General features: G+C 39.7%; 1 protein-coding gene across 5 annotated transcripts; it reads left to right on the top strand.

Moving 5' to 3' along the window:
* Positions 1-59,198: 59,198 nt before the first annotated feature.
* MME (membrane metalloendopeptidase) lies at positions 59,199-143,327 on the top strand. 5 transcript variants are annotated; one of them, XM_016222609.2, is made up of 23 exons: positions 59,199-59,220; positions 64,744-64,913; positions 65,639-65,674; positions 88,641-88,802; positions 89,710-89,790; positions 89,877-89,972; positions 90,090-90,208; positions 92,032-92,097; positions 102,992-103,126; positions 104,808-104,909; positions 106,980-107,116; positions 107,226-107,319; positions 108,495-108,623; positions 109,480-109,578; positions 112,089-112,169; positions 113,476-113,579; positions 125,311-125,369; positions 130,952-131,071; positions 132,476-132,609; positions 132,737-132,802; positions 135,702-135,797; positions 136,146-136,222; positions 142,545-143,327. In XM_016222609.2, exons 2-23 carry the CDS (start codon positions 64,754-64,756, stop codon positions 142,642-142,644), a joined length of 2,253 nt encoding a protein of 750 aa, XP_016078095.2. In that variant the 5' UTR covers positions 59,199-59,220; positions 64,744-64,753; the 3' UTR covers positions 142,645-143,327. The 5 variants fall into 5 exon arrangements, with proteins under 5 accessions (XP_016078095.2, XP_016078097.2, XP_087674494.1 ...); XM_016222611.2 differs by lacking the exon at positions 59,199-59,220 and adding an exon at positions 60,060-60,082; XM_087818368.1 differs by lacking the exon at positions 59,199-59,220 and adding an exon at positions 60,386-60,406.
* The last annotated feature ends 852 nt before the right edge of the window (positions 143,328-144,179 follow it).

Genomic DNA, 144,179 nt, shown 5'->3' with positions numbered 1-144,179 from the left:
AATCTAGTCCTTGGAAGTTTAGACATATATGGAAATATACTAATTCAATCAATTCATTGACTAGACTCTATCAAGAAAGAAGTCATAAATTTCCACAGATTAAAAAAAAAATCATCTGTGGGAACATGAAAACTTTCCCTCTAAGAACCTCAAGAATGAATAGTTTTGGGTCCCAGACCATATATAATTTCCAAGCTAACTCTACCTAAAAACATGTTTTTCATAAGTATAGAAAAATAATTTAGGAGTAATATGATTAGAAATTGTGTGTACGAGTTAGGTAGAATAAGTTTTATATTTTTCAGCAACTATATATTTGCAGTATGTACTCCTTTCACAAAACAATAGGAAAAGTGCAGATTTTTTTATTCCCATCTTAATGGCTCTTCAATATACCATGCAGCTAACAGAACAGTATCAGAAAGAACCAAACAAAAATTCAGAACTTGCAATTGGCACAACGTAACCATCTTTGGTACAAATAAGCAAGTAACAGAAGTTGGCTTCAACAAATGCGCACTGAAAAATACAGGGAGAAATACCATACATTAAGATTTAGCTTCTAGTACTAATTTTGAAAATCAAAACATTATTTTACACCTCTGCATTTCACAGGATTATACACCAAGGACCACATGAGGTCATCAATTCTTGAAAACTAAGTAAATCTGTGGTTTACCCCCCAAGATGTCTCTCCCAGGTTTCTGTTATCACTGGCAACAGAACCAGTGTTGGAAGGCCACTGCTAAGTCAAGAATTCACACAATCCAAAACTGCTTATGTCAGGCCTTTCTTCAGGGTGAAAATAATATTCAACAACTTTCAGCATGTGTTCACTACATCTGCACCCATTTTGGGTCAATCAGAAAAAAAAAAAAAAGGAACTGCTGGGAAGAAATAAGCTACCCATTCAAAAGTAAAAGAGGGAAAGCCAGCTGCATACAGATCCTACAGATTGTGCTGATGAGACCCATGGATGGGCAGAAAGAGCTGCTTCAGGAAAAGAAAAGCTAACTTCTGAGTAGAAAAGGCTCAGAACATAGATGGACAAAAGTACTTGCTCTCTATCAAAAGCAATTCTTAGGAGTTCAACAAAAGTATTTTCATTCTATCCAGAAAGAATTCTTTAAAGAGTATTTCTTTCTCACATGTATTGCTTGATTGATAGGCTGATTAATTGCCCTTACCTCATCATATTTTTTTAAATATAGCTTTATTGATTTCAGAGAGAGAGGAAGAGAGAAGGAGAGAGAGAGTTGAAGCATCAATGCTGAGAGAGTCGTCACTGATCGGGTGCCTCCTGCACGCCCCGACTGGGGATCGAGTCCACAACCCAGGCATGTGTCTTAACCGGGAATCGAACCACAATCTCCTGGATCCTAAGTCAATGCTCAACCGCTGAGCTGCACCCGGCCAGACCTCATCATATATTTTTTATTGAAGAAAATACAGAGAAGCACAAAAGAGCAAAGATGAAAAATCATTCATAATCCCATCACTCTGTAATATCACTGTTACACTTCCACTGATGGTTGGAACGCTACCAGCACATAACTCCTCATGATCATCAATAAGTTATGGGGAAGGATTTTCCATTAAGCTGTCTTAAATTTATGTCAATTCTTTCTACACTCAAACCTCTACCTCAGTGTGAGTTTTTAATGAACAAGACAAAAGTCAAGATAGAATCTAGTGTGTTCCATAGTTGTTCGACTTGTTTAGTGGTTTATGTTTGTTCTGTTTGCACTAAGTGTGTGGACTGAGGCACAATTCTGCTGGAATAACAATAGATCTGGATATTTAGAGGGGTCTCAGTGTTCCTGTTTCCCAGAGACATGAGGGAAATAGATGAATCCCAACACTGCCCTCCACGGTGCAAATGATGGGCCATCCCAAGTCTGCAACTAATGAGACTTTTTTGTTGTTTGCTCAAGAGATTAGACCTCCAGGCTTGATTTTGGCATGGACCAGGTACTTTTCTATTTCCCAAAGCTATGAACAGCATTATTAGCTGATTACCTTTCAAAGGGTGTCATTCATTAATGAAAAGATTGGGAAAGATTGTCTAGGTGTATTGGTACAGAGTAATCCTGGTAGAAAAGTGACTTTACTGATGCCTATTGGATCACAGGCATCTTATACACATTGTTTCATGCAGTCCTAACTGTAACTGTATAGGGTAATTGTTAAAATTATTCTATGAGAAAATGAGACTCAGTGGGATTAAGAAACCCAAGATCACATTGTTAATCTGTGATAGAACCGGAATTCAAATCTCCAAGTCCACACTTTCCCCTCTCTATCACCCTGCCCACTTGGGAAAAACAGATCTTAAATGTGCCTTTTTTATGGTTCACACATAAGAACTTTTTCCCTGTAAAGGATATGTGTGTGCTTGTATACATATAGCTCACAGCGACCCCAAAGTTCTCCAGGTCCTATGATACCAAATAGTCACAATCTCTAGGGGGCTTTTAGTAAAACACATGAACCTCACATCTGCATGCTCTTTATGTAAAAATATTACCTCTCCTCAGATGGTTTTAGTGAAGGGTAAAGAAGAAAAAGAGTTGGACGAAGATGCATAAAGTACAGAGCACTGTGCACGTATAAAATACTGTTGTCTGCGGAGTCCTCAAGGCCATCGTTGATTTAAAAAACAACAAAACTTTGCAAGCAATACACATTGAGCATAGTCTAAAAACATTCATGTTTCTCCTAAATTGTTAGTGAGTATGCCTTTTAAACCCCTGTTCAGTCACTCAACCCACAACTATTTATTGAATTCTTTTGTCTCTTGACCAAGAGTCTGTACAGATGCCAATCTCTGCTTCACTCTTGTGAGATTTCCACAAGTCATCTGTCTCTAATTCTATCGAGGAATACAAGTGCTGTGGAGTGTTTCTAGCAGCTCAGACTGTCATCGGTCAGGGCTGTGTGATACGGGATGGAGCCGACGCCAACCTCTCCGCCGCTGAGCGGAAATAGTTCCCCACGTTCCCCTCCCTGGGCCTCTGGGGGTGTAGCGGGGGGCAGATGTAACTGGTCTCACAGGGCTGTTTCCTTAGCAGCATGAAGTAGCCAAATGAGCTGAAAATGGGCCATGGGAGCTGATTTCTGTCAATCACACTAATAAGGTTCCAGAATCAAAATTTTAACTCTACTGGTTTATATAAAATTATATAAACCTATGATATACCTTTATAAGTTATATAAAGAGTATACAAAGCTGAGCTTCATAAGGACTAACTGACATTTTCTTAAAAATTGTCCATCATGACATGTAATGACCCTGTGAAACTGCCGGAAAAATCACAAGACACCGAATTTTAGGATAATTAGCTGCGGGTTTTGGAAAAAATATTATTAAAAAAAAAAGAGAAATGAAGAGGTGAAAAGGTGTGGAAAGATGAGGAAGGGATGGACAAGGAGGGGAAACGAGAAAGGGAAAGAAAAGGATGAGCCCCCCTGTTGATGTATCACCTCTCCTATGCAAGGGCCTGAATAAGGTACTTTAGAGGCTGCAAGGATAAATAAAATACATCCATCCAATAAATTCAACAAAGATTAATTAAGCTTGGATAAAAGCAGCTATTTTAATGTCACATCAGCTAGAAATAAATCTAAGATTGCCTTAATGAGAAATAAATCAGAAGTGTGCTTCAAAGCATCCTGCTTACTTAATTATTAGAAGATAATATTTTCCTAAAGAAGTGATCTGGGTCTTTTCCTGACACAGAACTGGGTGATGGTTGTTATCTATGGCTAACTAATCAGATTGCTCTCAGATCCACCACATACAGAGACCCATTCCGTCCTTGGGCAACAGGGTCAACATCACATAGACGGCTTAATGATAGCGATTTTCCAGAGGTTTCCTGACTTTAGCCTGATTTACGGACAAGTGAACTACACTTTCAGATGCATCACTTCTAAACTTAGCTATGTCACTAATTACCCTTGAGATAATTAAAGCAGATGATCCAGCACATTTTGTTGTTGTTGATTTATCCTGGTAAGTTTTGACTCAATGTATATGCCTCAAATAAACACAAATATTTTGGGGGAAAATTTCCAAATAATTACATTTGAAAATAACATGAACATTTAATTCTTAGATCTTCCGATGTTGAATATACAAATATGAATGTATCTCACTCAGTAGCGCAGCTCAACACTGGGGTAGGTCAAGTGTTGTGAACGTGAAAAAGCATCCGGTTGACTAAAACTTCATTAACTCATTTCACTATCTTCTTGAACATATCCAGAAACTTGCCTGCTAAGTCTTGAAACTTAAATAGATCCATTGTTTTAAAAAATCACTTCTATAAAACCAGTTGAGTAGTAGGAAAAACAAAGCTGCTCTAGTGCACCAGTTTCCAAATGAAGCATACAGCTGTTTTGACCGAACAAAGTTCAAGTATTTACACCTTTATTCTTGCCAAGATTTATTAAGAATGTGCTTTCAGTGACACTGGGAATGAAATTGTATCTGAAAAAGGCAATAATGAGTGCTATAAGTCATGAACAAATGAGTACGAATTGCCAGGAAACACCTCAAATAATTCTCTGTAAATCAAAAGAACATACAATTGCATTCATGATACTGTGTATATTTTAACTTGCTTCATTAAAAACATATTTTTCTCAAAAATGTCGTGGTAGCTTTAATCAAATGCTACTTGTGTCTAACTTCATTTATGTGATATTTCAAGGGTTAAAACAAGGCAAAGATGACGAACTATCTATAATCCTCTTTATGCACAGAGAAGGGAGGTGAACTAATGTGGGAAATATTTCTGTCCATGAAAACTACCAAAAGTATAAAATAAGCAGAAGAAGCAATTTTTGGAATAAGCACTTTACTAGCAAGCTACAGGACTGTTCTAAATATTCTGGAGCAAAAAGACCTCAGAGGAATAAGAAATGGGAGTGTTTGTTTCCTTGCTCAGACTTTCACAAAGACTTGACTTCAGTCTTATGGAAAAGCCAGTTCCTCATCTACTGGAGAAGATCTCCACCCAACGAAGACCATGAACTTGAGTCAGCCAGGGACCTTCTGCTGCTGCTCCTCATGTGGAAACCTGAGCATCACTCCTAGTCTCCCAGCCACTTTTCTCCAGAAGAAACAGCAAAAATATTAAACAATAGCATGGTCACAACAGCTGCAAGATCTATTTTTAATCAGTTTTTATCACTTTAAATACAGATTGATGACCTTGTTTGGTTGATAATGATGATGATAGGAGTGCTTTGTATGTATTTTACTATTTTATTCTTGAATGGATTTCTTACCATTTTATTTTAGCTGAGTTCAGTTAAAATATATATGCGAAGTATCCTCTTTGTTCTAGGCCTCATGAAAAGACACGACCACTGACATACATTCTACTAACTATAGAGCAATGAGTTCAAGCCCCACATCGCCAGTGTGCAGGTAATGCCACATAGAGACCATTGGGAGACACTAATACTGTCAGAGTGGAGAGAGAAAGCAAAGAAGGTGGCAATAAGTCTCTAAGACTTTAGGGAGAGAAAGAAAGGGGCAGAGAGCAGAGGAACATGTGTTGACATATTAATAAATGTAAATAAGTTAGATTTAAAACATAGTTGTGTCCAGATTATGAAATGAAAATCTCTAAATGTCAAACTGAGGGATTCAGACTTTATTTTACCTATAGTCAATTGGGTGGGGGGAGAGGGGAGAGGTGTGTGAGGAATGCATGAAACTAATATCACCATATATTTTCTTTATTTAAACTTTAATTTTTAGAGCAATTTAAGGTTGAAAAAGGTTCCTAGACTCAATGTCAACCTATGTATAAAGGCAATTCTCAGATGCTAGTAAGGTATCCAAAAATTCACCTCAATTCTGGCACTATTTACCCAGATTTAGAATCAGACTCCACAGGTAAAGGCCTCAGTCCCTCGAGACTGCCCTCCGCTTCAGACACCAGTCACAAGCCCAGTTTGTTAGCTGTGCTTCTGACCTCAGGGCTGCAGATCAGATGTCACCATGAGCCCATTCTCAAGTTTGGTTAATTTGTGAAGAACAGCACACAGAACTCAAGAAAACCCATTTACTCACCAGATTACTGATGTATCACAAAAGATGTCAAAGGACATGGCTCAGTAGCTAGATGAAGAGATACATAGGGTGAGGTCCCAAACCAAGGAGCTTCTGTCCTTGTGGAGCTTGGGGCCCTGCATGGTGGCAAAGGAAGCATTCTGATTCCTCACTGTGGAAACTCTGGGGGGGAGGGGGGGCAAAGGGGGGTTTATTGTCCATACCAGGACATTTTTGAGAGTGAAAAGAACATTACTAATAATTACATAGGAGCAATAAGTGTGATCCTGCTCAGGATGAATGGTCGTATTACTTATAAGGCTCTGGGCAGTTTAGCCTCTGACAGGATGACCGACTTGTATGTATATGGATGTATATGTATATGATGTAGATGTAGATGTATATATATACACACACACACACATATATATACTGTTTGTATAGACACATTCTTTTGCTGATTTGATAATTTTATAATTAAGCAAATTTCTTTGGAAGGTCAAATTCTTCCCAATGGATCCCTTTTGAATAAACGTCACCTATATTGAAAAGGAAAATATTTGTTAAATTTAGTATTGTGTTCTAATATTCCTACAAGAAAGTGGGAAAGATAAGGTTAAAGTAATATTTCCCTAGGCATATTCTAGAAATATTGTTAGTAGGATTCCAAAGAAGTTCTGTGCCCCAAAGAAATTTTAAAAACTCTGGTTAAATGACATTAACATGGCTTCATCATTGCAGGCCTTCTCAGAAGCACTGATTTGAACTTCCCAGGGAGGGGTGATGTAAGCTGTGTTCCTAAACACTCTTTAGGAAATGCTGGCCAAGAAACAAAATTACACTTCGTCTCCATTTAAGGGGCCAAGGCTTTTGTTTGTTAGTTTCCATAGTTAGTGCTTCAATATTTATTTGTAACCCTGAAGCAGTAGTTAAGGCTGAGTTGAGGGTCATCACTTCCTTTGCCAATTTACTTCTGTTCCTTGGCATTGTTAGGATTAGCTTTGAGCAGATATATAAATGTAGCAATGAGACTTGGGAAACACTAAATTCACTGATATGGTGTGTTTGTGGGTAGGAATTTCTCCAATTCCATTCACTGCCTCCGAAGACCCAAAGAATTGATAGCACTCCACTCAAACTGTCTTTAATAACCTGCTTCCTCTTTTACTTTGACAGCATATTGCAAGTGGACTGAGAACAATCTGGATGTTTCCTCTCTGGGTAATCAGGAGATAGGCCACACTCTCTCCTAGTTTGATAAGACTATCAGGATGTGAAAAATAAATCTTGGCAGAGTTATTGAGCTAAATCCTCAAATGAAATTCAGATAAACTACATGGAAACTTAGTAACTGCATATCCTTTGGGGGGGGGGATGAATTTAAAAGGATCCAAAAAAAATTTGAGGATCAGCCATTAAAGAATTTTTTAAGTGAAAATTTAGAAACATTGATTCTTTGAAGTATGATTTCTGAAAAAGACATAATTTAAATATAAAACTCTTTTGATGAATAAGTTATTTCACTTGTTTTGGAGTTTTAAAATAATGTTCCACATGTCATGATAAAACAGCTAAACCTGAAAAGGACCCCAGGGGAAGATTTCTTAGCACCAGGCTTATTTTCCTTTGTTTTATGTTCCCCAAACATAACATTTTTACTATACTCTTTAATTATAATTCTTTTAACCTTAACTGCTAAATATCACAACCATCCAAATAACATATCAAAAATACTCAGCTTTGAGCAGGCAAGGGCCAAAAGGTCTACCTTATTTGGAGAACCCTTCTATTAAGGTACATAGTTTCTCTTCCCACATTTGTTTCTGAGAGAATGCACAATCTAGGCCTAACGCTTCAGACTTCAAGTCAGAGCACCTGATTTTAGTCCTGGTTCTGTCACTAGACACTGTGACATTGGACAAATCTTTATACACCTTTAAGCTTCATCTGCAAGATGGAATGCTAATAGTGACTCACTTAGGAGATTTTTGTGGGGATTTCAAAAACAAATATGTAAAGCCTTTGGCTCAAGTTCTGGCATATAGTAAACACTCAATAAATGTCACTATTAAACTGAGATTTAGTACATATAAATGCTTTCCATTAAGGGCAGTTTGAGTTGGCTGAGCACATTCTAGGTTTCCAGCCTCTAGCGTTTAGCATGCCTATTAGACGCAGTAGGCATACATCTCTGCTGTCTCATATCTTTTGTTTAAATCACTATATATAATGAATCAAGCTTTTACTTGCTTTCTCTATCTTTCTTACCTCTTTCTTTCACTAGCTCGTACTATTTTTCCTCTCCTTCCTGGAAAATTCAATACCTGTTGCTGTTGAAAGAAAAGCTGCAGAAAAAAGAAGTCTAAATAAAGTGGGTGTTAGACGGCTCATCAGTGCTTCCAAGAACCAGAGCCTGTTGCCCTCTCCACCACCACACCTACCATCACTCCAGAAAATAAACCTACGGCAGCCGTTACTACCAATCAATAGTAACACCTGGGTCCGCGGGCCCTTGTGTTAATCTGCCAGGGCGACCACGGTAAGAGACCACAGACCAGTGGCTTCAGTTTATTTTCTCACAGCCCGGAGGCTGAAGTCCAAGATCAAGGTGCCCGGTGACCCATTTCCTGGTGAGAGCTCTGTTGGTAGATGACCGCCTACTCCCTGTGTCCCCACATGGCCTTTCCTCCCTGAGCATGTAGAGAGCGCGTTCTGGTGACTCTACCTCTTCTGAAAAGGGCACAAGTCCTATCAGATTAGGACCCGCCCTTATGACCTCCCTTCACCTTAATTACTTCCTTAAAGGCCCTTTTCCCATAGAGTCACTTTGGGAGCTAGGACATCACCACATGAATTTGAGGGTGGAGGTGGTGAGGACACATTCTGCCCAGAACATCTCTGACTTTTCCCATCATCACCATGAGGACATAGAAGCCCCGTTTGTCCCCCTATATTTAGACATTTTCTTGCAGGGCTGGGAGAGTTGGGGACAGAGAAGCTGGAGAGAAAAAGGCTTATTCAGGGAAGAAAGAAGAGATGGTAGATGTCTTAAGTGGTCCAAATAGTGTATTTATTTTTTGCATGAAAGATCAGGATACATTTTGGAAATTCAAAGCACAACGCTGATTTCCCATCTGCTTTCTTTCCCTCTAATGAACTTGCACAGCAGCTTCTTGTCTCTCTCATAACACTTATCTGATCCGCTCTTACTGGGCAATATTTAGTTGTTTACATGTTTCACTTTTTTAAATTAAAAATGGAAATGTCTTCAGAGTGGGATCTGCATCTGGTTATTTTATTCCTCATAGTAATTAACACAGTATTTTCCAGAATGTAATCTTTCATTTATCCAATATATACTGGTGCAGTGCCTGCCGTAAGCTAGGTGTTTGTTTTTTCGCACCTATTTAAAACAAGCTGTTGAATATTTTGGAAATTCACAATGTGACATGGAATAGTCCGATGACTGTCATGTAGCTTCTTGACAATTAGTTCCTTAAAATGTACTCAGTTGTGAGCCAGATAAATTAGAAATTTTTTCTTAGTGGCTTTTATACAGCAGGAGTAAATTAAAAACTAGATACTTTATACTAAGCCACTCTAAGAGAAAGAAATATGGGCTCCTATGGCAGCAGTAACTTTGATAAATTAAAAAAATAATGCCACAAATAAGAAATTACTATTTAGTAAGCTTTTAGATATTATTTTTAGTAAACTGATATCCACATGAGTGGCCTTTCAAAGTTGGTGCACGAATTTAAGTGACATAAAATCAGGATCATGTTCATTAGATAGAGCGGACAGCCTTCAAAACTCCCTTTTATCTATTTACTAAATATATTTTCCTTTACAAGTTATCCTTCTTTTTTATTCCTGATATCAGTATTCAGGAAACCACTGGCATCACTTAACCTCCATCATCAGATAAGTCATCACATTTAAGCAGCTCACAAGACATTTTCATGTCGAACGTAGAAGTCATTTTCTCCCGCCATCCTTGCCAACAGGCCACCCATTCCAACTAAGTGTAATAATAAAGATGCGTTTCTAAATGGCAATCCTGCTCCAGCAGAAATGCAATGATATCTCTTCTTTCCCGTCATCTGAAAAGGTTTAGATACGATGAGAAGATATTCTGTCACCATTGAAAATGAAAGTAAAGTCTGAAAAGAAGGCAAGAGTGGAGACACTGGGGAGAAAACAGCAAGTGCAGGGACCATTTCAAAGCAGAGCGGTCATTGGAAGTTAGGAGAGGAGGCACAGGTGTCCCTTTAAAAGGCGGAATGAGAAAGTGTCACTTCTCAGAGATGAGTTCGTTAACCCTGGGCAGCTGTGAGCAATTTGTCAACTGCCCTGCAGCGTGGAGGAGTCAACCCCTAGGTCTCAGCCACGTGGGATGGGTACCAGTTTCCATGAGACTGAACACACAAGAGGACACTTCTGCCTCAAGGACATTCTAGTTGTCATTGCAGTTCACAGACCATCAAAAGGTTTCTACTATCCATACGAATTAAGTGAACTAGACTAATAGATACCCTGAGTGTGTGAAAAAAAATTAGACAAGCAAAAACTACCAAATAAAAATGTCCACTTGGCATGGTTTTGAATCTTGGTTCCACAACAGACTGTGACCTTAGGCGACTCACTTAATTCTTATGAATCTCAGTTTCTCCTTCTACAAGATCAAAGTAATGCACGTAGGATTTAGAGAAATCGTGCTCCTTAAAGTTTCTGGACCATAATAGGTCCTTAATATATGTTAATATCTCTCCACGAAAGTAAACCATAGCCATAAATACACTGATAAAACTTTACAATATTTGTGGTTTGATATTAAAGCAATATAATAATCCAGAAAGTTTCCTGGCTCCTGTTTTGTTCCTGTTTCCTTCATTGCCAATCAGATAAGGACTTGGTGCTGAAAGAGCTAACCTTTGGCCTCCAAGTGACCCTTGAATCACAGTTTTTCTCACTACCCATTGTGAGCTTCAGTTCCTATTCTTAAATTTTCTGACCTGAAATCCTGATTTCGGCCCCCACTGTCACTTTAAATAACAGAGGAGCTACTATCCCACTTTCCCTTTTCCTCTGAGGGCCTGATCATTCCATGCACGCACAGAAAAATTGTCCAAGAGACCCGGTGACTAAGTATTGACAACAGCCTGAAATCTCCACTGGACTTCAACCTCCTGGTGGAAACCCCAGGAGCAGAGTGTGGCTTCATTTACAGTTAAGTTAGCCAAACCCTTAGAATGCCAGGCGTGCCCTTGGCCCCGTGTCTGGTACCAGTTCTGTGGTCCCAGGACCCATCCTAGCCCCTACACCCTCCCTCTCGATCCAGTGGATAATCGGTCCTACCTACCAAGCCCCAGCATATGTAACTAGAATACATACCGTATTTACTTCCATTTTTGTAGAGTTGAGGTGAAAATGCATAAACTTGGATGGACTGTGCAAAGCAAGTGACAATGAAAGCAACAGCGGGTGGTTTAGGATTTTTAGGGAAGGGAACTGAAATAGCTTATTTGGAATCAATAAGTCAAATGTTAACCTATTTCTCATCTTTATTTTTGCTCCTTAGTTCTAAACTGTGCTCAAACTTCCCTTTGAACAACTTGGGTTATTTTGATTTGTTCCATGTGTCACAAAGTTAAAAAAAGACAATTTTCATCCCTTGAGCACAGCAATGAAACAAAACAAAACAGTGCATTTCTTGATACCTCTGTGTAATATGCCTAGTAAGTTTGCCAGGGGCGAGGGATGATCCTGTGAGGAAGGAACAGAGATACACATCTAATGGAATGAAGTCACATAGTACAAAGGTGTATTTGTTGCTAATTTATGAGTTCAATGTCCTTTCAATTTGCAACCAGGAAAAACAGGCTCAACACATTTTGAGCTTTGCCCGTCCCAACATGGTTCTCCTGCATGTCCTTTGAAAAGGAACAGCAAAGTATTGTGAATGTTTTGCTATAGGCTATTATGTGGAAATGGGATGTGCTGTTAATCTAAGAATTAATACGCATTTCCTACATTTAGATGTGGCAAAATAAGGGAAAAACCCCTTGCAGTGCCTTGTACCTACTCTGATTCTAACAGGCCTGAAAAATCTCTCAGCTACACAACTGATACTAAATATCTCCATTAGCACTGGAGTTCTCATTGCTGAGATGCCGACAAACACCAGCTGTAGTGAGGTGTGTTTGTGCCTTTTAAAAGGGAATGGCATCATCTTAACACATACGGTACCTTTCCTGAAGTTGCCCAACGAGAACAAAGCCTGTTGCTGACTGAAGACTGTCAACCGACAGTTATTGGTGCCAACTCAACGCCAAAAGAAATCTCCAATTTGGGGTGTAATGAGAAGGGAACTGTTTGGTGCAAACAGCTCAGTTATGAAACAGCATGACTGTGGGACAGCACTGCTGCGAGGCAGCCCTGGGGTGGGGGTCTGCTCTGCTCCCCCTGCTCCCCTGCTCCCCTCCCCACCTACCTGCTTCACTCTGCTCTGGTCTGAAGAGACATCTTCAGTGTTTCAGCTCCAGCTGGGGAAACACAGTCTTCAGTCTTTTGTGGAAAGGGAAAGTGTGTTCCCTAAACCAGAGGGGAGCTGGCTTATCTAGAGAGAGATTTCTGTTCCTGGTTCCCAATTGGTGTTTCCTCATGCAAACGAGGAATCCAAATCTTCACAGTTTGATTGGTCCAAAAGGCACCGTTTGGATTGGTGGGAATGAAGCCATTCTGATTGGTCAGTGAAGATGATCATCAGAGGGATGTAAGTGCATAGCCCCCATGCCACAGGGAATGTCTGGGTCCTACTGACTGTGGCACAACGCCAGGGGCACCTTTCTGGGGGCTGGCTTAGATGGCAGGAGCGCCGTGACGCAGGCAGCTGGGGCAGGCTTCCTCCTGAAATGCAGTTACACGGGAGGCCCGGGGTGGAAATGGCTGCTCGGCTCTGGGTTTTGTTGTTGTTTAACTTGATCCCAAATAACCACCGGGAGCCTTTCTTAGTAGGCATCTTCGTTCTTGGCGTCCACAATACCAAAGTTCCTTTTAATTAACGCTTATGGAGGTGTGAGGAAGAAAAAAACTTACCTCTGCCCTCAAGGTTCTTTTGGCTGGTCTAATAATCAAAGAGACAGGAGACAGATTAACAAGAGGGAATAACCCAATTTAACTACATGTGTGTGCATGGGAACCTCACATACGTGAGAGAGTCAGACACTCTACATGCGTGAGAGGTTGAAGGACAGAAAGGGAAAGCGGGCATACATGACGTTCTGAGCTAGGGGTGAGCTAAGACGCCTTGGGGCTGCAAGGGGTCCTTGCAGGTGTTCAGGGATTAGAAGTTTGCCCTGCCCTTTAGGTAAGTTTTTAAAAAGCGTGAGCTCTGACCGTTCTTATTCTGGACAGGGCCCCTGAATCGAATTCTTCTAGGCATTTAAGTGGGGGCAGAGGTTTCTCTTGAGCCTACAGGGCCTTGGTTGCCTATAGGTCAAAAGGCTCCCTACCACTGAGGCACATTTGGGGTGGCTTGTTCTGAACCCCTACAGAGGGTATGGATAAGTGATATGTGTACCACCTTCTATGAGAACAAAATTAACAAGTAAGAAGAGTTTTTGCTTATCTTTTCTATTTTGAAGCTCACTTGTTTCATGTTGCTTTATTATTGGATAAGGCCTTCCCTTCAATCTCCCCTTCTGATTTCTTCTGATGACACATGAGGCTGTGGGTACAGCTGGTTTGGGCGGGGAGGGGTCCAGGGAGGCGGTAAAGCAAGCGATGTGGACGGGCTTCCTTTTAAACTCACTAGGACCCTGCAGCTTCTTCCATACTCCACTACAGTGTTGTCTCCCACCTCCCAAAGGAGAAACCTTCCGGATCTCCCCTTTCCCTCCCAACCCTCCTCACTGCCAGCTGCTGGTGCCGCTCATGGTCAGGCATAGACGCTTTCTGGGTGAAGCTCCCGCTCTTCCCTGCACCTCACCTTCAACCCCCGGAGGACTCAGCGCCCCCCTATCCTGCCCCTTGTGAAAGGGGGCCCCTCCACCCGTGCCGGGCCCCACTCCCTCTCCTGCCAAGGGTGCTGCTCAGCTGTCCAGCGCTTCCCCTCTGGGCCAGCTCCTCCTCGCCATGGGAAGGTGCTCCGGTACCTCTCCATGAGCAAACAGAACGCAAAGCCGCAGGCTCTCCCGCACCTTCACAGGCCGCGTCCCGCCCCCCTCTGGCTCCCAGCTGCTGGTAGGCAGCGGGAAGGCGGCGGGCACGGGGCCCACCCACCCCTCCACCCTGCTCCACAGCCCGCTTCCCCTCTGCCTCTGGCAGTGGCCTCCCGCCCAGCCCCAGCCTTCCCTTACTCCCTGCGGCCTGCCTGCCTCGCTGAACCTGTGGAAGTCCTTGCAGACGTCCTTGTTGTCAATACGAATAATGGCCACAACACAGTATGATTTTGATCGTATTTCTTGCGCTCCTGACCAGGCTGCTTGGGAACAAAGGCCTCCCTGTCCCTCAGCCACGCAGGAATCTCCTGCCCTCCCCTCTGCCAAGTGCTGTCTGCGGGCTCTGCCCTTTGCCGCCCTGACCGCACGTTTCGGGTGACTTGCCCACCCCGTGCTCTCGGCATCCCCCTAACGTTACTTTGATTTTCTTTTCCTTTTTTCCGCCTTTTACCTCCCCCCACTCCCCTTTCCCCTGGTAATCACCATACTGTCCTCGGGGTTTTTCTCTTTGCTTAATCCCTTCACCTTTTTCACCCAACCCCCTCCGCTCTGACAGCTGTCAGCCTGTTCTTTGTATCTATGAGTCTGTTTCTATTTTGTTTGTTAGTTTATTTTGGTTTTTTTAGTGTCTATTCAGATCCTTCGCCCATTTTTAAATTGGATTGTTGTTGGTTTTGCTGTTGAGTTTCATGCAACTTAACACCGAAAAACCCAAACAATACAATTTTAAAAAATGAGCAGAGAACCTGAATAGATATTTCTCAGAAAAAGGACATGCAGATGGCCAACAGACATGAAAAGATGCTCAAAGTCATTAATCATCAGAGAAATGCAAACTAAAGCCACAATAAAATAGCACCACACACCTGTCAGAATGGCTACCATCAAAAAATCAACAGCAAGTGCTGGTGAGGATGCAGAGGAAAGGGGACCTTCGTGCACGGTTGGTAGAAATACAGATTGGTGCAGCCACTGTGGAAAACAGAGTAGAGGTTCCTCAAAAAATTAAAAGTGGAGCTGCCTTATGACCCAGCAATTCCACTTCAGGAAATATATTCAAAGAAACTCAAAACATTAATTCAAAAATATATACGCACCTTATGTTCATCGCAGCGTTATGTCCAATAGCCAAGATATGGAAGCAGCCCAAGTGCTGATCAATAGACAAGTGGATAAAAAAGCGGTGGTACATTCATACAATGGAATATTACTTGCCCATAAAAAAGAATGAAATCTTACCATTTACAACAACACAGATGGGCCTAGAGTGTATGTCAGGCAGCAAAATCAAACACCATATGATTTCACTTATATGTGGAATCTAAAAAACAAAATAAATGAACAAACTAAGCAGAAAGAGGCTCATAGGTACAGAGAATGGACAAACGGTTGCCAATTAAGAGAGGAGTTGGGGGAGTGAGGTGAAAAATGGGAAGGGATTCAGAAGTAAAGATTGGCAGCTACAAAACAGTCGCAGGGATGCAAAGTACAGCGTAGGGAATACAGTCAATAATATTGTGATAACTATGTGTGGTGCCAGGCAGGTCCTAAGCTTATCCAGGGATCACTTTGTAAATTATACAAATGTCCAAACTATGCTGTTCTCCTGAAACTGATATAATATTGAATATCAAGTGTAATTGAAAAAAATTATATTTTTAATAGTAATACTATTCACTGGGTCAGTCTGGATTGGTGTGCAATGGTCGCAGATGAAAACTCTCTGAGAACAGGAGACATTATTTCCGTGCTTGGTCCACAGTGGATTCCACTTCTTAATTTTCACTTGCTCAGAAGTTATTTCTCCTGACAAAGGCTATATTTAGCTGAACTGTGTGATTTGATTTGCAGATGCTCTGCCCACGCACACATATATTTAAGTAATTGTTTCAAACAAAGGTTCACAATCTTCACTTTGTAAGGCAGGCAGGCAGAGGGTATAAAGAAAGGGGGGTTAGCCGAGTTTGCTTCTGCAGCCAGTAAAAAAGTCCCTTAATTTGAACGGTTTAAGCACATTTTTGTAGGTGAGAATTAATCCTGTCGTCTGACTTTGGGGCCAGGCTTCCTTATGGTGTAAATGGGCAAAGCCCCTCAGGAAGCCACCCGTGCTGAGAAAAACTGCTTTGATGAAGTTCGCTGCTCCTTTTGCTGTTATTTAAGTAAAAATGATTCCAAATGGTGGGCATAAACTAAACACAGCTCCGAAGCAAGGGGAGTGCGCCCGCGTGCTAATTGGAATAAAGCTGCATGCAGTGTGGTTTAGACGAGCAGGGGCAGCTTTAAACCTGAAGTCAGGAGACAAGGAGAGGAGGCCTGGCCCTTGTCCTGCCATCTGCTTGCTGAGTGGCACTGGGCAACGTGCTCAACTTTTCTGAGAAAAGCTTTCTGTGCAATTGGAGGGTTGCCATTCATCATCTTTATTGTTCCATGAAGCTATTTTTTTAAATTAGTAACCAAGACATTGTTTTAATTACATTTTCTCTTTACATAGTGATACGTTCTTGGGCACTGGGTTTCAACATATGTATGTCTTTAGTAAGCAGACTAAGCATAGATAAATCTTGGGGGGAAGAGGGATCTTTCCATTTTAATCCATTTGTTATCTTCCATATTCCTAAAATCCTCTTAAATGTTCTCTCATCCCAGTTGTTGCTTCTCCTTATAGATTATATTAGTTTGCAAGTCCTGTTGGAACAAAGTACCGTAGTCCAGGTGACTTAACAACAGAAATAAATTTTCACACAGTTCTGGAGGCTGGCAGTCCAAGATCAATGTGCCGGCAGCGTTGGTTTCTGTTGAGGTGTCTCTCCTTGGCTTGCAGATGGCTGCCTTCTTGCTGCCTCCTCACACGGCCCTTCATCTGCGCACACATTGCCCTGCTGCCTTTCTGTGTGTTCAAATTTTATCATCTCACAAGGACACCAGTCAGATGGAAGTAGGCCCACCCCAACAGCCTCATTTCAACGTCATCACTCTCTAAAGGCTCCATCTCCAAATACAGTCAGAAGTACTTGGGGCTAGGAATTCACCATATGAACTTGAGAAGGGATGATACGGTTAAGCCCATAAGATATATATTCTAAGCCTTCCTTACACGAACATATTATTTGGTGTTATTTTAAAACATACTTTCAATTTAATAACATGCAACTTCCTATAAGCAGACTTTTAAGAGGCACTACAGTTTTAGTTACATGAATTAGTACTTAGACTATGAATCTTGTTAGAAAATATATTATTACTTTTATAAAATGGTGCAGTGCAATACTTTCAGTTTGTTCTTCCTTCATTCTTATCCCAGACAAAGGCATTTATTATTAGTTCATCACTCATAAACCAGCATCTCAGAAATCCTGGTATCACCTCTGGTACTGCATGATTCTGTGTTCACAAAGGATGCCTCGTAAACATTAGTTAGATTAATTAATTAGGGTTTTTTGACTTGTAGGAACCTAAAGGCCAATCAAAATAAAGATCAGGAACTATGAATCAAACTGCTGTATATAACACACAGTAACTGTTGTTCAGAATCCATGGCCAGGCCAGCGTGGCTCAGCGGTTGAGCACTGATCTAGGAACCAGGAGGTCACAGTTCGATTTCAGGTTGGGGCACATGCCCGGGTTGCTGGCTCGATCCCCACTGTGGGGTGTACAGGAGGCAGCCATCAATGACTCTCTCTCATCATTGATATTTCTATGTCTCTCTCCATCTCCCTTCCTCTCCTGAAATCAATAAAAACATTTTTTTTTAAAAAAGAAAGAAAGAAAGAATCCATGGCCATGAATGGTAAAGACCATGCTCACTGGGACATATTCTTTTTTTCTTTTTTTAATGGTTTATTTATTTATTTATTTATTTTAAATATATCTTTATTGATTTCAGAGAGAGGAAAGGAGAGGGAGAGAGAGAGATAGAAACATCAATGATGAGAGAGTCATTGATTGAGCCCACAACCCGGGCCTGGGCCCTGACTGGGAATTGAACCCTGATCGCCTGGATCCTAGGTGAATGCTCAGCTGCTGAGTCACGCCCGGGGGGCACTGGGACATATTCTTGCGGCCAATGCACAGTTAACACCCTCGCTCCCCTGATGCAGCCGTATCGCCTGCACATATACGTGTCCCCCATCAAGGCAAATGGTGATTACAGGATGGGATTGTAAAGGCAATATTTAGGATCTCTGCAGAATCTGTTAACAGTTTTAGTCTCTCTCAGGGGTTTCCCTGGACTTTCAGAGATCGTGGGAGTATAGCCAGAATAAGCCGGTCCATATCTTCGGGGACCCATTCAACCTCATTACTAGCAAAAAGTGAAAACCTAGGCAAGCCCACTTCTTGCTGTCACAATCAAATTGGGGAACTCTCTGGAGTCCTACAAGTGAGAAGCACTTAAGAAAAGTTAACTTGGACACAGAATTAAGAAGTTGGGAGTCTCCAAGAATGATGCATTCAGAGGTTTGGCCATGTTTGACTCCGGGTGAGAGCGTACTTGCTCTGAGCCTGTTTACAAAGCACAGCCCACGCCGCTCCAGCTCGCTTCTTTCCCCAGCACAGCTTCCTAAAAGAGACAGGGCAAGAGCTCTTCCCATGTCCATCTGACAGAGGAGAAAGCCCAGGGTCCCAGCGGCTAAGGATTATGGTACATTACGTCATAAAATGAGTAATTGACGAAGCTGCCAACTTCAGGCCAGTGACTTAATCTCCTGCAATGGTTCCACTCCACCACACCTCCTTCCATGGGTGTCAAAGTAGAAAGTTGATACTTTTTTTTTTTCTAACTAGATAAGCTTACTGACCTTATAAATCACGTGTTAGGCAACAGGATTTCTTTTTAGTGGAATATTATCTAAACTGCTAGAGCAGATAATCTTGAGCATTCTCATTTAACCATCACAGTCAGATATCAGGAAATTGGTTTGCCCGAAAGATATGGGCAGATTTTTTAAATTGAATATATTCAAAGATTTCTTAATTAAAATAAGAAAAGAAAATGTAAGTGTCCACACTTCCCTAGAAGTGGGAACACAGAATAAATGAATTGGAGAGTTGTTGAATTTATCCAGGTCTATAAACGAGCAGAAGGTCTCTGTGCAGAAAGAGATGAATCTAAGTAAATAAATAAATCATTGAGGCTTAACCGCCATCTCCCTAGCCCTTAACCCAGTGCCTGGGAAACGCTGAGAAGCCAACATTGTATCAGTGGAGATAAACTGAAGAGTTGGGATTTTCTCAAGTAATATCCTCTTAACTGGCCTCTTGCCCCCACCGTTGCCCTACTGCGGTCTCTTCGCATCCAGCAGCCGAGTGATCCTTGAAAAGCATAAGCCAGAGCATGTCATCACCATAACTCTCCAGTGACTCCCATTCTCACTCAGCAAGAGCCAAGGGCCTTGTAATGGTTTATCAGGCCCTGCAAGACTGGTTTTTCTCCATCTCTGAACTCATCTCGGACTTTCAGCTTTGTTCACACGTCTCCATCCCCTCTGCCTTCTTTGCAGCTCCTCCAACATGGCAAATGTGTTGCCATCTGGGGCCTCTGCCCCTGGCCACCTCCCCACGGGAGCGTTGCTCCCCTGCATTTTTCCGCTGCTCAAATCCTTCAATGTGTGCAAATTAAAAACACCCTCCCCCACTCCATGTCCACCTCCTTAATTTACTTTTCTCTCTACTAGTTATGAATTTCTAATAAATTACTTACTTATATATTGTGCTTACCATCTATTTCCCTCACCCAAGTGGGAACTCCATGAGGGCAGGAAGTTTTGTTTGATTCTCTAGTAGTAGGAACAGAGTAAGTGTTCCATAAACACTTATTAAAAAATTAAAATAGTGCAGGACAGTGTTTTGAATTCAGTAAAAATATTTTTGTAGAATGTCAAAGGAAAAGTTAAAGGGTCCATTATCAAAGAGAAAGACAAGAAAAAATGTTTTCAGAATAAGCTGGAGAGTAAGTTTCAGGACTAAAGTAGAAGTGGAGGTTTATGGACAAAAGAGAGAAAGAAATGAGGGGGAAGGAAAGAAGAGGGAAGGAAGGAAAACAGACACTATGTTGGCTTCATAGGGAGCCTGCTGCGACGTCCCTCTTCAAAGAGTGTTGTCCAGGTCTCTTCCATGGAGCACTATTGGTCAGGCAAGGAGTCAACTAAGGACTTTAGCTCCTAACATTCAAATCCGCCCCTCAATTTTATATCTTTAATATTTTGAGTTTCTCAATAAGATTTTTGTTTTGGAAAAAAATAGTCCCGATTAAAAATGATAATAAAAAAGCAAAGCTACTCCCATAAAGTACATTACACCGGGCAACTTTTGGGAGATGTTCACTGAAGACTGCTGATGGAAAAGGTCAGAATCACAGAAGGTGGACTATGGAGAAGGTCTCAGCAGCGAGGCTGCAAGTTCTGGAGACTCCCGGGTGAGAGAGCAATGCTGCAGAGAGAGAGAACACACTGGCCTTCGGGGGGCCGCCTCAGTGAACTTAGAGGTGAGGAGGTCCGGTAACAAGCAGGGATGGGGCGCCAGGAAAGCCAAGCTCGCCTCCAAAGGCAGCCCGGCCGCCTGTTTATCTGGGGGAGTAAGTGTGCTGGGCAGTGAATCTAAACTTCAGAGGACACTGAGATAAGAACACAAAGGCATTCTTGGGAGCTACTCGGAAAGCAGGAGTTGGGGCTTTGAGGAATGTGGTGGGAATGCCAGTGCTGTGTGGCTTGGTGTTGAACAAGGGTGTGCCCCTCGCCGAGCATGAAGTGGGGGTGTGGATTGTCATTGCTGGAAACTGAGGAGCGAGATTTCGTGTTCAACAGGAATCTGTGCCTGTGGTGGCCAGAACAGCGATGGATCTGTGACAAGTGTGTATATAAGAATGTACAGTATATGAATCTGCAGGAGTTTATACTACACGGGCTCTTGGCTGTGAGTAGTTCAGTGTTATTTTTTAAACTTATTATTAACTGTTTACATTTGCTTGGAGCCTTGGAAACTTACCTACACTGATATATCCTGCGCTATTAGCATTTCACTTTATGCTGTTCTTAACCCACCCACCTCCACCCACCCATGCTTAATTTGGTATATGTAATAATTCACATTGTTTGCACAGAGTGATAAATAAGGCTGGTAGTTTGAGGAGAAGACAATAAAGTTGAAAAGACAATGATAATGTCATTTAATCTTAGTCTTACCTATTCATATCACCTTACTTTTTTCTGTTATAACTGATATTATTAACGTGTGGCTATTTTGTTGCTTCTTTGTGCACTGATATTGCCCTGATTTGGTGATTTGGATTAAGGAATCTAGGAATTTGAATGCAACATAGAAATAGGGGTATTTGTCAAAAGGATAAATTTCCTGTAAAGATGTATGTTGATGTGTATATAAACCATAGATGCGCGCAGAAAACGTTTTATAATGATCAATTTAAAAATGGTCCTACCTGTGGGAGAAGTAATGCTACAGGAAGTAGAGGGGAATTGCAGCAAATATCTTTGGACACACAGGAAGGGCTATCAATTCACTCAAAACCACGCCACATGAGAAATAGCTGACAAGGTGGGATTTCTCGACTCAGAGAAACTAGACCTGCTGAATATAATACCTGTCTCCACATATTTGAAGACTGTCTGGCAGAGAGAAGATTGGGCTTGTTAGGTATGGCCTGAGGGGCAGATGATGAGAGATGCAGCTTCTGAACAATGGAGCAGAATGTCTGTGACACTCTTATCTCTGCTACTGGCTCTGAGAAGAAACAGAGCCCCTGAGTCTGCAGCCAGCTAATGCAGCCACCTGCCTGCCAGTGGAAGGGACAAACACAATGGGGAGGTATTAACAGAAAACATCTTCTTGGCTGGCTGCGCCTGCACGGCCCCGCACGGGTGGCCAGAGACGAATTGTGATGGGTTTGTGATTTGTTCTTCTGAAGCCTGGCCCCAGGGTGCAGTAAATGAGGAATGGGGGGAAATCTGCAGGTAAAAGTAGAGACAAAGTAGACACCAAGTGGTGTCAGATTTTGGTAGGGACTAACACCACTAGCTATGAGATTTGTGTAAACCATACAGATAACGGCAATCCCAAAGAAAAGCCCAGGTGAAAAGCAAGTGCCGATTCTGCCCCTCTGGCCAGTGCAGCCGTGGACATTCAAGCAGGACCTGCATTGATTTTATCTACTGTGCACATACCCTGGGTGTTTGTTTGGGTCTTTAAAAACGACAGTATCCCAGCTTAGTACCTGTTCATGGAGGTCCTTGCAGCCCGCCTGTCAGAAGACTCAAGTGGTTAAAAGAACTGAAAAGGTTAAGAATGTATCACCCCAAAATATACAGCACGTAAGGTCCAGGGGCATGCCTGACGCCACAGAGTCTAACTGACATGGGAAAAAGGCTACTTTCACCCCCAGATAAACAGGCGGCCGGGCTGCCTTTGGAGGCGAGCTTGGCTTTCCTGGCGCCCCATCCCTGCTTGTTACCGGACCTCCTCACCTCTAAGTTCACTGAGGCGGCCCCCCGAAGGCCAGTGTGTTCTCTCTCTCTGCAGCATTGCTCTCTCACCCCGGAGTCTCCAGAACTTGCAGCCTCGCTGCTGAGACCTTCTCCATAGTCCACCTTCTGTGATTCTGACCTTTTCCATCAGCAGTCTTCAGTGAACATCTCCCAAAAGTTGCCCGGTGTAATGTACTTTATGGGAGTAGCTTTGCTTTTTTATTATCATTTTTAATCGGGACCATTTTTTTTCCAAAACAAAAATCTTATTGAGAAACTCAAAATATTAAAGATATAAAATTGAGGGGCGGATTTGAATGTTAGGAGCTAAAGTCCTTATTTGACTCCTTGCCTGACCAATAGCGCTCCATGGAAGAGACCTGGACAACACTCTTTGAAGAGGGACGTCGCAGCAGGCCCCCTATGAAGCCAACATAATGTCTGTTTTCCTTCCTTCCCTCTTCCTTCCTTCTTTCCTTCTCCCCCCCTCCCCATTTCTTTCTCTCTTTTGTCCATAAACCTCCACTTTTACTTTAGTCCTGAAACTTACTCTCCAGCTTATTCTGAAAACATTTGTTCTTACCTTTCTCTTTGCTAAAATACAGATCTGATCACATGTACACTCCCCAGTGCCTGCAGTTTAAAGTCTAAAGCCTTGACGTTTCTTCATGGTTCCAAATGACCTCTCTGGTCCGGCCACTCCCGCCTGTGCTAGTTCAGCCTTGAGGGCCACTGGCTGGTTCTTCCCCAGCACCTCCCCTGTCCAGCACACACATAGGACCGGGACCCTTCTGGGCCTTTACTCATACCAGTTGCATTGCTGAATGTACCTTCTCCTCTCTCTGCCCTGAAAAGCTCCATTCAATCTTTAAGGTCCAACTCAAATATTACTACTATAAAGAATTCTTTGCCTTAGTATCCTTCTACAGAATCACTTGACACTGAGCTTATATTGCATTTTAACAGCATTAAAGGCATAGCTGGCTTAAAGGCAAAAGATTAAATTTATAAATAGCTTATAGTACCAATTAAATTAGGTACTTTTTAAATATATGAACTCTCCCTTCTTATGCATCTTATAATCAGCTATGATCAGCAACTATCCCAATCCTTCAGACATAATAGGTGCTCAAAAAGGTTTATTGAGTGAATGAATAAAATAAGTCTTTCATCTTGGTATATTTCACTTTTTTCATCAGCATAATCATATAAAGATGAATCACTTTCTTGCCTTGTTTTCGGTAATCTATTTACTAATTTCTAGCAATCTATTTATGCCCCGGTAAATGTCACACTGCAGAGATGATTCTGCTTTGCTTTTGGAATGGCAATGGACTCAGCTAAAGGAAAGGGGTAATGACCGCCAATTATTCATTCATGTGATTGCTTATTATGTGGCAGGCCCTGTTCCAGTCTCAGGGAATTCAGTGAAAAGAAAAGTAGGCAATGCTCCTACTCTCCAAGAGCTTCAATTCTATAAAGAAGAGACAGAAAATAAATGAGTAAACAAAAAAACAAGGTGGTAGTGTTAGGTATATGGGCTAAGAGGACCCCCCAACTGGGTACAGTAACTAATTAGGGATGGGGGTTCGACTGGGTGGTTACCCCTCTGATGAGGTGAGACCTGAGTGTCATTTAAGATCTGAGGGTAGAGAGGATAGCCAGGGCAAGGTCTACATACAGGAATCAGGAAAAGAAAGGAAACAAGCATGGCTGGCAGACCATTAGCAAGGGGGCCATACAGTGTACCAAATACTATATTACCTGCTTTCCGTTTTTCTTCTCCTTTTATAGCATCTGATTACCTCGTTGGAAGAATGCTATCCACATATTATAAAAGGGGAAACAGCATCAGAGCAGTGAAATAACTTTATTAAAGTCTTATATGTTGGAAGTAGAAGAAACAATTATTCTAAGTGAATTCTAACTGTCTCAAAAGTTCAGGAACAAAAGTGAGGCTTAAGTAAATGTAAGATATGATTTTAGATATGATTGCCTCTTTACTGTCTATGGATAAACCACTGTGATTGTGATAAGCAAATACATGAGATCCCTTAATATTGCTGAGATTAGAAAGGACAACATTGCCCACCTTCAAGGGTAAATCTATCATATCAAGCTTTTCCTTATTTGCAAGCTATATGTTTTAAAAGTTATTTTTATCCATTCAAAACTATGGCAGCAACAAGTTTATTATAATGGAATTCTAATAGGTCAAATTAAAATGCCTATCGATATAAATACCAATAAAATTAAAACAAATAGTTAGATGAGAACATAGAGTATTTGAGCATAGTTTATTTATTTATTTTTTAAATACACCTTTATTGATTTCAAAGAGAGGAAAGGAGAGGGAGAGAGAGAGAGAAAGAAACATCAGTGATGAGAGAGTCATTGATCGGCTGCCTCCTGCACGCCCCCGACTGGGGATCAAGCCCGCAACCCGGGCATGTGCCCTGACCGAGAATCAAACCTCAATCGCTGGATCCAAGGTCAATGCTCAACCACTGAGCCAAGCCTGGCTGGACTTGAGCATAGTTTAAACATTTAAAGATAAAATAAGAGACATTTCAGTGTTAAAAGACAATATTCATCTGCTAAGCATTGTTTCCTATTGATGTTAAAACATTCTATCGGGTCTTCAAGGCCGAAGGAGCTTGAAGATTCAACCGTGAACAATTGTGGGCACTTTAAAGAGCATTCAGTTTGTAGCGAATACAATGAACAGATTTACCTTTGTTCTATTAAAAAGGATTAATCCATCAGGGGTCAGTGAGCACCAAAAGATTAATTAATTAAAATGTTAATGAAATGTTAATCCCATGTAGCTGCTTCCCTGGGGCTAGAATAAACTTGAGGTGGTATGGAATTTAATTACATGGACAGTGGAGATATTCCTTAAACCAAAGAAACCAGCAGATTCGAAATTAGAGTAGCATCTCCTTTAATGTAAATAGAAAACTTGGCCAATTGCCTTAAAGAATCAGGCAGATTTTTTTGAATGTATTCAAGAAAAAAGATGACCTCAAAATCCTATCTAAGAAACATGTTTTCCTCTCAACCTAACAGCGAGATTCACGTTTTGAAGAAGGGGTCTTTGGAGAAGAGTTAATATAGAAACACTTTTCCCATCCAGCAACCGCCAGCACATCGTGACTAGAGATCATAAAGAGAAAGATAAAAAGGATTTGGACCAGTGTGTTGCTCAAACGTCAGAGAAACTCATCACTAATAAATTCCTGAGTCCCAGACACATGGCAGAATCCGCTTGGGCTGTTTTCTGAGATTTGTGTTCCCCACAATCTCCTGGTAATAGTAAGTATCTTACTTTACATCAGAAGCCTCATTAGTAATAAGGACCCAAGTTATCAATTTGATTTTAGGAGGAAGAGGTTAGAAGTGATATTTCTCTGGCCTTGTTCAGTCTGTCTCATGCCAGAAGAGGTACAGAGCCCTGCTTATACCTTTATAAGGTGTCCCTTGTTATTAACAAGGAAACAAACAATTTGTGGCGTTTTCTGTGCATGCCTTTGAGATATGTGACTGACTAGACTTTAGGGGGCTAAGGAGTATGACTGAACTACATTGAGATTTTGTCAAGGTACAGATGAAGGAGACCTGGGAGTTTTCTTTTTAAACCAAGCCCCTAGGGTCTTAACAATAAAATATGCAGCAGTCATTGCTTCATGTGTCTCTGCCTCTTCGGTCCTTCCTAGCAAAGCTGGAAGAACTTTAAAGAGCATGTCATTTCCATCACCCCATGGGTCCACGTCCTTGGTCAATTGAGAAATCAAGCCTAAAACAACAATCAAAGAAAGTTCGAGTTTACATCCAGGACAACACACAGGTTTCACATTGCCTGCCAAATCCAATCCATTAGAGGTGGTGGCCTGAAATTCTGTGTTGAGCAGAATGGCACTGGCTCAGGGGGCAAGAAGCAGAATGGATTATGTACGTTTACCGTGGACTCCGGGAGGGATGTGACAGCACTCAGACCATGCACCTGCTGACTCTGACGAAGACATTCAGGGAAACAACGGACACAGATGACTGTCTCAGGGAATCATGATGGACGGAAAATAACACTTCCTCACCAGAGAGGGAGAAAATGGAAAATGCGCGTGTGTATAATGCTTCCCAAGTAAAACCATTCGCTCATTCATTCACTCATTCACTCAATAAATGTTTATTGAGGGCTTATTTAATATTAATACTATAATTTATGTATTAAATATTACATAAATATAAAAATAACATAAATTATGTTATATATGAATAATAACATAATAAATGTTTGTTGAGTGCACCATTCCAGGTGCTAGAGATATAATAGGAAACAAAACAAGTTTCCAACTCTCTCATATTCCATGTGAGAAAAAGAGCTCCAAAAGAGCAATTAACAAATAAATGTTATTCCTGGGAGTTCCAAGGGCTGAGAGTAAAAATAAAGCAAGAGAAAGGAAGAGAGATGCTTGGGGTACTGCTTCACCTGGGGCGGTTGGTGAGGGCCCCCCGCGAAGGTAGCCTGCGAGGAGCAGAGCCGAGCAGGCCTGCGGGTGAGCGGCCCTGCGCAGGGAGGAGGCGGCACCGAGAGCCTGATGCCGCTGAGTCCTGGGCGTGTTTGAGGCCAGCGAGGAGGCCAGCCGGGCTGCGTGTAGGGAGCACTGAGGGGAGAGCAGGGATGCGGTGAGAGTGGTAACGGTACAGGTGACCAGAGCCAAGCTTAGCGGCCATTGTAAGAAAACCATCTCTTATTCTGAATGAGACAGTTTGTCGGTGGAGAGTTTTTAGCAGACCAGTGCCATGAACGACCTGGTTGCTTGCTGAGAAAAACTGTGACAAGGAAGGGAAGGGAGCAAAAATGGGAAAAAATACACCACTCAGGAGGCTGCTGCGGTAATCCAGGCCAGTTGATGGCAGCTTGAACCAGTTTAGTTGTGGTGGACGCGACAAGAAGTGAGCATATTCAGGAATTTTTTTTATACTTAAAAAGAGTTAACCAATATACTTAAACTAAAAAACAAAGAGTATTCATTTCTTTTTCCTCCCACCCCTGTCTTTTGCAACCACCAATCTTTTCTCTGTATCTATGAGCATAGGTTTGTTTGTTTATTTTTTGTTTTTAGATTTCATATATAAGAGAGATCGTATGGTATTTGTCTTTCTTTGTCTGACTGACTTCACTTAGGATAATGCCCTCTAGGTCCATCCATGTTATCACAAATGGGAAGATTTCATTCTTTTTTATGGCTGAATAATATTCCATTGCATATATATGTATATATATTTCATTACATACATATATGTACACATACATATGTACATATGTATGTATGCATGTCTATATATATATCACAATTTTTTTAAATGGATGGCTTTTTAAAAATATGTTTTTATTGATTTCAAAGACTGGAAGGGAGAGGGAAAAAGAGAAATAAAAACATCAATGATGGGAGAGTTATTGATCGGCTGCTGCCTGCACGCCCCCTACTGGGGATCGAGCCTGAAACCTGGTCATGTGCCCTGACCAGGAATCAAACCGTGACCTCCTGGCTCAACTACTGAGCCATGCTGGCTGGGCTATCACAATTTCTTTATCCATTCATTCATTGATATACAGGTTTTTCCATATGTTCACTATTGTAAACATAAATACTGAAGTGAACTTGGGAGTGCAGATTATCTTTTCCAACTAATGTTTTTGTTTTCTTTGGATATATACCCAGAAGTGAAATTGCTGGACCATATAGTAGTTCTATTTCTAATTTTTGAGGAACCTCCATACTGTTTTCCATAGTGGTTCTACCAGTTTACATTCCCACCAACAGGATGTATTCTGAAGGTAAAGCTGATGGAATTTGCTAGTGGGTTGGAGGTGCAATGTGAGCGAAAGAGAAGAGTCAAGAAAGACTCCAATATTTACGGGCTGGGCAACTGGAGAAATAGATTTGTCACATGCTGAGATGGGAAAGATTGTGAGAGCAGCAGGTTTTCAGGAAAAAACAATAATTTATGTTTCAACTTATTATATATTTTTTAATTTTAAAAATCAACTTCATTAAGGCATAATTCACAAAAAATAAAATGCACCTATTTAAAGTGTTCAGTTTGATGAGTTTTGACAAATGTATACACCTGTATAACTACCATTGTAGTCAAGATATAGAATGTTTTCCATCACCCCCAAATTTCCCTGTGCCCTGTCCTGGTCAGTTCCCCAGTCACTGTCTCTGTAGCTTAGATTTGTCTCTTCTGGAGTTTTATAAACACATGGTGATAGAGTATGTCATCTTTTGGACTGACTTCTTTCATTCAGAGTAATATGTTTGTGATTTCATCCATGTGTGTATCAGTCGTTCATTTCTTTTTATTGCTGAATATTGTTTGTCTTTCATTATTGAATCGTAAGGGTTCTTACTGCACTCTGGATAGTAATCTTTGTCAGATATATAAATAGCAAAAATTTTCTACCAGTCTGCGGCTTACCTTTTCTTCTGAAGAGCAATGTATATAGAAGGACAGAGCTTCAAATTTTTCTATGGTTTGTGCTTTTTATGTCCAAAAATTTTGCTTACCCGGAGATTGCAAAAACTTTTTCCTATGTTTTCTTCAAGTTCTATAGTTTTAGCTTTCAAGCTTAGCTCTGTGATTTATTTCAAGTTAGTTTTTATATATGGTGTGCACTTTACTTTTTTCCAAATGGGGTATACAACTTTTCCAGCACCGTTTATTGAAAATAGTTTACTTTCTCCATTGAATTATGTTGGCATCTTTTTCAAAATTCAATCGACCATAGGGAAAGACTATATTTAGACTCTCTATTCTGTTGAATCGATCTACATGTATATTCTCATTGCAGTTCCACACTGCCTTGAGTTTTATAGTTTTATAGTAAGTCTTGCTTTTTCCCTCCAGGTGCTGTGGTGGCTTATGGTTGTTACTAATACCTTCATTCTCTCAGCATCTCTTGGTTGGCTTCTCAGCTCTTCTAATTGCTTGTGTTACTACTCAAATGCATTAAGCTCCTTTGCTGTAAATACTTAAAGTGGTTTACATTTTCCAAGTTAAATTTGACCAACATAAATTCTCACGAAGTTGGCAGGGAGGTACTATAATTATCCCCACTTTGTAGATAAGGAAATTGATGTGCAGAGAAGTTCAGTAATTGGCCCATGTTTAAAGAGCTGGTAAGTGGTGAAGGCAAATTTCAAAGCCAGGTAGTCAAGCTCCGGAGCTTGTGCCTTTAGCACCCTGTTCTGCTGCTGGCAGGCCTCACTGCACATGGTGTTCAAACCTTGAAACTGAATGAAATCATACAGAATGGGGTCGGAAGAAAAGAGGTCAAGGGACTGAACCAGGAGGACTGCAAAGTTCAGAGCGTAGAATGAAGAGGAAGAACCAACAGAGAAGACTGCGAAGAAGCAATGAGTGAGAGGGGGAAACCATGAGAAAGGAGTGTCCTAGATGCCTAGTGGAGGAAGTGGCTCAAGGAGGCCTGAGTGATCAATGGTGTAAGTAAGTGAGCTGAGGGTTGGGAAATGATCATTGAATTTGGCAACATAGGCCATTGATGACCTTGGTAAGGACCATTGTGGTGGAATTGTAGGCTAGAACGAGCCCAATTAGAGTGGGCTCAGGAGAGAATGTGGGGCGAGGACCTGGAGACAGTGAGCTCTTTAGCTGTGCTTGTTGTTGGGGGAATGGGTGGTAGCTGGGGGTGCTGGTGAGGGGCAGAGATGAAGTCAGGTTTGTATGATAAAGTGGATGGTCTAATGAAGAAGGAAATATTGATAATGCAGAAGTAGGGAGAGAAAAACCACAGAACCCAAATCCTGGAGGAAGCACATGAGGATAGGGCCAGACCCAGTGTCAAGAGGCAGGTTCAGCTGTGGGTAGAAGGAAAAATAACCCCTTCATAGTAGCAGGGAAATAAGCAGAAGATGTGGGTCTGAGGTGGTGTGACAGACTTTGTAGGGGGATGTGTGGAAATCCTCTCCTTGAGAGCTTCTATTTTCTCAGTGAAATAAGAAGTTAGAAGTTGTAGTGATTTGACAAAAATGAAAAAGGTATCAATTAGGAAAGTGGAGAGTAAATAGATCAGGGAAATATAGTAGAATTGCCAGGTAGTAGCACCAGGGACCTGTTGGAGGTTAATGATCATAAACTTAAAATGAGATTCAGTCAGTTGATACTAAGTAAGTACTTCTGATTTTTTTTAAAGTGTCCCCTTTCATTCTAATGACATTGTTGGGAACAGATAATAAAATAGATCTTTGAATTTTTTAAAAAAATAGCCAAAGGAATCTCCATAAAACTTGCCAATTAAATTATAGTATTATATTGAAGGTAATTGTCTGACTTTGATCATTTTACTCTGTTTATATGGAGAACTGCTGTTTTTACAGAATACATAAAGAAGTATTTCAGGGAAAGGGACATATGTTTGCAACTTACTCTTAAATGGTTCAGAAAAAGAATAATGTCTAAGTGTAAAATTGAATATACAAATATATATATGCACACATACACACAAGTGTGTATAAATGTGTATATATTTGTGTGTGTATGCATATAGAGAGAGAAGCAGACAGACAATAACAGCAAGACAGAGAGACTGCGAAAAGATAAAGCAAATGTAGTAAATGCTAATATTTGGGGGAATCTGAGTAAATGTATACGGGATTTGTTTATATTATTCTTGAAACATTTTATGTAAGTTCAAAATTATGTCAAAAAGAAAATAAATAAAAAGAGAATGGCCAGAGATTTTCAGGTCTATCTTTGAAATAAAGTGCATTTGAGAAATTACTAAAATCTTGTATTTTATCTTGATTTTTCCACCTAGTCTTAAAATGCTACAATTCAGAAATTTTAAGTAACGATTTATTCAAAATTTATGTTTGAGAAAAAAGTCAAGGCAAGACTAATGCTGGTTTATTTTTAATCTGTGTCTCAAAGCATTAGGGGAAATCTGCCTTTGAGGTAGAAATTTCTATTATGAAGAAGGGAAATGTAGGGTTGTTAAGTAAACTCTGTCTATACTTGCGTTCTCCCCAGGACTGTGCAATATAATGAAGAACAGCATACTTGGCGCAAAATTCCAAGAGCCATTGGAATCTCTTGGTCCCTTTCCACATCTGGTGCATCAGAAAATGCTGTTGATTTAATCTCTCAAATCCATTCCAAGTCCCTCACTTCATTCTATCCCTGTGATCATCGCTCTTGGCCAAGTCACCACCATCATTCCCCTGCAGACCTGCTCTAATCCACTTTCTACATAGCAACCAAGGTCATCTATTTAAAGTCAGTCATGGTTAAATGCTTTATATGTTCCAATGCACTTAGAATTTTCTGGGCTCTGCATAGGTCCCCAAGCATCTCTCTTCTCTGCCTGTCATTCCACATGCTCAAACCACACTGAATTTTCTATGGTTCCTGGAACAAGCCAGGTCTGCTCCCACACCAGTGATCTTGGCTGGAATACCCTCCTCCCTGATCCCCCACATCTCAACGTTTACTCAGCAAAGATTTATGAAGCACCTCCTATGTGCTGGCACTATTCTGGGATTTGGGGTTACAATAGTGAAAGTGGCAGACACAGACTTTTCACAGGGCTTATGTTCTAGCCAGTGACACGCAAGACTTGTACATTTCGAAGTTAACATAATTTGGCAGTCGCTCTCTAAGACAAAAAAGAAACAAACCTAAAAAAAACCCAACCTACACAATTATGAATACAACATTAGATGTAAAAGTGAAGAGTTATTTAGAATAAGAAAAGAACTTTCAGCCACTGTCTGGGTCTTAGAGATTCAAGCCCCTTTTTTCTGAGATATCCTTAGGCAAATTACTAGACGTGCCTACATGCTAAGGCTTCTGATTACAGCCTGCCCTCCCCCTTCACCCTGAACACCCCACAGCTTCCAGAAACTCCCAGCACTCACAGGGGCCCCAGGCAAGAGAGAGGCTCTGAAGCTTAAACTGCATTGGCTTCATGGGAAATTTGTCTCTAATTCTCTGAACAAGACTGATAATACACACTGATGCCATAATGTATTTTCAGACAGTGCTAAGTTAGTATAAAAATATAAAAGTAGCCGATGTGTTACAGAGTGCATGGGCAGGCAGTAGAAAATGCAGTAGAAGGGAAGGTCTTAAACTTGATTCCACAGTAAAGATCATACAAAGCCATAAGCCCTTAAAGGCCACAAGTTATTTCTATAGCAGCAAATTTTAAAAAGACATTACAAGGAAGAATAGCAGAAGGTTATTTTGCATTTATTAAAATACAAAGCTATTTTATATCTTAAAATCTATAAATTTAGTTTTTAGAGAAAAAAACGATAAATAAAGCTAATAAGAAAATGCAATCAAGACAAGCAATTGTCACTTTTAGCTTTGAAATGGTAGTTCAGATCACCTTACAGGGTATTTGGGGCATATTAGCCTACCCAAAGCCTTTTTGGAAATTGTCTTCAAACTCCAGGGTCTCTACTTAAACAGAAATGCACAGTGTACTATCTTAGAGAAATGAATTTACAGAACAAAGAGGGAGTTGAATTTCAATAGAAGACAAAGATCTAGAGATGAAGAGAAATAAAAACAACATGAAAATTTTAAATTCACAATGACCACACCTAAGTGCCAAAGTCCCAAAGCCTGTGTATCAATTTAAGCTACTGAAAGTATAGTCATTTCGACTCAGAGAGAAAAGGAGATTGTCAGACGCAACATTACTGTCTCAAATCTGGGATGAAGAAAGAAATGAAAACTCTAAATATTTCTAAACTTGTGTTGAACCACTTCTTTTAATTTTCTTGAAATTGGACTCTGTAACTTTATAAGAACTCTACTTAACCCTGAAAGATTATTTTAACAAAAGAGTGTTTCAATTCAGGGGGTTAGAGAAATTAGCCAAATTGAGCTGGCTGTCTAAATGACCCTGCTGGCTTCCATCCTCGCTGAGATAATGTACACAAACACTCAGGGACAGAGAGCTTTCCTCAACCCCCCTTTCCAAGTCTCTTGGCTGATAAGTTCACAATAATTGATGCAAACTCGTTGCCGAGAATTTCTATAATGGAATTCCTTCTACCAGCCAGGTCTCCCCCCCACCCCCCACCCCAGCTAATAACTTTTTATTTTAAGTGATACAGATCTATGGTTTTTAAAAAATTAGTAGACAGAAACATATACATAAACATACTCTCTCTCTTCCCACATCATTCCATGCATGCCCCCCTCGCCCCCACAGTTAACCAATGAAACGTTTCTTATGGACCCTTCAGGGAGTAGGAGGAACACACGCACACACAAACACACGTCTTATACAAATTGTGTTATATACCAAAGAATGCTGGAATCTTTACATTTTTTCTGTTTGAATAACTGTTGCCAAATTACCTCTCAAAGAGGTTGTATATTTCCCTGTCAGTAGTGTATGAGTCCCTATTTCTTCATGGCCTCCCCAACATTGAATGTTATCAAATCTTTTTAATTTTGTTATTCTGTAAGGTGGAAATGATTACCATTTTTGCTTTTGTTGATTATTTAATTATAAATGAAAATCAGTATCTTTTATTTTTTTGTCATTTGTGTTTCGTTTTCTATTAAGTAGTTACACCTTTGCATATTTTCTACGGTACTTTCTTTTATGTGACCACTTGCGTAAACCACTTGTAAATCTAGGAAAATCATCATTTGTGGGTTATATATGTTACACATACTTTTCTATTCTCTAGTAATTCCAATGCCTAGGTAACCTCAGGGATGACAGCTGTCCCTTGTGTTTTGTCTTAAGAATTAGACACATATGCCTGGTTCTGTGTATGTAGAGTCATTTCTATTGTACCCTGGACATTGTCAATGTTATATTGTGTTATGGGTTCTTTTGCAATCCTCTGGAGAAATCAATTTGATTTTAACAGTAAGATTTGTCTCATTTCTGTGAGTGGTAATTTAAATCTCAGTTCAGTTTTCTGAGCCTTTGCTAATCTCTACTAGGTCTAGCCCATGGATTTACAGTTCATGGGTTGGCATGAGAATTTTTCGAGTACCCCATTTTCAGTTCAACTCTTTTTAATCCTTTGTTGGATCTTTCATGCATAAGCGTTATTCCAGGGTGTGGAGGGGCATTATCCCTGGGTTCAAGTTGAAACGTGTGCATATGGTTTAAAGCTCAGTTCCATCTGGAAGACCTTGCTATGTGTTGGTTAAGGTCAGACTGTGCATGCATAGATCAGGAATTAGACTAAGACCTATACAGAATCATATTTAGAATTAGAAATCCTTATCTCTGGTTATATCCCTTTTAGGATTACTCCTGAACACACAGTCTTCAGCTTGTGAAGGTCCTTTTTCCTGATTTCTGTGGGGCACAGCCGCAAAGGGAAAATAAATTCATAAATAAATGGGAAACTTACCCCATGTAAACATTTCACTCAGTTTTTGCTTTCCTACCTATGGTCAAATCTGTTTATGTTACCGTTCAGAGTCCTTGAGTAAATCAGAACATTTTTGTTGGTTGATTAGTTGTTTGGAGTTTTTTTTCATTGTAATCAGTAGGAGATAGGCTGTAGTGAGATTATTTTCTGAGATTATTGCATTTATTTAAAGAAACCGTCTTATGACAAACCTAGAGGGTATTACGGTAAGTGAAATAAGTTAGTCAGAGAAAGACAAATGCAACATGATTTCACTTATATGTGGAATCTAAAGCACAATGTAAGTGAACAAACAAAACAGAAATGGAGTCATAGATACAGAAAACAGGCTGATGGTTGCTAAAGAGGATGGGGCTTGGGGGACTGGGTGAAAAAGTTGAAGGAATTGAGAAGTACAGATGGGTAGTTACAAAACAGTCATGGGGATGTAAAGTACAGCGTGGGAAATATGGTGAACAATATTGTAATAACTATGTATGGTGCCAGGTGGGCCCTGGAAATATCAGGGTGAACACTTTGTAGAATATATTGTATAACCACTATGCTGTGCACCTGAAACTAATACAAAATAATATTGGAGGTAAACTGTAACTGAATTTTTTTTAATTTTTAAAAGACAATTGTTGAAAAAGTACATGAACAACCCAAATACAAAATGGTCAAAACCTGAACAGACAACTCACGAAAGAAGATGTGCAAATGACACACGGCAAGCTGCTTATTAGTGTTACCCGTCAGTGGGACTTGCAGATGAAAACAATAATGCACCTCTCCACACCCATGAGAATCTAAAATCCAAACCCCCAGCACTGGGAGGATGTGGAGCAGCAGGAACTTTCACTCTGTGCTGGTGGGGGTGCAAAGTAGCACAGCTACTTTGGAAAATGGGCAGTTTCTTAGAAAACTAAACGTACCCTTGTCATACAATCCAGCACATGTGCTCCTTGGTAATTATTTAAAGGGGCGGAAAACTTATGTCCACATAAAAATCTGCACATGGATGTTTACAGCAGCTTTCTTTATAATTCCCCAAACATGGAAAACCAGGATTTTTTTTTTCTCAGCACGTGAATGAATAAACCTTGGTACATCCAGACAATGTAATATTTCAGCAATTAAAAAATGGCCAATCAAGTCATGAAAACACATGAAAAAATCTTAAATCTGTATTACTGTGTGAAGGAGGTCAATCTGAAAAGGCTACGTAGTGTATGATTCCAACTATATGACATTCTGGAAAAGGCAAAACTGTGGAGACATTAGAAAGATCAGAGGTTAGAGGAGAAAGGGGAATGAACAGGTGGAGTACAGGGGAATTTTAAGGTAATAAAGTATTATGTATGATAAAAACATTAAAAAAAAATAAAGATATCCTCTTACATGACAGCAAGGTTTGCATAAAATATTTTATTAGCTCTTTCCACAGAGCTCAATAGAGATTGCCCCACTGTAGTCAGAGGAAGTCTGAAGTTTACTGAACACAACCTTTTTATACCTACATCGCACAGAATTCTTTGTCCTTGAAATTCAGTAAATTCTTCAGCATACCCCCAATAATGAACACCCTGTATCATTTTTTTCCCAGAACATGATGGGCATTTTGATCCGTAGTTTCAGTTCTTCCTTCTTCTTGTAAAAATGCTCATTATTTCATTTTTGAATACTTTTTTCCTGTTCCTGTGTTCAGTTTGTCTTATCCACAGATGCTGAAGATCTCTTTGTGAAATTGTTTTATGTTCTCCAGATCTATTACATGCCCTCTGGTTGCTTTAATCTCTTTGTCTCTTTCATATCAAATCACTGTGATTATCCCAAACTTTCCCTCCATTTCAGAAACTCTGTTTTTAACAAGTCTATTCTCTCTACTAATTCTAAAATGTATTCATTAGTTCTTTATTAAGCACCATCAGTTTTTCTTCTTAGACCTGAAATCTCCCATTTCACCTCTTTCTACTACCTTATATTTTAATTCTTTTAAATCAATTCATGTTCTTTTTAATTCTTCTGTGGTCAAATCTTTCATGACATGTGTAATGGATTGAAGAGTCTCCCATAAAAATCTATGTCCACCTGAAACCTCAGAATATAACCTTGTTTGAAAATGGGGTTTTTGGCCCAGCCGGCATGGCTCTGTGGCTGAGCATTGACCTATGAATCAGGAGGTCACAGTTCGATTCCCGGTCAGGGCACGTGCCCAGGATTTGGGCACGATGCCCAGTCGGGGGTGTGCAGGAGGCAGCTGATCAGTGACTCTGTCTTATCATTGTTGTTTCTCTCTCTCTTTCCCTCTCCGTTCCTCTCTCTGAAATCAATAAAAACATATTTAAAAAGAAAATAGGGTTTTTGCTGATGTAATTAAGCTAAGAATTGAGATAAATTCATGTTGGATTAGAATGTGCCCTAAGTCCCATGAGACTGCCCCCATGTGAGACAGAAAAGGACAGGCACAGAGAAGGCGCCCGTGTGAAGATGGATGCGCAGGCTGGAGCGATGTGTCTGTAAGCCAGGGGACGCCAAGGGTTTCTGGCAACCACCAGAAGCTGGGAGACAGGCAGGGGAGAGTTTCTCCTTTGACTCCAGAAAGAACCAACCCTGCTGATGCTTGATTTGGGGCTCCTGGCTTCCTGATCTATGAAAGAATAAATTTATTTTTTTAAAGCTACTCAGTTTGTGGTACTTCATTTTGTCAGTACTAGGAAACTAATACAGATTTTGGTGCTGGAGAGTGGGGTGCTACTGTAACAAATATCCAAAATGTGGAAGTGGATTTGGAATTGGGAAGTGGATAGAGGCTGGAAGAATTTAGGGGCACTTCATAGAAAAAGTCTAGATTGCCTTGAAGAGATGGGTGGTAGAAATATGAATGTTAAAAGCAATTCTGGTGAAGGCTCAGAGGGAAGTGAGGGGCATGGTAGAGAAACTATCATCCTAGAGAATACATACATCATCATGAACAGAATGTTGGTAAAAATATGAAGATTAAAGGTGCTTCTGGTGAGGAGCTGGGAAAATATTTATTAATTTATGCGCTTGTTTGTTTGCTTAAATTTGCCTTTGAAAGAAAATAGAACAGAGTGATCAATTCTGCCCTATTTATATCTCTACTTGAGAACAAACTTTGGTTTTATGTGTGTGTATGTTTTCTCCTGACAGTCCTCCTCCTATCACGTTTGTTCTGGTTTTTTTGTTTGTTTTGCTGCAAGTCCACAGTCTTGTTTATAATCACTGATTTGCCCCTTTTCGTTGTTGTTTTTTCCAGTAAAGTCTCATTACACACACACACACACACACACGCAGAACTTATAATTTGGCTATTTAGCTGAGAATACTTTCAAGCAAAGTGGAAAAGGTTCATTCTGGTTTCTCCTCGCTAATTATAGGAAAATGTCAGAGGAAAGAAGTAAGGAATGAAGTATTAAACAAAAAAGGTGGAGAAGCTGATGATTTGGAAAGTTCTTAGCCTTCTCTAGAGACAAGATTAAGGATTCTGGACCACTTTGTGCTTGAAGGGATTAGGTATGAAACTTCTGGATCAAACCAACCATCACAACAGAAGCCAGCCAGGGACAGAAGGTGAGTTATCCAGGAAAGATCTATGGTGGACTTTCTTGTCTGATGGCATGAAGTGCTGTGAATTGCATGGAAGACCAACACAGCTTTTGAGAATGTTATGGCAGCAGAACCACTGCCAGCCTGGACTGAAAGGGACAGAGACAGGACAAAATGAAAAAAGGCTGTCAGACTTTTGGGGTTCTACAAGCAAAAAAACATGGGCTAATAAATCTACTTGGCTACTAACATGTGCTAAGCTTTAAGAAAAAAGAAGAACCACCCCAAGGACAGAGCCACAGATGGAAAAGCAGAAGCCAGTGAGGGGAGGGCCATTGTCACAGGCTGAGAGGTGAGGCCATTGTCACAGGCCCAGAGGGCAAAGCATTAGCCTTGGAGTATTACTCCCAGGCCTTGAGCCTAATAGAACTTGCCCTGCTGCGTTTTGGATTTGCTTGGACTGCTTTATTTCTTCTCATTTCTTCCTATGGGAATGAGAATGTCTGTCTATTCTGTATCTATTCTAACATTATATTTTAGAAGGAGATAACTTGTTTTCTAGTTTCACATACAGGAAGGATTGCCAAGGATTTCCAGAAATCATCAGAAGCTGTCCTCCAGAACTATGAGAGAATGTCTGATGTTTTAGGTAATCCAGTTTGTGGGAATTTGTCAAGGAAGCCCCAAGGACACTAACAGAGTGTGGAATTTACTTTTGTTCTTTTAATATGATAGATTTTATCTGTTGGAGTTCTTTTTAATACTCTGTTCTGTTCTTCAATGATTTTATTGCAGTGCTTTTTAAGTAGTTTTCATGCCATTTTTTGGTCTTACTTATTGTTCATTTGGATTGTTCTGTCAAAACCTTTTTTTGATCCAAAATAATTTTGGTACATTCTTCTTGTTTTCCTTCCATGTTTCCTAATTTTTTATTCCTCAGAGCTTTGGTATGAGTACCCTTCTTTCTCTAATTATGCATGAATGAGAAGAGCTAAGTCTGGCTAGAGACAATCACAGCTAGAAGCTAGAGACACTCACAGGTAGGAGACCTTCCCTATGTGCTCATTTAAAAAAAAAAAATGTCTTTATTGATTTCAGAGAGAGGAAGGGAGAGGGAGAGAGAGAGAGAAACATCAATGACGAGTCATCATTGATCGGCAGCCTCCTGCACGCCCCCTACTGGGGATCGAGCCCGCAACCCGGGCATGGGCCCTGACCCGGAATCGAAGGGAGACCTCCTGGATCACAGGTTAATGCCCAACTGCTGAGCCACGCTGACCGGGCTCTTTCACTCACTATATAAGAAAATAGGCTAAAGATTTCAATGAATATGTCACAAAAGAGGATATCCAAATGGTCTATAAACATACGGCTAAAATAAAAAAGACTGAGATGACAAGAATCTGGAATAATCAGAAGTCTCATAGCTTGTTAATATAAATTAGTTCAACCATCTTGCAAATTGTTTGGCAACATCTATCTGCTAAACCTGATCATATGTATACTTAATGATCCAGCAATGCAGATTCTAAATAGATACCTAATAGAAATGTGTCCATGTGTTCACCAAAGACATGTAATATGCTCATAGCATTTTCAAACTGGAAACTGTTCAAATACCTCAACAACAAAATGAGGAAAAAATATGTGATTTGCTCATACAATAGAATATTATATAGTAGTAAAAATTAAAAAACTAAACCTACACATAATATATGGATGATTCTTACAAACATAGTTACCAAAAGAGAGAGAATCTGTTTTAGACTGAATTTATGTCCACCCAGAGCTCACATGTTGAAACTGTTGTGACCACATTTGGAGATAATTAAGGTTACATAAGGTCATAAGAGTGGGGCCACAATCCAATAGGATAGGTGTCTTTATGAGAAGAGATACCAGAAAGCTAATTCTCTCTCTCTGCCATGTAAAGGCATAGCAAGAAGGTGGCCATCTGCAAGCCAGGATAACAGCTCTACCAGAAATGGAATTAGCTGGAATATTGATCTTGAATTTCTAGGCTCCAGTACTGTGAGAAAATAAATTTCTGTTGTTAAAAGCACCTTCTCTGTGGGATTGTTCTTTACGGCTGCCCAATTAGACTAATACTAATCTATTGCATGATTCCTCCATTGAAATAAAGTTCAAAACAGATAAAACTAATCTATAGAATTAAAAGTTATAATAGAAATGGATAATGACTGGAAGGGAGCCTAGGAAGACCTCTGAGACACTTGAAAATATTCTGTTTCTTGAGGTCATTGTATGAATGCCTTAGCTTTTTGAAAATTACTTGTGATAAATGTACATTATACAAAAAATAGGTGTTGTGTGTTTTTTAAAGCTTAGTGTCTTAATTCAGCCCTCCTAGTCAAGCCATAGTTTTGGGGGTTTTGCTTTTGTTTTTCTCTTTTAACATGAATCTACTGTTAGGATATAGCTCATTCTCTCTGATTCAGAGACTTCACATAGAATCCCAGATCTTCAATTCCATTACTCTTTCACCAGCTGCCATTTACAACTCCATCCCACTCAGGTTTTTGTTGTTTTGTTTTGTTTCGTTTTGTTTTTAACTCTAAAACATTGGTTGATAGAAAAGAAAATTGTTTGGATTTCGACTGCAGTTCTCCAAGTGCCTTTTCCCTCAGATGATTTTATCTTATTTTCTCATTTGACATCCTTTCTACTAGATCCCTTTCCACAAAAGACATTTAACTGCTGCAGTTTTTCTTCTTGAAGGCAGCACCAGTGTTCCGTTTACTGTTCACTGCCCTACCCCCATCACCAGCTCCCTGGACAATGTCCAGCTCTGAATAACTATTTGTGAATGCATATATAAGTTAATGAATGGGAATGCAATCACAGCAAATAAAATAGAAATATGGCATGCTAATGTTAGAAAAAGAGAGAAAAGAATCATCTCTCAGTTATTTCTTTAGACTTTCAAAGCAGTTTGCCAACATTGCACCAAAGAGCAAACTAAGCATTTAACTTAATAAGTTAGAAAATTAAAACCTAAGAAGAGAAAGTAATTTTTAAAATAACATCAGAATTGAACGAAAAATAAAGAATACATTGATAAACAAAACCATAACCTGACTCTGAGCTGCCCAGTTAGGTATTTTTGATCAGATCTCCCTGTGAGGTTATTTTTCACAGAACCTCCCTTTGCCCCCATTTAGTGGACATGTGACAGAAAAATGAGACAGCAGAGGCCAGTGTTAGCACAGTGATAGCAATGCTGTGGAAGCTGATAACTTAGGGTTCAAGAAATACATATGTTAAAGATTTTAACAGGTCACGAGGCTAGAAATAATAGAAAAAAATTAAAGAAGGTTTTCAGTAAGAGGGGTGAGAGGATTAGACAGGGTGGGACAAGGCAGAGTTAAGAGAGGTTTGTTGGGGTTCAAGAAAACCTGAGCCCACAGTGACCGATGTGGAGGGGAGATGAGTATTTCTGTAATCGAATAGTACTAACCTGACCCTTTGTCTTTGAGACACCTTGGAATAATATTAATCATCCCCTGTGGGAATGTGAAATTGTGCCTTAGTGATTTATTGAGGATATTAGAGGAGAAAAATTATACTTTGTGGAAAACCTTTTTTTTTTACTTTTATTAACACTTACTTCAAAGAGTTACTGAAAAAATTAATCTGACCCTGAATTTCTGAGCAGAAAGAAACTCATTGAGTATTAAATGAGTAAAAAGCAACACTGCTAGTGTAACAGACTGGGAACAGGTTCCACTACTTTCAGCCATGGTAACACCCTGACACCGGCTAACTTAGCAAGAATGTGAGTGAGCCTATCCCTTATCGTTGTGATGTCAGGTGATCCCAGCAGAAACAGCCTATTGGGGTCTGCCTCTTGACCCAACTCCAGATGCAGCAAGAAATGCACATAACCAAAGGGAATGGGAAGAGAATATTTTCCCCTGGGAACGTAACTTCACCTCTACCAAAAAAAAAAAAAAAAAAAAAAGACAGTGATCAGATATCACAGGTGGACTAGAACAGACAGTGACTCTTCTAAAACAATACAATTAATTTGATAAGAGCCAAAACAAGACAGAAAATATTGTTTAATATTTTTGGAGTTGTCTTTCAATTACATTCAATTTTGCCCTACTAAAATAGATTCTGTGAATAATTTCTTTAATTTTTGGCCTACTTTCAAAAGTTACAATGTACTAATATGCATTGAACAAACTGTTGTGGAATGGCATTCCCAAATCTCTATACTTGAAAAGAATTTTTACATTAAAATATATTTTGTAAAAAATGAGCAGTTGGTTTTCTTTAGGATATGGCATTCAGATATTTTAAACATTGTAATAAAAATACACACTAAATGCCACCGTGTATATATATCTGCATGTACAGATCACATTAAATTTTAAAGATTTTCTTTGACCTTAAAGAATGTAGGTGAATGCAATAATCTGCATTGGTAAGAATGGCTGTCTGATGTAAAGGATTAGAAATAACGAGGGTGGGAGATTCAATATGGCAGCAGAATAGGGGAAGTTACACTCACCTCCTCCTAGAACTATATCAAAATTATAACTAAACTACAGAATAATCAACCTGGATAACCATCTGAAGGCTAGCTGAACAAAAGTCTTATAACTAGGGATATACAAAAGAAGCTACATCTAGACTGGTAGGAAGGGCAGAGATGTGAAAAGTACTGGTCCCGTGTCTTTGTGTGGCAGTTAAGAGTCTGGAAGAGTATCTCAGCTAAAGGGGTTTCCCCCCAGAGGAATGAGGGGCCTCAACCCCACGCTGAGCTTCCTAGCCCAGAGCACCAGAGCCAGAAAGAGGTGCCCATGTAATATCTGGCTGTGAAAATCAGTGGGAATTCTGTCTACCTGGATGAGAAGGGAAACTACTCACTTCAAGGATCTCTCTTAAAGGATCACTTCACAAAACCTCACTCATGGGCACACACTCTGGGCTTTAGTGAATAGATCATGGCTTGGAGGGGACTGGAATCATACAGGGAAAGATGGGGTTGAGTAGCTTAAGGGAAAGGGCTGGAAAGAGAGCTGCCAATGTCCCTGTGCTGAATTCCTCTTCCACACCATCCACAGGTACCATCTTACCTGGGTCAAGCACTCCCCTGCATATGGCATTAGCTAGAGGAGATGCACTAGCCTCTCCCTACAACTACCTGAAGCCTTGCACAGCCAAGATCGCTCCTAGCAGAGAGATCTACTCACTACCTCCCATGTTGCAATCTTTCTTAAAAAAAAAAAAATCTGGAGGAAGTTTGGGCAAACTCAGAGAGTGCCACAGACACAAGGTAAAGCTGAGTTTAGTGGCTTCTTGGCAGTGAGCGTTATCCTCCCCTTCACACACAGGTGGTAGAAGATCTCAGGGTGCCTTGGGCCTTTTGTTGACCTGCCCAAGATCCTGTAATGGTGGAAACCAGCCTCAGTGCATAGCTTGGCCCCTCCCATGAGAACTCAGGCCCAACGCAAGAAGATACCAACAATGGATTGCCTTGTATCTCCTAACAGGTAGCCTAGGGTTGGCCACAGGCAGTGTCTGACATTGTCCTGCATTGGAGTCACTCCCAAGAGGTCCCAGAACCAACACACAAAGTGGCTGGCATCTGACCATGGCCCAATTAGCTTCATAAGTGGCACACCTAAAAGCAGGTCTTGGCAGGCACCAGACTCTGCTGGGGAGAGCTTTCCTTTATGGGGCCTACCACCACAGCAGCTTGCACACTGTGGTCAGTGTCAAGCCTCACCTACAGTTTAATCAACAGCAACCAAGACCCATCTACAACTGGAGGGTTCACATAACCCACACCCAGCTCAGGTAAGCAGATTTCACCACTGAGCCCATAGAACACCTACTATGTAAAGCCACCCTACCAAGACTGGGAAAAATAGCATATCTACTAAAAACATAGAAACAAACACAGAGAGGAAGTCAATATGGGAAGAAAAAAATATGTCCAAAAAAACTTCAAAAAGAGCAGAAATCTTCAGAAAAAGAACTAAATGAAATGGAAGAAGGACATCTACTAGATAGAGAGTTGAAAACAATGGTTATAAGGATGCTTAAGTAAACTAGGGGAAGAATGAATGAACCCAGTGATAACTTTAACAAAGAGAGAATAAGTATACAAAAAGACATAGAAACCTGGAAAAGAACCAGTCAGAAATGAAGAATACAATATCTGAAATGAAGAATACATTAGAAGGAATCAACAGCAGAAAGACTGAAACAGTGGATCAAATAAGCTCTTTGGAAGACAAGGTAACAGACATGCCCTATCAGAGCAGCAAAGAGAAAAATAGAATTTTAAGAAATAAGAATTTAAAGGACTCTGGGACAACTTCAAGTGTAATAACATCTGTATCATAGGGGTACCAGAAGGAAAAGAGAGAGTAAAAGGGATTGAGAGCTTATTTGAAGAAATAATGGTTAAAAACTTCTCTAACCTTATGAAAAAAAAAGACACACAAGTTCAGGAAACACAGAGTCCCAAAGAAGATGAGCTTAAAAAGACCTTCATCAAGACACATAATTAAAATGGTATCAATTAAAGACAAGGAGAGAACCTTAAAAGCTGCAAGAGAAAGCCCATTAGTTACCTACACAGGAGCTCCCCCAAACACTACCCGCTTATTTCTCAAAAGAAACTTTCCAGACCACAGGGGATTGGCACAAAATATTCAAAGTTATGAAAAGCAAGGATCTATAACCAAGACTACTATACCTAGCAAGGCTATCATTTAAAAATTGTAGGAGAAATAAAGAGGTTTCCAGATAAGAGAAAGCTAAAGGCCCTCATTATCATCAAACCAATATTATAAGAAATGTTAAAGGAACTTCTATTCAAAGAAGGAAGAAATAAAAAGGAACACAAGTATAAAAAAAAAAAAAGACAAACCCAGCCGGGCTTGGCTCAGCGGTTGAGCGTCGACCTAGGATCCAGGCGATCAGGGTTTGATTCATGGTCAGGGCACATGCCCGGGTTGCGGGCTGCAGCCGATCAATGACTCTCTCATCATTGATGTTTTTATCTCTCTCTCTCCCTCTCCCTTCCTCTCTCTGAAATCAATAAAGATATATTTTTTAAAAATAATTAAAATAAAACGACAAGAACTGATCAATAAATTCAGTAAAGTAGCAAAATTCAAAATTAATATTCAGAAATCAGTTGCATTTTTACACTTAAAAAATGAACTATTAGAATGAGAAACTAAGAAAACAATCCCATATAAAACTGCATTAAAAAAATAAAATAACTGGGAATAAATCTAACCAAGGAGACAAAAGATATGTACTCAAAAAATTATAAGACATTGAAGAAAGAAATCAAAGAAGATACAAATAAATGGAAGCATATACTGTGCTCATGAATAGGAAGAATTAACATCATTAAAATGTTCATACTACTCAAAGCAATCTACAGATTCAATCCAATTCCTATCAAAATACCAATGGAGTTTCTCACAGAACTGGAACAAATAATCCTAATATTTATATAGAGTCACAAAAGACCCTGAATAGCCACCAAAATCCTAAGAAAGAAGAACAAAGTTGGAGGCATCATGCTATCTGATATCAAGCAACACCACAGGGCTATAGCAATCAAAACAGCATGGTACTGGCATAAAAACAGAATGGAACAGAATAGAGAGCCCAGAAATAAACCCAAATCTATATGGTTAATTAATATATGGCAAAGGTGACAAGAATATACAATGGGGTAAAGATAGGCTATTCAATAAATGGTGTTGGGAAAATTGGACAGATACATGCAAAAAATAAACCACCCTCTTACAAGAATAAACTGAAAATGGATTAAAGACCTAAATGTGACTTAAAGCCATAAAACTTCTAGAAGAAAACAGCAGTTAACTCTTCGGCATTTCCCTTAGAAATATTTTTTCTGACATATCTCCTTGGGTAAGGGAAACAAAAGAAAAAATAAACAAATGGGACAACATCAAACTAAAATGTTTTTGCATAGCAAAGGAAACCGTCAACAAAATTAAAAGATAACTTATTGAATGGAAGAAGTTATTCACCAACAATAACCCAGAGGGAAAAGGGATTAATATGCAAAATTTATGATGAACTCATACAACTCTACACACACACACACAAAACACACACACACAAAAACAATTCAATTAATAAATTGGCAGAGAACCTGAATAGATATTTGTCTGAAAAGGACATGTAGATGGCCTATAGACATATGAAAGATGCTCAACATCACTAATCACCGGAGAAATGCAAATTAAAGCCACAATGAGATATTGCCTCCCACCTGTCAGAATGGCTGTCATCAATAAATCAACAAACAAGTGTTGAGGACATGGAGAAAAGGGAGCCCTTGTGGTCTGCTGGAGGAAATGCAGATTGGTGCAGCCGCTGTGGAAAGCAGTTTGGCGCTACCTCAAAAAATTAAAAATGGAACTGCTTGATGACCCAGTGATTCCACTTCTGGGTATATACTCAAAGAAACTCAAAACACTAATTCAAAAAAATATATGCACTCTATGTTCATTGCAACGTTATTTACAATAACCAAGATATGGAAGCAGCCCAAGTGTCCATCAATAGATGAGTGGATAAAAAAGCAGTGGTACATATATACAATGGAATATTACTCAGCCATAAAAAAAGAATAAAATCTTACCATTTACAACAGCATGGATGGACCTAGAGGGTATTATGCTAAGATAAATAAGCCAGAGAAAGAAAGACAAATACCATACGATTTCACTTATATGCGAATCTAAAGAATAAAATCAATGCATAAACAAAATAGAAACAGACTTATAGATACAAAGAAAAGACTGATGAATGTCAGAGAGGAGGGAGTTTGGGGAGCTGGGTGAAAAGGGTGAAGGGATTAAGAAGTACTAATTAGTAGTTACGAAATAGTCATGGGACTGTAAAGCATAAGAAATAGAGTCAACTATGTTGTAATAACTATTTATGGTGCCAAGTAGGTATTCAAAATATCAGGTGGACACTTTGTAAAGTATATGATTGTCTAAATGCTCTGCTGTGCACCTGAAACTAATACAAAATAATGTTGAATGTATAATGTAATTGAAAAGTAAAATTTTAAAAAAAGAATGATGGGGTTAAAGCTTTATCTTGCAAGTGGATTTCTATGGTATAAAGCAGTAAACAAGAGTCTAAAAGATACTTCTCTTTCACTTGGCACTTTTCCTGGAAACATTACCGATCCAAGAGGGATTGGGAATTGATTACACTTAAAATATGATTATATCAAGATAAGATGCAAACTTTCTTACTCAGAGGTTGCTTAGTAGCCACATTTCTTCATCTTGCTTATCCTAGCTCTGACTATTTCTAATGCGTCACCCCCGCCCAAAGTCAGAGTCAGAAAGAACCAGAGATTTAAAGGTCAGTTGTGCCAAGGCTGAACAGCTGTCCCTAGTCTCGGTTCTTCCTGTGGCTGCTGTTGTGTAGTGCTCAGTGCCCCACTCTTACCCCAGACACAGGGTCACAGATGTCCACAGGAAATGCGTCAGAGAGGGCTAATGGAAGTGAATCAGATGCACATGTTCGTTGGCATGCAGCGATGGGCATCCTCAAAGTGCCTGCTGCAGGCAGCTCCCCCTCCAGGCCAGGGTTGGTCCCAGGCTTCTGAAGGCCAAGTGTCTCTGCTTCCCTTTTCTCTGTACGCCGTCAATAAAGGGATTTTAGCGTTGCTGGGATGAAACATGCAATCATCTTGGGGATGTGGGGTGATGAGCATGTCTCTGGGACTGAGTCATGTCTTCTTCATGTGAGGGAAAAATGCAGCCTGTCCCCATAGGAACTTTCCTGCCCTACAGTATCAGAGCACATGGAACAGTTTAGCCAGAGACTAGGCTCAATTCCATGTTTTGAAATTTAATTTTCAGTCAGTCAGTTATAGTCAATCAAAAAACTCCTTGGTGAGTGAAGCTTGAAGTCACAATATTTCTGAGTCTTATTTGTTCCATCATCACAGTTAATTATTGCATTTGGCACATAACAAATATTTAGATGTTTTGCCAGATTGTCAGAAGCAACAAACACCTCATTGTTATGTTTTATTATATGACAGAAATGTTACAATTTCAACAAGATGTCCAACATCCTATCTACGACTCACCACCTCTACCACCCCCAAGTGTTTATTATCTCAGTGAAGAGGCAGAGACGCCTAGCTGCCCTAAACTGTAGGAGTCAATCTAGAGTCCTTCCTCTTTACCTTCAATATTAAAAAACAAAAAAACAAATCCTGAAGGTTCCTCTTCAAAAACCTCTACTTTAATGGCCTTAGATGATTTATTTATTTTTAAAATATCTCTTATTGTAATAGCTTTTTAAAGTTTTTTAATTTAAAAAAGCAAAAACAAAATAGCTTGCTCACATGCTAAACACGCAATAGGCAAATTGTCTCTTTTGATTAGCTACTTAATTTGTTATAATAAAATCAAACCATTTAATCTGAATATAAATGATCATTGCAGACAACAGTTAGAAGGGAAAGAGAAAGTCAGTGAGAATTCTACTTTATTTTCAAATTGTTTTTATCACTAGAAAATTTTAACTTTTTTTTACATTTTTATTTATTTATTTATTAAATATGTTTTTATTGATTTCAGAGAGAGGAAGGGAGAAGAAGAGAGAAATAGAAACATCAATGATGAGAGAGTCGCTGATTGGCTGCCTCCTGCATGCCCCACTGGGGATGGAGCCTGAAATAAGGGCATGTGCCCTGTCTGGGAATCGAACCACGATCTCCTGGATCATAGGTCTACACTCAACCACTGAGCCACGCGGGCCGGACTAAATATTATTTTTTAGTGAACCATAATGATTTGTTTAGCTGCAGTTGATTATTTTACATTCTGTGTAGTATTCTAGTATTCCATTTTATGAATGTATTACAATATTTTATCCATTATTTTATCAATGAACTTTTGTTTACAGCTTTTTAATTATTAGTAGAGACAAACCTGCTATGACAAACATATGTAGGCTTTTTTCTAGAGTACATATCTGAAGGCAGAATTGGTGGATTGGATTTTATGTGCTTCTTCAATTTTCTAGATAATGCAACTGTTTTCCAAAACCATTGGCTCAATTGTAGTTGGCCTATCAAAACTTGCATTGGCCTAGACCAATAAAATGTAATGTTTGGGCTTATCTTTTCAACAGAAAATTTCCTACCTTTTCTGAGTTTAAAACAACATGGTCAATAGAAAGTCAACCCAAAAGTCAACCCTAGCAAACTACAGCCAGCTGTCCAGATCCATTAGTGGTCAGTAGCCTGTTTTTGTAAAGCCCTTAAGCTAAGTTTTTTAAAAGAATATTTTTCAGTGGTGGTAAAAAAGAAAAAAACTAACAGAAACATGTGTGGACAAAGCCTAAAACATTGAATACCTTGCCCTTTACAGAACAAATTTTTCTACCTTTGTGCTAGCCAATGCCCAAAATTTCATTGAAAAGATAGCCAATAATCTCTTTTGCCCTTTACAACGTCATATTTTTCCTCCTGGCAGACTGTATAAATTAATACTCTTACCAACAGTGTATGAGAAGTCAGGTGAGTAAAAGTTGATTGTATCATGGAGTTTTAATTGGCACTTACCTGTTAATGAGATTGTGTATCTTCTCATATGCTATGATTATTACTATTTAGTCTTTGTTGTAATGCCTGTTTATGTCTTTTCCATTTGGGGCAATTGTTTGGCTTTTATTTGCAGTTCTTTACATACTCAAACAATTTTCCACTTTTATATGTTGGAGATATCTTTCCCTAGTGCATTGATTATTTTCTTATTTTGTTTTCTTTTTTTTTTTTCACAAACAGAAATACAGTTGAATTTGTAGTTAAATTTATCAATCTATATGTTTTGATCTTTGGGGGCTTTGAAATTATTTTTTATTGCAAGGTCATAAATTTGTTATTCTCTTCTATGTACTTCTAACATTTTTAACACTATAAAAACATTTTGCTTTTTACATTTAAATCTTTAATTCATATTGAGCTAAATTTTTTTGTATCGTGTAGAAATGCAATATTTTTCCATCTGAAGTTCTTATCACTATTTTAAAATTTTTGAATTCTTTCCCTATTTACCTGTAATGTCAGCTCTGCATACATTAAGTTTTCTTTTATGCATGAGTCTACTTTTGGTATCCTTATTATATTTCATTGATCTATTTTCTTTGAATTAATAAAAAAATTACTAATTCATAAATTACTATTACAATTACATTATAAGTATTGTTATCTAGTAGGTTAAATCCCTTCTACCCTGTTCTTTTTCAGGACTGTCCTGCTTATAATTTTCCCTTTGCTCTTCCATAAGCATTTTATAATCAGCTTATCATATTTCTAAAAAAAAAATCTATTGGGCATTTGATTGACATTTAATTAAATCTATAGATTAAGGAGAACTGATATATTTATTATACTGAATATTCAACTGCAGGTAACTGATTTATTCCTGGTCTTCTTTAGTAACCTTTAGTGAAGATTTATGGGATTTCTAAGAAATATCTTTCTATATCTATATTTATATTTATATCATTATTGATACATGTATATGTTTTTGACTGTGGACCAGTCTTTTTAAGATGACATTTCTAACTTTCTCTTTCTGCTGTACAAAAATGCAATTAACTTTTTAATACTGACCTTATATCCAATGATCATAGTACTCTCTTCTAAATACTAATAAGTTTTTAATGGATTGTTTGGGTTTTCCAGTATTGGTGACCATGCTATTTTTAAACAATAATAATTTTTCATTATTTGCTTAGTTCTTTCTTTCTTTTTTCTTTTCTCTTTCCTTCTTCCATTTCTTCCTCTCTTTTCTCCCTCCCCTTCTCTCATTATTCCTTTCTTTCTTTGTTTCTTTTCTAACTGCATCATATAGGCCCTCTAAATACAGTATTTAATGTTGAACAAAACTTATATTCCTAGCTTTTTGAGCACTTTTAAATACATTGATTATATTTAGTTTGCTAACATTTTGTTTTAGCATTTTTTGCTTTGAAACTCATGAGTGAGTTTGATCTTAATTTCTCCTTCAGATACTCCTCTGTTATTAGTATCAAGGTTGTATTAACCTCAAAAAATGAATTAGGGAATATATCTCCTTATTCTAGCCTTTAGAAAGTTTATGAGAATGGAATTGTCCATTCCTTTGATTTAATGTAGAGTTTACTTTAAAAAAAAAAGGGGGGGGGGTCTAGGCCTGTTTCTTTTTTCTCCCTTTATGGAAAGATTTGTACTGTTAGCTAGATTTATTTAATTATTATAGGATTATTTAGGATCTCTATTTCTTCTTGAATCAGTTTTTGTGATTTGTATTCTCCTAGGAATCCGTCCATTTCATCGAATTTTTAAAATATATTGGATCTAGTAGCCCATAACATTCTCATCATCTTCTAATTTCTGCTTTATCTGTGTTTTTTTCTTTTACAAATGCTTCATCACATGTGGTTGCAACCTCCTACTATTCACCTATCTCAATCTTGCCAATTTTATCTGTCTTTTCAAAGATCCAACTTTGGATTTGTTGATCTTCCTTATTACGTACTTTTCATGAGGTTATTATTTTAAGGTAATTATTTTTTTCCTTTTACTGTCTTATGATTTATTCTATTTTTTGTTTTGTTTTGTTTTTTAACTTCTTAGGTTAAATGCTCATCACATTAAATTTCAGCTTTTTCTTCTAACGCAAAATCATTTAAGGCTATAAATTTCCCTTTAGATACTTCATTTGATATTGATATGCAATATTTTTATTGCCATTCATTTGTAAGATTTTTTTTTAACTTTTGTTATGATTTCATCTTTGATTCATGTGTTATTTGTTAAAAAACAAAATTCAACTAGTATATATATATTTTTTAATCCTCACCAAAGGATATTTTTTCCGTTGTTTTTCAGAGAGAGTTGGTGGGACAGAGAGAGAGAAACATTGATGTGAGAGAGACACATTAATCGGTTGCCTCCTGCACTCTCCCTGACCTAGGCCAGGAATCAAGCTTGCAACCCAGGTATGTGGCCTTGGCTGGAATCAAACCTGGGACCCTTTAGTCCATGGGCTGGTGCTCTAACCACTGGACAAAACCTGTAGGGCTCAACTAGTAAATTTTAAACACCTTATCTGAGGTTTTGCTTTTCATGGTTTCACTTACCCACAGTCAACTGTGGTTTTGATAGGTGAAAGGGCACTCAATAAGAATAGGACCACAGTTGTTTAATGATTATTCACCTTACTAACTATAGATAAGAGATTTTCCTACAGATCCAGGAAAACTGGAGGATGTACTGCAAGAAGAAAAACAGCTGTAAAAAGATAAAAGACACGTTGGGACCCAGATGGGTCCATTACTCAGAAAAGAAAATACATTTTCAGAACAGACAAAAGGACAAAAGATGCTTTGATTTGGTTGCTATGCCTGGACCTTGACCCCCTCCAGGAGTTTGCGTCACGAATGTTGACTATTCTCTGGTCCCAGGAACTGGCGGAACTGAATTTTAACACCACTGAAAATTAACTACCTTGTTATTGGACTTCAAGATTTTGGAAGGAGACACACAGACCATGGACCTTGAAGCCATTTTCCTGCCTCTCTCTTTCCCCCTTGCATGTAGCTTTCTTCTTTATCCTTATATAATCAGCTGGTTAGTAGGAGGTGGGAGAACAGAATTTTCAGGGTGACTGGCTGCTCTCCCCATACTGCCAGCATTATTGGAATAAACGCTCATATTTAATTCAACCTTGTCTCTGCTTAACTTGCCTCAGGTAATGACAAGCAGCCTGGACCCACTGTGTTCTGTTTCAGTCTAACAACATTGAATGAAAAATTCCAGAAATAAACAATTCATTTTAAATTGAAATCATCCTGCTTAACTGATTACTCTCTTCATTGGTAAAATTTAAGTCTATTTTGTCTGATTACAATATTGGTGTACCAGCTCTCTATTGGTTAATATTTATCTGATATATTTCTTTCTATCATTTTGCTTTCAATTATTTTATAGTCTTATGTTTTAGGTGTGTCTTTTAAAGAGAAGATAGCTGGATTTTGCTTATTTGTTGTATTATAAATCTTTGTCTTTTAGCTGGAGAATTAGGTTCAGTTATATTTATTGTGATTAATATATTTGGATTTATTTCTAGCATCTTATTTTGTACTTTCTGTATATCTTTTTCCAATATTTCACTTTTTCTCTTTTCTTATCTTCCATTAGATTGTCTTTTATGTAATTCTAATTTTTTTCTCTCTGTAATATTTTACCGTGTGTACTCAGTTTCTATTCTTTTAGTGAGTACACTAGTAATTTTTGCATGTATAATTAATAAAGTCTAAAACTGATCAATATCACAATCCTCCTTTCCAATGTGGGGGATAAAGAAACTTTCCTCTACCCTTCTAGGTTCTTCCAACTTGTTTAATAATCATATCAACATGAGACAGGTTAACAAGAAAAAATAAACCAAATTTAATTATATACATATGTATGGGAACCCTACATACATGACAGAGTCAGAAACCCCACATACATGAGAAGTTCAGAGACAGAAAAGAAAAATGCGATATTGTTAAGGGAACATACATATGAGCTCTATCTCTGAGCTGCAGGCACTAAAGAATTACCTGAAACAGGGCAAGAAAGTTAGGGGTACTGAAGAGTGACCTGTCCCAGATAAGGGAAAATGCCTTACATGCTTACCTGGGGCACAACAACTGCCTGTTCCAGGTACTAGCATGTCATAGAATATAGGAGAGGGGTTGATCAGATAGTCTCTGAGGGAATTTATGGGAAACAATCTCCAGTCTGGCTCCAATTTAGCTCAAGGATCTGGCAGCAATCACGTCATAGAACAGTCTCTCCCCCACAGGTATACATGGCATTCTGAGCTAAGGATAAAGCATGATACCTTAGGGTTGTGAGGGAAGAAAGGTCATTGGCGGGACAATAGGAAGAGCACATGTTCAGTAATTAGATGTTTGCCCTGCCCTTCAAACAGGCCATAAAATGTTATCTCTGCTAATAATTCTTATTATGGGCAAGACCTCAAGTTTAAATTCTTTCAGGGAGAGGTAAAATTTTCCCATGAGTCTGCAGGGTCTCAATTGCTTTCAGCTCAAAGTAATGCCAAAGTGGCACATCTTGAGGAGACCTGTTCTGAATCCCTCTACCAACAACAGAAATAAGCACGTTAGAGTGTCTTAAACTCTAATTAATACTATCTTAACTTACACACCACCATTATCCGGTATTTTTATCCTCATACATTTTTTTTAGTTAATGTTTGTTTAGATTTACCTAAGCCATTACCATATTCTTGGCTTATCATTTCTTCTTATATATCAAATCTTCTATCTAGTATCATTTTGTTTCATAAATTCATTCTCAGGAAGTTCCTTTAGTGTGAATTAGGTGGTAATAACTCTCTCAACTTTTGGCATAGTCTAGCTGGGACCACTTCATTATGAATTTTTAACTTGGGAATTTTCAGGCCACACAATTAATACAAATCCTAACCTTACATCCTATACCAAATTATTTGAAGTCTGGCTTGACCATGAATTCACACCTTTTTGGTGTAAATGTACCTGCTTGAATCAAGGTAGAAAAAAGCAAATATATTTGTTTAAAGGAATAGGGAGGGCATGGGAATGTGGTTTCAGTTTTATTCTTTCTCTTTTCTAGTTCACTTTTTCACTACAGATGTTTCTTTTAGTGGTCTCAGCTTTATGTAGAAATCTCTGCTCTGACTTTTTACCTCACTCTGTAGTAGGCTTTGAATGAAGTCCCTGGCATTTACAAACTCTGTGAAACTGAAGTTCTAGGTTTGGTGAGGCTTCCTAAGATAGGTAGATGACCAAGAGCAGTGCCATTTTTAGCACTCAATCCTTTTTTGGATTCATGGATCCCCATATTTTTTGGCTTCTGAAGTTTTCCTTCACTTTCTTGCTGGCTCAATGGCACATTTAAAGAACCTTTAAAAAATACTTTATCAAGTGTTCGTAAGTGTTGCATACAAAGACAGCTTTTAAGAATCTACTCTACATCTTGCCAGACCAATACATTCCACGCTTAATAACTTATGCACAACAGCCAAGAGGACTATTTTTTTCCTCCATTCCTGTAACTCAAAAAACTTCATGACCTTGGACAACTCTGTAAACTTCAGTTTTTTGAGTTTCCTTACTGGGGATTCTTTACTGGAACCCTTTTAAAAAAATAATTTTTCAAACTTCCATACCCTCCTTTGGAAAGAGATTTAGCACTTTTTATAAAATCCTGAAATTTCGGTAAACTTTGGTGAGATAAAACTTCAACTGAAAGTCAGAATCTAAAAATAACTTTATGCATTTTTTTTCTTTTGCTATATACTCTAAATCCATTTTTCCCCTCTATAAAATACCCCTACCAAGAGTGAATCTTTGAGTTGCAGGGGTTTTTTGTTGTTGTTGTTTTTCTTACTCTCTTGCAACAAGTTAAAACTAACAAACAAAAATTAATTTTAGACTGTAATAAGAAATAAAAGCACTTATCTCAGCAAATATAACTCAGCCTGGGACACACAGATTCAAGTAGCAGCCTAAATTGTGCTTCTCTGAGACAAAGGCAAAGTCATCTTTGAGAGAGATTTTTCCTGCCCATAGTTCCCATTGTAATTCCTTTCATGTAAATGAGGTTTCCAGTTGTACTGTTCTGCTAGGTCTAAATCATGCAGTTTTGATTGGTTAATTGGTCTATAAATGCAAATGAGGATATTATTTGTGTAGCTCTGATTGGACAGAGCAGGTATCAGTCCATTGGTCTAAATACAAACCAGGACTTCCCTTCAGTGGTTGACTCAGGTGGTGTAAACACCAGGGCATAGCTCGGGAAGTTTAGTCTGAGGTTCTTCCTGGTATACAGAGTACTGAGGAGCCCCTGTCAGCAAATAAAATATGAATTTTATTATTCATAAAATTTCATTATTCATAAAATTTAGGCCCTCAGTTTGTTAATAATAAGAAAGGTGCAAAAGGGAGGCCAAACATTATAAACATGGCCATTTGGGCAGCTTCACCAGAAAGCTGCAATTTCACACTCCCCAGGGAACCACCAGCCATTCCCCACAGATCACTGGGGGCAGGGGGGCGCAGAACAAAGGGTAGATAGATGCATGCACTAAGTAAAGTTGGGATGACATAGGAAAGATACCTGTCAGTCAAACCTAGGAATAGAGATGATTGGCCAGAGGGGGCAGGGCTGATGCAAGCCCATGAAAATTTGGGAATACATACTCCCCTAGACAAAGGAGTTTGCTCTCTCCTCTCTGATCTTTTTGGTTTTGCTCCTGCTTTCTTGAGTTTGCTTATGTTCCATCCTCAGCCATGTATCCCTATGGGCCCCACACACAATGAACTGATGAACTGTATCTGGGAATACACACTAAGCTAGCTTAATGCTGGACTGGACAGTGCTCCAACATGCAACAGAAACTCCTGGTAACAGCTTTAATTCTAGCTTTGCTGAAGCTACAACTATACTTCTTCTGTGGCAGGACAAAGGGAAATGGGACCTTGGAAACTCAGGGGTATAATTCCACGGAAATAAAGCTTTCTGCAATATCTCATTCTCCTGTGCAAATCTCAGAAAATTTCTTTTTCTCAGGATATCGCAAGAAGCCTATTCTGACCAGCAATTGGTGGGGATGGGGAGTGCTCCCCATCAATAACAGGTTGACTATGGGGAGTCCATCTCAGCAGATAAATTCCTTCTCAGGGTTCATGTCAAATGAATTTTTCTTCTCGGTTCACAAAACTCATAACTGAGTAGTCTAAAAAGTTTTCATTAACAAATCTTTAATTTAAAAAAAATTTAAATGAGTTATCTTTGTTTTCAAATTTCAGCTCTAAGTTTAAAAGTGCTATAAATAAATCAAACTATCTTACTTTCTACTGGTAATAAGATATTACCCGAACTGCAAGGCTATATTATTACCTTCCAAAGGAACTTTTCTTGTTTCAAACTTTGGTGCAAATTAGAAAACAGAAGCTAGCTTGAAAAATTTAAATTGAAATGTTAAGACCAGGCATAGGAGCTTATGGAATTTCCTGTTGCCATGCAAATTTAGGGTTTACTCCCAAGGCATTTCCCTCCACACCAACATTCATTATTATGTGAATTAGAACAAAAGAATGCACATGGCTCCTTATGGGGGGACTGAGGCCTCCACACGTGAAAACATAAAAGGAAAGAAAAGACTTGTAACACATTATAATTCTTTGTTGATTATGTAAGGTTGAAATAACCTTTTAGTAATTTAGCTGAAGGGAAATAAAAATTAAGCACTGGAGTGTTAGAAGATGTAGTTTTTCACAGAATATATTTTAGTAAATCACCTTTCTGTGCTTCAAACATTTCTGGAAAATGAGGATAACAATAATCAGCATTTAAGTCAAAATGAACTGGGTTCAAATTCCAGTTGAGACATTTCCCAGTGGTTTTAACTTAGCCAAGCTCCTTATGGTCATTTGTGGGGTAATTACACCCATGTTTTAGGATTGCTGTGAGGATTAAGTAGTGTCTGCAACATGCTCCAAGAAAGAGTAAAGCATGGAGAGTACCTTTGAAGTCTATACATTAGATTTCTCTATATTAATCTAATTTAATGATTGTCATGACTTCATTTAATGCCTCTCCATTGTATTCCATTTATTGTATCATTAGCAAGTATGACCCCCCCCCCCCCCGCTTGCTTTTCAGCTTTCTTTTACCATGAAAAGAATGTACAATTTATCAGTGAAAAGGTCTCTCAAGCAGTGAGTCATTTTGATCTTTAAAACAGATATTGCCAAGTTTAGGAAAATCCACCTGTATTTCAGTATGAATTTCCCAAGGTGTGTGTATTTGTCTGTGTGTGTCTATGTGTCTATGCATTGGCGTTGTCAGTGGCAAGGATGGCACCAGGGGTTAGACCAGTGGAGTCAGACCAGACCTTGGTTCAGCAACCTTAGTACTTGAGTTCTGCCTAGGAAAGAACTCAGAGCCCAGACTCAAACTACAAGATGAAGAAAGTATTTTTAGAAAGTCACAGAGGTAGAAGTGAGAGGTAGAAGAAATGGCCTCAGGAAACCTGTTACGGAGACAAAAGAAGGGCCCTTGGAGCTTAGGAGAAGAGTAAGTGTAACTCGCCTGGGGGGCGGGTGGGAGAGGGGAGGGTGGAGATTTTAGGGCCTCAGGTAAGGATCTCAATAGGATATTCATCAGCCTCCCAGATGTGTCCTTTCAGGGTGTGAGCTCCACTGATTGGTCGGCTCCAGGGCGGGGTCATTATTCAACCCATCTGGTCCTAAGGTCAGCCCAGCAGTGGCAGTGGCTTCGCTTATGTGGTTCTGTTGCTTTTCTGGACCTGGATGGAGCCGAAACTCAACTGAGACCTAGATGTATTGATGTAGGTGAGACCCTTATTATCCTGGGGGCTTAAGGCTTAGGGCTATTCTCAGGCCTCCTTGTTCAGTCCCCCTCTGCGGAGGTCTAACCAAATGGGGGCGAGGTCCTTGCTTTCCCCTTTGGCTGTTTGGTTTGCACCCCGGCTTTCTGCCTTGGTGATCTCCTGCCCGCTGTCCTGGCTCTGCTCTGTCTGTCCGACTGCCTACCCCATAAGTGTTTGCAATTATACCCGATTCCAAGGAGGTGAAGGGTCAGTGTTAAAGCTACTTATATACTTAGCAGAGTAATTGAACTACAAATTAGAGAAGCAAAATCAATAAATAAATGCACAAGTAAGGAGAGGTTCAGGTCGTCTGAGCTCCTTGACACAGCTGCTTCAAGGCAGCTTTTATAAAGGAATGGCCCGTGTGCCAAAAGTATTAGCGTACCCCCTTGAGAAGGAGCCACAAGGTGCCACAGGTTTGGCTGCATTAAAATGACGGGTCCGGAGACACTACCGCTGATTTCCGCAGCCGGAGCGGGCGCGCGGCCGGCTGTCCTCCGACTCGCCTGCACCCCGGGCCCCAGGTACTCGGCACGCGGCCCGAGTCAGGAGGCGGGAGTGGAGAGTCTCATGGGTCTGACCAAGGCAAAGCCAGGGAAGGAAGAAAGGAGAGAGGAAAAGCAACGGGGCGGGGAAGGGAGGGGAGAGGGGCAGGGGAGAGAGGCAGAGGGCAGGAGGGAGAGGGAAGAGCGGGAGAGAGGGAGCCAGCTTGGACGGAGGGGGGAAGGGGCGAGCGGGAGGCAGATCCGAGGGAGGGAGCCTTCCTCAGCACTGTCAGAAGGTCTGAGGTCACGCTGTTTTCTTGAAAGCCCCAGGCTAGGTAATTCCCAGAATGTGTGCCGAAGCCCTTTTGGGAAGGATGAGGTGGGGCGCGGGTGGGGGTGGGGCGTGGGTCTGGGGTGGAAGGGGGTGTTTCCCACGCGCGCGGCGTCCACGCGTGATGTGACAGAGTCGGGGAGACCTAGCGGAAACCTTCAGGTCACCCGGGGAACTGCTCCTGTCGCCGGTCCTGCAGCGCGAGGCGGGGGTGGGGTGGCGAGAGCGCCGAGGCGCGGGGCGCGGAGATGAGCAAGTGGCGGCGCTTGACCCGGCGCGGGCGGAGCAGCAGCCCAACTTCCAGCGCGGGATCTGCCGGGAGGCCACGGTGAGTCTCTCCCGGCGCGGGTCCGAGGGGTGCCGGGGGCCCCGTCGCCCCGAGCCCGGGCGCGGAACCTCCCCCGAGTCCGGCCTCGGCTCGGCTCGGCTCGGCTCGGCGCCCGCCGCCCGGATCCCCGCAGCGCTCGGGGCGCGCCGGGTGGACGCACGGACCCACCGGCGCTCGGCCGCGCGCCGGGCCCGCGCGCGCAGCGGTCGGGATGTGCCTGCTCCGCAGCCTCCAACTTCTCCCGGACCCCGCCGGTGAGTCCCGGGAGGGCGAGCTGGCACCTGGGCGCGCGGGAGGCGGTCCGCGGGGCGCGGGAGCCGGGCTGGGGGCGGCCGGCGCCGACGGGACGGGCGGGGCGGGCGGAGCCGGCCGGGGCGGCCGCTGCCCTCGAGGCGCGCGGGGCGGGTGCCGGCTGAGCCCGCGCGGCCCCGCGCCCCGCACCCACGGCGAGCGCTGGGAGGCGTGCCCGGGAAGGAGTCGCCCTGGGACCTGGCGGGAGAGAGAGGGGCCCGGAGGGCGATCCGGGGGAGGGCTCGCGCGCAGCTGGCGACTCCTCGGGCTCAGCCCAGAGATCCCAGCGGCGCCGCCGGGGAGTCGCGCCACCGGTGCCCGGACCCGCGCTGCCTACTCGCGGCGCCGCCGGCTTGGGGGCTGGGAACTTGCCGTTCCGCTCTGCACAGATTTTTTTTTTTTAATATTAATTTTTTTAAAGCAAGGTTTGTTTTCATTTTGATTTCTGTCGAATATTCTCATTGGCAACTCACTTTTCTGTTTTTCACTTTTCCTAACCTGAAGATCTTTTCATCTTCTCACCTCCTCGTCTTGTAGAAGCGTAGTTTCCTATTATGTAATTTATGTGGTTATAGTACTTCACCCCGCTAGGGTTGGGGGGGGCAGGTCTTTTGTAGGTGAAAGTTTCCTTACTCAGTCGGCCTCCATCTATTTGTATTATTTGAAAATAAGGGTGATGGCAACCTCACCTTCCTCCACCCACCCGGTGAAGCCTGGCCCTCCCCCGACTCTGATGCAGAGGGGTGATTTTATTAAACTGGACAGGACTCCGGGCGCGCGGCGCGGGCGTTTGGGGACCGCGGGCAGGTCCGCCCGGGGGCCCGTCGCTCCCTCCCGGGCCGCTGCGGCCGGGCTGAGCCCTCGGAAAACTCCCGGGCCCGGGGTCCTGGGCTCCGCGCAGTGATTTTCGTTGTCGGGCTGATGGGAGCCAAGTGGCTGGGACCGTGTGTCCAGAACTCTATTCTGGGCCCCGCCAACACCTACCAATTACTGTCCGGGAAAAACAAGGCGATAATTTCTCTTGAGCACCTGCTTCCTAGGCTTCTGAAGCTATCATCTACCTGTCCAGCTTCCTGTGCCTCAGTTTCCATCATATAAACTGTAATTGCAGGGCGTGCCCTCGGGCGCCTGCGGAAATGTTAATGTGATGGGCTGTGAAGACGAAAATTGCTTTGGTTTATGGACTGCCTCCTAGCAGACCACCTGTGCTCTAAGTTCTTTGATTTGACTGGGTGATAAAGTGGTATGTATTCTTGACTGGGATAAGCTCTGCTGCTTTATATCACTTTTGAAATTCAGCTACTACTTAAGCAAAATAATCGTTTATTCTTTGGGCGATGTTTTCAAGCTGGTTTTTGAGTTAGATCTGTGTAATTCTCTAGTCTCTCCTTCTGCGGAAGTGTCTACTTTTTTTGTTTACACTTTCTAAGATAGCTCTAGTTAAGGTGAAATATGTTTGGGCTTATCTTGCTTTATTTTGGGACTACAAGAACCAACTATACATACATATATATGTATATATATATAGTGTTCTTTTGTGTATTGCTCTCCTTTCCAAACCCTCTCTCAAATGCTGTTGGATGCGGTGGAGTCGGATATTCAAGAATCTGGGAGTTGGTGATATCTTTCATTCTGGGGTTCAAGATTCTGACCCCTATTTCTTTAGAAGAAGATATTGCATCCACCACCAGAACTAACTGGAAATGAGTAAGAAAGCTGATTAAGAGGTTAAACTTGCATCATTTCTGCTTTTGCTCAGTGGTGGTTAAAAGTGCTACTTAGGAACAAAAGGTTGAAATTTGCAGAGGGCTTACAAGAAGATGGAGAGTTTGCAGGGGATACAAAGCTGATATTCTTTTGACATAGGCAAAAGGACTAGACAGCTTCAGTGGCTGCCTTTGATTTCCCAGAACAATTTCTGCTGCTTTAGATGCAGCACCATGAAGAACCCAGAAGTTTTCCTGCAGAAGCCCAGTGGTGCTAAAGAGCACCTTTAATTTAACCCCCTGGCGGCCCTGGTTCTTGGCACTAAGTTTTACTGGAGAAACTGATTGTTGTTTCAAAGAACGAAAGAGAGCAGTGGATCGTATTATATACCAGGACACTGTTTCTTTAGGTTGTCTTCTGAAATATCATTAGAGCAGGGGGAGAAGTACTCAAGAGAGGGAAATATTTGTGCAAATGTGATTAACATTCAGATGTTCTTTAGGTCGGCCTCTCCTCATCCTGGGAGAACTGGCAAAATGATTCTTTTTGTTGTTTATCTCTGGGTATGGTGTCCAAGTGTTAAATTTGGTCCCGTCTTTTCCCCCCTAACCACCCCTATTAAAAGGATGGGACTACTATGAATGCGATTCCATATCATAACCCCAGGGGCTGTAGAATAAGCTAGCATGGGTTATATAACCATTAAGGAAAACATTTTAACATTCAGGTACATTACATTCCACTTTTATTGAGCAGGCATGGTTTTCATGGTCTAATAAAATATTTTTATTTGAAAGTCTGTCCTTGGTTATAGCCTCATGTAATCAAGGGGACAGCATGCTTAAGACTTTGTATCCAGAACTTTAAAGTCCAGTTGTGCTTCACTTATTAATAATTCACCAAAGAGATTAAATTTCTAGTAATCTACTGGATCTCCCAGGCCACCCTTCAAATGTAGGCTCTGTTTCTACTTTATCCTGTGCCTCGGTTTCCACAAAACACACCCTCAAGGAGCTGTGTGTGTTCAGCAAAGATCTTTAGCTGTAAGAGCAATTCTGAGCAGTCACTTCATTTACGAACTAAATTATACACTTAATTTGTATCAAGCTATAAAAAGCTAATCTGTTAGTTTACAATGCTCTTTTAACTACAGCCCTGCAGAAAAACTGAAGTTGTCTGGGCTTTGGTAGATGACCCATAGAGAATCAATAGGCTTCTAAAAGAAACATAATGAAATTTGATTTTTAGTCTTATATCCCTTAAATTTCCCCTCTGAACTTATGCAGTATGATTTAAAATAGCTTTTATTGTATGATGATACAATTTTATATCAAACAATGACCAAATGTGTTTTTTATAAAGAACATTTACATAGCCTTGGATGGATTACCTGACTTCTGTGCCTCAGTGTCCTACGGTATAGGATTAGACTATGAATATCCATCTCACAAAGATTAAATGAATTACTACACGTAAAGCATGAAGAATTATGACTGACACATGGAAAGTTCTCAAATGTCAGCTATTATTAGTAGAAGTATTAATATTAATTTAAATACAAGTTCAATAAACATCTTAACCATTGTTACCCTTACCTACAAGGTAGAAATTTTAAAATCATGTTTTTCTCTTCTTCAGTTGCGCAAAGAGATTATGGTTAATAACTTTCGTTTATGGAGGTAAACCACACTGACTTTTGGTCCAGTGAGTAACCATTTTCAGAATGTTGTCTAACCAGTTAATAGATGTCCATATCAGCAATAGTCATAATTTTGAACTGTAAAATCAAAAGTTTTTAAGACTAAAAGTAAACTATCACGGGTGTTTATTTATTTTTATCTGTACTCCTATTTCAAGTTATTGCTTAGTCAAAACCTCAAAATGTTAGTCATTTATTTCTGAGCTTATGAAGGAAGTCACTGGAACAAGATATAAAATTCACCTTTGACATTGTCCAAAGTTCAGAAGGGTGGTTTAAAACTTTCCTTAATGACAGTTCAGCAACTATTTGCTTTTGAATTGCTGAAGGAATCCTATGTGAGTATGTAACTGCATCTCCTTGTCTAATTTTGCTTAGATCTTTTGTGAATATATATAAGAAAAAGAACCAAAAGGTTGTCACAGGGACCTATCCAATTCATCTGGCTTTATATTCTTTGCTGTGAGAATCAAAATTTTGACTTTCAACCAAAAACTTTTATTTCTTATTTAAAATAAGTTAACCTTTACTTTATTCAGCCACATAAGACTTTGGGAATAATGTATATGTATTTCCTTCTCTTTTTATCATTTTATTAATTTGCTATTAGTATTTAAATTCTTTTTTTGATTTTTTGCAGATTTTAGGTAATGGGTAGATCAGAAAGTCAGATGGATATAACTGACATCAGCACTCCAAAGCCAAAGAAGAGACAGCAATGGACGTCCCTGGAGATCAGCCTCTCTGTCCTGGTTCTGCTCCTGACTGTCATCGCTGTGACGATGATAGCGCTCTACGCCACCTATGACGGTGAGTTGCTCCCACGGCCCTGTACACACAAGCGCAGAAGAGAGTGAAGTCTTCTCACGCTTTCCCCACCCGTTAAGGGGAAAGACAGTTACATTAGAGATAATGCTATAAAGATTCATTTATAAAGTATAATATCAATATGTCAAAACAATTGACTTTGACTAAAGTACAGTGTCCTTTATGTTTGAGCTAAATTATTAATTGCCAAGTATATTTAATGCACTCGTGTTTACTTCATGAGGATTCTACTCTGTAATTGTATTTGATTAAAGTACACACAGTTTTGTGGCCAACTTCAATTAGTCAATTTTGTTGTGTCATTGAAATTCTAAAGGGCTTCACGGGAATTTAAGAGGTCTAATGTGAGTCTTAGAAGTGTTTCACAATAAGAATTGGAAAAGATTGGTTTCTGAATGGCAAAAGAACATGATTACCAGACTAAAACAATTGATTGTTTCCCTTTAAAATACCTAGAGCTAAGTGGGTAGAGATGATGTAATAAATACATTTTTATTCATAATGGAAATTTTAAATTTAGGGTTTTCCCACTTTATTCCTCCATTTAAAAAAAACAACCAACTACTAACTATGATATGTGTATTCAGGTTTAGTTTTTGCTTTACAGAATTGATTATTTAGTTGGCAGTTTTTAGAAGAACAAAAGATAGGGAGAAATAAGAAAACCTGTATTGCAAATACTTATGTATATACTGTCCTTTTTCTAGATGGTATTTGCAAGACATCAGACTGCATAAAATCAGGTAAGAAGACAGCTTTTAAATGTAATAGTTTTATAATTAATATATAACATTTAAAAATCAAATGCTAATAAATATATTTCTAAATTTGCTTTGTTTATGATTTTATTCATTATAGATCACTTATTTATAGTCAAGAAAAATAAAAATGTATTTAAATAGTAGAATAATTAACTTGTTCATTCTAAAAAAGAACTGACTCTTTTCAGCCCTGGAGTATATGGTAGGGTGATAGAAAACTAATTATATCGCTAGCTTTATGGAGCTTGCCATGTAGTTGGAGAAAGAAAATTAACATGTATGAAATGGTGAACATCATATCATTAAGTATTCAATTTCTCCATGCAAATTGTGTGAGGGGTAAGAAATAAGAAGGGGTGCCATGTAGTCATTTAAGCTACGTGGAGAAGTTGAGATTTGGCAGGGGCCTTGATGCGGGGTTGGGATTTGGAAGTGGAGATACAGAAAAGGGAATTCCCAGCAAGAAGGACCAGCAGGAAGAAATTGTATTGTTAGGAAGCGGTGAGCATGTAGACACGGTAGAGAAGGGCATATTACTGAGAGCTTTGGAAATCTGTTTAGCTTTGATGTTGTAATGGAGACATGGATATTTTCTTGAACAAGTCACTTGATAAGACAAAAGTTGAAAGATGATTCTGGGAATGCTAAGCTGAGTAGATTAAGTGAGAAGTGAGGAGCCAGGAAGGGTGGCCGGGTAGGGGCTGTCGCTGTAATTCAGGTGTGATTGGGGAGGGATGACACAGCTGTGGGCCAGCATGAAGGGAGAATTGGCTGGCTTGCCTTGCTAAATGAAGGGCATGAATAATTTGGAAATGACACCAAGTTTTAAAACCTAAGGGACTCAGGAGAATGGTGTCAGTGCACATGGCAGTAGGAAGTCAGGAGGTAAGTTTATTGTAGGGAGGGATGTGATTAATATGGATTTGGACGTGATGGGTCTAAGCTGGGGAGCATCCAGTGGGGATGGACCTCGGAAAGGCAGAGATGGAGGGTTAGAGAATCCCCCACGGGGCGGACTTAGGATCCGTCCGCCCAGGGGCCATAGCCGAGCGTTGGGAGTTGTTGAGTTCCCAAAAGCAGAAGAGGTGTAGTGGCTGAACTTCAGAGGACATCGGACATCAAAAATTAGAGTAGAAGGAAAAGTCAGAGAAGTATGAGGAGCTGCAGGAGTCACGCCCTTTGGAGTGTGGTCAAAAAAGAGCATTTCGACGAGAAGAAAGGCGTAGCTGAGCAGGGCACCCTGGATGGAGACACCATATTTAACGCCCTTTGACGAGATTCTGAACTTCCTTCCAGGAAATAACCTGTTCCAAATGAGTGTCAACCATATGTTGTGGGATATTCTTATCCGGTTTCTGTTAGTCACTGACCTTTGCAAAGTAATAACAGGACAATATCTTGGGATTAAAGGTTGTAGTCTGATATCCCGAATATGTGCTCCTTTGCATTACTGTGTGGCTTTTTGATTTGTTGGTATCATTATTTATTTATTTTGCTCTGGATCTTAAGTGCACCAGCCCCACATACACCTGAGGCATGATGTGAGCAGCTTGAAGGAGACCTGACTGGGAGAAAACACAGCAACAGGCACTTTCCCATCCATGGGCTTCTCCTAGAACCAGAAGTTCCTTTTCCCTCTGGGGAAATGGTTGTACAGGTGCCTTGGCTGAGAGATATTCAGGGTCCCTGTGCCAGAGTTGACATGTGCCCAAGTTGTCAAAGCTACCATTTGCTCTCTCCCCAAAGCCTCCCCCTCCTCTCCCTCTACCAGCTGCCCTGTTATATGCTCATGCCATCCTGTTTTGAGAAACTTGCACTTAGACATTGACCTCTAATTAGCTCCAAGTTTCTCAGTCCTTAATACACCTCACTTGTCTCTTAAGTCTCTTTCACACAGTCTCTTTTCTTCTCCTACACACTCTTTTTTCTCTGTCTCTCTCTTTCTTTTTTCTTTCATTTTGTTTTTGAAGAATTAGGATCCTTTGATTAGTAGATAGGCATAGAGGTCCCGGCAGTTTTCTCCAGTGGTACCCACCCCAGTGAGCAAAGTGATATTTGAAATCTGGAATCTTAGATGTGGCTTAATGTTTAGAGGTATGGCGTTGGGCTTTTTTAAAAATAGTGTTTGGCAAGTCTCAACTCATTAAAATGTATTTAACCTGTATCTTTTCATTGTAGCTTGGAAATCATACCAAATGTAAAACACCTCATAGAACTGTGTCTTGGCAGAGAAATGTACACAATAGAAATAGCTTCGGTGGTAAACAAGGTTGCTGAGTAGCTTTGTGGGGGTTTTTTTTGTGTGTTTTTTTTCATTCTGCTCTCTTGGTTCACAATCTGTTAGAATACTTTCATATTCATAGTTATTCTTCCTGGGTGGAAAAAAAAATGAAGTTCAAATTCACCCTTGTGGGTACAATTTTCACACCCATGTGCACACACTCAGTCCTCTGCTGGTTAAGAAGTCTTTTCTGCCATAGATAATACAAGCATTGCTTTAAAAGTTGCTGCAAATTAAGAAAACTCTAGGGGAAATCTTGAACAGAAAAATAGTAACCAAGAAAGGGAGAGAATGAGAAGAGTGGAGTGGATGGAAAAGAAAAGGAAGATGGAAAAAAATGTTGAAAAACACATAAAGTCCCCTACTAGCAATTCTATGAATTACTTTAAAGGGATGGGAAAATTCAAACCAGAGTGCAGAAAGTCTTGAGAATTGAAAAATTAAGTATTGATACTCACGGTGCTTACTTTAAGTGGACGTTGATTCTAAGTTAAGTCTCCCAGTGGAAGGGAATATCATAAGTGCACTTCTCTCTTTGATCCTTTGATGTCAAGGGGTCATACTAAGGCAAAAATAAAATATTGTAGAAGGCTGTGGGTCACCTTGAAATCTGTTTGGCATTAGGTACTTAAATCTGAGCATCTATGAGTTTAAAGATTCATAATATACATAAAATGATGTTTATAATAAACACTTGAAATGAACTTGTCTATATATGAAATGCAGCAGTGTGAAAGATTACACCAGACCTAAAATCAAACAAACTACTCAACAAATAACAAGTTAGGGCAGTGCTTAAAACCCTACTATTAAAGTGTGAGTAATGTTATTCATCTCTTATTTACCCTATAAGATTGTCAAAAACATGGAATTATGGAGCTTGTATGTGATATCTCAAAATTCTCTGTATAAATATAAATCCTGCAAACACTCCCATTGCATGGCAACCTTACTAACTCAGAAGATTTCAAGGAATCCCATGCTTTCCATCAGGGGTTCTCAGCTTCATCACTGTTGACATTTGGGGCTGGATAAGTCTTGGTTGGGGGGAGGCCGCTCTCCTGTGTACATTACAGGATGTTTAGCAGTGTCCCTGGATTGTATCCATTAAATGCCCAGTAAATCCCCCCACTCCCCGGTTGTGAAAATCAGAAATGTCTCCAGACATTGCCAAATGTCCCCTGGGCAGCATAATCCCCTTGGGTTGGAGACCACTGGCTTAAGTGATCTCCAGAGTTCATCCAGAGCTTTTCCAGTGGTGGTAGGCAGAATAATGCCTGTCTAAGGGTGTCCTCTTCCTTTCCCTGGATCCTGTAAATATGTTACCTTATATGGCCAAGGGAACTTTGCAGATGTGATTAAGGACCTTGAAATGCGGAGATTATCCAGAATTATCTGGATTTCATTATGTAGTTTCAGGGTTCGTATGAAGGATAAGGGAACAGGAGGGCCAGAATAAACAAGGGAGATGTGAAACAAGCAGAGGCTGCAGGAAGTGAAGCCACAAACCAAGGAGATGTAGCCTCTAGAAGCTGGAAAGGGAAAGCAACGGTTCTCCTCTAGAGCATCCAGAGGGAAGGCAGCCCTGCCAGCCCTTTCTAGACTTCTGACCTTCAGAACTATAAGATAATAAAGTTGTGCTATTTTAAGTCACTAAGTTTATGATAATTTGTTATAGCAGCAATAGAGAACTAATAATACTCCTTCCATAGTTCCTTTATTTTAAGACTATCTTTGAAGAATTAAAACACACACTCACATTTTTTTAAATTTCTCTCTATTGTTGAAAGTATTACAGATGACCCCCTTCTCCCCCCCAATGACTCCCTTCACTTCCCCCCCACTTCCCCCCCCCCCCAGGCCTACCACAATTTTGTGTCCATGGGTTATGCATATATGCATATAAGTTCCTTGGTTAATCTCTTCCCACCCTCCCTCCCCCCACATACATTGTTTTTTACCAAACTGCTATTTTATTACTAAATTGAGTAATGTAATGTACAGGTATAAGGAAGCAACGTTAACTGAATTAATAGAGGAGCATAATAATAGGATGCAGGGGAACAATACCAGAATAAGAGAGTGTAATAAAATAAAAACAGAAGATAATGAAATGGGGTAATAATAGCTGGCACTGAATGTTTATGTGCCTGGCACTGTTGTAAGCAGTTAACATGTAGCAACACATTTGACCCTCATAATGACCCTGTGAGGCAGGTTCCACTACCCTTCCTTTTCTGCAAAGGAAAAAACTCGGTTAGGGCTCCAGCCCGGGAGGCAGCCTGGCTCCAGGGCCTGTATTCCCGGCCACTTCTCCATGTTGCCTCTAAGGAAACTAAAATCTGTCCAACTTTTAATACCCTACGCCTGTGCATACAGGAGGTGAGAGCAGAGTGCCTCCCCCGCTGCTAAGAGATGAAAGAGCGCTCCCAGAGAGAGGAGATGTTTCAGTCTAGCCTGAGGAGAGTATCTCTTAGACTCGGAAACCAGCTACTTTGCTAAAAACCATGAGCGGCTTCGTCAGTGATTTTAGTACATCAGATACAACGTACAATTGAAGGCTCTAAAGAAGCAAATATTAGCAGTGTGGTCCTAAAGTCTCTGGGACAGAGACGCCAAGACACATGAGCAGTGCAATTCACAGGACAGAACCAGGCCACCTGCAGAGTTGTGCAAGATGTACACCGAGAGACGGCTCACGGAGCGTCAGGACCTGCATGAAACCTCAGGACTGTCCATTGCCTTTAGTGCTCTACTAACCAAGCAGACTTTTGATGAGCACTTAATTATTAATACAAGGAAAGGAGGCATGGTGTTCGCCTGAAATGCACATTCAACATGACGACTATAGTCACATTCTGACATCACTTTTGTGTGGTTTGAGCTGTGATCTTGAAACTAAATGGAACTTCCAAGTATCTGGTCATTTCTGCAAGGGCCAGATCCTGGTCATCCCCTAGGCAAAGTATCTTGGCCTTTTCTAGACAGAAACAGGGAATCTCTTCCTTCCAGTGGGCCATGGTCTCCCCTTTGTTGCCTATTAACAGCCCAAAAACCTCCATAAAGAAAACTGGTACAAGTAAATAAGTATGCAGGCCGACTCCTGAGAGCTGCTAGCCGAGTTACAACCATTCACAGTAGGAGATGAGGTTAATTTATTACGCAATTAAGTTTGAAAAAAAATCCTCAGGCAGTAGGAACGCAGCAGGTATCTTAGTGGAAAGACCGCTGAAGCACACCTTTGTTCATTTGTATGTGGTACGTGGCAGTTTGCTTTGGGTGACTTCCCTAACACCATTCTTCTGACAATTGTGTAGCAATATTGACTTTAAAAATTCTCCAGTCAAAATTAGCATCTGCCAATCAAACTCTTTCCAAGAAAGAGAGCCAATTATGTGATAAATACACACACATATATTTTTCATACCGTCTGGGTGGTCTTTAAGCAGTAGTATAACATCATTTCTTAAATTCTTGGTCAAGGAATGGAAAACATAGATAAGTTGAATTAAGTGGTTAAAAGGAAAGAAAATTAACAATTCCTTTTTAAGTTTATTTGGAATCCTAAGGTTTGTTTTACAGCTGCAAAAATTACCTATACTTAAAAGGGAGTGGATATAAACTGGAGTTTACTGGGTGAGGACCCCAACTTGACTCAACATTTTAGAGGGAGAGACATGGGAAGTCCCCTCTGTAGCTGAAGGGTCTTGCTTTGTCCTGTTTACCATCAAATCCAAGGTGCTTCTCAATAAGCCTTTGATATAATATGAAGCTCAAGGTGATAGCATTTTTTAGATTATTTAAGGGAAGTTGAACAGCAGGGATTTAAAAACATCGTAAGGGGAAAGTCATACAGCCTTAAAATACTAAAAAGTTTTATTCTCTGAGGCTGTTTGGAAAAGGAGATACAGGGAGCAGAGGGTAAGGTAGGGAGAAGGGATGGGGTAAATTTTGATCCTATTTCTGAGTGACTGAAAACTGGAATAAATTCTTTCTGTTCAAACCCCCCTAACCCTGTATACCCACTAAAAGGGCTGTCGCCAAAAAAGATAGACAATACCAAGTGTTAGTGAGGATGTGGAGACACTGGAGCCATCATATATTGTTGGTGGAATGTAAAATATTTCACTACATCCCAGTTCAAAGTATAAAAACCATTTTGGAAAACAGTTTGACAATTTTTACGAAAATTGAGCATATGCTTTCCATACAACCTAGCAGTTCCAGTCGTAAGTGTTTACCTAAGAGAAATGAAAACACATGTCCTTACAGGATGTTTATGTCATTGTCCATTGCAGCAGCATTCATAATAGCCAAAAGATAGAAACTACTCTGGTGCCTCTCAACAGGTGAGTAAACAAAATGTGGTACAGCTATAAAAAGGAATGCCACACAGCAATAAAAAGGAACAAACTATGACACATGCAGCAATGCAGATGAACCTCAAAAACATTATGCTAAGTGAAATAATCCAGACACAAAAGAATGCATATTATGCAATTCTATTTATGTGAAATTTCCAGAAAAGGCAGTATTGTAGAGGCAGAAAGCAGAATAGCTGTTTCTCGGAGCTGAGGGTGGAGCAGCGATGGCTGCAAACAGGCACAAGGGAACTTTCTGGGGTGATAGGAGTATTCTAAAATTGGATTATGGTGATGGTTGCACAACTCTATAATTTTATTAAAATTATTGGGTTAATTTATGTTATGCAAATTATAACTCAGTGAGATGGTTAAAAAACACTCATCCCTTTTTTGCATTTCTAATGCTATTTATGAGCAATTATTTTATATTTTGATCTTATCCTTGCTATTAAATGTTGAGTCCATTGATTCCCAGTTTTACAATTAAAAATCAGTATGTGTACTTTTCAATGTCTGCAGAATCTTTACTGAATAACTTAACTTAGTCTTCTTGATTTGAGTGAGTACTTATTATTTGATTATATTAGAATTGCATTATTGAAAAATCTATGGAAAAATAGTAGATAACTAGCAAGTTAAAATTATTTCAGAATTAGACATTGGAAGCATTGTTTGCATGCCCTGGGGTGTCCCTTTCAGAAGTCAGAGCTGAATGTGGGACAGTAGGGCCAGGTCAGGCTACCCGCTCTCCCCGAGAACCCTTACCAGGGATAACCCTGCTTCTGGAAAAATGTCTTGGTTTTTCATATGGGTCCTGTGAAATGCCCTTTTCACCTCAACTGCTAGTAAGTCAAGAGTGGAATTTGTTTTTAACCTGTCATTTTGAGACCTCTTCGTATACATTTGATTCACTGTCATCGCTCCTGTCCTTTTTTTTCCTGTCTGATGTGCACCAGCTAGTTTATTTTATGTATTCCTGTAAGGCCACTTTCAATGCTTTTACGAGCAATGTATGCTAATAGTTAGATGAGTAGAATATAGACAAGTTCCTGCAATAGACCTGTGCAGGAAGGCTGTTAAATAGTAAACTTTATTTGAAAGAGATGCAAATGTTATGAATAATTAAGGCACGATCTTTTGAAAGGTTACTGCTTCTTTTTCCACTAAGCCAACTTAGCACGGGAGAGCTAAGATGTCAGTTTTGGCCACCTCCTGTGTTTGTTAGTATGTGATCTTAATTAAGTCAATTTAGCTTTCTGCATTTCATTTGCCTTATCTTCAAAATTGGAATTAAAAGTATCCATTTTATAGAGAAACAGCAAAGACTAATGACAGCCCAGTGCATGTTACACATCCTTCAAGGCAGATGTACCTTAGGTATGGTGCACAGGTATATTCCATTTAATGTGCTCTTTCACGAATGTTACAAATGCACTGTTTAAAACTATTTAGGGAGAATCAAAAGGACAGTCAGTACATTTTTAAAGAGAAAGGTGTGGCCAAAACAGAGGAAGAGGGAGAAGAGAAGAGAGAGAGAAAGTAGTGCATTTTAGATACTCTCAGATAAAACTGTATCATCTTTTATTAACATGTTTCTTGACTGTTGTGCCCTGTCGTAGCACAGGGGGTGACAGCTTAGCCTGTGAATCAGTTAAAATGAGCACAATCAGAAACGGGCACGTGGATCCATGTTTCCTGTAAAGCAAAACCTGCCAACCTGCACAACTGGCTTTGAACACGTGGCTACTCTGCATTCTTGCAGACCCCACTGTTAGCCCTTTCCTCACCATGGATTAACCCCTGAAAATAAAAAAGCCAGAGGCCTGCAGCAAGGGGAGGATGGCAGGTCTCTGCTGTTCAAAGTGTGGTCCATGGATCCGCAGCATCAGTCTCAGCAAATAGAAATCCTCAGGCCTCACCTAAGCTATACTTAGTCTGCAGCTGCACTTTTAGAGACATCCCCAGGAGAGTAGTGTGCACAGTAAAGTTCGAGAAGTGCCAAAGAATAGTGATTCTCTACTATGACTGCTTGTTAGGATAATTTGGGAAGCTTTTAAAATATATCCATGCCAGACCTTCTCCTCTCCTCCCTGGCACACGAAGTTCCTATCCTTCAGTGGAGAGGTGTTTGTTAGATGTTAGGAGAAAAAGCAACTTATGTAAATTAATTGGCATTAAGGTATATAGGAATCACCTGGACATTTGCATTTTCAAAGGAGAGTATATGGTAACCAACTAATTGCTTCAATAGGTGCAGTGTCAGACTGTGCTACCAGGAAGCTAACTGGGCGGGAGATGCTGGGCCTGTTGTCTGCTAATAAGGAAGCTGAACCTGGGATGTCCTGAGATTTTTCCCGGTATAATGTAGGCATGAATGTTTTCACAGAGACTTCAGAACAATGTCTCTCCTCATCCATTCATTAATTTATTTATTCATGTATTCATTTATTTTTTTTTTTACCAAAAACATTAACTGGGCACCTTCTAAATGTTGAGGACCTTCTAGAAACTGGAATAAGATACTCTTTCCCCCCAGGAAAGTGATAGTCTGGTCAGCATAACAGATCAATAAACAAAATGACCTTACGGGATACACAGGGTGTGCCACAGGCAGTCTGAGAAAGGAGCCCCTGAGCTGGGCCAGTCCTGGGAGTGGCAGCTGGTGATTGTAATGGAGCCAGGGAAGCATTCTCAAGGGGAAACATTGCCCCCTAAGTTCTAAAGGATAGTCAGATTGCTGGACCAGTGGAGCAGAGGACAGCGCTTGCACATAGGCTCGCTACAAGATGCAGGCGAAAGCTTGGTGAGTTTAGGACCTGCACGTAGTTCATGATGGCTGGAATATAATGTGGGATACCCCAGGCTAGTGAGACCTGATGCTGGAAAAGTAAACGGGGGCTAGGTAATATGCTATGTGGATTGTAATTCCTCCCAAAGTCTAAAGAAAATGAATATGTTACAGAGAGCATCTAAGGGATTTTAAGCAGAAGTGTAGCATTCTCAATGTCATCTACTATCTAGCTCAGACCTGGTGAGGCAGAGACAAAGATTTACTCATACAAATAATAACATTTCTGTGTCCTAGGTACGAGGGAGCGCTCAGCAAGATTGAGGAACTGAAAGAGTAGCTATAGGGCTAAGTCAAGGAGGGTGTGTATAAGTGTTTGAACCTTCTACTAATAGCAATGGAAGTTACAGAAGGAAAGGTTTTAAATGAAGCATATTTTGATCAGAATTATTGAGAAGGATCAGTGACTATAGTTTAAAAAGGGCTGCACGCAGGACATTAGGCTACTGCCCACTTATCTGGGTGGCAGCTCATGGTTGCCTGTATTTGAATGGAAACAGAGTGAAGAGAATGAATGAATTTGAGAATATTTGGAAGGCATAATTCTTAAGACTGACATTTGTATAAATATGTGTGTTAGTGAGAAAGAAGTGAGTGAGCTATAACTCAAACTTCTGGCTTGGGAAACTGGGTGACGTGTTGCCATTCACTGAGCCAGGGAGCACAGAGGAAAAGCCCTTTGGGAATGGGCTCAGGGCAGTGCATGAAAAGTTCCTCGGAGACTGCTGGTAAGTCTTCCATGTGTTGAAGTTCAGGGTTGGAGATAAGGATTCATTGGTCATCAGCACAGGGATGACGTGGTTGAGATTCCCCCGAAAGCAAATAGAGATTTCCAAAAGAGACTGAGCCGGGGAGCCCGGGAGGTAGAAGGAAAGTCAGTAAAGGACAGTAAAATGCAGCTGAGAGGTTGAGTAAGAAAAGAAGTGAAAGCAGAGAGGGAGAAGAGGAAGACTCAGGTGGAAGATGGGACGATGGTAGGTCTTGCTCCTGGGGATGTGAGAGAGGACATATCCAGAGGAAAGCTGGCAAGACTGCTCTTGGAGGAGGGCATTACCTGGGAAAAGGGCAACGATGGCCTGGAGGCAGAACTGTTTGAATGCTGGGAAGGAGAGGAAGCCTCGAGACTCATCATCCAGTTACTCATCTGTGAAGTAAGAGGCAAAAGTCTTCCCCTGGGAGAGAGTTGGCAGAGAAGGTAGGAGAGCATTGAAGGGGTTCCAGTTAAATCAGAGCTGGAGGGAGAATTCTGTGAGTAAGCGGAGGCCTAATGACCAGTCATGCCCTCTTGCCCAAGGGAATTCTAGAAATGCTCTTCTAATTCTGTTTCCTCTCACAACCCAAACCCTTTCCTTTCCTTCTTTAGAGAGATACGTTTGCAGGAGACACTCTTCTGAATGGAGGTAAATGTCTGCTGATCAGAGTAAGATTCTAGAATCTAGAATTAGTTCAGAGAGGTTAGAGTTTTGGGCCCACTTGTTGTCATATGTAATTATATCACTCAAGTGGGTAAAAGCAACCAGCAAGAGGAGACGTTGGCCTCTTAAGTTATATAAATACCTAACCACTATGCTGTACACCTGAAACTAATATAATATTAAATGGCAACTGTAATTGAAATTTCAAAACAATTTTTTTAAAGAGGAGATGTCAGGGGACCACCTATCTGGCATATTATGGTGGCCCTCTATTTGATAGAATTAGAATTACTAATGAATTGATTTTTATCTTTTCACTAGCCTAGATAAAAACTCAAAAGTAAATATATGACTTTTTTTCCTTGAAACAAACTGTTCATTTCTTAGAGGCAAGATCTTCCTTAAACATAAAAGAAAACTCAAACAAAATTATTACATTTCAGATATCAATATGTCTTTTTTTAAAAAACTCTTCAATCCAGAGGAATCTGACAGCAGTAGTGAGGCTAAAAAGAGAGGGTGGGACTGGTTCATAGCACAGACTAGGTGATTGGGGAGTCAAATTGAAGTCAATTAGGAGGTAGCCAATAGCAAGCAGTGAGTCTTGACTGCTTAAGGCAAAAACAAGCAAGCCAACTATAAAATGGCATCTATGGCCCAGGCCGTATCTTTTATGTAGTTTCTTTTGTTATGAAGGCTTTCCTGAACTTCAAAGAAATTCTTATTTAAAGACCTCCCAGATCATTAAAGACTTGTGCTTTAAGATGTGCTTCAGGATTCAGCAGTTACTTATAAACACTTTCAGAAAAGAAAGCTTTTGTTAAATCTATTGGTTTAATTTTCTGTTGTAATTAAATTAGCTGAATAAAATTAGTATGTTTTTTATACTTCTACTAGGCTCTGACCAAAATGAATTCATTGTCCCAAAATACATGTATTCAGCAATTAATGATATCACTAACTTAGAAGCCAAGAAGCAAAATATTAATAATTGTGTTTGTTCAGAGAAGTAAGTTAATTATATTTGAGTGAATCAAATAAACGAAACCATATAAAAAGATCATTAACTGAACAGAAAATTTCTCAGAGCACTGTATATAATATTCTGTAGCAAGGACGTGACACTATGTTGAGAAGAAATGGCCAAGTGAAACCTTGAAAACCCCCTTAAACTCACATCCATGCAAATATGAATCTTTTAAAAGAGAGTGTAAGATAGAAACAATAAGTGCTATGAAACTTTACATGATATATTTCAACTATAGTAATAAAATTAAAACGAAGAAAACAAGTGGGAAGATTTGAGAGGTTAATGAACTGGTTGAGTTCCCTGCAAGGCCCTGTTGCAGGATCAGCCCCATCGCAGGCCCTGGCACTCACTAAGGCCAAGGTCAGTTACTCTGGCTCCACACCCAGTCAGTTTCATGCCTTAGGAGCTTCTTCTGATCTCAGATCTAGTAAGAGGATTCCTGCCTTGTATCTTGGGATCTCACTTCTGGCTCATTCCCCAGTTCTGGAAACTGAGTTTCTGCTCTTTTTGCATCTTCTGGGACTGAAATTCAACTTAGCTCTTAACCTCATCACTTTTGCTGAGGCCCTGAAGAACTTTCTTGGATCACAGCACTTTGCTGCTCACAGCCCCTTCATCACAGCTGCCTGCAGGGCCTCACCCTGTGTAGCTTCTTTCCCTTGCTATTAGCTGGAAGCTTCCTCTGTTTCTGATCCCTTGTAGTCTATCTAAATAAGATTCAGTCTCACTGGACTGGCTCAGACTACTCCTACCTGAGCCCAGTTTATGTAAATGACAAACATTTTGTATGGAAGAAAATATTTATTTACAGAGGAAGGAATAGTTTACAAAATTTTGTAAGCCAACTCAGAAAGCCAAGGATCCTCCTTTTCCCTCAACCATCAGCCACCACACCTATTAATTTTTAAAAGGTAGGAAAAAGGAATCAATTGTCTTGTCTGATTTAATACAAGAAAATCTAATTATGTGAGGAAGTTTAAAATTTTTCAGATATTTCCTATCTGACTTTAAGGGGACAATAAAAGTTATTTAAAAATTCATGTGTAGCAACAGGAAAAAGAAACCAGTATCAAAATATTTTAAGAGTCTGATATAGGACATGTGCGGTATTTAAAACTTTTAAGTAAAAGATGATGATAATTTAGTATAAGAAGATTTTATTAACTGAGAATGACAGAATCTTTTGGAATGTCCATTATGGAATTAGAATTCTTGCTTTGGGTGGGGGATTATAGTTATCATTGCTTTTATATTCTATGGGTAACCTGGAAATATGCTTTGAGTTATTTCTCAGAAATCACACACCTCATCCTGATAATTCATTGCACAGTTGATGATCTAAGGCACCATCTCTCACCTAACCATATGACCATACAAATGATGATATGATGTATGAACCTTACATAAGAGGTTGGCAGCAGCTTAACATGTGCAATCCACAAGAACTCTGTCTGGATTTGTGGGGAGAACTAGTCCAAGCTAGGGCTGGTGAAAGGATAAGTTGACTTGGCAGGCTGTGTGTTAAAGAGGTGATTTAGAACTTTGTGACCAGCCATAAAGATAGATTGAGAATAAAGGGAGAACTGTTCCCAGGAGATGGCCAGGATGAGGACTTCTAGGACATGCTGGCTGTCTCCTTCACCCTAAGGAAGAGTAAACCCTCTTCCCCATGATCAGATCCCTCCACTTCACTGGATGGGGTGACAAAGGCCAAACCCCTGCTTATTAGTTCCCACATGTCTACTTTAACCAATCTAAGACAGGCAGGGCTTCTTCTGGGGTGATGAAACCTTGAGAACATAGCTCTTCATCCTTTACCTGTGTCCTTTCTTCAGAGGACAACCTACTTCTCCATACTCACAGAGAACACCCTACACTCCTGTTCCCTTTGGGTGCCTCTTTGGTCAAGGCATCACCCACCTTCTCTGCCTGGAAGACAGCTGGGTACCTAACTCATTTTTGTTGAATGAATGAATGAATGAATGAATGAAATGTTCTCTGTCTTTTTCACCTTTGCCTAGCTGATTCCTCCTTTGCTCCCAGCACACCCCACCCACTTCGCACAGAACTCACATCTCACGTGTGGTTAGTTGTCCAGTGTCTAGGTTCGCCCACTATGATGTAAGTGTCGGCTGTCTCTCTTACTCATCATTCTTTTTCCAGCAACTAGCAAGGTGCATAACACATAGCAAGTTGTCAATAAATATTAGTTGAATGAATGAATATTTTATTCATTTTTATACTTATTCTCAACTTCCTTGTCTTGAGATCACAAAGCCATTGTTATCAAAGCAAAGTGACTTGTCAGGGCACCTGGTACACAAATATAGCAGCAAAGGAGTGTTTTCAGCCTGGCCTTGTCCCATTTATGTAAGGCAGATTTCCCAGTTCTGTATTTCTCTGTCGGGCCTCCTAAGTTTAGCCCTTTGCTGTCTCATCCATCTCCTTTATTAGAAGTAAAGTCAATTGTTCCCTTCTCAGTTCAGTGTACCTTGAGAATTCTACACTCTTAAGCTAGAACTAGGTCAGCAAGGAAACGGTTTCTACGTGTATTTTTCTTTCCCACTATTTTCATGTTTCACAGATTATTTTCAACTGATCTCCTACTCGGGTCAGCATTTCCAGCTCTCCAGGACTAAAGTCTCCACTCGCCTGGCCTTTCTTTCCCATCTCCAGTTCTCTTGGAGCTTCTCCCTTCTCAAGGACTCACTGCTGCTCTCCTTTAATGAAGCTCCTGCGCTTGCCTCTTGGGCGCCAATGTTTAGCTAAGTGTCGCAGCTTTTCAGTCACCATCCTCCAAGGCTCCTCCATCCCTGGCTGCTTCGCTCATTCATAGCTCGCTCATTCATAGCTCGCTCATTCAAATTCCCGGTCCGCTCCCGCATCCGAGCACGAGCTGGTGTGCAGAAGCCCGCTGCAAGCCACTCCTTCCCCCTAGGGTGCACGTAGAACAGGGGCTTCCCACGGTGGCTGAGTACCGGGGACGTTCGGGAACAGAAAATGAGAGCCCACTGTAGCAGCCCTTCGTATCTAGAAGCAGCTAGAGGAGTTCGTGTGCCTTCCCAGAGAAACGGCCTTGTTGCGGAGGAAAACCTGCAAGCTCTGCGAGGGCAGGGTGCTCAGCGCGGGGTCCATTCAGCGACAGGCACAGAGGGGTACTCAGAAATCTTTGTCGCAATGAGATGAAGCGTTTCAGTCTTTCCGTGCTCCACAAGGGAAAAAATCTTGGAGGAGGCAAATGATTTCTCATGATCCTCTGGGCCTTCTCTAATAGAAAGAGCTATTTATTCATTAAAAAACATAAACATGTGGAGCCAGGCACCGCCTCGTGTCAACTCAGCGCTTAGTTTATTAATAAGCACTGAATTTAAAACCCCCCCTAGAGAAGAGGCTTTTTACAGTCTTGACTTGGCTTTAGGCAGCATCCCGCAGGCACCCCGACCCAGTGCAGCCTCTGCCGTGGTCTTTCTGCACCGGTCCCTGACCAAACCAACGCAGAGGCCCAAAAAGCTTTGAGTTTCTCTCGGTAACTGCATGTTCCTGAGCTTGGCCCGATCATTCTCGTTCAGTAACATGATCCAAAATAACAGACCGTTTTCATGGGAGAAACATGGACATGTGATCTCATTGCTTTCTCTTCGGAGGCATCTGCCAGTGTCCAGGGAGCTTGAGATCTACCTGAGAGTTACTGAGGAAACAACATAGCCTTTTCATAACCTCCTATATATTTTCCTTTAAAAGAACTTTATTATTCATTAACATTATAATCGACACACAGCCCTGCTAACGAATTTTAAGTGATATGTTGCATTTAATATGCAGTTCAACCTCTAATAGCTTTTTGCTAGCAAAGAATCTTTTAGGATTCAAAATGCAAATTGGACCTGAAAAAGAAAAATTATTTTTAGACGTACGGCACTTTGGTTTGACTGTGACACAGTTTCAGGGCTTTCACGTATTAGCAGAATATGTTTTTGGTTGTGAACGGTGGAGGAATCCCTCCTGGAAAATTGTTGACTGTCCTCTCTTGGCTCTAAGCCATTCATTTAAGCCCACTATGAGATAAGGTGGAAGAATTCCACTAATTTGGGGAAATCCAACTAAGGATTATTGTTGTGGGTCCATTTGACTTGGGATTTCTGTGATTATCTCAAGAAATTCTAAATCCAGGGCCAAATGAGGTGAAAAAATTCATGTAACTATACTCATGTTGTGGAGCAATTAAAATTTTAATTGGGCATTAAACAACACACAGAAACATACAGTGATTTCTGTATAATTTGATTTGGATTCTCTCCCTCTTGTTATTTGGAGTATGGCAGAATGATATTGTAGGAAAAAATCAGCTTAAAATTAGACCTAGGCACAATCTAAATTCATACCAGTGACTTTGAGCATATAACCACTCTGTACCTACATTTCCTTTAAATAGAGGTAATCTGTCCTACTTTATAGAGCAAATTATAAGCAGGAGAAATAATTAAAACCAGCGTAATAGTTAAGAGCTCAGTCTCTGGCCACCAGGATGCTTGAGGTCAAATCTGGTTACATCCTACTTAGTAACCATGTGACTGTGGATACAGATTCCTTACCCTCAATTTCTACATCTCTAAAATGTCTACAAAAATATAGTTACCATATAGAGTTAAATGTTAAAGAATTTAGAAAAGTGCCTAGCATGACATATGTCAAACATTGACTTCATTATTATTATTATTACTACATAAGTGTCTTTGGCTGAACCCAAATGAAAAACCATCTATCTGGTAATTCATCCGTAAATCAGATAGTGAATGGATTTTTAGTTAACTATTTATAGGTTGGTGCCTGTGTGTGTGTGTGTACCTATGCATTTAAGGTAAATTGGTCACATGTATATAAGAAATATAATTATAAATTAATTATTCCTCTAGCTGGAACACACAAAAAATAGGTCTCCTTTCCTAAGAGTTGAAGCTCTATAGAGTAAATTCTCTGTGCTTGAAAACTTCCCTCAGGTTTACTTGCGTAAACCTATAGACAGCTTTTGAGCAGTTGTATAGTGATGGCTTTTCTTGGTGCTGACCAATTAGATGGGTCTAAGACTTGACCTTCCCTTAGCTGGCACTTAACCAGAGGTTAACAGAGAGTGTTTGAATTAAATGATAAACTCGAAGTCCAGATTACGTTCAGCAGCAGGTATTGCCCCCCCCCCCCCCTTCAATCTAGTTATCGCAAAAACAATCAGGGAGAGGGATTTCATTTAAAAGTGGAGAGTGGATTGTGGAAGAATCCAGAATGTTTGTAATGAAAACCATTTGGTTTTTATTAGCACCAGTCTGTGTGCTTGCTAATTTTCAGTCATTTTCTCTTTAGGAATGGTCCCCCAGATTCTAGTTTCCACATTACTGCCTTTTGAATGGAGTCCTTTGTGACCCACTGTGATTACATTGCATTTTCCTTGTGTCCTTTCAGAATGTTCCTACTGTGCCTTAATTTTGGCTGGGGGATGGTGGGAGGAGGGTGCAGCAGGGGAACAAGGTCAGCAATACTTTCAGAATGTTGTAAAAGGAGGTTTTTAAATGATCAAAATTGCCTAGCAAGAAATATCAGGCTTAGTGTCTATTAATAAAGCAAACATTTAGGACAGAAGATTGGGTTAGAAATGGGTGTCCTAAGGTCTTCACAAGGATATTTGCTCCTGTGCCTCAACATTTTTCTGGCCTCCCCTCACACTTCCAGAGCAGTCAGGAGCCAGACTGATTATAGTGATTTTTAAGATAGTGGAATGAAAATGTTGTGCGGTTGGGGTCAAAAAGCCAAGAGCTTCGGTCGAGTAGGAGAGAATAAGCTGAAACAGTTTTATTCTTATATCATTCCCTACACCTTACTTCCATGCAGAGCAGGGATAGCCAAGGAAGAAATTCTGCTGTGGAGCCAGATATGTGGTGTGTATGTTGTAAATAGATGCCTAACCTGTTTAACATGTTTACACTAATACATATTGTGGCTCAGCCAGTGTGGCTAAGCGGTTGAGCATTGACCTGTCATCCAGGAGATCGAGGTGTGATTTGGGTCAGAGCATAGGCCCGGGTTGCGGGCTTGATCCCCATTGGGGGTGTGCAGGAGGCAGCTGATCAATGACTCTCCCATCATTGATGTTTCTCTCTCTCTCTCTTCCTCTCTCTAAAATCAATAGATATATTTAAAAATAAAAATAAAATATATTGTAGCTGGGAGTTTTTAAAATACAACAGAAATGGAGAAAGAAATTATTTGCATCCCATTTCCACTTAACTTTATTGCCTGTTTTATACATTTTCCTGGATATTTCAGAAAGCCTCAAACTGAAAATGGACAGAAGTATAAAAGATCCTAATCATTTGTGAATTCCCTGCATTTACTAATTTGCCTCCTGGCTAAACTTTATTTGTGATCCCAAATTCAGTATTTGCAGTGCAGACATGCTTAGATTGGTGAAAGATTTTAGTCGCCACATGCATGCATAGGAGGTCAAAAAGGAAATTGTAAACATGGGTCCTTCTTTTGGACTGTTTTGTGCCACAGTTTTTTCACATTTTACGCTTTTTGTTGGTTACTTCACTGCTTAGAATGGCCCCCAAGCATAGTGCTGAAGGGGTGTCTGGCTTTCCTAAGTGCAGCAAGGCTGTGATGTGTCTTACAGAGAAAAGACGAGCGTTAGATAAGCTTCGTTCAGGTATAAATTATAGTCCTATTGGTTGTGAGTTCAAAGTTAATTAAGTAATGGTTATATTAAATAAGTTGTCTTTAAGTTAAACCAAAACACATATAAAACATGGTTATGTATCGATCAATTAATGAAAATGTTTGATCAGAAACTCATAGGAACCTAAGCTTGTGTTTCCCCAATGATTCGGTATTTGCTAATTCAGTGTTAGTGGTGACGTTAGGACAAATTTCCAGTGAATAATGAGAATTGACAGTATTTGTTTTGTAATTCCCATGAATTACATTGCATTCTCACCAGAAAGCATCAGTGACCTAGCAAGTAGGGACCAACATTATATAAAATCAAATCCACAAATAAGTGCTACAGCACAAAGCTTTATCTATTTAGGTTATTTGTTGCTGTGTGAATCATATTTACTTTAGGTTTCCTTCCTCTTACTGACAATTTCCTTAGAAGCTCTTTACATATGCAGAAATGTCTTTAAAACATACACACACACACACACACACACACACACACAGGACCAGAAAACTAGTCTCTAGGGCAGGGGTGGGGAACCTTTTTTCTGCCATGGGCCTTTTGGATATTTATAACATCGTTCACAGGCCATACAAAATTATCAACTTAAAAATTAGCTATGAAAAAAGCTCCTCGATTTACTGAATTTTGAGTCCTGCCTGTGGTTGCCTTAGCAGGGCCAGGCCAAAGGATTTCGGCCGGCTATTCCCCACCCCTGACTTAAAGGGAGCACTTTACAGCTTCTCTGTGACATATCAGAATGGGCACATCACTATTCTTGCACTTTGGGGCCGTTATTCACTAAAATAGGGCTACTTGAACACAAGCACTGTGATACCTGGACAGTCAATCCAGTAACAAGACAGACACTAAGTGACTCGCAGGTGGGGACCATATACAGCGTCGATGCGCTGGACAAAGGGACGGTTCACATCTGAGCGAGATGGAGCAGGACCGGGCGAGATTTTGTCACGGGGCTCAGAACAGTGTGCAACTTAAAACTTATGAATTGTTGATTTCTGGAATTTTTCATTGAATATTTTTGGACCTTGGTTGACTGCAGGTAACTGAAACCGTGGAGAGCAAAACCACGGGTAAGGGAGGACTACTGTACAACTGGAAAGGGGTGACGCTCAGGGACTCAAAACAGGTCTGCCTCATTTATGCACCCAAACATTTCCCAGCTCCTACAGCATCCCCTAATCCCCACCACACAGCAGACCCTTGGTAATGAATACAGTAATTAATAACTTCTCAGAGGGTAGTTGAGCTTGTTTTTAAATTCCTGTAGTCAAATAAGTTGGGAGAATGTTACAAGAAGATTAGTTTGGGAAATAATGGCGCGTCATTTATTATCAGCCGAGAACATTCAGAATTGTCATTCGTAAGAACTAAGCTCATTATTAATAGAAGATTGCTTTTCTTGACTTTATGTGACTGTTTTCTTAAATTAAAAATAAACCTTTTTTCTTATTGTGAAAGCAGTACATGTTCATCTAATACAAATTGGAAAATAAAGATAAGCCAATAATACAAAATTAAACACACTTATAATCCCTCCACCCAGATATAACTGCTGTAAATGCCCATTAGTCTTTCTGTGCTTTTATACAGATTTTTAAAAGTCATAGCATACTCTCTCTTTCACCTTACAAACATCTGGTCCACAGCACTCCACGTCAATACATTTGCCGTCACTACATCCATTTTTATATCTATTTATCAAGGTGAATACTTTTGTTTTTAAACCACATTTGTTTACTCAGAAGTCACCGACCCACAGATAAGGAAACATCTGAAGAACCCAGGTGTGGCAGCGTAGAGAGGTTGAGGAATTCAAAACAAAGTGCAAAATATAAAAACAATTACAACCAGTTTGACAGTTGTGCGTCTGTTTCCTACGGCCCTTCTGCCCACAAGTCTACAGCTGACTTCAAAGAGAAGTCAGCACGGAGGGGGTCCAGAGGCTTAGGTGCAGAACCAGAATCAGCCCCACGATAAGAGATTAAAGGAAGGTTGATCAAAGACCCAGTAAAAGTACTAGCCCATGGCTTGCCCTGGCCCATGGCCCCCAAATATTCATCAGAATAGAGGGCTCTCTTTGAAGTGTTTGGAAGCTCCCATGCCCAGGTGAGCTCTCCGGTCAAAGGGAAATTTTCAAAAGGGGCACAGGAAGGAGTTTGCAGAGTTGCCTCTCCCTGTCTCTTGTCTGTGTATCCCTCACAAATTGTTCAAATGCTGCTTCTTCAATTTGTTGTCAAGATGTAAGTAGTTTAACTGTACTGGGCATGAAGTGAGGGCTTCGGCCTCAGAGGAGAAGGCGCACCTCTGTTCCTTGTGGGAAGTAACACAAGCGTGCATGCGGCAGTGGGTTCCAACTCACGAGCATAATAGATCTACAACCACCACTCCTCCTTTCTGTTCAGGGTGTTTAAAAGGGCATGTGTTATTTCCAAATAAGCAATAAGACTTGTTCGTTCTACCCATTCCTTGCTTGTTCACTGCTCTCCCAACTGGGAGTTTATTGCTCTTTGTGGCGTTAGGACATAAACCATCCATTTCCCCAGAGAAGGGAAGGAAATAGAAGTGCTCCCCAAGTGGCAGTAGCCTTCACAACATTCAGGTTAGATTTTTTTTAAAGTGTTTTGAAAGACAAGAGTTACATAAAATTGCTAAAAGTGTATGCTTAGAACATCTTTAGTTCTCATCGATGTTCCTACCTTTCTCTCTCTCCCACTCTCCTGAAATATCAATGGCAAAAAAATATCCTTGGGTAGAGATTAAAAAAAAATTTGCAGAGAGGAGGGGAAAGTGAAGGTGGAGACTTTTGATTGGCCCTGTGATTTTGAGGCCAAGTTCAGGGGTTATAATTTAACCTAGGCCATGTGAAGCCACTGACATATCTGAGCAAGGGAGTGGCTGGTGCAAAAGGGTATTTGGGGAATTTTAATCTTCGAAATGTGTGGAATGTATAAATGTAGGGAGGTAGTACTATACTACAAGATGAGTAGTTGGGTGACTTCTAGAAAATAGAGAGTGAAGATGTAAACTAGGTTGGCATTGATCATGGAAAGAGTATAGAAAAGAGAGAGTTGTTGGGAGAAATAGAGTTTTACCCAAGGTTTCAGACCTGGGAGACCATGAAAACAATTGTTCTATCAAAGTCTGAAGTCCAGGGAGAACTGGTTTGGAGGCAACCCAGAGAGTTGGAGCCTGAGATGGCAGCCAAGCCAACAGGTCCATGAGATGGTGAGAAGTGGGGGCGCGAGGCTCAGCTGGAAAACAGATTTACCCTTCCAAGTTGAAAAATACCACACAGCACAGCAATTGTGTGAAGTTTTTAATGAAATAATTTATTGAGTCAGACAGCGAAGTATTTTCAGAAGCTCATTTGAGAACTTATACTCTCTTGATACATATGAATTCTGAATTGCTCTCTTGTTTTCTTTGCAAAATAGTTCACCTTGTCCGAGAAAGTACGTGGGGAGAGCGGTGGGAAGGTTTTTCTCAACATTCCGGGTGTAGAGACTGGGCATCGGGCCTCCTGTAGGTCAGAGTCTCATTACCCGTCAGTGATAATAGTTCATGTTCTATGTATCTTTCTATCCATCTTCCATCAGGCACAAGGCAGAGTCTTGTGCATTGTAAGTACTCGGTGCCGGTTGATTTGCATCTCCATCGGAGTTCTTAGAGGTAAAAGAGTGGACATAAAAAAAGCTAACAAAAGCCAGCAGCCAATTTCATAATGACAGGCTTTACATAAACAAATGCAAGTGTGATGTCGAATTTGCATTGCAAAAATTTTGTGAGGAAGGTTCAAGAAGTAACAAATGTAGCTTCAGATCTTTACTCAAATGATGAAACCCATTAAATCCCTCATCCCTTGGCATTTGAGAGACATTCAAAAGTCACAGCAGCTTGAAGAGCAGAGTCAGTAGTTAAAATTGTCAGAATGAAGAGAGACCTTCTGTGAACCCCGAGCCCAGGACAGCCAAAGCAGACCTATGTACACTTTTTTCTCTGAGATAGGAACTAGCGAGAACCTAAGTTATTTGGGGGGGGGGGGTGAGATGTAGAATGAAGGCCCCAGACCTATAAAGGATAACACCAGTCAACTCCAGTAAAGGAGGGCTCTCCGTAGGCAATATTCGTTATTCCACCTCGCATTGACAGTTACGCGTCAGGAGCACCGGGCCAGCTGGCTTGTGCGTGAAGCGCAGGCAACGTGCCTTCTTGCCCCCTTCCAAACTACTTGAGAAACACACCCCGTGTTTTGTGTCGTCATTTGTCTGGTCCTACAGCGGCTCGACTCATGCAGAACATGGATCCCACTGCTGAGCCTTGTACCGACTTTTTCAAGTACGCCTGTGGAGGCTGGCTGAAACGCAACGTCATTCCTGAGACCAACTCCCGTTACAGTAACTTTGACATTTTAAGGGATGAACTAGAAGTTGTTTTGAAAGGTGAGTGAAGTTTGTGTCTATGCATCAAAGATTTCTCTCTTAATCTTTTTTAAGATACAAAATCTTGGCCATTATGGGGGAACAGTGCACTGGATTAAAGTAATCCCTCCAGGTTTTGTGGGCCACCACCTCGTCACACTGAGGGTGGTAGACACTGAAAGGGATGTGTAGGCCTCTCTTAGCATCCTTGCTTTCATTTGTAGCTGCTCAAACAATAAACCCGATAGAGATGGCATCTTTATGCCATTATACAGAATAAGAAATTAAATGATTTCCACTGAACACCACCTCTCTGGTCTTCACAGCCCAGCCACGTGTTGACGTCACTATAAGACATCTAACCCAGCTTAAGACACTCTCTGGGAATTTGAGAACGTCGTGGCTAGTCCCATACTATCCTCCATCCTTTGTTCTCCTCCAGAAGTTACTTTGTAGAGAACAAGTTTTGCTATTTTCTAACATCCCAAGAAGGAGAACAATTCATTCAATGTATCGGGAGCATGAACAATACAATCACACAAAGAGAATTATTTTTCAGCCATCAAGAGAACTATCATATTAAATTCCAAATTCCTTTGTATTATTATTTGTTTTCTTTCTGATCTCAATTTAAAACCAAAGTAACTTATCTGTGGCAGAGCAGTACTCATCACTGTTCACACACAAAAAGAGATAATCTAGTGAAAACCACTGTCATGTAACTTGGCCAACGAAACTAAGTCCCATCTCTGCACTAGGAATAATGATCAGGTGAGGGAATAGGTTTCTCCTGTAGGGTTTGGGCATGGGAAGGGAGTGAACATACATACAAAGAAGCAAGTTTGTTCCTGAACCTGTGTTGAAAATGTTAATTACAGCTGCAAATGAGCAATTATATTAATGCATTTTATTAAATGCCCCATTTCAGATGTCCTTGAGAAACCCAAACCTGATGATATAGTAGCAGTACAGAAAGCAAAGACATTGTACAGATCTTGTATAAATGAATGTAAGTGCTCTTCATTATATTTCATTGAGAATATGCCAAAATATGCATAGACTTCTTAAAAAATTTATTTTCATTGCTTTCAAAAGCTGTTATTGACAGCAGAGGTGGAGCGCCTCTACTCACAATGTTACCAGACATATACGAATGGCCAGTAGCCACAGAAAACTGGGAGCAAGAATATGGTAAGCAGTTTTACTTCTTAAAAAAAATTCCAATAAAATCTATGTTATTATTATATTGTGGTATCATATTAATGCACTAAAGCTTCTAAAGATGTACTTTACCTTTCATTGCTTTAGGTGCTTCCTGGACACTTGAGAAATCTATTGCACAACTGAATGCTAAATATGGGAAAAAAGTCATTATTAACTTTTTTATTGGCACTGATGATAAAAACTCTTCGAACTATATAATTCATGTAAGTTGGTATGGCTGTCAGCCACAGTTATCTTTAAATTGTAATAACACTTCCGCACACTTTGTTGTTGTTGATACTTAGAAATAATGCCTATTCTCACTAGAATTGCATGGGCAAGGAGGTAATACATTAATACTCTGTCTCTGATATCTGAATTCCCCATTTTGAAAATATTTTCTTAATGCTGTGTTTTAGAGATTCATTTCTCCTTTCTGCTTCCTTTATTTTAGATACCTCTTCTTTCATAAAATAAATAAGAAATGAAAGACGTTAGACTCCTCCTATTTAGAAAAAACACCTAAGATTTCTCTGTATGTTCGTAAGTGTGGTCTGGTTTACATAGTAATGCAGGCCTGGAAACCAGAAATTCCTAATTGCTTCCAAAAAAAACACACGGAAGGGGTTTTGAACACAGTTTTGATTCTCACTAAAGAATGCCTGTACTTTTTTCTCAATTAAGGTAAATAAGATACCATTCTTTTCAAATGCTTTTTTAGATTATCTTTTTAATTGAATTTATTGGGGTAACATTGGTTAATAAAATTGGATAGGTTTCAGGTGTACAGTTCTATAATACATACCTGTATATTGTATTGTGTGCTCACCACCCCAAGTCAAGTCTCCTTCTATCACCATTTACCCCCCTATACCCTCTTCTACCCGCCCCACTCCCCTTTTCCTCTGGGTTTTTTTTTTTAATGTAAGCCATTCATTTAGGTTTATCTAAGGTGTCACTTAAAACAAGATTTATACTTAATGAGTGTGTTTGGAATGGACTAAAAAATTTATAAAGCTTTTATTTGGTCTCCTATAAAATAAACTAAAAGTTGCAGGTCACAGAATCATATTTATGTCACTGTTGCATAAATCTCCCTGGTTATTTATTAAAATCATGAAAGACAATGAACCTACCTCTCTTCTTGGACTCTCAAATGCCAGCATCCTGCATGATCATCATGAGGACATTTTTTAAAGGAGGCTCAGGAGGTTGGAGGAGGAGCAGGGTCTTTCTCGTGGAGATGTGTTCTGGCTCTTTCCACCCAGTCTTCTGGGTGATGTTTCTTTTGTGCTCACCTGGCTCTTCCTGCCAGGATTCTCACTTTAACCTATAAATGCTCTGGTTTGGCCCTGTACCCATCTTCTCTTTTTTCTTCAACTGCTCAAAATATGTTATTACTAAATAATAAACCAAGAAATATTTATCCATGATTGACTGGGTCAAACACAGTTTAGTTGAGCATCAAAGACATTTCACGCAAAGCTTCCCCTGTGCCACCTTCTTGCCATGCAGCAACCTCGCAGAGCTGAGAGTGTGTCCGGGTGGCTCTCCTGGGGCAGGAAGGTGGACTAGACACCGTGGAGCAGACCTGATTTTGTCTTTTATTTTTATTACATCTCAGTTAAGGGTTGGGTAGAGGAGGATGTCCCCCAGGGGTGCATATTAGAGTCTCAGGAAGTGGAATGGCCTACAAATGTGTAACTTAGAAACTCCTCTGTCTTAGAGTCTCACGTGTTTTTGTTCACCTGCACCTTCTGCTCTGCTTTAAAAGCCTTCCCAATATATCTTCTGTTCAAGTTTTCTTTTGTTTTTCTCAAATATCTGCAGCACAGTCTTCCAGATTACCTAACTACCCATCAGTTTAATACTTTGAAGTAGTGTGAAAACCATTTCCTAATTATGTATTCACTCTGTGTGATTGTTACTTTTATAAACAGCAAGAACACTGGATCTTGCTCACACATGGATAGGCATGCTTGTATTTTGTCCAACTGTTCTATATCAACTGAATGGTTTATTTTCTTCTCTTTTATATTCCTTATAGATTGACCAACCTCGACTTGGCCTCCCCTCCAGAGACTATTTTGCATGCACTGAAATATATAAAGAGGTAAAAAAAACCCACAAAACTAAAAACAAAACAACAGCAAAAAACTAACAAAATAAAACTACAGAATCATCTGGTGTAAACTTATAAATAATGAAAAAGACTAAAACCAAATATATGTTCTTTGTGTTCTTTACTCTGGAAAGACACTTGAAATCAGACACAATAGTGAGCTCCCTTTGATAGAATGAACATTCTCAGCAGAATGAGTGAAGGTGTTTTAAGAAACAAAGAAATTTGAAATTCTTATTTGTGTTTTGATTTTCAGTATTTGTCTATAACCCATGTTGAAAAGCCAATTTCAAATGCTTTAATTTCCTTATAAATTGGATCATTTGCAAAATGAACAGATTAGTCACGGTCTAGGGCAATACCAATGAGGACTGAGGAGTGATCCAGTATGAGAACGTCATACTGAACGGTTTTTTGTGTGTGTTTTGTGTGTGTGTGTGTTTTTGGCATATTACTTCTTTATTAGAAATTGTAAATGAGAAGTTATTTCAATACCCGAAGACCAAACTACAACACAAGATTCCATAGGCTCAAGATTTTGAGACATTCTGGAAAGAGTTTTCTGTATTAGAACGTCATCCTCTGTGACACCCTTCCAGAGGCTTCTAATCTGACTTCCAGAGGACTACCTAGGGCACCGGGTTCAGACAAACCTTTTCAGCCACCTTCTGACTCTAACATTGGTCAGCTAGCCAAGGGGTGTCATACCCCACAGAACTGAATTATGGTCTGGATGCTTCCTCTTGTCCTCCAGCCTTACCTCCCTCAGGCTGATGTTTATGTGCTCTCACTTATTGATGTAAAGGAACAACAGAAGACAGCTCCGCAATGTGATATATTATTAGGTATTTTGGGAAGATGTTTGTTCTATAATGTTGTCTTCATAATTATTTTGTAGCTCAGAAGTAAGTTAAGTTTACCTTTGATGATCCTAATGGGTCACAGTGTAGTGGTGTGGCTGAAATTAGGCCCTAGTTAAAATGATTGCCTAAGTATGTTTATGCTGAGCATTTATTTTGTGTACTTAAGTTCAAATAACAGGGAATAAACTCACCGTAGAGTATCTTTTTGAGTGGCTACACAATACTGAAATGAAGAAAAAGGCATATTATAAAAGGCCACACTTATTAGCACAATCATGTGGGTGTGGGGTTTGAGTTCATTGCAGTCCAGTTACTGTGTGGGTTGCAGCTATTGGCTTTATTAGCTGTCCAGCTGCTTCCTTTTGCAGGGTTCAGGGTGGCTGAAGAATTTTGGCTCGTTATACGACACTTTCATCATCAACTGGGTTGTTTTTCATATTTAGAATTTTTCCTAAAAACTTGTCAAATTTTTTCAATCCTAACAATATACATATATTTCTGTATTTTAACATTTCTGATAGGAAGATACCTGGCAGTCAGTATATATACATTTGATGTTGTAAGGCTTCTTTTTGTTGTTGTGTTTCCAAAAAGCTGTTGTTAATATGATGGCGGATCTGTGCGTTTTACATTCAATGCTATCTCATAATTGAGAACAGGTAACAAATTGGCAGGCATAGGCTTGAGTCTGATATAGAGGCATTTTTGTTTAACCTGCAGTTTTGTATTTGTTTGTATTTTAATTTGGATTAGTTTCCAGTATTTTAAAATGTTGGAAGATTTCACTTGACAATCCAGATTTCTTGATCAGTTCATAGAATTGGAAACCCTAGGCCTTATTGCTAAGCTGCGTCATGTTACCCCCTGTAGATAGGTCACTGTTCTTTAGGTTTGAGCAGTTCTCATGTGTGCAATTCATTGATTTATGTTGACTTCCTGGTCCCTGAGGCATTTGAGTTTGTAAATTAGTTGGGTCCTGGCTAAGCTTCAGTGACATAGACACTTGAAAATACTGTAGCTCAAACAAGAGAAAAAATTATTTCTATTTCCTCTTATAGTCCAAAGGTAGGCAGGAAGTCCAGGCGAGAGGGAGCTCTGATCCCTGAGAATGGCCAGGACCACAGCTTTCTTTCATCTTTGACCTTGCTAGTGTTTTATATGAACCTAACTGGTCAAAGTGGGTTCACCAGTGCCTTGTTCACATTTCAGGTCACAGGGCAAAGAAAAAAGGGAAATTGGTAGACAAACGATTTCTTTTTATATAAGTGATGCAGAAGTTGTATGTATTCCATTGGTTAGAACGTTGTCATGTGGCTGCAGCTAAATTCTAAGGAGGCTGGGAAATGTAGTCTTAAGCTGGGTGGTCGTGTATGTGCCTTGTTAAAATTCAGTTTTGGAAGGAAATTTCTGTTACTAAAAAGAAGAAATGGAACTGGATACCAACAACATTTAGCAATCTCTGCCAGTTTGCGTCCCCTGGTTTGGGAACTACTACATTTGTAGTCAAATAGCAGTGTAGGAATCAAATCTAGAACCAGGGACATACTGTGTTTATAGAGTTGATGGGTGAGAAATCTGAGGCTCAGAGGGTTGCCCCAGAACTCTCAGCAGCACAGTAGTAGGACCCCATGCAGAACTTTCCCCCTTACCCACTTCTCCTTCCATTACATCTTTCCAACCTCATAAGAGTAGTCCTTCATACCTGTAGAGTTCTTTAAGTGAGAAAATGATGTAGAGAACTCAGCAGCACTTACAGCCTGGAAGTTATTTGCAGCTCAAATTCGGTGCCCTCCTTCGATCTGGATCAGACTAGCAAACACACAGCATCTCGCTGCCCTTCCATAGCTGTGGCTTCTTGGCCCTCACACTCTTTCCTGCTAACCTCAGACCACAGAATACTTCTCAAGTCAAGGCTCCAAGTTCCAAGCAACCTCCTTCCAGTCAAAGGCAGTTGGCATATGAGATGCAATCTACTTGTCATCCTGGAAATGGATAATTACTAGAATATTTCTGTACCCTTCCCCTCTTAAAGTCCATTTTTTTGGCGGGTGTTGGGAGAAGGAGGAGTGAATGTGTTTAGCCATGGGGGGGGGGTTAAAATCCATTTTTTCTTTATTTCCCTCATGATATTTGCTACTCTCTCCCAACCATTACCACCTAAAATTCCTTGCTTAGTTTCTTCTGCATCCCCAGCCAGCTTTCAAGTAAAAGTTAATTTCAGTTTCTTCAGCTACTCTGCTATCTCTGAAAGAAGTCAACCCCTTTCAATATTTTTTCTGTGTTTTATTGCTTCACGAAAAACAATTATGAAAGGATAGGATAACAACATAATATCTAGTAGAGAATATGGCGGAGAAGTTATAAAGCTGAAAGAAATCTTACTATCATTGTATCAGCGTATCGCTGGACTTCACTGATTTTCTCACTTATAAGCTTGTATATATGCTGTTCTCTTTGCCTGGAACATTTTATACACACAGGCCATCTGCCCAGCTCTGTTCCTTTTCTCCTTACCCTTTAAATCTAAGTTTAAATTTTACTTCCTCATGAAGGCCTTTCTTGGAACTCTTGTCTAGATGAAGATACCTGTATGTCCCTGTAGCACATGGGTTTCTGTATACTTTTTTACTTAATGTCATTTTCCCCCCTAAAAAACTGTAAACTTAGTAAGAGCAGTGCCATATCTCACCTATCCTTCGCTCTATTCCCTGCTCAGTTAAATATTGTGGAATCAGTGGATGACTGGTTAAGGGGGAAAATGGCAGGAAAGAGAAGGGGAAAAAAAGAAGAGAGAATAACCCAGTCTTCTTAGGGGTCCCTCCTAGTTCCTTGATTCTTGAGGAAGTGTGAGCTCTAAGGCATCCATTGCTAAGAAAATACACTTCCTGAGCATCTTATAAACATCTTATAAATATGTACCCTTTTGTTTTCAATCTCTGCTACAGACAGTTTGTCTAAGATATTTACACATTCAGTAAGTTTCATACTTTCGCAGTTCACAATATTTTATTGAGAAGAACCGAGAGAAGTGGGTTGTTGTTTTTTTTAATTTAAGAGAGTGAGGGAGAGGAAGAGAGAAACATCAATAGATTGCCTTCCATATTGGCCCCAACTGGGAATTAAACCCACAACCCTTCAGTGCACAGGAGGACACTCCAACCAACTGAGCCACCTCAGCCAGGGCACCAAGAGAGGTTTTGAAGACTGGCATGAGGTCACCAACTTTTTTTTTTTTTTTACACCAAGATAGGTACTGTCTTTGACTAGAGAAGCCTGGCTTCTTTGCCTTGTAGCCAGTGATCTTCAAACTGTAGTGTGGAGTCTGGTTCTGCAGATACGCCTCAGCAGCTGGAGATAAGGGAGGGTCACACCCCCTCTTTGATCAAAGTCATCTTAATCATAGATCTTTTTTTATCAAATTCTTACCTAAGCCTATTTTGCCAGGTTCCTTTTGAGTCCTCCTTCTGGTATCCAACTTGTCCAGAGAATCATCTTTCATATTCTAAAACTTCATATTAACAATGAAAATAGCACATACAATGACAAGAAAGCCCATCCACTTCACAGGAGCTTTTTTTTCCCACTTTTGACACCTAAGGGGTGGAATTTTTGTGTTGTGATAGAGCATTTAAAGCAGTAAAATACTTTGTTTCATGACATCTCTGATAATGAAAATAGGTAATGCTTTTTTTTTTTCAAGGACTATATGGCGCCTCCTTCCTCTAAGAAAAAAACCTACTTTACTCTTGTTAAAACGCCTTTCAAACTTATGTGCTTTTATTCTGGCAACTTTAAATGTTATATTTTGAGAAATGCATGTTGTATTCCTCTGGTTACTGTTCTAAACTTAAATACCTCAGTTCCTTTTAGTAATGTTTTCTGTAGTTTACCTCTCAGTTAAAGAGGGGACATGCTCTAAGGCAATAGAGACCCAAAGATTCATATTCTTATATTTTTTACATGACAGAATCGTATGTTTTCTTTAATCATTAAGGTTACTCAGGCACAGACTTTAAGAGCGAAACGGGACATTAGGAGATTTAGTCCAACTCTCATTTTACAAATGGAGGAACAGGGACCCAAAGAAGTAAAATGATATGCTTCAAAGCCATAGGTTAGAAGAGCCACCTGCCAGCTAGGAGCATCCGTTGTCGGCAATAGAAACTTACTCTGATTAGCTTAAATTTTGTAAAACATGTTTTTGTTTGTCTCACTGGACTGTAAAGTTCTTGGGATGACTCAGGCATGGGTGGTTCCAGAGGTTCAGTTGAGCCATCTTCTCTCTTCTTTTCTCATTCTTAAGGTTCTGTTTTCTTTTGTGTTGGCTTCTTTTTCTAGCACTGTATCTCCATGTGGCATCAAAGATAACCACTGGGAGCATCACAATCTAGAAAAAAGAAATTCCATCTCTCCTAATGTCTGTCAGTTGCTGAGAAAAGGACCCTGACTGGCCCTATTTCAGACATCTGCTCTTCCTTCAACCAGCCACTGTGTCCAGGAAACTGGGTTTTCTGGTTAACTAGTTGGTAGTGCCAACTAATCTCCATAACTCAGGAAGAGACACCCCTTGATTGACAGCTCTACCAACCAGAAACAATGCAGGGCTCTGTTATAAGAAGATAGAGGAGAAATAGCTATCCACATGATCATTTTTCTGTCTCTTGGTTCCCAATCTATCTTTCCTTCCAGATGGTGTTATTTCTACAAAAGCACCTGAGAGCAAATCTCATTTAAAAGTATTAATTAAGCCAGCTCATGTGCATGACACAAGTTAACAAACAAGACTAGATAAACACTGTCTTATTCCAGGGGCTTTATAATCTAAAATTGTTAACTTGGTGTTGTGCAGGCCAAAATTAGGCAGAATACTGTACAAATACATACACTTAAAAAAAAAAAAAAAAGGCATGTCTTACCAGTTTGGATTATCTGTGTGGCACTTATGTGAAGCTTCCTCTCCCAAGAAATAACTAGAACTTTCCAAATGACATGGCAGAGGAACAGTTCTCAAAATGGGTTCATCGAGGAGCCTCTCACGCTGGCCTCTCTTGTTAAAGAGATTTAACCTGATTTCTGAGGTGTTCTGCTTACCTGAAGATGACTTAATATTGCACTGCTACCTTGAAGGCTATAACTAGTGACATTTGAAACAATTTTATCCCTTACAAGGCTATACATTTCTATTATTTCTATAAAAATAATATAAAAGGTACACATTACCCATAAAAAATAATCATCGCATTCAGGGAATTTTAAACTGAAAGCAATCAACTCCCTCCCTCATGTGAGACAGTGCTTGCACACTGATTCACTGAAACGATGATAACAATACATTTTTTAAATCACCCACCTTCAGAAGAATCTCTGAACTCAGCATCGGGGGTGAGTTGGAATTGGCCTCAAAGCTTCCCTTTTTCACTTCTGTAGCTCACCTTGCCCTCTTCCGTAAGGAAATCTGTAGGTTAGGGACCCAAAAGGTTTGTGTGTAATTAAATTATGTGTACACTTACACTCTGTGTTGTCTGGGAAGGTAGACTAAGCCAGTATAGTGGTTTCCCAACCCAAGGGCCACATTGTGTGTGCCAGTGGCAGGGCTCTGTGTAGCCCGCCTTTGTGATATGCACTCCAACTGAGTCCGTCACAGTTTATTTTACTTGTGTATACATCAACAAAATATTGACTCGAACAGACCGTTTCAGGGTGAGAAGAAATGTGAGAAAAGCAGTGAGAAAAGCAGTGGTCTAGCAGATGAGAGCCCGGGAGGTGAGGCGGGAGCTGGAGAGTAAAAGCCGCAGGATTGTGCTGTGCAGCCCAGCAGGGGGAAAGAAGGCCAGGGTCGTGAAGAAATTCGGAGCTCTTAGAAAACCTGGGGGTTCACAAAAAGTGAAAATGTTTTAGGCGTGTGGATAAAGGACTTGGAACATGGCCAGGCTGGTCGGAAGCCAGAAAGAGATGACATAGGTGTCTGAATAAGAGAAAACACAGACCAGAAAAATTCTCTAAGTGGTACCTACTCAGAAAGAGCATAAGCTGAGGCTGGCGGTCCTGCAGGTCAGCAGGCACAAGCTGGAACTGAGTTAACCTGGAAAGGATTTCGTTTGCCCACTTGCCCCAAATTCAAGCTGAGAGAAACTGCTCTGAGCGTGGGCCGAAAATGAAAGTCTAATGCAACAAGGAAGTGAGTGAAACTTGCTTAGCATACCTAAAAATTAACTTCATGTTTTTTAAAAAAAATTCAGCAGATGTTTATTGAGCCTTTACTCTGTGACAGTTACTTTTCTATGCAATAGGGATACCAAGGAAATAAGGCAGAAAAGGTCCTTGTTCACATGGAACTCATGCTCTAATGGGAGAAGATGGACAGTAAAGAAGCAAATAAATCATTCAAGGAAATAAGATAGATGGAGATATTAGATTTACAAAGAAAACAGAATGTGGTGATATGGTACAAAGTAATTCACTGGGGTCAGGGGCAAGTGGATAATTAGATATAGGTCTATCTGGATTTCTAAAAAGGTCACTCTGGCTGCTTGGTTGACTTGCTGAAACACAGCCTGCAAGGGAGACTGCTGGCCTCATTTTTTCCTTTTTGGGCACCAGGTGACTGTCAGGCGGTTTCACCCAGTCCAGTCTGGGTATCTGTATCTAACAAAAAGGAGCTTTTTCACTTGGCACTTAGTGACTAGGACAAGAGAATTTTTTGAGATTGACTTAACCACGTTTGTAAAAAGAACTTCATTCAGCCTCCCAAAGATAGGCAACAAACCTTACAAATTACAACTAATTGCTCGTAGGAACCTGCAGCTTCTCCAGCAGTCCCCACGCTGGTCCACAGTGGGTCCTCCCGTGTCCTGTGTTTCTCTCCCTCCAGCGTCCTAGTAGGACGGGAAATGTCTCCCCTTTTTGGTTCTTAGGAGCGGCTGCCTGGTTCCATGCAGTAGGGATAGCTCTTCAGGGAGCAAGCCTCTGTGCTGGCAGGTGCCTGCTCCCCGACATGCTGCTTGAAGTGGGGGGAAATCCCAAGCCTTGCGGACAGGAAACGTGTCTTTCCTGCTTCGTGTCCTTTGCGTGTTCCTCCAGGAAACTTGCTGCATGACACCATTCAATAGTCCTCAGCCTCAGTGGCCAGGAAGGGTAGAGTTCTGTGACTTCTCAGTCACTTCATGCTTCACATTAAGACAATTTTCTTCCTGAAAGGGAAAAGGCAGACAATTGTTTAAGATCTGGGTGTCCTGGAATAGCATCTTTGGAAGTGAAAGGTACCCAAGTGTCAGCCAGTCCTACTGGAGAGCTCTCTGTTCTTCTGTGGGTCCCGCTGCTCCTCATTAACAAAGATCCTGACGTTTGAAGGACACAGTCAGGTGGCATTGCTTTCTTCCTCTTTGGCAACTCCAACAAATACCAGCTTTTTATAAGCGGGAAGAGCCCAACTTCTGAACAGAACTAATGTATAAATATCATTGCTTGGTCCCGCAAAATGAAGATAGTTCTAATGAAAGCAATAATTCATGGTGTTGGGCGTTGCTAAATATCATCGCATTGATATTGTGTAATTTAAACACTCACAAAACTGCTATTATGGATTTTACCCAACTGTTGTCCTCTTTGAACCTCCTGTTGTAAGCACGGGGATTTGCAATGTTTTATTTTTGAAGGAAGGGCTGCATATTTCGGTGGGTTTCTTTTTCACAGGATTCACTGTATCAAGGCTTGAACTAGGTTGAATTATGACTCAAAAAAGAGAGCTGACTCTGGCCCTTGTCCTAATAACTGATTGCTCTCTCACTCACACACACACACATAAGCTGAATTTCAGTTTTAAAAACATTCTGGCCAATGTACTATTTAAATATTAAAATGTGTTTATTACCTTTTCCCCAAATCATGACAATTACAGTCATTTGGCATTTTATAAATCTCCAGGTATCTTAAGAAAAGAAATTAAAACCTTAAGGGTAGAATCACATCTTGTGGAAAGGATTTAACAGCAGCAGTAAGCTTGTGTTCTGACAGCTGCTATATAAATTTGGAAGCTGGAAAAGATAATGAAGATATTAAGACATGTTGTAATCAGTCACATTGGAATAGTTGCCAAGTAATGAAGTTCATTAAAGGAAGCAGTGTATTCCATGCAGCTGTATTAAATATTTAAGCATCCCAGAAGCTAGTGCTTCCAGTTTCCTGGGAAACTTGACCAGCAGAGCAGACTAGAAACATCACCCATGCTTACCTTATGCTGAGTTCCATGGTCTTTAGATACACCTATAAGGATGAAGGTACTGGAGTAGAATCGCTTGGTAGAGTCAGCAAAGTGCAAGAGAGCATTCTTGTTATTGTTTTCTTACCTGGTTAACAAAAAGCATCCTGTAGAGTAAAAAAAATGTCTCAGTGGATTGATATTGAAAAATTCAAATTACCATTTTCTTTATACTCAGCAGCAGTTTCCTGAGGAATGCAGATGAATTTCTATGATTTGAAGTACAGTTAATTCAAAAACACTGCATGCTTATGTTTTGGAATGGTTGGTCCCGTTAGGTATGAACTCAGGCATAGTTGTTTACTTCAAAGTGAAACAAGAATTCTGATTACCTTTGAGTAGGAAAAGAACAGAGTTGACAAGAATACACATAAAAACATTCTATTATCCTGTACTTATTGATTAGGTTTTTAATACAGCTGACAAATAGTCTGTTTTATGGAATGTCAAATCCATGGATAGAGATGCTAGCTGGACACCCCAGCATCACGGGGTGTCCATGGAAGAGAGAGCCCTCTCCCCATGGAACTGTTTACTTAGCATTTCATAAAGGTCATGGAATGTCAGTCTCCAAACCTTACTTAAAGGTGTCCTCTTGACTTTCAGATTGATAATAACTCTGTACATTTTGCTTAGGTTCTTGCTTGATAAATATGTTCATCTCCCTAAGAGTTTTATGTTTAATCCCCTTAACCAGTCACTGTAAATTCAGGTGCCCCCTTGCACTCACAGTAAATGTAACAATATCACTGATAATCTGTTAGAAGGGATATAAAACTCTCTTGAAACTGGTGAAAGTGTTAAGCACTGGCTAGCCTTCCTTTGCATTTACCCTGTGAACAAGTGACAGAGGCATAGAAGTGCCCATTGGTCCAAACTTGCGTGGTTCTTGTAGTCATGGTGGTTCGTCTTTCAGCTGGTGCTGGGAACTTGAGTTTTGAGTACATTTTAATGAGGTGGGATCTCACTTATTTCAGTTGCTGATAGATAATAATGGCTTGATGGCAATGGGTGGAGATTTACGAAAGGAAAGGGGCATTTAATTTCCCGGAGTTGATGCCACTCTGAAGAAGGCATTTATGTATTCTGTAAAAGTTTGATAAAGTTAAATGTAATTGAAGATAAACTGGAAAGAATTTGGGTTCTTAGAAGAAAGCTGATATCCAAATCCATGGAATCTTACAGATAAATTTCATAGTAATGGGAGCAACTATGGAATTAACTAAAACCCACAGGTTTATGTTGGAGGAGCTCATAAGAACAGTCTCATTAAAAATATATATATGTTGGTTGGCCAGAGGAGACAGATATAAAGATATCTTGATAATATTAATATGAGTTCGTGGCTATCTCTTCATTAATAGTTATATATATATGCAGAGAAAAGGAACTTTGGTAAAGGAATATATTAATATTTAAGAAAAATACTAGGTTTTTGTTTATCAAGTGTTTTACAGTCTTATTAAGACAATAAAAGTAACTTGACTAAAAATGGAACATTACAAAACACCCATAACCAAATGGTTATAAATTACTTAGTACTTGCAAAGTGATACTTTATTTTTCTGCTTTAACTCAGACATGTTGACTTTCAAGGAATCCATGCAGGTCATTTATTTTAGGATTTAGAAAAGCATAGCTATTTTATTGTGTTTTATCTGTTACTAGAAGTTCATATTAAATGGAAAATAAAATTTTGAGTTAAAGCACCATGATGAGTATTTAGAAGGTTTGCTAGCAATGCACTGTTATTTGTTTTTTGCAGACGTGTACAGCATATGTGGACTTTATGATTTCTGTGGCCAAACTGATACGTGATGAAAGAGGACTGCCCATAGATGAAAAACAGATTTCTATGGAAATGAATAAAATTATGGAATTGGAAAAAGAAATTGCCAATGTAAAACACATTATCTCTGATATGCTGAATAACGTTAAACCACTTTTTTTCTTTTTTCTCTCTATCATATTTTAAGGGTAAAAGGTGCAATTCCTTAACCAAGTGATAAAAATGCATAGCTTAGTAAAAGATCATTAACTTTAAGAAGACCTTTGAAACTGTAGAATTTTATAGTAAACTGGGTTTCTGACATTCGGGAGACATACTAAGTTTGACAAATATTAAACTAGATACAGTTAATTACCTATTATAAGTGAATTACATCAAAATTCTAACTACAGCCAAACTGTTGAGATGTCCTTGAGACTAAGGGCATACTTGATTGCTAACTGTTCAGCAAAACTATTTTAGTCTTGAACAATTTTACTTTTAAAAAATAGTTTTTAGTGATTACAGAGCTTATCTCTTATCCCTTTGCTAAGAAATATTAGCCCCTGAGCATGGCCTGGCCACATGACTGTGTGAGGTCTCCAAGTTCAGGCTGTCGGGCTGCTCAGCCCAGGAGATCTTGCAGGAAGAGTTTACCAGCACAGCCCAAGGGGTGCATTCTTGAATTCCCTCTAGCTATAGGTGAACTTTTGGAGCCTGAGTTGGCATTTTCTTGTCTGACTGGGTCTGCAGTCTCAAGTGAGTGAACTCTGTTGAAGTGGCATCTGGGTTATTGATTGAACCCAGGTTCAGTTTCAGTCTAGGCTCCACAGAGCTTTTTCTGACATTGCAAGCAGCCTGCACTCCTAAATCCCACCGGCTTGCCACTGCCATCAGAATCTTGAAGACTGAAGACCTTTGAGGGCAATTTTAGCCTTCCTAGGGCTACATGAAACCAAAAATCTACAATCAGATCCAGACTTTGCTTGGAGCTGCGGCAGGATGAATGGAAGTTAGATGGGTTATGTGTGGCTCTGTGTTGAAAACAGATTAAAGGAGGACAGTTTATTGCCCTAGGTTTTTACCACTCGCACCTTCCCAGACCATGTTCTCTGTTAATCATCTTCAGCTCTCTAGTAATTATATCTCAGAATTGTGTCCATATTTTCTCTCTTCTCCCAGACTCTGAGGTTGGGGTAGCTCCTTAGTCACCTTTGATCACCTGTGTCTCTCTAACAGTGCCCAGCTTGTTATTGCACACAGGAGATGCTAACTAGCATTCTCCGAAGATACCTTGCAACCTAAATAGGAGTTTTCTCTGTTTTTATTTGCTTTAAATTCCTGCAGAAACCACTGTGGCTTTTTGGGGGGGAATTTCTTCTGCCTGAACTTTAACTGGGACACGGAATGATAGTAATTGGGGGTGGGAGACAGAATTTGAACAATAAATTGGAGATGACTATATTCAAAAAAGTTGTTATAATATGAAACAGACACAACTGAGCTGCCCATTAACCACAGAAGGAAGCAGGCCTGTAAATGTCGCTTATGTGGTTTGGCCGTTCTCAGAAATATAAACAGATTTTTGAGAAATTTTATACTCAGCACTGCAACCAAATCTTCATAATTGTTACTGAATATACTTAAACTCTCAAATTTTACTTTCCTTTTTGATATGACAAAATAAATTGTAAAACAAGTGCAGAGTAGAACTTAAAGTGTATTTACCTATCCCATAGTCCTTTTTCCCTTAAATATAGTTTTACTAAAGAATTCTTAGTTCTAAAATAATGATCCAAAATTAAATCCGTAGGCTACAGCTAAACCTGAAGATCGAAATGATCCAATGCTTCTTTATAACAAAATGAAATTAGCCCAAGTCCAAAATAACTTTTCACTAGAGATCAATGGGAAGGTAAGTAGCAAGTTTTATGTACTCTCTTACTGTGCCATTTCTAAAACTTATAACATTGAATTACAGTTTCTTAAAATTCAATGATTTCTTATTCATTGAAATAAATTGAAGAGCAAATGAATTTAGATGACTTCATGACCGAACCAGGAAAAAAACCATTATTTAAAGCTATTATATTTGAGTTAGAAGGAATTTTAAAGGTAAAAGCCCTTCTAAGGCAGCTATGCAATAATGGTAGGAATGATCTTAGAAAAGGGTTTAGAAAATATTAAAGCTGAAAATCCTTCTGAAAGACCGTTATATATTAGCCATCGGAGTTGGACAGTCAGATAATAAAAGCACTCAATTTTTTTAACTCCTAAAAAGATTAATTTATTCATAGAACTTGCTGTTCTCATCAAGGCATCTAGGGAGGTATTCAGAGCAATAATGAAGAAATACAACACAAGAAATAAGAAAACTGTCTCATAGAGTGCATTTATAAGCAGCCTTTGACATCTTTTTGCTTAGTTGTAGTTCATTAGCTGGTATGTAATTATCTCTTTGGGGGGCTATTCATGTGTACTTGTGTTTTAGTTGAGGCACACAATCGGGAAATAAAACCACATCCATGGGAAAATCTGCAAATGACCACATTCGGTGATGGATTCTCTTTGGCAAGAATTATAATAAAGAAGGACTTTTTAAAAAGCATAACCTTTTGAGTTAGGAATTTCTCACAGAACTTTTTAACTTGAATTTATTGAGGTGACACTGGCTAACAAAGTATACAGGCTTCAGGTGCACGATTCTACAACATATCATCAGTACACTGTACTGTGTGGTCACCACCCCAAGTCAGGTCTCCATCTATCACCATTTATGTCCCCCTATACCCTCTTCTACCTCCCCAACCTCCCTCCCGGTGGCAACCACCACACTGTTGTTTGTGTCCTTGAGGGTTTTTTTGTTTTTTTCCCGTTTTTTGCTCTATCCCTCCACCCCTCCCACCCAGCCCTGCCCCCACAGCTGTCAGCCTGCTCTCTATCTATAAGGCTGTGTCTATATAGCTTATTATTAGTTCATTTTGCCTTATTAAATTCCACATACCAGTGAAATCATATGGTACTTGTCTTTCTCTGACTGGCTTATTTCACTTAGCATAAGACTCTCCAGGTCCATCCATATTCTACAGTTCCTAATAAATATGTTTTGAAAGAATGATCCAAACCACCAAAAGAAATCAAGAAAAGAACATAGCACTTCATTCTTAGAAAGTGATCGGCATGTTATATACTTATCTATACAATCATAGTGCCTAAAATATGGTAATTTTAAACATGCTCCATCACTGAAATATGGCATTTCAGCAAGATTTGCATGATCTCCACTTCTGCTGTGTTTTCTTATATCTTCTGGTGGTTGAATAACCACAATTCTCGCTTTAAAGAGACAAGATTCCATCCGTTGGCAACTCCAAATCTAGCTCCTGGAGTGTAAGAACTGCATGCCTAATGCCTAGAGACCCAATATTGACAGTGTTCTGTTTGGCTTCGTTGGACCCTCTGTGGTGTATCTGTACCGTCACTGAACCTCTCTGCTATGACTGTAACATGTTTTCATTTGCAGCAGGATCTCCACTGAGACATATTACTGTGTTTGAGTGGATTGTTTATTAATATCCACTTTTAAAAGATAAACAGTTAATACCCACTTAAATTTTTGCATAGACCGAGGAAGTTTTATTTTTAAAGCTAAAATTTTCTTCTTTTTATACTGATTGGACCAAGAAGATGACATTGAGCCTAATTTCTAGTTGTATATCTCTACACTTAGAGGCTTTGCTTTTGTTCCTTAATGATTGGTTTAATTCTGCTATCAAAATAATCCTGCTGCAGAACTAATTTTTATTCATAACCAATTGAAACAATTGAGGAGAAATCCCAAGCAAATATCAGACTGACGATTGGGATAATTGTGTTGTGATGTAGCTGACACCCTAACCACGTCTGACCCTTAAGGGTAACTGAGTGTTGGAATCAAGAAGGGAAATTCATAATTACAGAATGTTTTGTGCCTGCTTTTTTCCAGCCATTCAGCTGGTCAAATTTCACAAATGAAATTATGTCAACTGTGGATATTAAAATTACAAATGAAGAGGATGTGGTTGTGTATGCTCCAGAGTACTTAGCCAAACTTAAGCTCATTCTTACCAAATACACCGCCAGGTAAGTATGTCAGCGTCCCCATGTCCTCAGAGTTTACATTTAATATCACTCTTTAGAAGCTTTGCAGCCTCATCTTTTCTGTTGCTGGGTGGTGGGTTTTTTTATACAGAGATCTTCAAAATTTAATGTCCTGGCGGTTCATAATGGATCTTGTAAGCAGCCTCAGCAGAAACTACAAGGAGTCCAGAAATGCTTTCCGCAAGGTGAAGAAATAATCTCTCTTTTCTTAAGACTTAAATCATAAAGAGACACATGGTTATGAAGGTGCCATGTGCACTGCTAGAATGTGGTGAACTTGGTCAAGAGACAAAAATGCCAAATGTCGGTTATTCTGCCCATATTTAGGCTGTGATGTCCAGAAAAGCCATCACAGAAAAGCCAGTTTTTAGGGGCTTTGCCATCCTATGTTTGTTTACTGTGGCATCATGATTGAAAGGCCATGGAAGAATATGCATTTGGTTATGTGAGCAGTTCATGAAACAAACACACTGGCTCAGTGTTTTTGTGACGTTAGAAACAATCACAGGGATATCTCAATGAACTTGATTTTTCAGGTGTTCATAGCACACTAGATATACACATAGGTGGATTACACTGGTGTGGACGGTCCACTGAGGACACACCTACCTGGAGACAACCTTAAGGCCTTTGATTAGGCTGTACCTACAGTTAATCACCATTGTAGTCCTGTTGTAAGGGGCAAGGGCAGGGGGGATGAGAAAGGAGAAATTCTAGCAAACGGTTGGTGGCCAGTATTGGTTGGTGTCATGGAAAGGAAATAACTCTCTGATAAAAATGTTGTGGTTTTACCCTTTAAAAAAAAATGCAGACACATTTTTAAAATTAAAGAATGTAAAAATGGTATTTTGCTAAATTTCCTTTAGCTAAGTTAGTCCCCTTATTGATACTTAAATTTATACACATAGAGTTCATCTAAGTCCTGGAAGTTCAGCTAAAACATTAAAATAAAAATAGGAGAGCGCTTTTTTGTATAGCAGATTCCTCCCCTGTTATGATGTTTACTGAACATTACTTCACATGTATGTTTATGCAGAGATAATGATGGTATTTTGTTTGTTTGGGAGGTTTTTTTGGTTGCTTTTTTCTAAAGCTGTCTGGAAGGATATTAACTTGTAGTAGCCTAAAGTTCTACTGGGACAGGTACTGAAAACATACCTTATTTTCAGATCATATATAAGTAAACAATCCAATTGAATTGCATTTTATCATGGACAAGGACAGCGTGCCTTGTGAGGGGAAGCAATGAATATGCAGGAACTTAGGGGACATAAGAATAGAGTCCTGTGAAGTTTGCGCTCTGACCTCGCTGCGGCCGGCTGCGTCCTGACCGAACGCCACCTGCTCTGTCTCTCCCCAGGCCATTTACGGCACCACTTCCGAAACAGCGGCCTGGCGACGCTGTGTCAACTTCGTCAATGCCAACATGGACAGTGCTGTGGGAAAGCTTTACGTAGAAGCAGCATTCGCTGGAGAGAGTAAACACGTGGTAACGTTTTCAGCACCGCGCAGTCACTTACTTGTTTGCATTGATGGGCAATTACAATGGTCCATAATTTGGCTAAAGTTTCGTTAATTGGCATTATTATTATTTGCCATTATTTCCCCGGTAAATCCCGTCCCCTGTCCCCCAAGGGTCTGGTTCTATCTCTGATCCTAATATCGTTTAGTCCAAAAGCAGCTGTCCTTTTTCCAGAAGCGGTAGATTCTGGAAACAGTCGCATGTTCTAGCGATAGAGTCATTTATAAACTCTTCTGTTAGCAAAGTTGACCAAGAATTCATGTTTTCTTTAAAACCTAGAAAGTAAACCCAAGTTTAGGTGAAGTGTAAGAAATGTGCTCCATTTTTCATTGTTACTGACATAAAAGTAATGGAACTTGAAGGTATGGTGAAAATCTGTTGAAATGCTGCTTCATGCTTTACTAAACTACAAATGGTAATGGCAGCTAATATTTTATGTTAGTTCTTGTTTTACGATAATAGCAACCATTACATTCTTAACTTGATTTTTTATTAATGTGTATATTAAGACCTATTTAATCATAAGTATTGATAAAAATATATATCGATTTGTTTAGGTCACAGTTTGTCTGTAAGTTTACATTTATTAATATATTATCGAGTCACATAAAGACAGGTTATAGCTCTATTTTTTATTTATTTATTTTTAATTTATATTTATTGTTGAAAGTATTACAGGCATCCCTCTTTTCCCCCCATTGGCATTCTCCACCCCACTCCCTCCCCCACCCCCAGACTTTTACAGCACTTTTGTCTGTATTAATTTGTGTTACAAAAAATTAATTAATGGCCTAAACTTTGTCTTCTTTTCTTTTGCTTTGAGGTTGAGGATTTGATTGCACAGATCCGGAAAGTTTTTATTCAGACTTTGGATGAGCTCACTTGGATGGATGCTGAAACAAAAAAGAGAGCTGAAGAAAAGGTAAAAAGCAAGGCAGAGCCAACTATCAATAAAAAAATTTCTTTATAAAGAAACACGAACTTTTAAGACATTTCAGGAAAAATATAATCAAGAATTGCATAAGATTTTGAATAAAAACCTGATCAAAGGCAGTGGGGGGGGGAAGGAATTGCATAAAACAAAAGCAAGTTCCTTCAGAATGTAATGTTTTCAGGAACAATTTTCATGGATAAATATTTTTTTCTATGATTTTCATTTTTTATTTTTCTTTGCAATCAGCCCCTATTCTCTGTGTTCAGTTCCAGACTTTGAAAGATCTCCAATTTTTTTTTAAGGAAGACTTCAGAAAACAAGAGGAAAATCTTACATGAACAAGTAAAGAATGAAATGCTATCAGTAGTTCATAATTTTCCTCCTTTTATGAAATATACCTAAAAGGCCTCTAACAATGTCAATTTTTAATGCAAATTTCTAGCTAAATTTTTTAAACCCTGCTTCATTTAGCTTTTTATAAAACCTAGGGAGAAAAAAATACTATATTTCTGTTCGTAAGATGGTGCAATATTTAAGTTTTACATGGTGATTAAGTCTCTTTTTATTGGGACTTTTAATATCTTGCATAAGAAAAAAGGTGGGATTTCTAAGGAAATTTTAGGTTTAAATTTACTATGATCATTTGTCTTGATAGCTATATAAAACTAGAAAGAACAACATGTCCAGTGACAACTGTACGTGCTTTGCGAGCAGGATTCACATGCAACCTGATTATTTCTCTGTAATTAAGGTGGCAGGAAGAACAGACCACATTTTGAACTGATAACAGAAGGACTTCAAAAACCTGTTATAAGAGAACCAAGCTGTAGTCCAGTTCTGTTTCAGGATTAAATCACGTGGAAGGACTATCTTTTTCAGCTTCACAGAGCCCCAGATGGGTTAGGTTTAGAATATAAGACCCCCTATATTTTCATAATTCTACAGAAACTTCGGGAACTTGGGCTGGCTTTGCTCCGTTCGTGTTCTAGCGCTTCGTGACGTGGTTCTGTTTGACACAGTCAGCTGAACTGTTCTAAGTCATCATTGCCAAGGTGGTGTCACAAAACACGGGACCTGCCAAGTTGTTCCCCAAAGAGAATCATGTGGTCAGAGGGCCTAGGAAACGCCTCCTGCAGGAAGGCTTCTCTGACCTCCTCCTAGTCTAGGCTCTGTGCCCTAGGGGGTGACTTCATGGCACCATGCATCACACTGAGAGTCAATTCTCGTTTCAGTGCCTTTCATTGATCTTCACATAAGCTCTCTGGGGGCAGAAATTTTGCCTGACATTGGAGCCTTGGACCCTTACAAAGTACCTTGAACCTATATTGAATGAATAAATGGACAAATTAATTCGTCCTGTGGGACACTTATAATAACCCAATTTTGACTGTAAGAAGTCCTGCAATAAAGAAGCCTACTTAATGTTTTGTCACAGTATTTACCCAAAGTATTTGACAATAATTATTTTTATGTAGTAACTTTTATTTCAATAGAGTCTTTGTTCCTTAGAACACTCGTTGGGGAAATGTGTTCCAGAAAATAAAGTGCTAATGAGACGGGCTGATTTATAATGGACTGATGGTGTGGAAACCTACAAGAAAATAGGCATGGCCTAACTGACTTGGTGACATATATCCTGTCTCGGCCACGGGGGAAACCCTGTGCTTATGAAACAGATTTGTAACAAAACCACATCCCTTTGATGGCAAACCAAATAACTTAGAGATACAGGCTTAATTCCCCATGAAAATTTTTAATTGATTAAATTATTTAAGAGCAATGTGATATGATAGCATCGAAAGTCAAGCACCGTTGAGAAAATTAAAAAATAGCGATAGCAAGTAGTAAACAAGTGGTAATCATGAAATAATAAAAATAAGTAATTTAAAAATAATAAAGAAAAATCAGAAATGGCAGTGAACAAATGGTAACCATGAGTTGGTATAATAAGAAAAACTCTTGTTTTTCACTTGTTTAATTAATATCATTCATTTAACGTTGAGAAGATAGGTACACAGCTTTGGAGACCGAGGGAGAACATAAAAACTCCAAGAACCAATATTCAAGAACAATATTAGCACTAAACATATAAACCCATCTCTGTTTTCTCAGCCAAATCAGTAAAGTGGAAAGAAAATTACAAGGTGCTACAATGGAAGCTCTAAATCTTACTTCTCTTGTAAATTGAAGAAAATGCCTTTCAGGAAAAAGTTTATACAACTACAATACATGTGGAACAATGACTCATCAGCTTTCATTTAGGTTTTCTTAGGAAAGCTGCAGCCTGTGAGGACAGAAGCTAAATTTCAGACCAATTTTTTGTTTATTTTGAGCCCCAGGACGAAGCCACTTCAAAGATTTCTTCTTAAGTGTTGTCAGGGACTCTTTTTGTAAACAGTATGGATCAAGGTATTCAGTTGATATTCATGGGCAAATTACAGTGTTTGCATTTGAAAGTCATGGAATCATCCTCACATTCAATATTATAATTTTCATAGGCCTTAGCAATTAAAGAAAAAATTGGCTATCCTGATGATCTTCTCTCAGATGTTGACGGCCTGAATAAAGAATACGAGGAGGTAAGTCTCTGTAAAGCCTCTGGGCTAATGACACCGGGGGCTGGTGGCAATGTCATTTCTAGCTGTCGGGTAGGAAAAATTATGTGAAGTAGCCTAATCCCATAGGTCTCATTACAAAAACCTTTTAACACTGAAGACAGATCTGTGTTTGTTTTCGTTTTAGCCTTTTGTGTCATCGGCCTGGTCTGTATCTGTTATTTTGGTTTCCATATAATCCATTTTGAGAAATAAGAAAGATCCAGTGTCCTTTAAAGAGAATCAGGGGTAGACATCAAAGTGCTGAACACGCGGGCTCCTTATCTCACCTTTCACAGGCCTGAAGAGTCAAGTCTTCAGGTTTCCATCCACTTTCTAATTTTTCCTCCGCTGGGTAAGCTAGGTCATGCATTCTCTGTTTAAGAAGCAAACAAAAAAAATCTAAAACTTGAGAAGCGGAGACTGTTTTATTCCCCTTTGGTAATGTCACAGTGGTAAGAGGAGAGAGCTCACTAAAGTCACTGCAGTACTGATGTCAAACTTGGCTGAGGTTCTTGGTGCTCACCTTGTGGTCACCACAACTGCTTGAAACCCTGGTGACTACAAGGTAATCCTTGCGCAAATCAGAGATCACAATGACTCCTAATCCATTGATTACTAGTCTGTCATGGGAGTTTGCAAGCCACAGTGTCCTCTCCTTTTCCATTTGCAGAAAAGCTTGACCGTTTCTTTTAAATGAGCTAGCTGTAGCGTGGGGGTCCTGAGGGTCCTCGTAGCAGGAGCCTGGCGGCTAAGACCGTAGATGCAAAACGGAACGGTGTGGGTTCAAATCCTAGCTCCACCACTCAGTAATTTGCTAAGAGCATAAAATCAAAGTCAAACTCGGTGGTTGAAGTATCACCTCTGCCACTCAGTTACTTGGGCAAGTGCACTTGTCTGTGCCTCCAGTTTCCTCAACTTTTAAGTGGTAATAACAGCCCATCTTTATAAGGTTAGAGTATTGCTTGGCACATAGTAGGTACTACTAAGAATGTGCTGTTATCACATCTGGTATGTAAGGATTAATATCAATATGGTAAGGCTGGTCTGACACTTGGTTTTATGTGATTAATTACAAAAGAATAGACTGAAGTGGTGACTCAGCTAGAGCGGCAGTGATCTGTAATATAGAATTAGGCTGGTGGGAACGAAATCCTTCTTTGGTGAGTTTTAATGCTCTCCGTTAACTTTATTAACAGACAGAATTTAAGAAGATGGCCTCTATATTTTTAGCAAAAGTTTTGAAGATACTGGTTTTAATATTTTTCCTAATATCTTTTATGTGATATAGTACAACTACAAGGAAGATGAATACTTTGAGAACATAATGCAAAATGCGAAGTTCGGCCAAAATAAACAACTGAAGAAGCTTCGAGAAAAAGTGGACAAGAATGAGTATGTATAGTCCAGTTTCTAATATGTTTATTCAGAAGAGGGTCTTTTTCTCTCCTCTTTGGTGGATGAAGAGAAAGAACCGGGCTTAAAATTGTGTTTAAAAGTACAACTGTCTATGAAGTACTTTTAAGAGCACCTAAGAGTGTTATACTAAAGATGGGTCATGGATTTAACTAAATTTAAATTTTTTTATAAAGGTATATCCTCAGATAACCTAATTTCTTTGGTTTCTTTTCATTTTATTGCCTGTCCCTCTGCTTTTCTTGTGGACAAGGTTCTCAAGAACACCTTAATCTAAGTAACCGATGGGTCCTTCCAGCCTTCTCTGAGGCCTTAACTATACTCAGAATTTCTTCTGCCCCCAGCTCCACCTCTTTTCTGTCAGTGTGTCGCTCCACAGGTCCTCCCCCGTCCTGGTTTGCTCCATGTAATGCTTCTCTCGCCCTAGTGGTAGCCAAATATGAGATACCAGGAATCACTCTCTTTCATAGCCTTCAGATGTTCCTAAGCTCTGCTTATTAGTGGCATTAGTACTTCCTATCAACTGTTGGTTTAGTGTTTATCTATCAATTAAATGCATGTGTCCAACATATTTACCAACCTCTGTGTTTGTACACATAAATCCCTAGAATTGCTTAGGTTGATATCTCACTAAGTTCTTAGCTGCTAGAGAATAGAGGACATTCCTTTTGACCATTCAGCACAGCACGGAATACATAGATTTTCAGTTAAAACTAATTAATTAACGGCGAACAAGTGAAAAATACGTATAATAACTTGATTTGTGTGGTAAAGGACACAATAGCATAACAGGGAGGTGCTTGGTTCATTTATGTATTCATTTATTCTTTTGAGTATTCCTTTATTAAGCTAATATTTTGGTGTCGTTGGGTACTGGGAATATAAAAGGCTGACTTTGATCATATTACATTACATTAAAACAGCAAAAAGTGGTGTTGAAGAAGGGAAGAGATCCCCCCTTTGCCCCTCTTGAATTGTTAAGGTTAGACTAATAAAGTTGACATAAGACCAGATTAACAGAGGAAAAAAGCAATTTAATATGTGCACACAGGAGATTAAAAATGATACTCTTAGAAATGATGAACCAGTCAGCTTTTTATACCTTTTAGACAAAGAAACAATAAATTTAACAGGGCAAAGGAACTTAGGTTTGTGTACTCATTAGTGAAGAATCTATACAGAGTTTGGGCTTTGATAGTAAATTAGTAAAGAAATAACAAGTTTTGTTTATACTGCTTTTTGGCCCTGAATTCCTTAGCTAGGGATAAGGGTGGCTCAGCCTCCTGGACCAAGGAGGGCACCTTTCACAGGGGACATTTATTTCCCGCGTCCAAGGAAACAAGGGAGGGTCAATGTGCCCTTACTGCATTGTCTGCTTGTCAAGTAACTTTAATTCAAAGTAATCCTTATACCATTGTGGGATATTTTGGGGTGCCCTGCCCTGGCCCCAACAGTAGGAAAGACATGATATAATAAACTACCACCAGGAAGGAAATTTTGGGCCAAAAAAGGTCCACATGCAGTGGGATTGTTTGATGACAAGACTGTTCTATTCTTAGTAAGCCAAGTGCAGGTTGGGCAGAATTCCTAAATGGAAATGCTAATACAGTTCTTTACTTAACATTTTGAACACTTCAGGTATCCTGAAAGAGAGGCTGATTTCTTTTGCTGACCTCTGGCTTTATACTGGAGCAAGTGTTGTGTTGTCTGGGGCTTAAAACGGGGCTGCACAGGTCAGAGATTGTTTAGCGTCCCAGCTGGCAAAGAGGAAGAACCATGGTTCCGTACGGGTGGTGCTGTTATAGATGATCAAGCCGTTTCTCTAGGAACCCACACAGAGTCATCAGAAAGGATACTCTGTGGGTTAAATTTATAATCAGAGAAGTTTCTGACAAATCTGAATATTTTCATTTCTTTAAAATACATCTACTTACATTTAATAAGTGTCAGCACTGTATAAATTATTGTCAAATATTCTTTCTGAAAATAGCTACTATAACCTGCATCCGTATGACAGGAAGATGTATTTGTAGTTTAAAAAATAGTTGTTGAAATATTGCTTGATATTTTCTTTTGAAGCTGATGTAGCCCCAGTTCCAGAATCATTTTGTAGTATAGTTTCCTCTTTTATTCCCTGTCATCATCATATGTCTTGGTCTTCTCTGAGTCCCTTTCTCTTTATGATAGGTAATCAAAGGCCAAACTTGTATATAATATTTTAATGAATGTTTGGTGAGGAGCACGCATGCTCAGTAGTTCTTTGCGGATCTTCTCCGCGAGCTTCCGACAGTCCCAAGCGCAGCGCGACTTCTCGGGTCCCCCCTGGCTAGTGCTGGATACGGAGGGCAAGGGCCCAAAACTCGAACGCACGTTGGAGCCCTCTGGGGAGCTCAGAAATAGCACCGATCACCCAACTCCACCGCCCTGGATTTGGATGTACTTGCCTGTGGGTGGGGACCCAGCACAACAGGTTCCTGAGTACATTTTGTTCAGTGTTATTTCTTAAATAATGTCGGTGAGATGCTTAAGTGGGGACTTTTAACTCTTCTTTGCATCCGTCCGCCTGCGGTATGATCGGTTTCCTTAGACATCATTTCGCCACAGTTCCAGGAGCCTACGGAGGAGGTTCAGTGAGGACTCACTGTACTGATCACCTCTTTCTAAGAAATGTGTTACTGTGCAGAACAGCGCGGATTGCGGCAAGCGCGAGAGGAAATGGTGCAATCGAGAGGCACAGTAAACACGAGACGGGTGAGGCTGTTGCGGGGGTGACACAGCATACCGTTATAGCGAACTTGGTTTTTCTTTTACTAAGTAGAAAGAATGCACTCTAAAATAACAGTAAAAGTATAGGATAGCAAATACATAAACCCGTAGCACAGTCGTTCATTGTCGTTATCGATATTACGCACCGGACACAGTGGTATGTGCTGTACTTTCATACGACTGGAAGCGCAGTAGGTTTGTTTACTGTGGTAGGACATCCCCAGGCTACGATGTCACTGGGCAATGGAAATTTTCAGCTCTACGATAATCGTATGGGCCCACCATCGTGGATGTGGTGGCAGTCACCGAAACGTTATGCAGAGCATGACTGTATCTAAAATGATTTAGTTCCAGTAACATGATCATTTTCTTACAGTCCATAGAACAAACATAAACCTCTAAAGAGAAAAAGATAGACCGGAACAAAACAAAATGAATTTCTTCTCTTGTTTTTAGGTCTGATGCCATTTTGTCAGTTTCTCAGGACAAAACTTCCTATGGCGTAATTGGGACAGGTAGTGCCAGCGTCGGCACATCGCTGCGGTTGAGCCGTGGAGTTACTTTTTATAAACTGCAAAGACTTATTTTATTGCTGAGTCTTTCTTGCTAAAGGGCATAAAAATCAAAACACAGGTATTGGCAGCATAAATGTGGCATTGACCAGCCACAGTGTGTGCAGAGCGCTGTGGCAATCACCGCAGAGGAGGGAGAAATGCACGGGCCATGGCCCCGGGCTGGGAGCTCACAGCCCAGTGCAAGAACCAGGGGGGGAACAAGCAGATCTCACCAAGGGCAGGGTTGGCTGGTGCTGTTACAAAGAAGCAAAGTGCTAGGGCAGCACTTTTTTAAAAACCACAATTAAATCTTTGCTTATTAGTAAAACATTCCCAGGAAACATGTCAGCATTTAACTTAATATTGAGGTGAACAGAGGATTCACTAAAAACAAAACACAACGCTCGGTTCCTGTCTGTCTTCCCTTCATTGTTTCACACCTGCTGTTTGTTCCGATTGGATGGTGGGAAGCCCCTGAAGTAAGTGGTACTCCTGAGGCTGACAGCCCAGCCTTGGGGGCTCTATGGGTTCTTCTCGAAAGGCCAACGCCAAAAATGGCAGGTGGGTTGGCCCCCTGTGAAGTGGCACCAGAGTTTTGTCACTGTCTTGAGTCGGTGACACTCTTTTGTGTCCCAGTTCTGCCTATTACTACCTGTGGCCTTTGAAAAGACATGCAGGCTCCTTGTTTCTAAAAGGAGCAGGTTGATTTAGGCCGTATGAGAGCTCTCAGGTTCTAAGCTGTGTGAGAGCCTACAGTAGTTCTAGAGCCCTGACTGTGAAGCTTTGAAAGGAGCTGGGATGTTTTCTTCCTTGGCTTTTCCGCCTCAAGAGAGCCAAGAGGAAAAGAGAGGTAGGGAAGTACCTCCCCTCTTTCTAAAATACTCCTCCTGATTTTCCCATCTGCTAGTGTTTCTAGAATCACTCTTCTTTCTAAGTAAGTCCTGTGCCCGTGAACTTAGCTACTAAAAGAAAAATAGTGCAGTAAGACTTATATGGGTCAATGAGATGGCACAGAGGTGGGGTGTTAATAGGACCTATCCATGGATGTACAGATGCTGGTGACTTAGGGCACAAAGGAATCTCTATGAGTGTACATTTATGGGGAAGATCTGTGAAAATAATTATTTGGCTCATCAAGTACTACTCAGCAAAAAAGATGGAATAACAGATAGTTAGACTAAGCTTGGACACATCACTCTAACTCCCCATGGCAGTATCTGACGTGGTATGCTCAGGTTCTGCACATGTTCTAATAGACAAAAATTTTCAATTGTCAACTTTTATGCTCCCAATAAACCAACCAACATTGCAGTTTTCTAGTGTGTTTTGGAGTTATAAGCAAAACACATTTTATCAGTAAAAATATTTCTTTGTTTTTTTAATTAGCATCCAGAGAGGGTTTGGTTTAGTTTTGTTCAATTTTTGTTTTCTAATGGGAAGGAGAAGTAGGGAGGGAAGATAAATAATTGAAAGGTTGAAGTGTTAAACTGGGAGAACTTTGCAAAAGAATTCTGTAACTTCCATGCCAGCGTGCCCTCTAGAGAGGACAGTATCCAGATGGCACAAGGCTTCCTTCCAGCTGCCATCACTCCCTCCAGCTCACAGAGCAGCACAGCCTCACCTCCGCCTGTGCCCGCCCCCCTCCCATGGTCCCACGATGAGAAGAGTCAGCAGTCTTGGGCCTGGAGGACCCATCGATATGCCTAGGCCCAAATCTGTATTGAGCACCTATCATGTTTCCAAACTGTTCTGAGCCCTAGAAATGCAATTAAGAACAAGACATGAAATAAACAACAAAGACTGCATCAAACTAAAAAACTTCTGCACAGCAAAGAAAATAACAGAATAAAAAGACAACTGATGGAATGGAAGAAAATATTGGCAAGTCATATATATGATAAGTGGTTAATCGCCAAAATATATAACGAGTTTTTACAATTCAGTAGCAGAAAGCTAATAACCCAATTTTAAAATGTGATAAGGTCTTGAACAGACATTTCTCCCAAGAAGACATACGAATGGCCACCAGGTACATGAAAAGATGCTCAGCATCACTAATCATCAGGGAGATGCAACCAGAATCACTCCTTTCAGGATGGCTATTACCAAAGAAAGAGAGAGAGAGACAGCGTGCGAGAGAGCTCGGGCCAGGATTTGGAGAAACTGGAACCCTTACACCATTCATGGGAATGCAAAACAGAACAGCCACTGTGGAAAACAGTGTGAAAATGCCTCAAAAAATTAGACAGAACTACCATATTACCTAGAAAGTTCACTTCTGGGGATATACGCAAAGGAGTTGAAACCATGATCTCAAAGAGATATTACTAGCATTCCAACTTTTATTGTAGCACCATTCACAGTAGCTAAGGTGTGGAAACAACCTGTTTCCATCAACAGTTAATAGGTAAAGAAAATGTGGTATATACATACTATTTAGCCTTTAAAAAGAAGGAAATTGTGCAAGATCCAACAACATGGGTGAATCTGAGGACAATACGCTAAGTGAAATAAGCCAAAGACTACTGCGTGATTCCACTTTATGACGTAGCTAAGGTAGTCAAATTTATAAAATTAGAGAATGGAATCTTAATTGGCAGGGGCTCGGGGGGAACGTTATTAATCAACAGGCATAAAGTTTCAGCTAAGCAAGATGAATAAGTTCTAGAGGTCTGCTGTACGACATTGTAACGACAGTCGACAATAATGTGTTGTACACTTAAATGTGTTAAGAGGGTAGATCTCATGTAGGTGTTAACACAGTTTTTAAAAAGAACAAAACCTAGAACATCCCTGCCTTCTTGGAGTTACCAACTAATGAGCTAGACAGACGATAGACTTAAAATGTTAAGTTACATCATTGCTAAGTGTTATATGAGATGGAATAGGTTTTAATTCTTTTCTAAAAGATCCCAAGATTATTCTAAATCAGGAGAAAAAGTCACCAAAAGAAAATTCTGAGAGAAATAATCCACCCGCTCATAACTCCCAAATTGGGAATGTCTCTGTATTTGGCACTTCACACAGATGGGGGTGCACACGTACGTACATGTGCACATATATAAACTTATTGAAGACTAAAAAGATTGTGCTGCTGCCAGACTTAGAACCACACACAACCAACTGATGACTTCTAGGAAGAAAATCAGAGTAGTGATTTCTGTTGGCCTTTCGTTGAAAAAGAAGTGGATTCCCCCAATTTAATGTCAGAACAGAAGCTGTTGCTCTCACCACTCAGACAGTAAGGTGACTCATGCAGAGTACTTCAATTATGTTAACAACTCTTATGCAACAACAATAAACAGTTTAATGAGGCTCTTTGCTCCTACTTTGCTTTTGCCTTTGGGTGAAAAATTGCACCTTATAGAACAGTAGAAAGAATTTGTGTTATGTAGTCAGGGAGCTGTGATGGTGGGGATGGTGGGGCCTGAGGGTGGAGGGAGTGGGCAGCCCTGAGTTAAGATTTCTTCTCTGAATCTTAGTAGCTGTGTGAACTCAGACAACCTACACCATTCTGCTGCGCCTCAATGATTCCTTTATAAACTAGGATAAACTTTTGCCTTGTGGGGTCATGGTGTTGTGGATTATGTAATGTGCCCTCCACAGAACATGGATGCTCATTAAATAGTAGCTGTTTTTGTTATTGTCTGGTCATGGTGGGACTTAAGGATGGTGTGGAGGCCAGCATCCTAAAGCTTATTAGGGTAAGAGGGAGCCCTATGAAGTGAAGGGGTTCAGAACAAGTTCCCCAGAATATGCAGATTATTTTGAGCTGAAGACAAGGCTCAAGAGACTCAGAAAAAGTTTTCCACCTCCCCCTTAACGGCCTAAAAAAATTTTGATGAAATCTAATACAAGAGATAACAGCAAAGAGTGAGAGCTAACTATGAGGAACTGAGCAAGGACTGTTTATCTTTCTCTGTGTGTGCCATTGTCTCTGTGTGGCATGGCAAACATTTGCTTACCAAACATTTGCTCTTCCCATCTTCCTGGGAATTGACTTCCTTCCCTTTGAAGCCCTAGACACTAAGCCCTTCTGTTCAGCTCCAAATGCCATATAAGCCTCAATTGCCTGGCTATCTTTGGGCCTCTCATGTCTACGGGAGGCTCCTGTATATACATAATTAAATTTGTTTTTTGTTTTCCTATTAATCTGCCTTATGTTAGTTATTAGATCAGCCAAAAGTACCTAGAAAGGTAGAGGAAACATTTTTTCCACCCCTACAGAAGCAATTAAAAAACGAGCAGATCCATTTTTAGAGGTTAGTAAGAGAATGACCTTCATCGTTGTAATAAAATTTTGTGTTTGATTTAGATCAACAGCTTAGAGAAGGGAATTGGACTGGAAGATGGCAAGGTCCTCTTTCTCCTTAGCTTACATGTTTCTTTTATCGGTTGTATCACTTGGTTTATAAGTATTAGGAAAAAGAATTTGATAACCATACTGTGCCTTAGTTTCTACACCTGAAAACTCGACATGACATTTACCTTATATTGATGTTCTGAAAGATAAATGAAGGTATGTAGAAAGCTTTGAACTCTTGATGAGATAGTATTAGTAAATGTAAAGCATTACAGTGGTCATTGTGATTACAAAATGAGAATTCTCCTTTCCAGGAGTACGTGAGGAAGACAGAGAAAACTGCTGTATTGTATTGATGATTTCAAGGGAGTTCCTTTAAGACCACGAGATGCTGAGCAATTGACACTTTCAGGGAAAGGAACACTAAGCATTTTGTTGTTTTAAGTTTTAAAGTTACCCACGGGTGGGTGAAAGAGAAGTTTCATTCCAGGTGCTTTCACAATCCAGTGGATTATATCCAAAAAGCTGTAGGGTCAGGCTGCTGACTTCTGCTTTCCTTCCCTGCTATAAGAAGGATGCTCGTGTGCTTTCATTTGATCACCACTCAGGTTCTTCAGGGTAATGAGAGCTGGAAGAGAAGCACCTGGGCCCCTCTCAAGAGCATTTCAGTTCCGTTTCCCACCCGCGTTATGCGTTCAGCTTTGAGGGCCACGCCGCATCTCGTGGTCCTTCTTTGTTCTGCTGTTGAAAGCCCCAAAGAACAAGTTTACTTGACAAAACCGTGTTTCAAAATTAAAAATGTTTTATTCTTGTTTTCCCACACTGTGCTTTATACACACTGCACACAGGCCGCAGGAGGCAGGAAGAGAGACCAAAGTTCAGGCTGATATTTGACTCGTGTCTCAGGCTTGATAGCTGCTCGGAAGGCTGCTGGTGTCTGACCCCCACACTCGGAAGGTGTCATCGGGTAGCCTGCACCAGCCAGGATTTTAGGGCAAGAATCACCACCATTCGGTTTTCTCTTCCGCTGCGCATTTTCTCTTTTGTATACTGCTCTTCAGGGTCGAATTTGTCTGTGTTACATAAATGGAATCTTCTTCTGAAACTTTGAGGCTACGTCCAAATCAAAAGAACATCTCGTTTTTGTTACATCACCATTTAATGTGAAAAAACTGTTTTAGCACTGTGTTTTTTTACATTTCTTTAAATTTTATTTTTCAATTACAGTTTAAATTCAGTATTATTTTGTACTCGTTTCAGATGTACAGCATAGTGGTTAGGCAGTCGTGCGCTTTATAGGTTCCCGCCAATGTTTCTAGTACCCACCTGGCACCATACATAGTTGTTACAACACAATTGACTATATTTCCTATGCTGTGCTCAGCATCCCCGTGGACTATTTTCTACTTCTTAATCTCGTCACTGTTAATTTAGCTTCTTCACCACAAATATTAGACACTGAGCCTGTAGCTGTTATCTTCACTTTATTTAAGATGCAGTGATCGAATCACGGTACTTCAAGTTTTGATCATTCCAGGGATAGTGTGTCCTAAACAAATGAATCTGGGTAAATTACCCAGGGGTGATCGGAGGACACACTGTGAAAGATCTCAAGGAAGAAAAGGCAAACGCTAAACACTAGTGCTCTCTGAACCTAACCACCAAAATTCTAATTTTATTTGAGCATTCTGTGGTCATAAAAAGCTACCTATTTTCTTGGAGGTATAATTCACAGTGGACATTTTAATATGTAAAACCCTCCCTGCTGGAAAGTTACAAGCATTAATCAAAATGCAATCTTAAGCCCTTCGAAGTAATGTAACAGAAGAGTAGAAAAGCACCAAACAAAAGGTATGACATTTATTTTTACAAAGGCAATAAACATGACATGGGTGATATAAACTTCATTCATCTATGTCCTACTTTTGAGCTGTGTCGCTGTCTAAAATATTAGTTTCATATGTCTAGTTCCTTTCCTCTGTAATGTAATGATTTTTTTAAAATGTTTGGGTTGGCACCTTTTGTATCTCAATATTAGCATTGTGCCTGAATCCAGAACCAAATAATTTGCATGTTATTTGTGATTACCCGTAAAAGCCCACGCAGAGTATACTATCACTGCATCAAAAGTTCATAATTGAGAAACTGAACCTCAAAACAGCTGAGACCTGGAAACATGTTATAGTAACTTTCACAATAATTAAAATAATTATAGGCTGGTAATGCATAAAATCTAGTGCCATATTTGCTATCAAAGTGTTGAGGACACATCAGAGATACCATTCTAAAGTCACCACGAGGAACAGTGTCTCCTCAGTAGTAAGAGCACATTTTTTAGACAACTTAGAACCTGTACTTGAACCTGAGTCATAATAACTGTGAATATATATAAAAGTAGACCTAATCCATCATTTTTCCTGATCATGATTTTCACTGATATAAATATTTTCTTTCATAATACTATTTAGTCACACAAACAAAATCTACTTGTGTTATGTAGTTTCTGATCTCTCGGTTTTAGTCTCGCACCCCTGGTTTTACAAATACGTGTTTTTGTGGTGAGTCACCACAGATCATGTGGGAAGCAAGTGGAGTTTAATTAAAATAAATAAAATTATGTGCCTGTAATCACCAACCTTCAAGAAATTAAAATATTGATGACTCAGCTCCAATTAAATTAGGGTGGACTGTTTGAAAATGTTTTTCTCTGCTTAAAACAACATCATCACACTGAAGAAGAAGCACATTGATCAACCCTTCTCACACCCTCTATCTTCAAAGTTGTTTTCTTCCTAAAGAAAAATTCACAGAAATGTTATCTAGATTCTTTTAAAGTCCCAGATCCTTCAAATAAGGATGTTATTGGAGATAAAACCCATACTTAATTAGAATTTATCAGACCCTTGTTATATACGCCCCCACTCCAGTTATTTTTAAGAGAGCAAAATGGGACTCACATCTGACCTCCCACAATAGTTACTGAAACTGCAGCGAAAATGCTGAATTGGACAGCTGACTTTATACTGCTTACCCCTTGAAGCAGGGTCTGGAAACAGTTCTGATTTAAGCTCATTGTACTAATTACTGTAAGCTCCTTCATGAGTGGGATAATAATTGCTCCACTAATTGTTGCCCTGAAAGTGGAATAACTACAATGAAGTTGTCTTAAGTCGTTGCATGTGTGCTTAATAACTGAAGTTAAGCAGTGTCCATTTTTCAATTAGTACATAAGGATGTATATTAGTCTATAATTAGGCTAATATATTTAATATATATTAGTCTATTAAGATGGGAATAATACTTCTGGTGCACAAAAGTACTTAATTATGATTATTGATATGCTATCTTTATAACATCTGTATAGAAAGACAAAGGAACACTGGTTATCTATCCTTTAGCTTAACATCACCCTTGAATTACTGTCTGGGAGCTTTTTTTTTCTTTTCCATTTTCTAATCCAATCTTCTATTGTTGTTCTCATCTTAACTAGAGTCTTCTGAACTCAGAAGTTGTTTTGTATAAAAGCTGTAGATTCTCTACAGAACCTAAGTCATGCTGTATGCAGATAGACAAATCTATTTAAGAACCACCTGGATTTCATTTATAGTCATCATACAAAAATAAACCTTTGCTCAATTAGCTGGAATGTCTTTTTTAAAAAAGTAATTTTAAATAGCAGTAATCGGAGGCACATTACCTCTTCACTGTATCATCAACTGCTCTATAATTGTTGGGCCGTAGTTACCTAGTATCGAGAACATAAAGTTAAACACATTTCAATATAATCTTATCCATTGCAATATCTGAAGAGACACATTTCAGTGGGTTTTGTACTGTCAGATGCCTCCATAAAAATTCATGCAAATGAAATAACAGATTGCAGACCTGGATATATTCTGATTTTTCAAGAAGTAGAAATGCTTTCAAATGCGCTTTCTCACCTAGCGAGCTAATTTTAATGTGTTGGTCATATTTCAAGAAGAAAGTGAATATTCATCTAGGAGTAGTAACAATACTTTTATTGTGTTGAGCAGATTGAATCAGATAATGCAGTGTCATTTATAACGACTTTTTATGTTTTCTATAGGTGGATAAGCGGACCAGCTGTAGTCAATGCATTTTATTCTTCAGGCAGTAATCAGATAGGTAAGACCTATTCCTAAATAATTATTTATTATTCTTTTGTTGTTTTCAACCTGTAGTGAATTGCATGACCGATTTATAATACTACCCATAAAAGCATAGCTGACACTGAGTTACTGATTTATTGAATATGCTCTTTAAAAGTAAATTTATTTATGTATCTCTTTTAAATTAGTACAAATCACATTAAGTAATTTTTTAAAGCAATATTCTCATTTTTAGCTAAATGGGTTTTTTCTAAGTACTTTTTTTTATTTCTAAATATATTTTTAAAGTCCCATATATCTCTATAAAGTTATATTGATTTTAAGACTTCCTAAGTATCAGCATCTTAAAGTGGTTCCAGGTTCCAAGGACCAACTTTACAGAGATTTAATTTTCCTGGCAATTCTGTATTCTGGCTTTTGTGGAAATGGTCCTGTTCCATATCATCTTTTTTTCTAGAAGACTCTGTGGGGTTCAAAAAGTTCAAAAGTCAATTATATTAGGTTGAACTATATGAAATTATATTTACTTAACCACTTTTGACCAAAGAGAAAAAAATTCTTTTGTTCACTAATAGTAATATGGCAGAAATATGCATAGAAATTAATACATGAATAAATGATATATTGAATAACTAAATGGCATTATATACAAAGATGTATTTTTCTCTTCCTAGGAAAACCTTGACATCTTTTTTTCTCTTAAGTATCACATAAATGGGTGCGTTTTTCCCTAAGGGCTTCGAGTGTGTAGAAAAGCAACCATCTGATTCAATACTATGAGAGGTGTTCTTAACAGTACATCCAGCTTCTCCAGGCATACTCTGTCCTGCCTGGTAATTCTAAGTATGGTCAAGAATCAGGAAGGAAGACAATTTCAGCATTATTCTAAACTACTCTTTTTATATCTCAGTCTGCCCTAAGCATCATTTTTCTTTTCTTAAAATATATCTTTATTGATTTCAGAGAGAGGAAGGGAGAGGGAGAGAGAGAGAGAAACATCAATGATGAGAGAGTCATTGATCAGCTGCCTCCTGCACGCCCCTGACTAGGGATGGAGCCCGCAACCCGGGCATGTGCCCTGACCGGGAATCGAACCACAATCTACTGGACCCTAGGTCGGTGCTCAACTGCTGAGCGACGCCCGGCCAGGCTCATTTTTCTTGAATTCTGTTACTAATTAGATTAGAAGTGATGAAAAAATCATATAAGATTTTTACCATTGGTTAAAAAATAAACTTCCAAAGCAATTGAAAACCTTATTTTATTTGAAAGTTTGATTACAACTTTCCTCACTGCTTTTAAACCTAGAAAGAGTTAAATTTAGAAGGTATCTACCTTTTCTTTTGGATTTTTATGGTTTTTATTTTTTGAATTAATCTTTAACCCAGCTGGAATTTATTTTGGTATGTGACATGAAAATGATCTATAATCAGAAAAGTTTGTCTTTATTGAACACGTAGATAGTAAGTAAGGCATGCACCCTGGGTTAAAATCAATTGGCTCAAATTCTTTTCTAGGCTAACGCATTTCCCAGCTAGTGAAATGATTACCTAAACTCAGACCAGAGCCTGTTTAATGATCAACCCAGAACCCATGCAGTCTGTCCTTTGTAATATAGTCCTAGACATCATTTCTTAGAAGTGCCTTTACTGCTAGAGAGTCTTTACTTTTAAGACCTCTTTTTTATATTCAGTAATTCTGTCCTTGTAACATCTAGTTCATTCTAGACTGGGACTTAAATGGGATAAATAACTTTTAATGGAACCCCAAGGCAAAGCAAGGCAGCCTGGATTTTGGTTCTGCATTCGGGGTGACTAAGGGACGCAGTTTCATTTTAATCCAATGCAGGAAGGGCCCTGGATCCTATCAGACCTGGTGCTGAGTCAGCCCAACAAGAAGAGCCAGCCAGACCCTCCATAGGACCAGGCTGGTGTGCCCAGCCCTTCAGCTCTCCTCTAGAACAGGTCCGCGTAGTTCATGTCCAGACAGAACCTTGTTTGGCTCTGAATTACCCCATATTCCTGGAGCTGGCTCAAAATTGGTCCATGTCAGAGATTCCCTTATCAGAGAAGACTTGGGAATGTTCCCATTTTGTGTTTAATACTCTCAAACCAAACAAGCTGACAGCAAAAAGTAAAAGGAGATAAAAATGGCCTAACATTTCACGAAGTAGACCATTATCCTCTGAATAACCAAGAATCGACTTAATATATAACAAAGGCCTTTTAAAAATTCTTAAGATAAATTCATCTGAAGGAAATATGAAATTTTAAAAAATTGTTAACTTCTTTTCATATGCTTGTCTGCTAATAACAGCAGTTCAGAAAAGGGAAAGTGTCATTTGAGAGGAGGAATCTTTGAGATGAGACGTTTTCTTTTTGACAATTCATTGAAATCATCAAAGTGGGGATTGTCTTACTAAAAATAATTGAAGATCCTGATCTCCATCTTAATTCTTGATAAATGGGGGGGTGAGGGCTGTACACACATAAATATATAATGTTTGCAGCATTGTCTCAGTGCATTTGGTGTCATGTGCATTACAGAATTAGAACTGAGGTAAAATAGCATGTGCCTCATAAATGACCCTCCCGCCTTCACTCAATGCCCTTAATTAAATTGCATACAATTTCTCATGAGATTGATCTTGTTATGTTATGGTAAAAAATGCTAATAATAATAACATGGTTTATTATCATATAGGGAATTATTCTTATTAATAATTTCTACTTTTTAATTCACTTGCCACCTTTTGTCATAGCTCATACATGTAGACTACATCCCAATTTTTATGCACCCCAACCACTTCACATTGATTAAAAAATAGTCAATTTCCAGAACAGCAGAGTGCACTGAAAGTGTTCAATTCACCCACTGCTTCCTATTCCTGGCACGTTTGCCCCACGGAGCTCCAGAAACCTTTCCTACTATTAGGCAAGTTGCACACGAATGTTTTGTCAAATGTTTCCCTGTAAGTTCCAGGCACTGTTCAGTCATTATGTTAAACCTTAAAATCTTATCCAAGGATATGATCACGTCAGAAGGGAAGACTTACTACTGCTGCATTCCCCTTTTCCATTAACAGTCAAATTTTTTTTTTCAGCTTTAGGAAATCTATGGATTATCCAGCCTTGGTGGTCCATGACTATCTCGAGATAATAAAATTTTCTAAAGTTGTCTTCTTGGAGTCTTATTTTCAGACTTGAAAATTAAGAGTAAATATTTCCAAACATTTAATATAAAAAGAATTTAATTTTGTTATGCCCCCCCCAATTGATTTTACCTAATTGCAATCTTGAGCTTTATATCAAAGATTCTAAAATTGAATTGTGCAGCCTTAAAAACATCAACCAGGGAAGCGAGGGGGACGGGGCAGAGGGAAACAGTCTTTTGTTTCATGGACTAATGACTTATTTAATTAACTAACTTGTTGACGTTTGTAAAAAATGCACATCTAAGCAGTTGGTTATTATGAACAGTTGTGAAGTCTAGTAAAAGTGATAAAGCTAATGGCAAAAAGCCTCGTCATAGGGGTTTAGCTGACAAACGAAAAGGAGAAATCATCATTTACAACGCTGAACTTGAAGACTAGTATTTAATAGAGCCATAAAAATCTTATCGCTTGCCTGAAGAGCGGCGTAGCAGGGTATAATTAAAGCAGCAGGATCTTTACAGATAATGCTCAGTCTTGCTAGCGTGTTTCATAAGAGCACTTAGATAATGGGTGGATTCAACCAAGTACATAGCGTGGAAGATAATGTTCACTTTAAGCTAATAAAGTACTGCACGTAATTCTAATACTTTAAGCTAAAAATTATTTCTTGGCACTGTCAATAGCTCAGGCAGCCACATGTGAGGTGTAACTTTCATCGAAATTCACCAAGGACAGAAGGTTTTGGTGGTTTGTCTGCTATTTTGTCAGTTTGAATGTTATAGCGACTTTACAGATTTTTTTAAAGGTCTGGCAAGCACTTAAATTGCCCAGTGTATTTTTTAAATCTCCTCTGTAAATATCTCATGTTTATACCTGAAACACATGCAAGCCTGTATCTTGTTCACCCTGCCTGAAAGGCAAAGAAACAACCTTTGCTCCTCTGTGTTAACTAGATATTAAATTTTTTAAGGTCAGGGCCCTTCTCTTGTATTCCTGGTATCCCACACAGCAGTGGCCCAGGGCTTTGCAAGTAATAGATATTAGACTAATGATATTTTTTGTTACAGAACATAATGTTTCGGTTATTCAGTGGATACTAGAGTTTTAAAACATGAAAGATAAAATTACTAAATTATGAGCATTATGAAAGAGTTGCATGAGGGAGCGGGCGAGTAGGAGAGAGCCGTGGGGCCAGGCCAGGCAGGAGAGCCTGTGTTTAAAGCGCCGTGAGAAACTGGCCGAGGCTTTCTGGCAGGGACGTGGTCGTGAGCTGAGTTGCACGTCAATCGGGCTGCAGGATAGATTAGGTTTAGGTGAAGCAGGAAATGGGAAGAGCAATTGGGAAATTAACTGGAGGGCAGGAATGAGAGTGACGGAGGATGGGGTTGGTGAGGGGTAGGAGGAGAGACAGGAGCTGCCCCTGGAAGGGAGAGGCGTGACCGGCCTTCTCCTCAGGAGACTGTATACGACTTGGTTAAAGAAAGGAGGCATCTAAGTAAGATAAGTAGAAAATGTTCACTTTGGGTGAACTGAGGCCCTTCAAATGCCATTAATAGAAATAATCAAGTCAGGAGAGGGGAAAATAAGGAGTTTGATGTCTGACACATGAAATTCAAAGAGCTAGTAAGACATCTAAGTGTAGAAAGTCAGCAAGTTAAGGTGGATGTCAGAGCAGACCTATAAAAAGTGTTACTTACTAAAGTCTCCAGGGCACCATAGTAAATGTATTTATTCACCCATTTATTATTGGTTATTCATGTATTCAACACACTTTATAAGCACCTAGAATGTTCCAGGCACTATTCTTGTGTTATATGCTAGAGGTGGTGAACTGGAAAAAACAGGTGAACTCAAAACAAACATATGTATAGACACAGAAATCTCTGCTGTCTAAGGGCTATTAGTGCAGGTGCTGGGGGGTGGGACAGTCAAGAAAAAGAACAACAATCACAGATATGGAAATAAAGTCATAGATTTCTTGATGAAAATAAAATACAGTTATGTGATTGAGGATAACTTGGATTGAGTGGCTATTTATTTAATAAGCTATGGAAGATGGGTCAGATGTTAGGAATAATGTTAAAAGTGTTACCTGTGATATTAAGTAACTATTTCTCCCAAATATTTACAATGGGGAAAAGACCTTCTGAATGAAGATGATCCTTCCCCCTTGTTCTAAACTCCTTATGGCGGAAAACAATCTTACTAGAGATTGTCAAGTAAATTGTGATTATAAATCACAGATTAATGGTGTCACTCCAGGATGAACTCTGTTGTCATCAATAACAAAAGACCTGCGTGTGTTTCTATCCCAAAAGATTTTTGTATATAATTAAGTGAAACGGACATCCTGGAAAACAGTTTAGCAGGCAAGAAGCCAACCCCAGGCCTGTCATCCCAAAATAAAGCCACAAATAATCCTCACCCATCGCCTTTCCTTGTAGTCTTCCCGGCTGGCATCCTGCAGCCCCCCTTCTTCAGCGCCCGGCAGTCTAACTCGTTGAACTACGGGGGCATCGGCATGGTCATAGGACACGAAATCACCCACGGCTTCGACGACAGTGGTAAGGTGCAGTGGACATTCCTTTGACTGAGATGTAGCCTAGTAAACCTGATTAAAAGTTGTTGTAATTTATCAATACAAAATCACATTTATTCACCCATGTATCGTTGGCCTCATAATCACCACGTTTACTGTTCCTTTTAAATTGTTCCTTAAGAAGATCAGAAATTTCTAGTAGTGAGGTAAGCAGTGTGCAATTCACTCTCTGATGGAGTGAAGCAAATATCTGCATTGAGAAAACAGCGATGATAATAGTCGGTCTTATTTCATGAGTTTTGACGTCTTTGTTCTCCAGCCTTTTAGAGGGCAGGGTCCACAGCTTAAAGTCAGATATCAGAAATTAAATATTAAGGTACCTGTAAGCCATAAGAGTCTTAAACTGTGGCATGTGGCTTCTTCCTTCCTCTCACCCCCGTCTTATACCTGCTGCCTAGTTTAGGGCTTTGCAAAGGGTGGGCACTTAAGTGTTTATATACTGCAAAATAGATTTTTGATTGGCAAAATAGATTTTTGATTGGCAAAATAGATTTAGAGTTTAGGAGATATGTGAAAAGGTGATAGAATGGTTTGCAAGGGGAAAGGAAATAGGGAGAGAAAATAATTACGCCTAACTAGACCTTTAGAAATCCAGAGAAAGAAACTTACTAAGTGTCTCTTATAAATTAACTCTACAACAATCTTAACAGGTAGGTACTTATACTATTTCCATTTTTTTAATGGAAAAAATAGAGACACATAAAAGACTTGCTTAAAGTCACAAAGCTAGGAATTAGTGGAAGCAGGATGTGAGTTCAAGTAGTTTGTCTTCATAGCCCTTCTCTTACTTACTGCATCGTAGATAACTATTAAAAAGATGATAAAATTCAGTGTCAAGACATATGACCGATAAATGCCACTGTATCTCACAAAAGGAAAAGATCAATGGATTTAGGGTCAGCAGGGAAGCTCAAGGGGGAAAGGTGGCTTATTCCCTGTGCTTGAAGTAGAGGGAAGCTGAATCCACAATGTGTCACGAGAGTCTGAGATATGAAATGAATGCTGGAATAAAAATACCGACCTTTTAAAATCTCAAAATGTCAAATTAAACAGACATGGTTTAAGTGAAAACCACCTAACAGAAATAAGGCATTATTTCAGGAGTGTTTACCTGATGGCCTCAGCTGAGCTCTTAAGAGCCAAGTAGGTGAACTATCTGAATTATCTAAGGCATATCAGCAAAGAAAACCCTGGCAGTCCAGGTTTCATCAACTCTGAATTAGAAAAGATAACAGTTCCTCTCATTATCTGTTCAATTTAATGTCTTCTCACACAGTGGTATTTCAGTTCTTGCGCTTTGAATTAAAAATATCTTATTGTAATTCTTGATGTAATGAGTTCTCATTTTACTTGAATAAATATATTCTAGGCAGGAATTTTAATAAGGATGGAGACCTCGTTGACTGGTGGACACAACAGTCTGCAAATAATTTCAAAGACCAATCCGAATGCATGGTGCACCAGTACGGAAACTTCTCCTGGGACCTAGCAGGTGGACAGCATGTATGTCATCAGCATTCTCTTGAAAAGTTTTAGATGTGTCCAATCTTAAGTGAATCACTGATGCTTTCTTAACAATCAGAATACAGTTAAGGGTCTTTTTTTTTTTTTTTTTTTTTTTTTTTAACAGCTCAATGGAATTAATACACTGGGAGAAAACATTGCTGATAATGGAGGTATTGGTCAAGCATACAGAGTGAGTAATAATATTTTTCCCCATTTTAGTGATTAGAGTGTATATTTATCATATTTAATTATTCATTTAGAGCATTTTGCAAAAGACACATAATGTAAACAACAAAAGGTGAAAATGGAAAATACTAGGAGAAAGGGGATTGTAAATGTGCTACCAACAAGGGCAATACAGTTGTGGCTGAGCTGAACACAAGAAGCTGAGGAGAGGAAACACAGAACATTGTATCAACAGAAATGAGGGGATAGGCAAGTCGCCGAGGAGTCAACTTTTTTCTAAGAAATAATCTCTGAAATAAATGTACAACAGAAGAGCCTCCATAAAAAGAATTATTTCGGAATCACTGATCAATGTACTAAACAGGACCTTATGTTTCACAGTGGGGGAAGCAGTATTTGGGAACCAGAGTCAGCATAAACCACAAGCAAAATATTAAACCACAATCCAGTTACGATGATACAGCGAGGGACTAAAGGTCACGGCTTCAGCATGTGGCCTTTTAGTCATCCGAGCTATTATAGCCAGAGGAGTTTATCACAAAGCGTTGCTTAGATTCTCGGTTAGCCTTCCACTAATTCGTACATTCAACAAACACTTGTCGAGGGCTTTACTGTGTGTTTGGCACTATTCTGGGTACAGAAGATACAGCTGTGAGCCCGCCCTAAATAATGTCATTACTTGATAATTTGGATTGAAGGATGGGCCCCAAGAAAAGGTAGGGTTTTCACAAAGAGTAGAGGAATAGCTTTCTTGGAAACAGCAATGAGGAGTGAGGGTAATGTTGAGGGCTTCTTCCAGCCCCGGGCTAGCCCAGATGTGGGAGAATGAGCAGAGTCTACTTGAGAAGACACGGGACAGGGTGTCCCCATGATGAGATGAATCGAATGTTCCATGGAGTAGATGAGGGTGTAGGGTTATTTGCTCACCATAGAAGCCTTTGGGTCAGAGGTGGGGGTGGAAAGCCTCAGTAGTCGGGTGGGGAAAGGAGAGGACATCAGAGCCGTGGGGAGAGGACCTGTGGGGCCTGTGACTTGGCAGTGGACGTGGTGGATGACCAGCGCCTGAGACCTGGGAGATGAAGACGGCAGCAAGTCTCCACCAAGACCGGAGATGGGAAATGGCTGCTTTGGGTGCTTGGTGGTTTTTTTACTAGATGCCAAACATTGTGTATTTTATGTCTTTGGGAGCTAAATATTTTTTGTTTTCCTATAAATATTTTTGAGCTTTATTCTAAGACGTGGCTAAATTCCTCAGAAATGGCTTGGTCCTGTTGCATCTTGTTTTTATAACTTGTTAGGTGGGACTAGAAAAGTGCTCCGTGTAAAGACAGTTACTCTCCCCTGCTGAGGCAAGACCCTACTGTGTGCATCTGGAGGTCTTTCCCTTCTGTTGGGTGTGCACACCAGACATTTTTATCTCCAGTCCTTGGTCGTGGTTCCTTCACTGGCCTGGGGTGGTTTGTTCGTGTGCATACTCACATACTCAGCTGAATACCTGAGGGGGCCAGCTGATCGCTTGGGATCCTCTACCTGGGCAGCTTTCCCTCTTCAGTGCTGTGTTCTTGGTGTCCCTGAACTTTTTTCCCTCAACTCTGAGTCTCTTAAACTCTGATTGGTTTTCCCTTCTCTATGTTGTAGCTTAGAAACACTGAAGGCAATAAGCTGGGGCAATCACAGGGCTCATCTTATTTGTTCACCATCTCACAGAGGTCACTGTCCTTTTTCCCCAGTGTCCAGTGTCATACAAGCCATTTTGTCCATCCTTTGGTTGTTTCAGCAGGACGGTGGTTGAACCAGTCCCTGTCCCTCCATCTTACCTGGAAGAGGAAGACATTGGCACTCTTAATACTCCTATAGTTAGTCTAATATACCACCAGATTAAGAATCACTGCTTTAAAAGTCCAGCCCAAATCTGGGTTGATGGCACTTCCATGGAGATTCTCATCTAAAATAAGTAAAGAATTATAATGCAGCAAAAAAACATTTGTGCAAACATTTTATTATACATGAAATTATACTATCTAATGCCCTCTCCCCTACTAGACTGTAATCTCCCTAAGAGGGAACAGGCTCAAGTATTCCCCGTTTCCCCAGTATCTTTCCATGGTAGAGACTCAATAAACCTATGGTAGTGGCAAGTAGAAAGAAATGAAATACATCTTCTGCTTATCTAATTGATCACTTTCCTTTGTAATAAATAGGAAGTGACTCATCTCAAAAAGTTTGTCGTCAATCCCTTACGTATATTTAAGTACAAGAATGCAACATTTTTCAGCAGTGTCTATAAATCCTTAAGAACGGAAAACACTTTTTGACATTCAAATAACCTAAATTCCTTTTTCCTAACATAACTAAAGTTCACTTTGGTTTGCCCTGTCTTCAAGGAGCCAAAATAATTGCTCATCCTTATTTTTAGAATCCTAGGATATTAGTTCTCTAAGGGATCTTAAGAGAATCCCTTGGCAAGAATCACTCACTCAAAGTCTGGTGTGAGTATATTTTGCTAAGAGTAGCAACTGAGCTAAATATAGCAGTTACAGACTCCCTGGGCAATCCATTCTTCCAACTAGCTGGGCTTATCCATCTATCAATAGAACAACATTTACGTAAGCTTTTCATTGCTTATTTAAGTCATCCATTCATTTAACTGACATTTGTTGATCCTTTGACATGTGCTGGGCTCTTGTCATTTGTCAATCAACGTCCCGTTCTTTCCTAAACATTTGTAAATAAACTCTAGCTTTCTTTCTAATTTATGAAATAGTTGTAGGTTGCCATATCTAAATATATTATGATGATTCTGATACAAAAAAGTTAATTACTTGGTCACTGGCCTTTTGTATAGATTAATATATGCATTTAGAAATTATAAACATCATGTTTCTGTTTCATTAACTGCCTAGGCCTATCAAAATTATGTTAAAAAGAATGGCGAAGAAAAATTACTTCCTGGACTTGACCTAAATCACAAACAACTATTCTTCTTGAACTTTGCTCAGGTATGGTATCTCTCTTGATTGATAGATACGAAAATCATTTTGAGTTATAATTTATAGTAAATTAGATAATGCATGCTGAGTTTTCTTGTTTTAATCAATTGTGGCAGATTGTTTGACTTAACTAAATTTTTTTGTGTATAACAGACTGTCAGATTATATTAATAATAATTATGCTCTTGATTGCCTATCCTTGAACATTATTTGAAGAGTAAATGGTTGAGGAATGCAGAATTCCAATTTAATTTTTACAGTAGGAAGTTTGCTTCTTTCCCAGCGTGTCCCAACAAGTAAGTAGTATCCTTGATTAAACCTAAGCACAAGATTTCCATTTTCTATTCCTATTTCTAGGTATGGTGTGGGACCTACAGGCCAGAGTATGCAGTCAACTCCATTAAAACAGATGCCCACAGTCCAGGCAATTTCAGGTGCGTGGGTTTGAACAACAAAGCCAAAGTGCTCCAACATTGGCTCCATTCCTTCCAATTTTGGAAATTGGCCTTTTCTAACTCTGATTCTATACAATTTGGAAATCCAGTGTTGTTGTTTTTCTTCCCTTTTAAGAGTCGCAGACAGGATCAACAGAACAGATCAGCGTTAAGGTCATGTTTACACAAGTATAGCCTTCACTGCTCTTATCCTCAGAATATACGTGACCTAGTCTCAGAGCTTGATGGATTCCAAAAAAGCTGTCACCTCAGAACAGTGGCTCTATTTACAGCAGCACAAAGACATTTCTAAGAGGCTGTGAGAGGTTTAGGTCTAGGACAATGGGTAGCTTTCCCCAAGAAAGATTTCCATTCAGCATAAAGGGAAGCTTCCTAGTAATTAGAACACAGTGGAAGGTTGAGTTAGAAGATATCTAAAGCCCTTCTCAAATCAGAAAATCTCTGAGAACATTGGATTGAAAGAGAATCACTCTAACCAACATTTGAATGTTAAAGCCGTAACAATCGAATTTGTCAAAGTTCTGCCCTGCCTGTCCCCATGACCTAAAGCATATATCTATAGAAACCTTCGTGAATTTAAGTAATGTTATTGTAAAACCTCGGACATCTGGTGTCCTTGGAAAAAGGGTGTTGCAAATTAATTTTTTGGTAGCTAAAATTTGTCTCTTGAGTATTAACATCTGTATCTTAACCACTGGGTTAAAAATTTCTCTGTTGCAAATACATTTTCTACCTTCCTGCCTTATTAACACAATATCCCGAACAAAAACTGTTTTGTTTTTGATGACACAGACTATTGTTATGACTAATAGCTATGGTTTCACTGTTTATTAGTTTAGTGAAGTCCTCCAAAGCTAGCATGTGGGGAGCTACTTATTTCTACAGTGAAGCCACAAATGTTGATGCTTTTTGACTTTTCATTTTGGCTTCTAATTCGGGGTTTTCTGTTTGCTTCTCTAATTCTCTTTATTCCATTTCCTGCCTTTGGCTGTCCCCTCCCTGCATTCTGATTAGCTCAGGAAACATCCCCTTCTACTTGCATTGTATAAAGTGAATTCCAACCATGGCTTTGCCACTTAGGAACTGTTACTCAACCTCTGTGTCTCAATTTCTTGATGTATAAAGTGAGGATTAAATTATTATGAGAGTTGCTACAAGGATTAATGTAATGTTTCTGAAGTGCCTATTCCATATTTCTGTTTGAAAATTGATACTAGGGTTGGTTTTTAAATAAGAAAGGTATGAATAGAATAAGAATTTCTATGAATAAAGTATATTGACTTTGCAGCATTCCGTGTTTCCTGACAGTCAAGAGCTTTCTGTTGTTCATTTAAGTCTGGATAGTTCAGCATGTTAATCACTGATCACTGGTTAAGTGACATGTAGGTAAATATGTAACTGTTTTCTCCCACCAATTATAAACTGAAAATAATTTTATTATAATTAAATTTTGTATTTGTAAAAATATTTATTATAAATACGTGAAATTATTTGCAACTCCCATTTTCTTTGTTCTGACCCAAAGGATGTCTCTCTATTTTTCATTCATAATAAGAGAAGTCTGTGGTGTTGTTTTTTAAAGGGTAAATGGAATGCCAACCTTTTGTCAAGGAAATTATTTTCTCTGGAGGTAAAGGGATTTCCTTGGCAAAAGGTTGAGGTTACATTTAGCTTTGGAAACAGGCCGCTTCCTGGCTGTACAAAGTAAAACATATTTTTTTAAAGAACCTTGAAAACTAAGAGACGTGGAGTTGCTATTGAAAGATTGTGTATAATGGTTTGTGTAGAAGTTTCTGAAATAGAGGAGTTTTTGTACTCTGAAGCTCACACAGCTGCAGTATGAAAAACTAAAGGCAAATTATACTTGATATAAAGCTGAATCTGTAAACCATTCGTTAGGTCTAGGCTATACTTTTTCTATTCTAAAGTCTTATGTACTTTAAAATGAGCATCTAAAGTATTAGTATTTAAAACAAAAACATTTCCCCTTGATATTCTAGAAATCGAATTTGCATTTTAATGACTTCTTTCAGTCACTTCAGGGAATGGTTGTTATGATAATATTTGCTATGTAATCTGTAAATGTGTTTATAAAGTTATTTAGATGGAATATTTCTACATAATATAGAAGGCTCTGGTAATTTTTTAAAGCAAGTCCAAATAGACCAGATGATACCTGTGTGTATTCTACCTAAATAGTAACAGTGCTAATTTAAATATTTAGATTGCTTGATACTATTTTTCTAGTCGGAAAAAAAAAAGGATTTTATAGAACTAACACTACTAGTAATGCAAGTATTTCCACAGCTTTCTTTCTAATATTTTTGAAAGAATATCCTTTCTAGTGTTTATGCAGACATTTTCAAGTACCATGGCTATTTTGTTCTTCGTGATTCCATGATTTAGCATGTTTAAAACAAACCCTCTTTGAAATACTGATATTTTCTCCATTTATCTTAAATATTAGCATTGGTTTCTGATATTTTGTAAAGATCAGTATGGATTTTGGCGAGCCTTGTAGAATTCCCATTAGTACTGATTAATTTTTAGCCCTTGCCTAGGAATCTTTTCTGGCATTTATTTCTTTATCAATTTATATGGAACATATGCTGATCAATGTGACCTTACTTTAAAAGAAGCATGAACATTAGTTAATGGCAAAGATTGGATAGGTTTTTTTCATGAATGAAACTAATTAATCTTTTAGCCAAGTCATTCATTAAAAGAAGTAATAACGGGTTGTCAGAGGACCCATGAAATTCAAAAAGCTCATTCAGTAATTCAAAAATCCATTTAATTGTAGACAGGAGTAGTCAGATAAGTCATAGGATTCCAAGTCCATTCTTGGTCGCATGATGTTCAACTCTGTATCTCTTAGATATTTTGTTTGTTTGTTTCTATGTTTTCCAGGTTTATTGGGAAATAGGTGGTAGGCATCACTCTGTAAGTTTAAGGCATAGAGCATGATTGTTTGATTTACATATATTATGAAACGATCACCACAATGGGTTCCGCTAACTTCCATAACTGTTCCCTCCTTTTTGACCACCTTCTTTCAAGTCCCTCTCCCCCCGCCCTCCACCTGTAGATGTTTTTAATGTAAGTGATTATTTGCCAAGAGAAAAAACAGCAGCAGTACAACAAAATAGTTTATGCAATAAAGTGAACATTTCAAGTAACACAAAAACTACATGCTTCTCTTAATTCTGTCAGTAGTCTTTGTAATATTAATGAAACACAAGCCCACTCTTAGAGAAGGGATTCATTTTTTATTAATAACATATCCATGTTTTGAAATAGAGTATCTATGTCATCCACGCAAAGATCTGATGTTATAAACAACCAAGCAATACCTAGAATCCTAGGAAAGTAAATGGAGCCCAGGTATGTTGTTGAGCGAATTGTTCAGAATCAAATTACCTAAGTGAAGTTTTGGCTGGAAGGAGAGGAGATGGGATGGAGGCGGGGAGCGGAGTGTGTGTTAGGTTGAGTATTGCTGCATTGCTATCTCCTAGTGATGTTCTGTGACGACTTTCTTGTTTTGAGGTGTCCCTTTTTTTTCATTTTATTTCTTTAATGTTTTTAAGAGGTATATAGAATAAGCCATGGGTCTGGACATTTTTACTGAAGTACTTGTCCTCAGGTGATTCTATCTCAGACACAATCCTTTGAAAAAAAGTATTTAATAAAACAAACACAGAAAAAGCAACCCTTCCAGTCAGTGACTCTCAGTTGCTTCTCTGTCAGTCCATCTGGGAGCTTGTCCCTCAGATGGAAGGACAGTCAGGTCATCGTGATGACTGTACCCAGCCAGTGTATAGGACTTCCTAAAGTAGGTAGGGGATTGGAGTAAATTAACCAAAACTCTCTTTAACTCAGAGTCTGTGGGCTTAGAGCCTAAAATACTAAACACCTATACAAATCCCTAATGTCTAAATCTTTTCATTCCTCCATATACTATCATTTTTGACCATGTATCGAGTGCAATTGTTCTGAACTTTCAGATGTAAGAAATGACACATTTTCATTATTACTTTTGCAACAAATTAATTCAAGCTCTAAGCTCCCACCCTAAGCCAGGAGGTGAGGAATTTAATTCAGTAGTTTTCAGTGTACGCCTTTCTAGGTTTATACAGGAATCAAAGGCATCATGTGAGCCCAGAAACCAGGGAAGAGCCTCCCCACCTCCACCTTGCTGTGGCCACCTGCTGACACTCTTGTAATCCAAGGGCTCCACCTGAAGTCAGGTGGCTCTGTCGCCTTCCAGTGGTCATGGGCATGGGCCACAGGAGCCACCACTATTGATGTTCAGGTCCCCAGACAGCCACACACCATCCTATCTGCGGTTTCCTCAGGGCCCTGCTCAGAGTGGAGGCGTGCCCAGTGTTTCACACAACCCAGCATTACTGGGCCCCTCAGGCTTGGGGGAGTGGGCCAGCCGTCTCCCTCTCAAGTGGACTAGTAGATGTCCGTTCCCCAGCCCTGGCTTCCATCCCTCTTCAACCCCCCCCCCCCCATACCAGGAAGATTCCTTTTAATCCAGAGAAGTTTACCTCCTCCCTGAAGGATAGGGGAGCAGGGAGGGGGAGTGAGAGCTACTTGATGTGGTCATGGGTGATACATTCGGAAGTTAGACTTTGAGAAATGCGATAGAGATCTTTCTTTCTTAGAATGGGGATAGAGAAATGGTTTCATTCCATCCTAGTTGATTCATAATAGCAAATGAGTGACAAAAATACTAAGCAGCATTTTTCTTCATAATGACCTATTACTCCTGTACACATAACCACCATGGTCAGGCCACAGGCGCATTCATCCAGCATGTACCGAGTCTCGCAGTGTGCAAAGCAGTGTGCTAGGCTTTGGGATGCCGCAGGAGCAAGGGACACACAGTGTTTTGCCCTCAGAGAATACCGTGTAGTGGGTGTGTCAGGAAGCAAAGGAGAGCAAATAGCTGTAAGCTGTGATAGGTGCTATGACAGGGCTAGTACGGGGGAGGAACTAACCTGGACAGTATTTGAAGAAAGCCTCCGAGGCGGTGTGTTTAAGCAGAGGCGTGGAGGCTGAGTGAGCCATGTAGTCACTGGGGAGGAATTTCCCAGGGAGTGGGCTCGGCAGGAGCAGCAGGCCTTGGAGAGGGAAGGAGGTTGGCCATTGTGAGAAATGGGAAGTAAGTTAGTGTCGTTTGAGGTCCCTGAGGCACGGGAAAGAAACAGTCCACGAGGAGGCCGGGAAGATAGGCTGGAGCCATCAGGATGCTGGAGAGCATGGTGAGGAGGTTGAATTTCCTTCAGGCACCTGGAAGGTTTTCAACTAAGGGAATTATGGAATTTGATCTACATTTTAAAGATCACTGTGTGTGCTGAATGGAGAGTGGGTTAGAGGAGGGAGACATGGTCATAGTTATGTGTGTTAACGTATCTGCTGTGTATGGAGACCTCAGTTGACCAGAAGGTACTCTCGGGTCACTGTTCCTAGCCTTCCCACGACTCCAGTCTGCTCACCTCCCAGCCCAAGAAGGGTGTGGCATGGTCTCAGTGGGAAGAGAAAGGAAGGAGCTGGTTCTTGGTTGATGGGAAAACCTCACCCCTGCAGCACTGCACTGACCCGTCTCTCTCCTCAGATGCTGCTGGGTGCTGATAGGAGGGTGGACCCTGTTGTTTTTGCCCATTGGGGTCAGAGATAAGAAGAACTTGGCATTTTACCAGCCTTTTCCAGTTACTCATGCTGGGTCCAGTTTCTGATATTTATGGAGTTCTTTTGGAAAAAAAGAAAATAATTGTTGTTGTCTTCCCTGTTAAATCAAATCAACCATTGTCTATTTAAAGTCTATTATATTTAAGTTGCCATGTGACCTTTTTCAATATACTGTCATGAAAAATCATGACTTTATTCTTTGACCAAACTCTCCTTATATTAACTGCAATTCCAAATATGAATTATGCATGTATTTTACAAACATGTATAGAATGTTTATAAATTAACTCCCCATGACAACCTTAAGATGCAGGTACTATTATTATATGCATTTACAGGAAAGGAAACTGAGGCCCAGAGAGGCTAAATAAAGACAACCCATAACTAGGATTCAAACCATACCATCTGTCTTCAAAATCTGTTACCTCTCCAGTTAAAAATGCTGTTAATGAGAAGAATGGACTCCCTCTACCAGTTTCTTCTTTTTTTAAAACTGTAAATTCCAAATTCACTCACTTGGCCTACAGAGAGAAATTCTGTAGCGCTCCCACATGCTATGGGCATGAGTGTCAAATGCTGATGGTGACTCTTGCTTGTTTCACAGGATTATTGGGACTTTGCAGAACTCCCATGAGTTTGCAGAAGCCTTTCATTGCCTCAAGAATTCATACATGAATCCAGAAAAGAAATGCCGGGTTTGGTGATCTTCAGAAGAGCGGTGCAGCCCTGGGCTAGCCTCGTCAACACCATGGAAATGGGGACCTCTATCCAAGAGACTGGGCCACAGAGCTCACTGTTGTTGCACAGGGATGGTTGCAGAGATGAGAGCATCATAATAAAATGAAGTTAGGTTATCCTGGAAAAGGTGTGGAGGGAGGAGGGTGTCTAATGTCGGTCAAATCATTCACTTCTCACTGTAAATAATGCTTACTCTCTACAGACAGGCTTACCATTCACTTCTGTTTCTCATGTGATCTGCCGGTTTGATGTTGCCTCCTGAAGAGAGTGTTAGCCATTAGGTAGAGCAGGATTTCTCATCAAAGGGAGAAAGAAGAAGTTGAAGAATACAGTTGGCACCAAAAACACATCAGTGACATGGGAGTGAAAAACACATTGCAGAAGTACTTATTTGTACTTTTATTTGCAACATTTATGCTCCTTCAAATCTCTTCCAAAGAATTCTTACACATATTGGGGCCTTGGGACTTATGTACGTTTAAACTACTTTTCCAGTCATCAGTTAGGCATTCCAAGATCATTTATTTTGAGCACTTAGGGCTAAAATGAATGTCTAAATCTGTTTTATTGTACCTGTTTTGACTGGTATCAATATTCCTGAGGCTCCCTGCAATTTTCTAAGCAATTTCTTGTTCTCTCTCTCTCTCTCTCTCTCTCTCTCTCTCTCTCAAAACCTGGTCTTTTTAAGAGATTTGTAGCAATGTATAAATAATAATTTTTATATTTAATTGTTAACTACATTTATGACTAAGTAATTGTTATTATAGGTAATCATTGAATATTGAAGTTTCAGACCCAGATAGTTATGAACCAAGATCTGTAAAGTGATGTACAGATGAACATTTGAGACTTTTTAAACTTATAAATCATATTGATGAAGAGCTTTAAGTATAAACTTTGGATTAAACATTGCCATTGGACAGTTGTCTAAAGAAACGTAAGACTTGCGGTTTACAAGCAGGATTTTCAAGATTCAGTCTGTCCCTAAGGTGGCTAGAATAAAAGGGCAAACCCGCGTCTATGTAGCTGTGCACCTCCTCATCTTTTCAGATTTGTTACCTGATGGAAATATTTTGATAATAAATTGAGATTGTGAACCCAGTACTCACTAAGTTTGTTGTGCCCGCCAGGTAGCTTTGGAAAGTGCATTTTTTAATAGAGAGGCTTCCACACCTCTGTCTTCAATAGACCTCCTTCTAAAATTCTAACTTGCATAGAGTTCTGGGAGGGGACTGTTTAGCCCCTGATAGAAACTCACATTTTGAGGCGTTTATGCTCTTCTCTTTTCCATCCCATTCATGACTTCAGTTCATTTAATTACTTGATTAATGTTTTACAAAAGAAGTGCACTTCCAAAATCTTTGTTTTTCGTAACAAAACATGAACGTGAGGATTTTGTGTTTTTTCTGCTTGTTGGTTTTTCCTGCCTCTTGAAAAATGCCCATTTACCTTTTTTAAAAAATGTTATTGGAATACAACATAGAACAAACATTCCATAAAG

The sequence above is a fragment of the Miniopterus natalensis genome, chromosome 6 (genome assembly GCF_054644295.1).
Source record: "Miniopterus natalensis isolate mMinNat1 chromosome 6, mMinNat1.hap1, whole genome shotgun sequence".
Taxonomy (NCBI): domain Eukaryota; kingdom Metazoa; phylum Chordata; class Mammalia; order Chiroptera; family Miniopteridae; genus Miniopterus; species Miniopterus natalensis.
Note: the sequence above shows the minus strand (reverse complement) of the source record. Positions and strands in the feature narration are given on the sequence as shown.

What these genes read in the sequence shown, in the direction of transcription:
- MME (XM_016222609.2), top strand. Translation starts at nt 64,754, where the DNA reads ATGGGTAGATCAGAAAGTCAGATGGATATAACTGACATCAGCACTCCA. An exon ending in TGGAAAAAGAAATTGCCAAT is followed by an intron (nt 103,127 to 104,807) that starts GTAAAACACATT and finishes TTAAATCCGTAG; the next exon opens with GCTACAGCTAAACCTGAAGA. An exon ending in CTTACCAAATACACCGCCAG is followed by an intron (nt 107,117 to 107,225) that starts GTAAGTATGTCA and finishes TTTTTTATACAG; the next exon opens with AGATCTTCAAAATTTAATGT.